Below are 133039 nucleotides of genomic sequence, written 5' to 3'. Positions count from 1 at the left end.
CATGTTACCAATAGGGTACTGAGGCACAGGGTTGATTAAATGTCTACCTCAAGATCACACAGAAAGTCTGTGGGTGAGCCAAAAATTGAACCTAGGTGAAGTTCACTGCCCTGTTCTCTGACCATCCTACCCACCTATAGACTTCCCTTTTTGGGTACTGTTCCTCCCACTCTTTATTTCTTCTTGTTATCTTCTGCCACTGTGTGCCTGTTTTAGTTTTGCTTTATGCTACCTTTTGTGCCTTGTGATGGGGTGTACAAACCCTAAAGAGGTTAAAGGACAATACTGGCCACAGGTTGCCCTGCCCCTCCAGACCTGCAAAGCATGCTCCATCTGGAGAGGAAGCTCAGAAGCGGGAGGCTGAGGAGGAAGACAGACCCATCCTGAGGGCTCCTGAACAAGGGTGCTGAAGATGCCTGCTGAGCCCTGCGGGGGCTGAAGGTTTCGCTGTCTTTTTTTTTCTTTTGCTAAATTATATTGGACTTGGAGACATGGCGGTAGACGGATGGTAGGAAGTGACTCAGGGAGGCAACTAGGAGGGCATTCCAGGTGTTGGCTCTCAGAGAGCCCTGGTTCGGAGCCCAGTGCAGGGGGAGGGTCTGGGCTCCCCTACCAACTGCCTTTATTGCCAGAAGGGCATAAGTCTCACTTCTCCCCCACATCCCCTTCAGCAATGGGATGGCAAGGACTTTGAAAACCCTGAGATGAAGCTAAGCCACATACAAGGGTTAGGAACTGGACGGAAAACCCTTCCTGCCAGGAGATAGGGCTGGAAACTGGGTGCCCTGGCCATCTGAGGACTCTATTATATGCCTGTTTTTCTTTTGCATCTCTTTGCTCTTATTTCTTCTTTTTAAGATCTCTACAGGGGAAGCAGAACAGTAACAGTTTACACAGAGAGGGAAACTAGCACTGCATAGCTGGGACAATCTGGCCTTAACCTGGTGTATATGGAAGCAGGAGGAACACCCCAGTGCAGAAGGGATCCTCCAATGGTGCAGAGTCAGCACAGATGCTCCTGCCCTCCCTTGGGTGGGAAAATGGGACATGGCCAGATGACAGGGGCATGGCCAGGATAACCCTGGCTGCAGCTTTAGCTATTTAGGCAAGTTAGCAGCTGGCATAAGCTACAGCAGCCCTTAGGCTTTCATTAGGTGAGCTGTTTGGACAAGGTTTTTTGAGGTAGTAAAATAAGACTTTCTCATGTACATTTAATAATATACCGCACGCTGTAGTTTACTTTGTTTTTATTATTTGTAAAAAAATAAAAAAGTAAAAGTGCCAAATTCAACTCTTCTCCCCTCCAGAGTGATGGTGGCGTAGTTTACAAGCCATGTACAATAAGTGACACTTCTTTTCTAACTGCAGTGAATTGAAATCTGTCCAACAGTAGAAGACACACCTATAAGCACTACTTTCCTTTCCAAACTAGATATTCCTTGTGTCACAGTTCAGGGCAACTACACTTGTGTTTTCCCCTCATAGTCTAGGAAGGACACCCTCTTTTAGGCTCCTGGCTCCTCAGCCATCACCTCTCTTGGGCAGAGACCTGCATCTCTCGTCTTCCTGATCGGAGGTTTTTCCAGGCTGCATAGTTCTCTGCCCGCAAGTGGCTGTTCTGCAAAGCACTTATGCATGTACTTAAGTTCTACTGAAGTCAAAGTTCAGCACACATTTAAGTGTTGGATGCGATTACTCATGTGCTTAAAGTTAAGCATGTGCCTAAATGTTTTGCCTTTCTCCCTCACCCAGGGCCTGCTCCAAAGCTCATTAAAATCAATGGTAGTGTTTCCAGTGACATTACTGGGCTTTGGGCCAGGACCTTAGTTGTATCAGTTGCAGTGGAGCTACATATGAGACTAAACATACTTGGAAGAATTTTGGCTAGGCTTTGAATAGGCCCATAGTCCCACTGAAGTTGATTGACATAGCTATGTAGAAGACTAAACATACACGTAGGAGATTTTTCTGGATCAGGCCCTTAATCTTTATTTGGTGCTGTACACTTCAGATATGCACAGTGGGGATTGAGAATGTGATGGCTTTAAGGTTAGGGGCGAAAAGAGAAAATACACTTTGTTCTAATTTATTCTGTATTCTTTTAACTTGAAAACTCCAAAAAGGCTTAGAGAAAAAGCCTTGAAGATTTTATCCTTTCATAAAAGTAAAATAATTAAAGATTTTCACAAACTCATTTATTTTCACATCAACTATTCTATACCAGGCATGCCAGGAAAGCTGTTTCAGAAGTTAGTCATGTAAGGCAAGCAGCTGTGTACTGATAACAAGGCACAAACTGGCATCTCATTTTAAATTCAGTGCATAGCAATTCACTAAGCCAACAAACTGAATTTGTAATAAATAATAATAATATAATTTTGTTAGAGTTCAATTCTTAAATTGCAACATGTACCTATTTTGCAGGAGAAACATTATAAAAATGCCTTGCAATGTCTGCAAACTGCTTGCAATATTTTAAAAATAATGTTCTTGTGAGTGAAAAACTACAAAAACCTTTGTTTTAATTATTATTAATTTAATAATTGAAGACTGAAGAAGAGACACCATTAATATATGCATTTTTAATCTAGCATATTTATGGGATTTGTGCTTGCTATCAAAACTACCATCACAGAATCATGATTAATATATATTTTTTTCAGTGCTCATATTGCTTGCTGCACCCTCTTTCAGAGCAATTAATAGTATAGCTTGCTTGCTAGCTTTCAGAATGTAGTACTGAATGAATACTAATATCAGAAATATCTGGAGCAATACATAATTTTCATGATTTTTTTGCTCTAATAACATTCCTAATTTAATTTTGTATTTACAATTCAGTTTTATCAAAGAATTAAAATGCAACCTTTGTGAGCAAATATGTAGAGGGGGAATGCATTTTGGAAGAACTAGTTGATTAAAGGGCAGTTTGCTAAGCGCTTTCTCCACTTGATAGGCGAGTCCAGGGATGGAAAGAAAACAGATAAACAAATCCTGCTCTCATTACCACTGGTGTAGATCTGGAGTAACTCTATTCACTTCAAAAATGGCTCCCTTCACTTCTCATCAGAATGTCCAGAGCTTCTATTAAACCTAATTGTGGACTCTCATAAATTATTGCCATGAGAGGTTTTGATACCTATGTGGATGATACCTGTGACACGTGACCTCCTGATTATCATGACAGACAACTCGGGGGAAAACTGAGGTTTCAATCTGACCAACTAACACAGGATAAAGTACAACTTGCTTTGTCTATACTAGTTTCAGAACATATCCGTTAAACATGCTAAAACACCCAGAACACCCTTTATTCTAGGAAAGATATACCCTGAATTATTGTGTGTTGAGAAATTTCTGGTCCCAAAGAATTTGCAGAAAGCCTCAGACAGTTCTGTTTTAAATGTATTTCACATGGGATTAAATTAAAATATATTATAGATTGAAATAAAGCAGTATGCACTACACAATGTACAATGTGTACATTTTCCAGGAGTAAAGTAGTCTATCAGAGGTTTTGATTGGGATCCAGGCATTCTGAATTCTGACCTTATCTCTCATTGACTTGATTTGTGGCCATGGCCAAGTCTTTTAACTTTCCTGTGCCTCCTTGCATGTCAAACAGGGACAATAATATTTTCCCACTTCACAGGGATATTTATGAGGATTAATTTATTATTAATGTTAAAGGAAAAAACACTCTGTGATAGGTTTCATTTCACATAAATATTTGAAAGTTCCTCTAGTTTACGAGGCATTAAGAAGAATTGGCAACATTAAAAATCAATGTATTTATTTTATTTTGTTTTGGCTAATGAAATAATAATAAAATAATAATAATAATGCTGGTATTTCAAGCTACTGTATATTTGGTAGCGTTTCAAATCTACCTGCTAAAGATTAGGTCACAATTGTATTGTAACTTCAAGATGAAGATCATCAGAGGGGCTAATTGGTTCAAGGGAATAAAGGATATCAAGCTTTTCACCTCTAGGTCAGCGTTTCAACTTTTGATGATGTTGGTATTGACTACAAATTAATTACTATCTGAAGGTTGTTTAGTAGACTTAGTGCAACGTTTTGGTTGTCTCGGTCCAATTCCTAATGGACAAGTGCTCATATCTCTAAACCCATTAGATATTACTTGGCACTTTTGTGAGCAGGCTCAGCAGAGAGTCTAATGGACTCAGAGACAGTGTTTCCTTCTAATTCCTTTCACATCTGAGGCAGATTAGTAAAGCATATAGGGAAGGTTACACTGTTGCTTCTCAGGAATATAGGGCTTCACTAAACCTATATGAGTCAAATATGCCAGGACCTTTCACCAGCACTAAATTTACTCCATCCCCTCCAAAATTAATGAAAAAGTAACATCTTACAACACCTTAACTGTTTATATATGCTTCGTTTTTCAGAGAAAGCCACCTTACCCGTCCCCTACCCTGCCATCGCAAAGGAACAGAAACCTCAATCTATAAAGGTGCTTAGGTGCCCGAATCTTGATTTACGCACCTAAATCCAAGCTTTTGGCTCCACTGCCATCCTGTCAAACTGTGTAGGTGTCTAAGCTCACTTGGTGTCTACATTTTCAGTGTATAAAGTTCTCTCGGCTCCTAAATTTCTGCCCCGAGCCCATGCACTGATGCCTCACTCTACCCATCCAGACACCTATCTCCCACCAAAGCCCCACAGTGATCCATAAATTGGGGGAAGATAAGTATTTAGCTACCTGTCTCTCATGTGGGGTCCAATCCAATCCACAAACTGAGGGAAGACCACTCATTTATTTTATCTGTGAGGCCCAATCTGGCTGGCATGCACAGATGATGCCTACTGGTTCAGGTCCCATTCAAAATCTGGCCACCACTGAAAAAGGAAGTGGTGATAGTATCGCCCACTTTATAAATTTTAGCCAGTGATTAGGGCATTCACGTGAAATGTGGGAGACCGAGATTCAATTCCCCTCTCTGCCTGGGGGCACGGGATGAAAGAAGGAGAGAGGATTTGAACAGGGCTCTCCCACACCTCTTAGAAGAGTGCTCTTACCACTGAGCTGTGGGATATTCTGAGGAGGAGTTCCCTCAGTCTCTCCACTTGACACTGTTCCACTGTGGCGAACTAGTGAAAGAGTACTGGGAGCTAGAGGACTGGACACTGGGTCTTCCACCAGGCAACAGAGTCATTCTTACTCTCTCTCTGGCCCAACGACTTCTTAAATATTTAATCACAGTGGAACAATCATTGGATCAGTGAGAGAGAGAGACTGAGAATGACTCTAATGTCCATGGGTTAGGGCACCCTGTAGGAGGTGGGAGACCCAGGGTCTAGTTCCCTACTTCAATCACTCTTTCATTATTTATCCACAGTGAAACAACCTCAACAGGAGAGAATCATAGAATCCTAGGACTGGAAGTGACCTCGAGAGGTTATCAAGTCCAGCCCCCTGCACTCATGGCAGGACTAAGTATTATCTAGACCAGTGGTTCCCAAACTTGGGGACACAATAATAGTTTTCAAGTACATAGAAGGTTACAGTATTAACATCATGTTTTCTAAACCTTTAAAAATTTTTTTGGCTCTTCTCTTGTCTTTCTCCAATTTGTCCACATCTTTCTTGTAATGTGGCACCTAGAGCTGGACATAATACTCCAGTTGAAGAATTACTTCTTGTGTCTTGCTTATAACACTCTTGCTAAGGCAATGTCTACACAGTGCACCTTACAATGGCGTGGCTGTGCCACTGCAGCCGCACTGTTGTACGGTGTGTTGTGTGGCCGCTCTTTATCACAGGGAGAGAGTTCTCCTGGTGATAAAATAAAACTACCCTCAATGAGGGCGGTAGCTTCATTGATGGGAGCATGGCTCCTGCCGACAAAGTGCTGTTCACACCGGTGCTTTTCGTTGCTCAAACTTTTGTCATTCAGGGGTGTATTTTTCACACGCTCGAGTGACAAAAGTTTTAGCAACAAAAATGCCAGTGTAGACATAGCCTAATACATCCCAGAATGATGTTTGCTTTTGCTGCAACAGTGTTACACTATTGAATCATATTTAGCTTGTGATCCACTCTGACCCCCATATCCTTTTCCGCAGTACGCCTTCCTAGGCAGTTATATCCCATTTTGTATGTGTGCAACTGATTGTTCCTTCCTAAGACTATGCATTTGTCCTTATTTATTTTATTTACTTCAGACCATTTCTCCAGCTTGTCCAGATCATTTTGAATTTTAATCCTATCCTCCAAAGCACTTGCAACCCCTCCCAGCTTGGTATCGTCGGCAAACTTTATAAGTGCTCTCTCTAGGCCATTATCTAAATCATTGATAAAGATATTGAACAGAACTGGATCCATAACTGATCCCTGCAGGACCCCACTGTATATGCCCTTCCAGCTTGACTGTGAAACACTGATAACTACTCTCTGGGAATGTTTTTTCAACCAGTTATGCACCCACCTTATAATAGCTCCATCTAGGTTGTATTTCCCTAGTTTGTATATGAGACGGTCACGCCAGACAGTATCAAAATCCTTAATAAACTCAAGATATATCACAGCTACCACTTCCCCACTATCCACAAGGCTTGTTACCCTGTCAGGGAAAGCTATGGGTTCTTGACAGATCTATGCTGACTGTTACTTATCACCTTATTATCGTCTAGGTGTCTGCAAACAGATTGCTTAATTATTTGATCCATTATCTTTCCCGGTAATGAAGTTAAGCTGACTGATCTGTAATTCCCCAAGTTGTCCTTATTTCCCTTTTTATAGATGGGCACTATATTTGCCCTTTTCCAGTCCTCTGGAATCTCTCCCATCTTCCATGATGTTTCGAAGATAATCAGTAATGGCTCAGAAACCTCCTCAGTCAGCTCCTTAAGTATTCTAAGATGTATTTCATCAGGCACTTGTGACTTGAAGACCTCTAACTTATCTAAGTAATTTTTAACTTGTTCTTTCCCTATTTTAGCCTCTGATCCTACCTCATCTTCACTGGCATTCAGTATGTTACACATCCAATCGTTACTAACCCTTATGGTGAAAACTGAAACAAAAACATCATTTAACACTTCTGCCATTTCCACATTTTCTGTTATTGTTTTCCCCCCTCATTGAGTAATGGGCCTACCCTGTAGTGTCCTTGGTCTTCCTCTTGCTTTTAATGTATGTATAGAATGTTTTCTTGTTACTCTTTATGTCTCTAGCAAGTTTAATCTTGTTTTATGCCTTGGCCTTTGTAATTTTGTCCCTACATGCTTGTGTTATTTGTTTATATTCATCCTTTGTAAATTTGACCTAGTTTCCACTTTTTGTAAGACTCTTTTTTGAGTTTCAGATCTGAGTGAGAATGAGATCTGAATAAGAATGAGAAAGTCCCACTTCAGTTTATCCCATAGCTCAGTGCTTAGAGCTCTTTTGTGGGAGAAGCCTGTTCAAATTCTTTCTCCCCCTCTGGCAAAGGAAGGAATTGAACCTGAGTCTCGCAAGTGAGTACTCTAACCACTGAACTAAAAGTTATAAACTGACACTGCTTCCTCCTCCTCCTCAGGCCACTTTGTGAGTGAGGCAGGTATCTAACTTATTTCCACAAGAAATTACTTTGATGCCTAATTCATCTGACTTAAGGGGAGGGGTTCCTGTTTGTTGATCACTAAGTATATATGGGCGCCTCCTTGCAGCCTGGACTTAGAAGCCTATCTCCGTGAGAGGGGCAGTGCTTAGAACACACTCCTGTCATTAACATCTCTCATTGAATACCTTAGGCGGCTTCTCCCCTGGCTTTTGTGGATCCCATTGTAAGTCAATGGAAGTTTTGATATTGGCTTTACTGGAAGTGTACCAGGATCACAGAAATAATACTGTAGTATAACCCATTCTGCCGTTTTTAAGATTAGTCACCCATTAGGGTTACCAAAATGGAGGTAGTTCCATCCATGGAGTGTGTGCAGAATTGGACCCTGAAAATGCCACCTTAAATATATACTAACACAAAACAGTGTAAAGGAACACTTTATAGCTGCACCGACCTTTGAGATTAATTAAACAGGAAGAAATGTAAAGACAGATTGAAAGTCATGGGGCATGCAGCAGCAACAAACCCACAAAATAATTAAACACAGCAAAATCACCTTTGCAGCTGGGTTTCTTTACTAAACTAGAAATTGGTATTTTTTTATGTGACATGAATTCCAAAACCGAACTTTTAAAAAATGAATGACAATGGACGTTGGGATTTCTTCTAATAGTTAAAATGAGTTATCTAACTACTATTCTTTTAGCATACTACACAAAGCTAGAGCACTATGTATACAACTGAATTATTGTAAATGACTCAATTAAGATAATTAAAGACTTTGTCCGATTATACAATTATGCCCTTTTCACATAACAAAAAGGTTACAAAAAGAGTAATGTGCTATACCTTTTCTGCAGCATATACTGGTAGCAAATCAAATGTTTCTTAGACTGCCTGCAGCAGATATAAATTCAATCTTGGCATACTAAAGTAAAGAATGTTACATCATCCTTTTCAAGTCATTTGGGTTTTGTTTTGATTGTATGTTAGGAATATTCACATGCCTTTCAAACAAGCTGTGGGAGTATTTTTGTAACATACAATTCTGCTTTCTAGGGACATTTATTTTAGGTTAATGTAGCCATTTTAAGAAGTGGGAAATTAAGGGGCATAAGAATTTAGCTCTGTGTGAAATCACAAACTCTACGCACAATGAAAGAGCCCATTACAATAAGGAACTAATCTTGCAGTCTTTAAACAAGCAAAACTCCCACTGATTCTAATTACCTGAACAAAGAATTATAGTATGGGACCATAAGTGTCTCTGTCCTGACTAGTTTACAGTTTAATTTTAATAAGATAACACATTACAAGTGGGTACAATAAACAAAAGGAGATGATGGGAATGGAGCATGAGGGTAAAAGTGACAGGAACATGTATTCACACAGATTAGTTACGTGCACAGCCTGATTGTTCTGGGTCAAAAAAATTTATTTTTTTCAAAATAAAGGGTATAAATAAAGGTGATATAATCAGTCCTGCTAGTATGGCTATAAATTAAGACATTAATCTGAAAAGGCCATGATCTTGCTGGGAAAAAGAATAGTAATTTAATTTACATTCTCAATAAATCTTATTACCTCTTTTTAGGAGACACCCAGTTGCACTACAGTGATTGCTCATGGGCATGGTGTTCAAGTCAGCAACAGAATGAGGCTTCCAAACTCTATGCAAATAGATCCTGACCCAAACTTGACTCCCATGAAATGAAAGCCAACCACATTAATTACTTTCTATAGCATATTTCCCAAAGTGCACCATTCAGGGTGGAGTTCTAATCATACTGAAGTTTTATAAAGCAGATGGGTATGGACTTCTTGCTGATGCATGTTCATAACTGTTCAGGGCAGAGCATCCAAAAAATTGTGGGACAGAGGAATGACGGAAATAATACTGAATTAAATACTACTGATTGTTCCAGTAGTGGTGTAATAGTAAACATGAGAGGAAGTGTGGTTTAGTGTGGAGGGCACTAGACTGGGAATCAGGAGACCTGGGTTCTGTTCCTAGTTCTGATACTGGCCAGTTGTGTGTTCTTGGATGATCAGTTCACCAATCTGTGCTGTCTGACTTGTCTATTTAGTGTGCAAGCTATTCAGGACAGGAACTGTCTCACTATGGTTATGTCTACACTCTGAGCAAGGAGTGTGATTCTCCTGCTCATGTACACACACTCGCTCTCATCATGCTAGTGCGAGTATAATTAGCAGTGTAGCAGAGGCACAGCTAAACCATGCCGCTGCTGCTGTGGATATGCTGCTTGATGAGAGCTAGCACGAGTATGTCTACATGAGTAGGGAATCACACTCCTCGTTTGTAGTGTAGACATAGCCTATGTGTTTGTACAGTGCCTAATACAATGTAGTCCCAGTCTAGGTTGGGACCTCAAAGTGCTTTTTTAATACAAACAATAATCAGTGTAAAATGGCACACTATCTGAGCAAGCATTCAAATATTGTCCAAATCACAAGCTAGTCCATAATGAATATGTTCAATGATATTACCTGGCTTTCCAGCTTTTACTGAGCCACCTAGCTGACGTGGCCATTTATAATTAACGTAATGAATATTAATAATTCATGCAATAAAATAGTGAATTGTTACATAAATATTTATTCAATTTTTATGCAAAGGGAAACAATAAAATGCACTTTTTTTTGCAATGAACTATTTTTTTTAATACTACACACATTAAAAGGAGGCTGGATTATTGTTCTAAGAATTCTGCTCCATTATGCAGCATTAAGCATTTACAGCTGATTTGAACAAGTTAGGCTTTGCCTCAGATTTCCCTGAGGTACTGTGTGAAACTGCATTATAGAGTGAGTATTGCTGAGACCTGAACAGAAACTGACTCTTCAGACACTTGAAAATAAAAATGATATGTTGCTAAAATGCTGCCAACAGGTCTATTACACTGTGAGTATCTGATAGTTTTCTTTAACATTGCCTATCTTAAAAATTAATGATGCATATTTTTACTGTCACCTCATTACTGATATGATAGTAAACATGGTGGATAGGAATCTAGCTAAGAAGGCATGGATAAATATGTTCTTTTATATAAAGGAATCACCAGGTTCACCAGAAGAGCATCATCCACCCCACTCCACCTCACTCCCCACTGAATTTATACTGCTCTAGTTATTTACCTGACAGTATTACCATCCTATATTCTTCTTTTTAACAGTTTATAAGTCTGTTATAAAAATTCATCTGAAGTTGAAACATTGTACATAAGATCTCATCACAGAAACAGATTTTTTTTGGGTGGACAAATTTTGAAAAAGAAAATGAGTTTAGATGTGTTTAAGTTACAAAGCAGAAAAAAAGTTTTCTGCTACAACACCTTTCAAAATTTAAAAACCGGTTTAACATTTTTAAAACTCTCATCAGCTAAACACTTCTTTATTCTACTTTAGCTAACAGGTTAATATCTACCTAATCTACATGTCGAGCTAGGCGTGTGATTCCCAGCTCACATACACATACTCGTGCTAGCGCTCATCGAGCTAGTGCACTAAAAATAGTAGTGTAGCTGTGGTAGCACAGGCAGCAGTGAGTGGTGGCACGAGCCATCCTAAGTACATACCCATTGCCTCCAGGCATGCTTGCAGGTGGGGGAGCCAGCTTGTGCTCCTGCTTGCTGCTACCCATTCTACGGAAGCGACACTTCAATTTTTAGTATGCTCTCTCTGTGAGAGACGTGTATACCCCTAGCTCAATGTGTAGCTATAGCCTGTATGTCTCTAACTAGGGAATTAATGAAGATGTATATAGCTGATTTCAAGCTGGCTTGGATTGGTGCCCATGTATTTGGAGCGATGGGTTTTCCATTACAGCAGTGCATTTACTCTACTTTTTTTTTTTTTTTAAAATTTGCAGAATTCTGATTCTATTGCTCTCCTTTTTTAAATTTAAAAAAAACCTCAGTGGCAGAATATCTAGTTAGTCATATAAAACTGAAAACCATCAGGACAAAGCAAGGTGTGCATGTGGCCATAAGATAACACATGCCCTGAAAGAGATATGATGTAAAACTTGATACTTTTACTAGCCTACAAAGCATTTTCCCTCATGGGAACTCAAGCCTTGAAATTCTGAATCATAATTGAGGACAAGTCTTCTATTTTTTTTAAATATAAGAAAAATAGAGAGCCATCAACTGATAAGTGTTTGAATTTGTACAGATCATACAGGACTTTACACTACTGGTTGCAAACTTACAAGGATAGACAGGAACCTACAAACTGCACTGCAGGAAGGCAGCACTATTCTTTATTTCTGATTTCCCTCTATACACCTATGGCACATTAAAGTAGTTCTTTTTCCATGAGTGGAAACTTGCCTCACTTCTTTAAATTGTAAATACAGGAGCTTTAAAATATCCTATAAATATGTAGGTCCTGATGCAGTAAAAAATTACTGCTCTGATACTATGGCAATTGGTGTTGTATAAGAACTTAAACAGATATCTGCATCCTTTTGGATTCTGCAATCACAGAAGGCTTTTTAGATAGCAGCTTCACAGCTGGCTAACCTGTTCTTTATGATTCTGATTCAACAAAACACTTAAGCACATCTGTAACTTTTAGCATGTGGGCAGTGCCAGTTGACTGAAATGGAACTACTCACTATTTAAAGTTACACATGTATTGTAAGTGTTTTTCTGGATCAGGGTCTATGCTTGCTAATACTCATGCTATAAATGTACAATTAGGGAAAAATAGATTTTCTGGACTAGTGCATTTGAACAGCAAGTTACTGTGTTAGAGCCCAATCCTGCAAACACTTAATCAAATGACTGACTTGACTCATGCACAAGGGGCCTAAACATACTTACATGCACAAGTGCTTAGAGGATCAGATATTTCAGTGAAAGGAGCTAACATATGTTTTAGTTAAATTAGCACACTGGCATAACTCCTTCTGATTTAATACTTTAGTGGCTTAGTAAATGTGCAAGACAGGACTTCTAAAGTATTTTTAAAATAGTTCATTTATTTAAATAGTGGACTATGCTGTCATTAATTACGGCAGCACAATTAAAGCCAATTAAGCTTTGGCAGCCTGTCCCCTTAAATGAAAATGGAATTATGTCCCATGGATTCTGACATGGGAATCTAGGCTACAAAATGGAAATTATCCCTCATATATCAGCACTTACGTAATTTGGCAACCAGGAGTGACCAAAAGCTGCTGGCTAGTGTGAACTGTCTGTACTAAAACAGGATTTTACTTACTCTACATACTCTGCACATTTTTTAACATCTGTAATAAAATATGCTGTGCATGTATGTACAGATATATATTTGGACTGCTGTCTAGCTGTAATAAAATTAAAATTGTTCTTGAAGTTAACAGCTTGATTCCAGGAGCTAGGATTTCCTACTGCAACAAAAGAAGACACATTAAGGTCTAAACATCTTGAAAATTTCTACATGAGAACAAACTTAACTGATCTTATATGTTGTTTTTCATATGCACTTGTTTTCTTTATTAATATTTTTACAAAAGTGAAAAATCTCCAAGAAAAAAAAAATCAGAGCTCTCAAGAAGCTATATTTAGTGTTGCCGGCACCCAGTGCCCAAAGGCAAACAACAGCAGGGGTTCGTTGCCCGGAGTGCGTCACCCAATAAACACAACGGGGTGGAGAAGCAGAAAAGTTTATTTGGAATTCCAAAGAAAGGTACAGGGAGAGAAATCTCAAATCCTGCACATCAGAGCAGGTCATTACACACACTTTTATATTCCTTAATGCTACTGCACTACACATCAGCCAATCAAAGCTTTGCACAAATGCTCTGCCTTCCTTATATGGGTTACAACAATGTTTATTTCCTGCAACCTCTAACAAGCATTCCTAGCAACTTAAACAACCAGCACATTCTGTCTGGCCTTGTAGCTGTCTCTCCTGTTATCTTTAACTTGGCGTCAGCAAACCTTACACTATAAGGCATTATCTACAACTGCAACATTATTTTAAGAGCAAAAGAGCTTACTCAGACCTGCCAGACCTGAGTTCTATTAAGGGGGGGTTGAAAAGAAGCTCTTAGGCCTACAGCAGGGAGACTTCCTCGACCCAACTAGTGGCCATGCCCTGGGGTCTCCAACAATTCCCTCCTTTGAGAATACTCATTTCTGTTGCTTGAGTCTTCTCATCTTTATTTGCTCACTAGCGGGCTATGCATAAAATTAAAATTTTTAAAGCTATGCAAAACAAGCATCTTTACACAGGACCACATACAACACAGTAAACATAACACGATTAATACATGAAAAAAAAACTTAAATAATAGGCTAAACAACCCACTTAGTCACGGGGAAAGGCCCCAACCAGAAAATAAAGAGCCTAGCCAATCCTCCCCAGTTTGCTGATGAATGCCCTTTGCCAGCTGCTGTAGGCATTGTAAATCAGCTTCTACGGATGGCCCTGCATCTGTTATATTAAAGCAACACATGCCTGCAAACTCCTGGCATAGGTGACCATGGCGTAGAAGCAAATAATCCACAGCCAGCCTGTTCTGTAGCATACCCTGACATACTTCCCCTAACTCATGTGAGAATTGGGCCAGGACGGTTGAGGTTAAATTAATGGCCTTTGCCACCGAGCAGGCAAGGTGCTCTACTGCGTGATAATTATGCACCACAAGCCCAGGAATACCAACTAAGGAAAAGGCCAGAGCTGCTGCCTCAGTTTCTGAGAATAAGGTTCTCTGAGAACGACGTTGTGTTCACTGCACTCTGGGCCAATGCCAGCCAGGTATTTACGGATACAGTGCCTGAAACAGCAGTACCGGTTAGGCACACGGCCAAGAGGGGGAATAAAATATACCCTCCCATCTACTTTTCTGCCTTCCCGGCAGGCTGCCGTTGGAATAATAATTTTAGTCCAAGATCCTCAGTGGAGGGGTCTGAATGCACGGTCCACCTTTCAGCCAAGGGGGTTGACACCGCCTTCAGCTGGGTATGATGAATCCAATTCTTGTGTCTCTTTGCTGCCGTGGGGGAGACCAGGAGGACGGTATAGGGTCCCTTCCACTTTTCCTGGAGGGGCTCGTCTTTCCAGGTACGTACGAGCACTGAGTCACCAGGCTGCAAGGAGTGGATGGGCGAGTCCAAGGGTAGAGGCTGGGAATCCTTAGTATACCTGTGAAGAGACAAAAGAACAGCAGGCAGGGAACACATATACTGAGACAGAAACCCATTCCCCAATTCCCACTCTCCCCCTGACACAACCGGTGTACCATTCATAGGCCATGCCCTTCCAAACATGATTTCAAAGGGACTGAGCCCTAATCTACCCTTTGGGAGAGCACGGATGCGGAGCAGAACTAGGGGCAGGGCATCAGGCCACCGTAGGGAGGCCTCCTGGCATACTTTCGAGAGATGTCGCTTAAGGATCTGATTGGTCTGCTCCACTACCCCACTGGCTTGCGGTCTCCAGGGTGTATGGAGTTTCCAGGGAATCTGTAAGGTGTCTGAGATGCTTTGGACGATTTTTGACGTGAAGTGTGTTCCATTGTCAGATTCCATCCACTGGGGAAGTCCAAAGTGAGGAATGATCTCCTTAACAAACTTGAGAGCCACTGTCCTGGCAGTGCAATTGCGACATGGAAAGGCTTCCGGCCATCCACTGAATCTATCCACTATGACAAGGAGATACTTGAACCCTTGGGACCGGGAAAACTCAGTAAAGTCTATTTGCCACACCCGTCCGGGGCCTGGAGTGGGTTTCAGGGCCACTGGTGGCACTGGGTGTCCTGGTTGGGGGTTATTCTTTTGACAGACTAAGCAGTCTGCCTGTACCTGGACACCCAGGTGTCTGAGTCTGGAGGTTATAAAGTACTTTCCCATTAATTGGATAAGTGCCTCACTGCCAGCACGAGTGATTTGATGTAATTTCTGTAATACTGGCAGGATTAGGCCCTTTGGTAAGAGGACTTTCCCTTCCGGGGAATGAAGCCATCCCTCCTTTTCCTGGAGACCAAGTTTGTCAGCTAGCTGTTTCTCCTCCCCAGAATACTGAAGGGTCGGGAGCTCCCCCACTGATGGGATAAGGGCATGCATATAGGTGTTCTCAGTTTGAGGGGACATCAGGGTGGCAGCATGCTTCACCTCTCTATCTGCCCTGGCATTACCCCTGGTCACATCTTGATCCTCCCTCTGATGGGCCTTACAGTGTACCACTGCCACTTCCAAGGGGAGTTGCACTGCCTCTAGAAGCCGGAGAATTTGGGGCCCATGTTTTACTGGGGAGCCTTGGGCAGTCAGCATTCCCCTTTGTTTCCATAGACCAGCATGGGCATGCAGCACACCAAAAGCATATTTGGAATCAGTGAAAATATTGACCCGTTTTCCTTTGGACAGTTCGAGTGCACAGGTCAGGGCCACTAGCTCAGCCAACTGGGCAGAGGTCCCAGCGGGCAAACTTTCAGCTTCCACGGTGTCATTGAGGGTCACAATAGCATAACCCACCCTCCTTTGCCCATCTATCACCATGCTGCTACCATCAGTGTACCACTCATAATCTGCATTTGGGAGAGGCACATCCTTCAAGTCAGGGCGGCTAGAATATTGGGCATCTATGATCTCCAAGCAGTCATGTTCCTGTTTCTCAGTTTCTGGTAAGAGGGTGGCAGGGTTAAGGGATGGACAAGGCTGCAGCGTGACTTCGGGGTTCTCTAAGAGCTTTGCTTGGTATCTTTGCCTGTGGCGCCCATCACAGTGAGGGAATCTGCTACTGGCAACTAAAGGGGTTGATTTACAGCAGCTTGTGCCGCTCCAGAGTCCACTAAAAAAAAAAAAATCGATTTCTTCATTTCCCACCCGCATTTTTACTTGCGGTTCCGGGGGTAGGATGATCCGTCTCCCCGACATCCCTATTCCTATTCTTCTATTGCCATCATAGAGGTACCCCCCCTTTCCTTCTTGTTTGGGCACTCATTCTTCCAATGTCCCTCTTGCCGACAAAGGGCACACTGATTGCACCCCAGTCGTCTCTCCCGCGGGCCTGGACGTCCGTGTCCACGTCCCCTTCCTTCTCGTTCACTTCCCTTCGTGCCTGCCAGCACCGCCGCTACCATCAATTTCACTTGCTTCTTCTCCTTCTCCACTTCTCTTAAACTATACACTCTATTTGCTGCTTCTAAAATCTGTGCCATGGTCATACCCATCAAATCCTCCTTTTTCTGTAGCTTTCTCTTAATGTCGGGGGCTGCCCTGCTTGTAAATACTCCTTTAATAATTGCCTCAGTTTGCGGATCATTAGGATCTGCATTGGTATACTGTCGGATCGTGTCTCGAATGCGCTGCAAAAAAGCTCCAGGGCTTTCCTTTGGGTCCTGCACTACCTCATATGGTTTAGTCCAATTATTCTGTCTGACAGCTGTGTGACGGAGTCCATACAGTAGCAGCTCCTTATAGGAGGTGAGGTGGGTCATAGCCTGATTGTCATTTGGGTCCCACCTAGGATCCTTTATGGGAACCTGATCATCTGGGGTCGGGATATTGTTACGGTCCTGCTCATATCGCCTTTTTGCTTCCTCCCTTGCTTTAGCTATGACCTGTTCTCATTCAACCTCAGTCAATAATGTTCGCAGAAGGACATTACAATCATCCCAGTCTGGCTTGTAGCTGCTAAGACATCCCTCAAAAACCGATACAAACTTGCTTGGGTTGATAGAAAATTCTCCAGCCTGTGCTTTGAAAGCGGCCAGGTCCATAGGATTAAAAGGTGCATGAGTATAGACCTGCATAGTTGTAGCAGCTTGTCCTTTCTATTGCATTACGGTCGATTTTAGTCTCGGTAAGTAACGGGTATAGTCCAGCAGATGGAGCCCGAACCTCACTATGAGCTTCACTAGGAATCTTACTCTGAGCCTCGCTCTGTGTGGGTGTAGGGGCCGAAGGGGACACTGGATCTGCCATTACATTTGGGGTGGGGGTCTGGGGACTGACATTAATTGCTAATGGGCCAATCGGGGTTAAATTACAGTGTTGTAAAATATCAATACGAGACCACAAGGTCATAAACAAGTAAGCATACGAATGCTCATTTCACTTCCTCGTTCGCTGACAGAACAGGAGTAACTGGAGGATTGTATTATGATTTAGTGATCCTCTGGGAGGCCACTGTTCCTGGTCCTCTAATTGGTACTGAGGCCTGTCAACCGTACAAAATTGCTTCAATTTACCCTTAGTCATTGGATCTGATCCAAATACCTTCCAATTTACTAAAATACACTCTAGGAGCGTGCACTGTACCCTACCTCCCATGCTCTGTCCCTGTCCCATACCTACAGGGTAACTCTGGGCGTCCCCAAGTTCAAACAGAGAGCACAATCCGGATTTCTCAAAGTTCCTACCTTATCCAAGGACCGGTTCCTCCCACCATCACCCTCGGTACTTCTCCACTATGTGAGTGCGTTGCACCATCGTGCCCCCCGGGGTCGATCAAACTGCGTCTCCTCCGAGGCCCCCGATGAACTCACCGGTGCGCGCTGGGCGTCGGTTGTCGCTGCAATCCTCAACCGCCGGAAGGGATCCGGGCAAGGCTAAATTGCAGCCTCACGCCTACCCAGGGACGCCAAAAGCTGTTGCCGGCACCCAGTGCCCAGAGGCAAACAACAGCAGGGGTTCGCTGCCCGGTGTGCGTCACCCAATAAACACAACAGGGTGGAGAAGCAGAAAAGTTTATTTGGAATTCCAAAGAAAGGTACAGGGAGAGAAATCTCAAATCCTGCACATCAGAGCAGGTCATTACACACACTTTTATATTCCTTAATGCTACTGCACTACACATCAGCCAATCAAAGCTTTGCACAAATGCTCTGCCTTCCTTATATGGGTTACAACAATGTTTATTTCCTGCAACCTCTAACAAGCATTCCTAGCAACTTAAACAACCAGCACATTCTGTCTGGCCTTGTAGCTGTCTCTCCTGTTATCTTTAACTTGGCGTCAGCAAACCTTACACTATAAGGCATTATCTACAACTGCAACATTATTTTAAGAGCAAAAGAGCTTACTCAGACCTGCCAGACCTGAGTTCTATTAAGGGGTGTCAAGGTTCCTCCCCCACTCTGAACGCTAGGGTACAGATGTGGGGACCTGCATGAAAACCTCCTAAGCTTATCTTTACCAGCTTAGGTCAAAACTTCCCCAAGGTACAAAATATTCCACCCTTTGTCCTTGGATTGGCCGCTACCACCACCAAACAAATTCTGGTTACTGGGGAAGAGCTGTCTGGAAACGTCTTTCCCCCCAAATACTTCCCAAAACCTTGCACCCCACTTCCTGGACAAGGTTTGGTAAAAAGCCTCACCAATTTGCCTAGGTGACTACAGACCCAGACCCTAGGATCTTAAGAACAATGAACAATCCTCCCAACACTTGCACCCCCCTTTCCCGGGAAATGTTGGATAAAAAGCCTCACCAATTTGCATAGGTGACCACAGACCCAAACCCTTGGATCTGAGAACAATGAAAAAGCATTCAGTTTTCTTACAAGAAGACTTTTAATAGAAATAGGAGTAAATAGAAGTAAAGAAATCCCCTCTGTAAAATCAGGATGGTAGGTACCTTACAGGGTAATTAGATTCAAAACATAGAGAATCCCTCTAGGCAAAACCTTAAGTTACAAAAAAGATACACAGACAGAAATAGTTATTCTATTCAGCACAATTCTTTTCTCAGCCATTTAAAGAAATCATAATCTAACACATACCTAGCTAGATTACTTACTAAAAGTTCTAAGACTCCATTCCTGGTCTATCCCCAACAAAAGCAGCATATAGACAGACAGAGACCCTTTGTTTCTCTCCCTCCTCCCAGCTTTTGAAAGTATCTTGTCTCCTCATTGGTCATGTGCCAGCGAGGTTACCTTTAGCTTCTTAACCCTTTACAGGTGAGAGGAGTTTTCCTCTGGCCAGGAGGGATTTGAAAGGGGTTTACCCTTCCCTTTATATTTATGACAAGGGGGGTTGAAAAGAAGCTCTTAGGCCTACAGCAGGGAGACTTCCTCGACCCTTATGGCCTTCCATCCCCTCGACTTAATTAGTGGCCATGCCCTGGGGTCTCCAACAATAGTCTCGAAAGCTCTTTTGAAACCATTCTGATCAATTGGGTAAACTGCATAAGATTAGATTGTCCTGAGTCCTATTGCCATAGTGAAGGGAAGTAAGGTTTGCCTGCATTAGGACTAGATCTTGGGTGTGGTTCTGCATGGAGCACAGGGTCTGCATAGCAGCTGTTTCTCTTTTTCTCTCCAATAACATCCCCCCCACCAAGGAGGTAGAGGGGATAAGAAGTAGGGTAAGCCATGGTTCTGTGCTCTCCTTTCCCCAGGAACTGGCTGGATGAAGGGGGGGAAATAAGCTGCACCCTTTTTGTTGTGTCCTAATTGATTTAGGAGGCGGCTTCTGTATATAATTTTAAAGTCAGTTTCCACAGACCACTGGTTTAACTGTAGAGCTCACAGAACACCGCATACAGCTTCTCCCTTGGTAGGTAACTGAACTCTCTAGTCCAAAACAACACCTGGACTGGACTCCTGACCTGGCTGCTATACTCGGTACTCTAAAAGACCAGCACAGATCATGGAATGGATTCTCCACAAACTACATTTTTCAGGGCTGCAGTAAACTGCTTCCTCCTCCCCGGCCCCAGTAACATAAAGGATGTCAAAAAGTGTCCTGCCTCAGTCACAGTTGCTCCCAGGGATCTTGCTGAGGTGGTGGACCTATGTGCTGCTCCTTATTCAGGGCTGTGACCAAACTGTTAAAATTATTATCAATTTAAATACAAATTATTTACCCTGTAGTTTCCCAGGGCTCAGAAACAGCTATCCCAGTATGTAATTTGACTGTTTTTAAAAACCAAATATTAAGTACACAATCAAAGTTGGACTAGGCCTCCTCCCACTGAAATAAATGGCATAAATCCCACTGACTTCAATGGGAGAAAAACTGGGCTTTTTATCATGTAATTAAGCTGTCAAATTTCTGTAATGTATTAATTGTATTATTCTAATTATTTAAAGAGTACCTATTGATTGTAAGTACTTAGAGGATAATTTGTAAAACTTTATTCCCCAGTCCAGCAAGGTACTTGAGCATGTTCTTAATTTTAAGCATGTGAGTAGTCACATTGGCTTACATTTGTGAACATCAAGAGGAAAACAGAACCATGAAAAATAAGCATCATGGATCTATGAAGTTATCATGCCAGACAAACTAAATCATGTTTTTGATCTGCAATATTAGTGTACGAAGTAAACTTAGTATATGTAATATATCTGAGCTTTATTAAAACATTTGATATAGTCCCCATGAAATATTACTTTAAATATGAAATTAGACGTAAGCATGGTCATAGTAATTGAAAACTGACTAAAGAACTGTAAAGAGAAGGCAATGAAAACTGGCAATTGTCAAGTTGGGGAGGTATCTAATGCTATTTCAACTCTTAATTTCTTATGCCTTTTGATTATTTCAACCTGTTTCCATTTGCCTGCTTACCCAAGATGAATAAATCATTGTATGGGCTAACTGAAATTGTCCCTTTCATATTTGGGGACTATAGCCACTATTCCCATGTAGCTGCCATTTGGCTCTAACTGCAATGGCCCTACTCTTCTTAGTGGCTCTGTGTTCCAACAGTCTTGATTACAATTAAGTACAGAGAATCCTCTGCCCACCTGATGATGGCATGGCAGATAAGGGCATATAGAAGAAGAAACTGAGGTGGCCTCTTGCAGCCCCACTCCATAATCGGGGGTGGGGAGAAGGAAGTGAGACTCACATGGATGGCGGGTATCATATGCTGGGGGAGGCTGAGCCTCCCCAAACAGCCAGGCGAGGCCCCGCCCACACTCCACCCTCAGTCCCCTTTCTGCTTCCCACTCTGTGGGTGGCTCTTCCCCTGTGCCGTGGCCCCAGCTCAGGTTGGGGTTGATGCTGGGGCCGCTCTGCCCTCCCAGGGCTCCGGGGTTGAGGGAGAAGGGGCTGGGACCGTGCTACCTGCCCTCCCAGTGCTCTGGGGCCGATGGGGCTGGGGCCACGCTGCTCACCCTCCTGGTGTTCTGGGGCTGGGGCCATGAGGCCCGCCCAGTGCTCCTGGCTGGGGGCACTACCCTGGGGCGGGGGCCAGCGGCTGCGGTGGGGAGCTTTGGCCTCCAGCAAGAGTGGGTCATGGAAGAGGCGGTGCTGGGGGCTAGCCTCCCTGAACCAGCAATTCACGCACCGCCCAGTGTATTTCAGCACCTTCATACCCCAGGTAAAGCAGCAGCAGTAGCACTGTTTCTCCTATCCTTTTACATCCCATTCAATAGCATCATCATCATCCCCCATGTCCCCATCCCCACCAAAGCAGCAACAGTTTTCTTCTCTTCAACATCACACACCCAAACATATATTAACTAATACAGGTGGGCTAATAGTTCTTCCCCCCTGGGGCTGATAAATATTTATGACAATTTACCAGTGGTGAATTATTCTATAAGTTATTTTAAACTGAGCAAATTGGATCTACAATAACTTTTATTGGTCTGGATTTAAAGTAACATAATAGAAAACACAAAATGAGAGCATGCACTTTTTAAAATATAAAAACAATTGAAAATAACCTCTAATGCAATCTACAGTAATGTAAGTGTATGGAAACACAGAACATTTTTGGGGTAACAGCTCCCAGCAACTAAGTCAGATATAACAATAACTGATAATTTAGCAGAAAGGAAATGTAACCATTCTGCAGCCCGTCTTGTCTAATTGTTTCACTACAGAAACTTACACTACCAAATGTAGTCAGAACTGTGTGGGGATGACTGTTCTGCAGTATCTGAAAAGTGCTTTTGAATTCTAATGTTCAGCAGTCACAAATGTGATTTCGCTTCCAGTTGTGTGGACTTACTTAGGTCCTAGTTTTTATAATTTGTGAATAGGTCAGATTCTGTTCAAGGGCCCAGTTACTTTTGGGAACTGGCATAGATAAATTAAAACTATGTTGATGACTCTTTATCATTAAAAAAGAAAAAAAATTGAGGTGGAAAACAAATAAGGAAACAAACAAACTTTCTTATGGTTCTGGCAGAAAAGTTCCTCTCCACACGATGAGACAAATGCAAACAATGACATCTGTTCTGTCTTGTGCCTAAACAAATTAAAATGCTGATTAAATAGAATCCTCACAAAATCCAAAATGTTTTGAAGAAAAAACACCACCTTGACAAAGCTATACCAAAATGTTCACATTAGACTCTAACAGAATCAGTCCCAAGGTGAAAGAGTGTGTTCACCTCAAGTAAATGTTGAGCTACAATGCCTCAAAAAATTATAGGACCTAGGATTGTGACACTAGTTTCTTATTTTCTTCTATTTCATACATAAGTGTTCAAAGTATTATTAAAAAGCATATTGGGGGAGAAAGAATGTAATAATCTATACAGTAAAAACCCATACAGTATCTCATCTTAGTTACATTTATTCAGATACAATTACACAAATGTCTCTGGCAGATATCCATCTCTTTTGTGATTTGCTGGAGAAGGCTATCAACAACTGGACTTAGATAAATCTTTTACATAGTGATATTCATTCCAAGGAAATAAAACTCATTAGAAACCATGAGAGTTAAGGATTCTGGCATCAAACATAAAATGTGATTAGTCCCCCAAGAAAGATAATGGTGATTTCGTTTCAAGCCATTATCTAGACAAAGAGAATTACTTATTTAACATTTTGTAAGTTTTAGTAAACAAGGAAAGAGGCCTGGAGCGTTGGACAAAGAGCAAAAAATAATTGTCACAAGGATTGTGACTTTAAACTGACAAATGGTTTGGAGGAAAGCTTAAATTTGCAAGCAGGTACTTTAATACTTAATCTTGAAAGTGACAAGTTTTAGATAAAAAATAATGGGATTTTCCCCCCATATAATTAACTAAATGTCCAAATCCATTTTTGAGGCTCATTATCTTGAACTGTCAAGAGGGGAAATTTGAACAGTCACTCAGTAGTATTGAAAGGTATTTAATGTTCATTTTTTTATCTTGTACCAGGACAATAAAGAAAACAGAGCAGAGATCACAAAGCCCATTTGTGACCCTAGACCCCTCTGTATTCACACCCTACATGCTTTTGTAATAATGTTTGTACAAATATGAAAGCTAATAACACACTGATTATTAATATAATTGTAAAATGCATTTATGTGTGAAGTTATGAATTCCCTCTATATGATGTTACTAAAATGTGTTTGATCCAGATAAGTCTGGGAAGTGGGTAAACAGGTTTTTTCAACACACAGAAAAGGCCAGAGCCTCCTTCCATGTGTAACCACAGACAACTGGCAATCACAGTCAAGTGGCCATTCATTGGCATATCGGAGGCTGCAGGGACAGATCAATGCGCATTCTAGAAAGCATCAGTGGGGAAGAAACCAGCAGGAAACCTTCTCCATCAGATGCCATGGCACCTTTCCTCACAGCAGGGGCATTAAATTTTGAGAAGGATACATTTCAAAAGTTTGCTGGACTATAAAAGAGAGGGGCACAGAACTCCAAGTTATTTTTCACTTAGGAAGACAAGAGAAACCAGCACCTTGTTTGGTGCTGGACACTCACAGCACCGGTATAAAGGGTCCGGCCAACCCCATGTCCCCTCAGTTCTTTTTTTCCGGCCAATGCCAAAAGAGGGCAGAAGGGGGTTGTGCATGGGCAGCGGGTATAAGAGGCTTGGGGAGGCTAAGCCTCCAAAAATGAGGCAAGAAATGCCGGATGTCGCACACCTCCCTTTGGAGGTGCTCTGGTCTGCTGCCTTTGGAGCACAGCTGCCTGAAGCTCCTGAGAAATGGGGATGGCCACTGGCTCCACCCCTCGGCCTAGCTCCCCCTCAGCCTCTTCTCCCAGGACCCCGCCTGCGCTGCGCCTCCACTCCCCAAGGTCCAGGTCAGGTGCTCCCCAATAGGAAGGAGGCAACCTGTTCTTGGAGGCCACCAAGTAATAGCATCTCAAATGGGGTCCTGGCATCAGGGGCAATCCCCACAGGTTCCAAAAGGGCGACTGCATTGGCATAGGCTAGTGATCGCTCAGCCAAGCACTTGATGGCACTCCCGTGCCAGGGTCTACAGCGGGGTAGGGATGACTGGAGGGATAACGAGGGCGATCCCTCGGATGAGAGGAGTATGACCCAACCTTCGAATCCAATGATGAGCCCTCCTCCAGGGACCATGGAGATGCAGTTCCTACCAGTGCTGGAGATCGGTGCTGGAGAGGGGAGGCTTGCACCAGGGCCAGCAAGGACAGTTTCCCTCTAGACAGTACCACGGAATCCAGAACCAGACAGCAGCTGGGGGCTAGATGCTCCCTCCTGCCTATCAGTGCTGCTACTACCTCTTGTACGGCCAGCGACAGCAGTACTGAGAGTACCAACAGGTCTCTGGCTGCAGCAAACGCCTCTGGAGCTGATGGCACCATGTTGGTGCTGGTGCTGTGCTGTCCTTTCGATGCTGACGGCTCATCCAGGACTGGAGTCAACGGTGCCTGCGTACGTGCCATAGTCAGCAGTGCTGCCTGTGATGCCGAGGCAGAGGAGTGGTCTGACTTAGCTCGCACTCCACTCTGTTCCCCGTGCCTAGCCTTCCTTGGAGTTGAGGAATGTCCCCTCTGAGCCACCTGCTTCTTATGCTTCTTTCTTGGCACCAGGCATTGCAAGCGGTACCAGGAATCCCGAATGGTGGAAGGAGCACTCTGCACTGATGCTGAGGTACTCAGTTCCAAGTCCGACTGGCTTGGCTTGGAGGAAGCCAAGCCTCATACTGAGAATGAGGGGCGATCAGCGGGTTATCTCAAGTGCCTATATACAAATGCACAAAGCCTGGGAAACAAGCAGGGAGAACTGGAGGTCCTGGCAAAGTCAGGGAATTATGATGTGATTGGAATAACAGAGACTTGGTGGGATAACTCGTGTGACTGGAGTACTGTCATGGATGGGTATAAACTGTTCAGGAAGGACAGGGAGGCCAGAAATGGTGGGGGAGTTGCACTGTATGTAAGGGAGCAGTATGACTGCTCAGAGCTCAAGTATGAAACTGCAGAAAAACCTGAGAGTCTCTGGATTAAGTTTAGAAGCATGAGCAACAAGGGTGATGTCGTGGTGGGAGTCTGCTATAGACCACCGGACCAAGGGGATGAGGTGGATGAGGCTTTCTTCTGGCAACTCGCGGAAACTACTAGATGCACGTCCTGGTTCTCATGGGCAACTTCAATCATCCTGATATCTGCTGGGAGAGCAATACAGCGGTGCACAGACAATCCAGGAAGTTTTTGGAAAGTGTAGGGGACAATTTCCTGGTGCAAGTGCTGGAGGAACCAACTAGGAGCAGAGCTCTTCTTGACCTGCTGCTCTCAAACCAGGAAGAATTAGTAGGGGAAGCAAAAGTGGATGGGAACCTGGGAGGCAGTGACCATGAGATGGTTGAGTTCAGGATCCTGACACAAGGAAGAAAGGAAAGCAGCAGAATACGGACCCTGGACTTCAGAAAAGCAGACTTTGACTCCCTCCAGGAACTGATGGGCAGGATCCCCTGGGAGAATAACATGAGGGGGAAAGGAGTCCAGGAGAGCTGGCTGTATTTTAAAGAATCCTTATTGAGGTTACAGGGACAAACCATCCCGATGTGTAGTAAATATGGCAGGCGACCAGCTTGGCTTAACAGTGAAATCCTTGCTGATCTTAAACACAAAAAAGAGGCTTACAAGAAGTGGAAGATTGGACAAATGACCAGGGATGAGTATATAAATATTGCTTGTGCATGTAGGAATGAAATCAGGAAGGCTAAATCACACCTGGGGTTGCAGCTAGCGAGGGATGTTAAGAGTAACAAGAAGGGTTTCTTCAGGTATGTTGGCAACAAGAAGAAAGCCAAGGAGAGTGCGGGCCCCTTACTGAATGAGGGAGGCAACCTAGTGACAAAGGATGTGGAAAAAGCTAATGTACTCAATGCTTTTTTTGCCTCTGTCTTCACGAACAAGGTCAGCTCCCAGACTACTGCACTGGGCAGCATAGCTTGGGGAGGAGGTGGCCAGGCCTCTGTGAAGGAAGAAGTGGTTCGGGACTATTTAGAAAAACTGGACATGCACAAGTCCATGGGGCCGGATGTGTTGCATCTGAGAATGCTAAAGGAATTGGCGGATGTGATTGCAGAGCCATTGGCCATTATCTTTGAAAACTCATGGCGATCGGGGGAAGTTCCGGAAGACTGAAAAAAGGCTAATGTAGTGCCAATCTTTAAAAAAGGGAAGAAGGAGGATCCTGGGAACTACAGGCTGGTCAGCCTCACCTCAGTCCCCGGAAAAATCATGGAGCATGTCCTCAAGGAATCAATTCTGAAGCACTTAGAGGAGAGGAAAGTGATCAGGAACAGTCAGCATGGATTCACCAAGGGAAAGTCATGCCTGACTAATCGAATTGCCTTCTATGATGAGACAACTGGTTCTGTGGATGAAGGGAAAGCAGTGGACGTGTTATTCCTCGACTTTAGCAAAGCTTTTGACACGGTCTCCCACAGTATTCTTGTCAGCAAGTTAAAGAAGTATGGGCTGGATGGATGCACTACAAGTTGGGTAGAAAGTTGGCTAGATTGTCGGGCTCAAAGGGTAGTGATCAATGGATCCATGTCTAGTTGGCAGGGAAATTGGGAGTAGGGGTGTGTTGGGGTCACTTAACTAATAGTATCAAAGGCTGGGGGAGACCAGAGGGTGACTGTGGTATAACAAGCAGGCTGCTGTAATCAGAATTGCTGAACCACGGCTGCTCAACACACAGCTACTCAGTGTATGCTTGTATGCTAGCTGGGAACATCCAGACATGGAGCTACAACAGCAGAGCATTTTAAGGCACTCAGGGTTAGGACAAGTAGTGACACACCCTCTCACTGGTCTGAATTGCACCTCAGAATTAGAGAATCAGAACCAATACCATTAGAGCTTCAATCCTTAATTTAAATCCTCTTCTGAGGATTCAAACTCAAAAAAACACAAAACAAAAGTTCAATTTACAAAACAGAACTATACAGTCAACTTACAAGCAAATGTCACTATTTCTGCTCCAATATTAGTTTGGATTCTATTTATGAAGTCAAAATCTATAATGTACTAATTACAATTTCTCATTATGTAAAATGAGAATAAAGAAGTTCTATGCTCTTGTACAACTATGGTGGATGGGTATTTATGTTCGTTTTTATTTTACTCTGTAGATCTGTTTTGAGTGCATATTTAATAAATGATTAACAGTCCCACATAAAGGTTACAACCAGTTGTTGTGTTGCTGTATGGAGGATCGCTGGTTGTGGAACAGCACTGTACTCAGGCTCACTAGACCAGAGGAGACCAGGTAGGGTGGTGGCACACTTGACTGTATAGAAAAGTGGGAGAAGGGAGATGAAGAAACCACTCTTCAGCACCTTATAATGGTCAATTGTATGGCACTTTTTTACTGTTTTCTTGTGGGTTTGGTTAACCTTGTCATAGCTCAACAGTAAGTGACTCCACTGGCACATACCCTATGAAACTGGAATGATGCTGGCTTGCTATTGGCTCAGGTAGGAATTGTGGGTGTATGAGAGAGACATGGACAACCCAGGAGGAGTGGAGCTGGGGAAAGCAGGGCATACTGCGGGTGGAGATGTCAGACGCCTTCCCCTACACCGGGCTCATTGTTGGACAAGGAGGGAGAAGGGGCTTCGGGTGGGTCTGGGGGGAGAAGGTCAGAAAGGAGAGTGAAGCTAGGTTTGACTCAGATCTGGAGGGCCTAGGTCTTCTGGACTGGAGTCGGAACTGTGACACTGAGATTTAGTCAGTTATTATAAAGGGTTTGGGGGACTTCCTCCTCCTCCTCCCTCCCCCAGCTTTCAAACCAGAAATTGTCTGGGGGGCCACAATGCTCTCAGAAAAGAGCAAGTTATTTTAATCTTCTCCATCTGCACTCTAAAAATTGTGTGCTTTGCGATGAAAGTTTAATATAGACAGCTTTGTCCCCCTGCATACATTTCTAAAAGAAGAATTAGGGCAATACTAAAGGATTAAAAGCATCGAAATAAACAATCATATATAGATTTAATTTGCTAAAACTTTAGCTCAGTGTGGAAGGGAAGAATCTGTGCATACAAGGTGCAATTATTTTTACAGAATACAAAATTGAAATAGTCACAGTAAGATTAAAGATCCTACCTTATACATTGGCAATAAATGTTTCTAAAGATACAAATGCTTAATAGAAAGGCATACAACAGCCTGTTTTTCAGCAGTGCATACTGTAGCCAGAGCGAAGGGGATGGAGTGGGGAGCTGGATTAGCCCTGTGAGACAAGGAGCTGCTGCTGCAAGGTGAGTGTGGTGCAGGCTCACTCTCCAACTCCTCCAGGGCTTCCCAACCCAAATCTCCCTTAAATTAGTTTGAAAATGTTGGTCACTATGACTAGAATAACCTGCAACACCCCAAATTTGGCTAGCCAGTTAGGTCAAAAGGGGTAACAGTATCAACAAGAGACTGCAAAATGGCATCAAGGGGGAAAATTGATGTATTTTAGTAATTACATATTTAATGTTAAATCATAAAAATCCTGCATTGATGGGCAGATGGACTGGATAATCGAATTTAGCGGTAAGTAATTGGCCAATGGGAGCTGTGAAGCCAGCGCTCTGGGTGGAGGCAGCGCGCAGAGCTGCCTGGCCACGCCTCCGCCTAGCAGCTGAGCGAGGGGGATGTCGCCGCTTTCAGGCAGCCCTCCAGGTAAGTGCCCCCAGCTGCACCTCACCCCATCCTGTGCCCCAACCCCTTGCCCCCTCTCACACCCAAACTCTGCTGCTGCTGCTGCAGGGGAGGTGCGGAGTCAGGTAGGGAGCCTGCTGGCCCTGTCAACCCCTGCACCCAGCACCAAGGTGGGTCCTGGGCCATGCACCACCGGCCGCCCCCCCACCTCCAGCATCCTGGCTGCCCACCCCAAGTTTTAGTCAGGGGTATATAGTAAAAGTCATGGACTACTCATGACCTGTCCGTGACTTTTAGTAACAATACCCGCGACTAAAATGTAGCCTTACTGATGAGATTCCTTTCCTTTCCACTTGTGATCATGTGAATCCCCTCCTCTCCCATTTGTCATCACATAATATCCCTGTGGTAGCTGTAGCAATTGCTTCAATGGAAAAGCAATATTTTGAAAGTATTTAATATATTTTAAGCTTCTTTAAACTTTAAACTTTAAACTTCTTTAAACAGCAACTAAAACTAAGGAAGAAAACCAGCTCCATGTGAAAAGGCAGATTTTTGCAGAAGAACAGGAAGTGCTTTGAGAATCAAGTGTGATTCACAGAGCAGTTTGGGAACATAAGGTCTGCTATTTTTAATATAGTTATTGCTCTGACTCCTTTTATACTTGTAACTCTTTCCCCTCCTTCTTTTAAGAACCTTCTGCATCTAGATTGTCTAGATTGTCGGGCTCAACGGGTAGTGATCAATGGCTCAATGTCTAGTTGGCAGCCGGTATCAAGTGGAGTGCCCCAAGGGTCGGTCCTGGGGCCGGTTTTGTTCAATATCTTCATAAATGATCTGGAGAATGGTGTGGATTGCATCCTCAGCAAGTTTGCAGATGACACTAAACTGGGAGGAGAGGTAGATATGCTGGAAGGTAGGGATAGGATACAGAGGGATTAGACAAATTGGAGGATTGGGCCAAAAGAAATCTGATGAGGTTCAACAAGGACAAGTGCAGAGTCCTGCACTTAGGACGGAAGAATCCAATGCACCGCTACAGACTGGGGACCGAATGGCTCGGCAGCAGTTCTGCAGAAAAGGACCTAGGGGTTACAGTGGACGAGAAGCTGGATATGAGTCAACAATGTGCTCTTGTTGCCCAGAAGGCCAATGGCATTTTTGGATGTATAAGTAGGGGCATTGCCAGCAGATTGAGGGACGTGATCGTTCCCCTCTATTCGACACTGGTGAGGCCTCATCTGGAGTACTGTGTCCAGTTTTGGGCCCCACACTACAAGAAGGATGTGGAAAAATTGGAAAGAGTCCAGCGGAGGGCAACAAAAATGATTAGGGGACTGGAACACATGACTTATGAGGAGAGGCTGAGGGAACTAGGGATGTTTAGTCTACGGAAGAGAAGAATGAGGGGGGATTTGATAGCTGCTTTCAACTACCTGAAAGGTGGTTCCAAAGAGGATGGCTCTAGACTGTTCTCAGTGGTAGCAGATGACAGAACAAGGAGTAATGGTCTCAAGTTGCAGTGGGGGAGATTTAGGTTGGATATTAGGAAAAACTTTTTCACTAGGAGGGTAGTGAAACACTGGAATGCGTTACCTAGGGAGGTGGTGGAATCTCCTTCCTTAGAAGTTTTTAAGGTCAGGCTTGACAAAGCCCTGGCTGGGATGATTTAATTGGCGATCGGTCCTGCTTTGAGCAGGGGATTGGACTAGATGACCTCCTGAGGTCCCTTCCAACCCTGTTATTCTATGATTCTATGATTCCTGACCTACCTACAAGCCCAATTTCCTTATCAGCAGCAGTTTTATGACTCAGAAAACAATTGCAATTCACTTCCTTCTATAAAAAACTAAGTGGAATATTGAACAGCTCCCAATTTAATTTGTACCTTAGAAAATGAATTAAAAGTGGCTGAAATGGTCTATAAATCACTGTTAAAATTTTTGGTCATACAGGTTTTAGGTAAACTATAAAAAGTCAACCAAGTTAAATTTAACTAACTCTTAATCTTTAACTTCTCCTATTGTCCCAAAGAAAGGCCTGAGTCCCGCTCTCAAGAGAAAGTGATATTATATATAGTGGACAAGATTTATTAAATACTGTGTCTGATGCTCCTCTCACACTGGTCTTACACCAATGTAACTCTATTGACTTTAGGGGAGATACTCCTGATTTCCAAAAACAAAAGTGTGAAGAAAATCAGAAACATCTGTGATTTTCTGTGATAGATACTGGAGTTTATGGATCTTGGCTCTTATTCAGCAGAAAAAACTATCCCCTTTCTGTAAGGAAATTGTAAATAAAAATGTTTATATAGTGATAAGTTGTGAAGCCAACCTCCTCCTGCAAGACAACAATTATTTTATTTTAAAAACATCTCATCTCAATATATTGCCCCATGGTAAACTTTAAAGGCTCAGGAGTAAATCTCAAGAGAACAAATGTCAAATGCAAACAAGCATTTGTAAGTGCTGAATATGGGTGCAACACTGGCACAACAACAGGACAGTACACTATAAAAAGAGGTTGTAGACCAAAACTTTTTAGGCCCAGACTCTGGCATCACTACATTGACAAGGATTAGTCAGCTCCCAGAACTGAGGAAGAATCCACACTAACAGGATCCTTAGAAATCATTATATTTTAAACAAATTGGGACAAAGTTTATAGAGCACTTATCACAATGTGGCCCTGATCCTCCTTGGGGAAGCTGGGCCCTACTGGTACATACATAATAAAAAGCTGAAATCAGCTTCAGTACAAAGTTTTGACAAAGCTAATCTCACATCTCAGAGCAAACATATTTGGTACGGAGTGAGGCCTCAGGGCCACTCACAGACTTCAGCACTACAGACCAGGATGTTGAATCTTCTAGGACAGATTTCCTTTTTGGTGGGGTCATGCCTCAGTTGCCTGAATTTGAAGCTGAACTACTCTGTCCCTTTTCAGGGGAAAACGACTAATCAAATATCACATCTAAATACTGGGCTGGGTGAGGACCTGACGTATGAAGGCACTACACATACAGGGTACACTCATCTAGGGAATGAGCTTTTCCCAGGTAGAATAAAGAGTGGGTGTTCATGTCATTTCAGGGAATGCATCCACCTCAGGGAACAAAGAGGCATGAAATGCACTGCTTGACAGAGATTGATTGCCTGGCTATCTATTATCACTTATGCTGAAACCAGAAACAGAATTAAAAAGGAAACATTCTTTAAGTATTTTTCTTTTTATTAAGACCCTGATATTCCCATTTGTTTGTATGATGTATACACTGTATTTTTGGTCCAGCCATGACCTATGTGATCCCTTTCCTTTTTTTTATTACTTTGATATTTTTATTTTGGACTCCTATAACCTCATTTACTTCTAAGACTGTTAACCACAGGGTCTGTTCCCTCATGTAAGTTTTGGTTGATAACTTTTAACTGGCTGCATGAGTAAAACTGTCCTTTTTCTAACATGCTCTCTGCATCCCTAATGTACAAGAAGAATATTCTTCCCTGAAGGACTAATACTAATGTAAACCCCGCACATTCTGAGCACTGGTATCTCAGTCTTCTGATTGTGGAACTGTATAATCTTTAATGTTTCGCATGGCTGGTCAGTTTATCCTTTTATTAGGACTTATCGCTGCCCAAGTGCCCAGCCACCATGCTCACCCTTACAGGAAATGATGCACATAACTTCAGCTGGATATGGTCCTGTGATTTTAACAATAACTTAGGTTAAAAACTGCACTCAGCAATGCACAGAAACTAGGTTTCATTTGGTTTGAAGGAAAAAAAAAGAAAGAAAGAAAAGAAAAATTATCCAATCATATGTGAGTTTAAGCCAAGTCTGAGCACATCTAAGGGTAGGAATCTTTTATAATTCAATATAGAGCTTGTTTGCCAGGAAAGGCCAGACAAGCAAAATGAAAAGACTACTTATCTGCAAGTGTTTGAAGAAACCAAGAACTCTGGCTTTGTTGTATGTTAGTATTTTATCCTAGCATCCAGCTTCTTATTGTGTAAGGCAGGAATGGGCAAACTACGGCCCGCGAGCTGGATCTGGCCCGCAAGCCATTTTAAGCCAGGCCGCAAGCTCCTGCTGGGGAGCAGGGTCTGCGGCTTGCCCCGCTCCGGCGCTCCAGCCGGGGGCACCAGGTCAGGGCCCACACCACGTGGCTCCCAGAAGCCGCAGCATGACCCCGTTCCAGGGCGCAGAGTCAGCACCACGCAACTCCTGGAAGCAGCCGCATGGCCCTGCACTGGCGCTAGCAGGGTCAGGGGCCATTTAACACGTAGGAGCCGGAAAAGGGACATGCCACTACTTCCGGGAGCCGCTTGATGAAAGCGCTGCTCGGAGCCTGCATCCCTGAGCCTCTCCCTCTGCCCCAATCCCGATCCCGCTCTTTAAACCCCTCAATCCCAGCACGGAGCACCCTTCTGCACCCCAAGCCTCTCATCTGCAGCCCCACCCCCCAGAGCCCACACCCCCAACCAGAGCCCTCACTCCCTCCCACACTCCAACCCCAATTTTGTGAGCATTCATGGGCCGCCATACAATTTCTATTCCCCGATGTGGCCCTCAGGCCAAAAAGTCTGCCTACCCCTGGTGTAAGGCAATCTCTGTACAGACAGTTTATAGAGTAATTGTGATCCTTAAGAATCGGAGATAACAGAGTATTATTTTTATTAAAGAGAAGAATCTTTCAAGTTTGTAACACAGAAATACCTGATTTTTCTTTCTATGCTCCTCTACATCCACATTCTAGATAGCAGGCTTACTTGTTTTGGATTTCTTTGACTTTGAATAACCTCCTCCTTCTTCCTGCTAACAAGTAATAAAGCAATTTAAATGAATGCACTCAGTGCTGAGTAACACTAAGCCAACAGCTAAACTAACAAATGTCATTTCTGCAAATAAGAAATTTTGATTGAACAGTACAGGAAACAGAAAATAAGCATACATTTCATAGATCAATTAAGCAATGTTCAAAATGTGGGGATAATGTATAGTATGTAACGGAATATTAAATTAAAACCCAAACTGCTGAAAATATCCTTTTAAATGTTGGATCAAAAGTAATGGCCAAGCATTCCAAGAGCAACTAGTGACTTTTGAGTGCCCAATTTCAGATACCTTAAAGGGGCCTAATTTTCAAAGGATGGGTGCTTAGATTAAAAGTGATTTCCCAGGGATCCACATGTTGCCCTGGATTGAGGGCATATTAAGTGCACTCAGCCACTATGAATTAATGAAATAGAACACCACATAGTTAAGGGTTAATTTGGAGACAGGCTTTCAGAAGCAAGGTCATAATTGCTGGCAGTTTTGCTACTCAGAATGGGAGGGAGGAATGAAAAGTAAATAACCAAGAATGAAAGAAGATATATGGACGGACCACCTGGAGTCTAGATGCCTCAGCTATTAAAAGTTTATTGAAAGTTAGGAAAAGTGATGATCTAGTAAGGGTCATTATGACCTCTGTTTTGTAGAAGTTAGTTACAAAAAGTTTAGATCAGTGGTTCTTAACCTTTACTGCAGCCTGCATCCCTTTGGTTCTCAAAATACGTTCTTGCACCTCTTATCAATAATCATTGAAGTAGGTCAGTTCTTTAAACCTAGATATATGTTTTGTTTGTATATTACAGTAGTCGCTAAAAACTGTATAATGTAATAAGTACATAGGTTTGATTAAACAAAGTAGTTGTACTTACGTGCCTGCGCTTAATTTGTGTTTTCGATGATTTACCTTCTAAAAAAATCTGGCATGTCTTGCACCCCCAGAAAGGGCATCTCGCAGCACACAGGGGGTGTGTGCACCCCAGGTTAAGAGCCACTTGTTTAGGTAATAGAGTGTACTTGGGAGCAGTCCTCTGGAGCTATCCTGAGAGAGACATTTTTCCTGACATGTTTACTCCCAGCAGGGAGGCGTTTGCCCAGCACTGACTTGTCATTGATTATTCAATAACATCTCAGAATATAGGTAAATATTTGAGATGTTCTAAACCTATTGCTTATGTCTGTGAGTGCTTAAATCTCATAAACTGCTTAGATAAGAGCACGCTTACTTGCATTTAATCCTTGATCAGACAGAATCACTGTGTTTCTACTGACGCTGCCTGGAGTGAAACAGTTACGTTACCAGTGTTGGGGGTTCTGAAAACCCTGGGTAACACACAGTTGGACCAGTGGTTAATATACTTATTAATTATCTGGAAAAAATGAAAAATTATAAGGGGGTAATATGTGCAGATGTCGCAAAATTATTTAGAATAGTCAAGACCTGAGAACACTATGATGAACTCCACAGGGATCCAACAAAACTAAGTGAATGAGCAGCAAGATGGAAGATGACATTTACTGTTGACAAATGTAAATTAAAAGGAATAATTTGAACTACTCGTGCACATTTCTAGGTTCTGAAATAACTATAAATGCTCAAGAAAAAGACACGATTATTTATGTGCCATGGTGGCGTGAAAAGGTAAAGGCATTGCAACTTCTACAGGGTTAACAGGGCTGCAACCAGCGGAGTATGAAAGGTGGCTGGGAGAAAAGCTGCGTCAAAGGGGAGCTAAGAAGAAGGGTGCACCTTTTCTCCTGGCTATCTAAAGTGGGGGAAAGCATTTGGGGAATTATTGTCCAGTGCTTTTAAGTCCATTTATTTTTTGTGTTAATTATAAAAGAGTCCTAAAAGGATTGAGGTTTGGACCTTATTTCTGTTCCCTGGCTGGTGAAACTGCCCACCAGTCTGCAAGTACTCATAATGCAAACTACCAGTTAAAACATAAAAAGAAGGGAATGGAAAATACTACTGAAAATATTTACCACAATATAAATGGATAGTATTCCCTCACATTTAATACTCTTTCCCTTTGGGTTATCAGATATTAAAAAAAGATGTAGTAGAAATAGAGGTTCAGAGATAGGCAGCAATATGGTTAAAAGTTATGGAAAGACTTCCATGAGAAGAGAGAAAAGATTAGGACTGTTTTATTCAGAGAGGAGACAAATAAAAGGGGATATAAAGTACATAAAATGGTACATGAATGGTATCTAGCAGTTATTTGCGTGCTCCTATTGATTCTTTCTGATACTACAAAAGTAAGTGGATTAAAACTGAAACTGAAAGACAGTAAATTAAAACCAGTAAAGGGAAATACTTTATGTTTTACACAAATCATACCTAGCCTATAGAATTTATTGCCACAGGATATTACTGAATCCAAGAGTTTAATAGGATTAAAAATGATGAGACATTTATGTAACTAATGAGAGCATCCATAGTTACATTAAAATAGATTATACAAATAATAAAGGATCAAATTTTGTATTGCAGGGCATAAGCCACCTACTAACAGCTTGGGGCAGGAAGAAAAAACTGTCCCGATTGGCCATTTCAGGAATTCTTGCACCTTCCACTCGAAAATTAGCTACTAGTCACCGTTGAAGATGGAATATTGGACAAAATATACCAGTGATCTAATGTAATAAAGCATTTACTATATACCTAGTTAGTGCTGTGTGGATACTGATGCAGTGCTGACGTGATCAATGAAGCTGATAGCTATGCACCTCAATTTAAATGTCTCAATACTTTGGATCAAGGAGATGGTGGTAATCTGTAACATACCTGGATTATCCACAAACAGAAATGACTGTATAGAACCAAAAAATTAATCAATAAATCAATCTCCACTGTAATTACATATACTGGTTTTTAAAATAGACGAAGTCCACATTTTCTGCAATAGTTTCTTCAAATTATGATTAAGCAGAGTAAAATACATATGCAGAAAAGGATGTTCTAAATTGATGGCATACACTTCAGCAAATAGGAAAAGCTTTCATGCAGTCAGAAGAATCTCATTTATAGGACCATTATAAAGTGGATTAATAAATCCCAGAAATAAGTTGTATGATACTGTGAATGTCTTTCCTAACAAGATTTTTTAATGTGGAATCGGAAAAGTTATTTTCATATACCCTAAAATAAAATATTTACATTAAATATTATTAACCTTCTTAGTGTTACTACATATTTAATTTCTGAAGGAGTATGTTTTCAAAATTTTAAAAGTTGGCCAAAAGATTCTGAAAAGACAGGAATGAAATAAAAGTTTTACTTTTTCCAGGCCATAAGGGATTTCTTGTATTCCCGGTTTTGCTTTAACTGGTCAATATTCTAAAATCAAAAAGTACATATTGTCTTTTTCATCACTTAGTGTCTGGATGTTAGTGAGTTTTTTACCTGCCTTCTTTTGCCACAACTTTTCTTTGAAGTTGTTTTCAAATGGGTCTCCATCTTTGAGTAAATCTGTTTTGAGGCCACTGCTTCACAATGCAAGGGATCATTCACTGTCAACATCTTAAAATACAAAAGTTGATATACCCTCATTATCTAAAACTCCAGTACTATTGTAATGGTTATCATGACAGGACTTCCGATTGACTTTTTTTTTGGCCACTGAATCTCACCATTACAATCCACCCTGGCCTGTAACTTCTAACAACACTAACACCAATGTGAATTATACAGATAAATTATCACTCACTGTCCAAAGAATAGACCACTATCAATATGTACCCTTTCTTACTGATGTACATTCTCACTCTAGCAGCTAACCTGTGTCTGTGAGGCATTAATAGCCCAGTGCTTCATATTTCTCGAGACTTTTGTTTTTAACAGCCAGCAGACATAAATTAAGAACTGTGCTCACAGGACATATGCAAGAGCCCTTCTCTACCCAACCCCCTTCATCATCCCCCTGTCCCCCACATAACAAACCAACCAACCCCAACAATAATAAAGTCAGGCTGAGAAAGAATTACCATCTACCAAATTCATATTTATAGATTAAGAAAATCATAGGAAGGAAAATACCACCCTGTGTCCCACTCCCGGGAGTTTTTAGGATAAAACATCTTTTTATTCTCTTATGGTGAAGAGCATTCTTAAATAGCAGCAATAAAAGGTTCTATATCTTGTAAAGACAGTGTAACAAAATGTATGGATAATTTTCTTAAAGTTAAAAGCCTTTGTAGATACAAATTAAAAGCAAAATTAGGAGATTCAAAACACAACTTACGTTCTTGAACGTCTTAAAAAACTTGGTGCTAAATTCATCACTGTTATTGCACTGAACTCAGTTTACCACTTCTTGTTTTATTAAAACTCAAGAGGAAGTATCATACTCTATTTAAATTATTTTTAGTGTGCCATTCAGCACAAAGTTCAAATGCTGTTAACAACTTGCATTTTTACTAGGGCTGTCAAGCGATTAAAAAAATTAATCGTGATTAATTGCACTATTAAACGATAATAGAAAACCATTTATTTAAACATTTTGGATGTTTTCTACATTTTCAAATATTTTTATTTCAATTACAACACAGAATACAAAGTGTACGCTGCTCACCTTGTAATAAAAAATAAATATGAATATTTGCACTGTAAAAAACAAAATAGTATTTTTAAATTCACCTAATACAAGTACAGTATTGCATTCATCATGAAAGTTGAACTTACAAATGTAGTATAATCTACAAAAAAATAACTGCATTCAAAAATAAAACAATGTAGATCTTTAGAGCCTAGAAAGTCCACTCAGTCTTACTTCTTGTACAGCCAATAGCTCAGACAAACAAGTTGGTTTACATTTGCGGGAGATAATGCTGTTCACTTCTTGTTTACAATGTCATCTGAAAGTGAGAACAGGTGTTCATATGGCACTGTTATGACTGGCATCGCAAGATATTTACATGCCAGATACGCTAAAGATTCATATGTCCCTTCATGCTTCAACCACCATTCTACATGTGTCCACGCTGATGACAGGTTCTGCTAGATAATGATCCAAAGCAGTGTGGACCGATGCATGTTCATTTTCATCATGAGTCAGATGTCACCAGCAGAAGGTTGATTTTCCTTTTTGGTGGTTCGGGTTCAGTAGTTTCCAGGTCAGAGTGTTGCGCTTTTAAGACTTCTGAAAGCATGCTCCACATTTCGTCGCCCTCAGATTTTGGAAGGCATTTCAGATTCTTAAACCTTGGGTCGAGTGCGATAGCTATCTTTAAGAAATTTCACATTGGTACCTTCTTTGCTTTTTGTCAAATCTGCAGAGAAAGTGTTCTTAAAATGAACAACATGTGCTGGGTCATCATCTGAGACTGCTATAACATGAAATATATGGCAGAATGCAGGTAAAACAGCAGGTAACGAACTCCTTTAGGGAGAATTGTGTCATAAATTTAATTAATGCATTTTTTTTTAAACCAGCGTAGTCAGCGAAGAAGCATTTCTTCTGGAATAGTGGTGGAAGGATGAAGAGGTATACGAATGTTTAGCATAGCATATCTGGCATGTAAATACCTTGCAATGCCAGCTGCAAAAGTGCCATGCAAATGCCTGTTTTCACTTTCAGGTGACATTGTAAATAAGAGGGCAGTATTATCTCCTGTAAATGTAAACAAACGTGTTTGTCTTAGCGATTGGCTGAACAAGAAGTAGGACTGAATGGACTTGTAGGCTCTGAAGTATTACATTGTTCTGTTTTTGAATGCAGTTATGTATAAAAAAAAAATCTACATGTGTAAACTGCATTTTCACGATAAAGAGATTGCACTACAGTACTTGTATGAGGTGAATTGAAAAATACTATTTCTTTTGTTTATCATTTTTACAGTGCAAATATTTGTAATCAAAATAATAATATAAAGTGAGCACTGTACAATTTGTATTCTGTGTTGCAATTGAAATCAATATCTTAGAAAATGTAGAAAGGCATCCAAAAATATTTAATACATTTCAATTGGTATTGTATAACAGTGTGATTAAAACTGCAATTGATCGTGATTAATTTTTTTTGAGTTAATCTCATGAGTTAACTGCGATTAATGGACAGCCCTAATTTCTACTAACTTGTAATCTAAACAGCTATTATACATGCAAAGGTTTTCCATGAATGTGTTGTAACAACTGAACCTGCTAAAGTTTCAAGCTTGTGTAAAAGCATTGGGCTTACATATTCTGTAGTCTACAGCTAGTAGGTGATACGATCACATACTTGAGCTGGTCTGATATACCATCCAATAGCTGGTTGTGGTACACAACTTTGTGTGAAGACAGACTGACACACAGAAAATGGAAGCATATTATTGTTTATAAATTTTGTTAGTCCCATTAAATAAAAATCTGGAACGAAATTTAAAGGAATTACCCTTCCTTTTAGAAAGTCACAGTTACAAGGGTATACAGCTCAGATGATAAAACAAATCAGTCTTTTACTGTAACAGGAGGCAATGGTTAAAGATTTTAATACAAATTACAGCAAATATTAGAAACATACTGTCTGGCAGAACTAAGATACAGCATCAAATGCAATGAATAGTCTAATTACCTCAGCGAGTGCACGCGCGCACGCACACACACACACACACACAGAATTGGTGAGAACTAGTATAGGTGAAACCAATTATTTACTGTACCTGCTCACAGTTGACTTGTGAATGGTGACTGGTTGTCTTGGTGATATACTCCTTTGGTGGTATTAATGATTGTTGATGTTCTCTTTTGGCTCTGTGCACTGTACTGTTTAAAACCAATCTGAGAATATTTAACCCGGCTCCTTCAGTTGTTTGATGCTGTGATATGCTGGTGTTTGCAATTTCTTTGTCCGACTCAGAAATCTGTATCTGTACCTTCTTTGAATTGTGACTTTCCCCAAATATTTTTGTGGTGTTCTGATTTGATAACTTTCCCCCCTTTTTTGTAGTAGAACTGAGTAGTGCAGGTTTTTTCAAACCTAGATTAGCATTTGATGTCTGAAGCACTGATTTGTCACTAGCAGATAATGAAGAAGAATTTAGCTTTTCAGGTTTGCCTTTACTTGAATTCCTACCTGAAGATGGGCTATTAGAAAAAGCCGAATTTGTCAGCTGCTTACCAGTTTCTTTTTTCTGGTCACATATAGGTCCAGCATTTTTTACACTTGCTTTCCCAGTCATTCTCTGAGCATCAGTGCCATTAGTAGGATTTTTGAATGACACAGTTTGGACAGGTTTGTATACCTGATTTACACTGAGGTTGCATACAGTTAATTTAGACACAGTGACATCTCTAACTACTTTTGGAGAATGCCGTAAAACACTCACTTTTTTCTTTCCTTCATTGGCTCTTGTGGCCTTTACATCCATTTGCAACAACTTTCCTTTGAAAATAGGTATAATTCTAGTGGCATTGTTCTTTTGAGAATCCACACATGAATTCTCAGACATTCTTAAGGATTCAGTTGAGTGAACTGGTACCCCTGATGCTCCTGGAGTCTGCTGCTGCTGTCTACTATGCACTGTTTTCTTCATGGCCTCAGCAACAGCATTCTCTGGATATGGAATGAGATTTGAGAGAGTACATTGTTTTGGCTGATTGATCAAAAGCTCCATCCTGTGGCTAATTCCTGAACTGCATTGTGAAGACCTCTGCTGCAAAGTCTCTCTTCTTGGAGGTGCTTGAGTCAGAGATACCTTCCATATCGGTTTGCTGGTCAGATTTGCAGGCTTGGCATTTACTCCCTGAAACATACAGCTGTTGCCAAACTGATTCAACTGAAAGAAGAGAGTTAGTTTACAATGCTACAATAACTTAGCCTGTATACAACATACAGTGTACACATTTTTGTGTTGGTTATTTTATAATTCTATTTTTTTAAAAACAACCTAGAATTAAGAACATTGTATGCTTGCTATAAAGGACATTTAAGGAAAGATTTTTTTCAGCTTGATAAATGAAAAGTAATATGTATGCAAATATCTGATTGTCAAGATGGCAAATATGTTGCACAATATATATCCTTTCAAGCAAGAATAAAAAAGCATGCCACAAGCTATATACAGTGATTACTTCACCCACCACTGAAATGGAACCCAGCAACCTTTTAACATCACATAGCAACAATAAAAGACCCCAGCGGAATTTTTCTGTTACAAATACAAGTGGAGAAACCATTTCAGTAATGTGCCCCTTTCATATCTGTTATATCGGATCATTTTATTCCCTCTCATGGAAAAAATCCACTGAAAGGGAAAAACTACTTTGAAAATTCTGTGTGATTTGCCACACTGAGTTTCTGCTACAATATCCTCTTTGAGGAAAAGGGTCTAGAGCCCATAGGGAGAGATCCAATTCCACCCTTCAGGATATTATGGCATCTGCATGCAGAGCAAACTTCTCTACGCTGCTCCTCAGTGCTCCTATTGTGCCACAGGAAACCTAGATGCTTTTGACTCCCTAATCAGCAGATATGTTCAATCAACCCTCTCTTTAAATGAGGAGTAGCTGCTATTGTTCAAAATTAGTTTTGCTATGATTACAATTATTTTCCATTAGGACATTCTCCTTAATTGCACAGTTATCACAGACGGTAATACTACAGCTATGTCCTCTGTCTCACACCAGGCTGAAAAACCACCTGAAAACTCACAGAACTCTGATTGTGTGGTTTTTGTATTTAGAGATTTCTACAGTTTTGAGGGATGAGGGACAAAACGCACTGGATCCAGTTTCCCCATTCTCTGCTTATGAGCTACAATTGGTTGATGAGGCACTTTTCGGATTGCCACATTTCTCAGACATTGAAGACCTAATCCTTAGTCGTCATTTTAGAGCAGTACTTCTAAAACTGTGGAATGCAAAGCAATTTCTAGTGGCCCACACAGAGCTAGCTGGCTGACTGTCCTCCTTGTCTCTAGTTACTTACACAGACATCTAGATTTTTCATAACAAAGAAATGCCTGGATGCCTGTGAAAACTGTGGGAAATAAGGAGGAGTCATCCTAACTTTCTCCATTAGGGGCTGCAGCTACTGGAAAGAGAGAAACAGGAGCCTCACTCAGACACCAGATCTTAACATTTTCGAAACTCTGCAATTTCTACTGCATTCTTCAAATTCTACTCTTTGTTTTTAAAAAATTAAGTTTTTCTTCTTTCACTGACAAGATAATCAGCACGTGTGCTACTGCTCAGAAAAGGCTGAAAATAGTATTTCATATAGCCCATTATTCTAAAAGAGTTGTAAATTTTGCTCCTTCCCATCTTCTTCACCTCTGAAGTGTGAACTTCAGCCTGACTCAAACCATTTAAATGCTTGCAATAATAAGTCTAGACTACTTATTTTCTCTAATTTTCTTTTTCAAAACAAGGAAAAAAATATTGTTGTGATATTTATGGTGGCAGAGTTAAGATAAAAAATTCAGGAAAAGGAAACCTTAGATTCCAACAGAACTGGTAATTTGGCAACATATCACTTCCATATCTTCTTATACAGTTATGATATGAACAGTAATATGTCAGGCTACCCATTTAACTAGAAAAACACAAGTATTAACAGTTATTCATGGTGAGAAATACTTTTATACTCTTACAGTGTTCTGAAAATTCACATGGGAAAGAGCACATATTATCATGAACAATACTGTGCCCATTAATATACATATTAATATAAACATAAAACTTCTTACATGCATGGGATGTTTGATTAGTTCCTTTGTGGCATACAATGCTTTACTTGTCATTTTTACTGGAAATCCACATAGATGAGGAAGTTTAGATTTTAGGTCAGAAAGAAAAGAGTTTAACACGCCTTCTAAATCTACTCTAGTAAAATATTGGACTGGTTGGCTTCTTATGCAACTTAAAGGGTACCTGAATAAGTGTTAAGGGCTATGTAAGATGGCTTTTAGCATTTTGTATAATGAAACCGTTTATCCTTTTCTTGAGTAAAAGCTTAAATACACACTAAAATTTCTTCAAAAGAATTAAAAAAAAGCAGCTTTACTATTTTTAAAGGGACCAACATTTTAGTAGTTTTAATGGTTTTAGAGATTTGAAAGTTTTACTCTTATTAGGCTAAATTAAGCCATTTTCATTCCCATTGAGAAGTACTTTATTGCTTGAGCCGACACATTGAAATCAATGGAATATCCTGCAAAATAAGGTATTATTCAACAGAAGTAAAAGTGATAGAAACTAGTGCTTTATTTGTAACATCCTCCTGGTTTTCTTCATTTCCTTCTCTGGATATTTTAATTATTTTCTCATTACAAAGCACAACTCAATATGAATCTTGGTTTTTAGTCTGAGTTCTTTCTTTGTGAGCATGGTTCTGAAATCAGAGTATCCTAATTAATGTGAACACCCTCTACTGGCAGTCATTTCAGCAGCAACATAAAATGTCTGAAACAAGTATTAGCAATGCTATTATTTTTTCAGTATTTCAATGATGCAGGGGTGGATTTAAAAAAATAAAGCTAGAATATGGAGCATATTCCTCACTGGATTGCACAAATTGCAAAGCAAAGGAAAAATGAGGCCTGAACTAATTGATAATGCCCCTAGTAAAGGGTGACCTGCAAAGAAAAACATTCTGTTAGTGCCATTTCTTGTTTCCATAACAAGGAGGCCTGAAAAGATTTATTTTTATAAAAAGGGGGTTTTTCTGCTTGTTTTTAAGATTATAAAGTCATAGGTCATCTAGACTGTTTTTCCTGGAAGACTCTTGATGACTGTGAGGAACAGGTAACTTCACAGATATTATGGAAGTGAAACCAGACTTAGGTTTCAATTGTGAAAACACTTAAAATGTCCTGAACTCTAAGCATGAGAGTAAATGTTAACAGGATCAGGGCCTGTGTGGTGAAGTAATTTTATTCAGATTCAGATTTACTAAAACTTAAATTTTTATTTGGTTGGCTTTTTTTTTTGTTTTTGTTGTTAAAGCCTATTCAACGCATATGCCCGAACAAACAGGCTGAAGAAAAATTATTCTCTCAAAGATTTGGCATCCCAGCCCGTACAAGAGTTCCCAATTCATATCTCAGGGTCCTTTAAGAAACATTTCCAGCAAAATAGAGAAGACCAGATTTGACTTCATTCATTAATACTACAGAAGAACTGAATTAAATATTTTGGACCATATTTTCTGATGACTTAGCCTCATTCACTTCAATGGAATTACAACTGAAGTGAATTTGGCCCTCAATTTGGATTAGAGTTTGGATCTTGGCTAGCATATTAGAGGAGAAGACGTTCCAACACAAAATAAAATATGTATAAAGGATACGTGAAGAGCCGTTCCCCTATCAGTTTGAAGTAAACACTGCAATATATTTTTGTCTCTCCATGATCCTCTGGAAGGATATACCCATACTAAAAATAAAATACACATATAGATAGAATGTTATTATAAACAATGTGATTAACACAAAAAAATTCAAAAAAGAGACAAAAGAGAAAAAAATCATATGTAATCATGTTCTTTCCTACCAGATTCTTCCAGTGCTTCTGAAAGTCTTTGTATGAATGAAAAGGAGACTCTGGTGGAATTACATGGCTAATACTTATTATCTGACCCATTTTCATGCTGTACAGGGGTAAAGCAAAGAGAACGCTAGATATAACCCACAGCATAGTTGGAAACACAGATATTTGGTAAACTGTTTGTTTTTGTTGGAATTAAATAGAATTTTACCTTGGCAAGACATAGCACCAGTTACTTAAAATGGAGTGTCTCTGAATGACTGTATTTTTATTGTTGTCAAATATATCTAAGATGTTTGCTGAAATGTCAAAGTCTTCCAGCTTTAAATAGAAAAAAAAGTGTTTTGTTATTTTCAAATATTGCTTCATTTATACAAAATGAAAAAGGAACATGCAAAACATCTAACATGCATTCAAATGTACTACCAAAACTTATACATGAATATTCATTTATCAGCCATTGCAAACTGCTAATTTTAGAATTTTATTCACATTGTCACATGGCAGAGTCTGTTTCAAACGTTAAACTTTCAGGAACTGGCTAAAGACGTAAAAGACTTAAAGGCTGATGGATCATATTGGAGGTACTTTAACATGTAAGGATACTGGATCCAGAAGGACTTGAAGCACAAAATAAATGTCCTCAGACTAAGAACTTCCTTACTATCCCTGCAGTACTTTTAAGTTCTACTCAGAAACCAACATATTCTAATGTTGGACAACCTAGTGACAGTATTGCAGCATAATAACCAGGGTAGCAAAAGATCTCAGCAAGACTACCAAGAAGCTATGCCTTTGCCTCTTGAAAAAATCAAGAGAGATGCCCAGATATTCTGAGAGAAGACATGCTGGAGCTAAAGTCATAGACACTCTTAGACCTGGAGAAACATTCTTTTCTGAGACTGTTGTTTGTCATGGTTTGCATCCACGCAGTGACAGAAAAGTCCTTTCAGTTGCTGTGTCTATCTTCAGACTCTAGCAAATTATGGACCACAATATTGATTACTGATAATGAAACATCATGTTAATTTCCATCATCACTGCCTGTGTCGTTTTCAAGGCTGATACCTTGAAGTTGTCTTTGATTAGTATGTTATCTAGGTAGGGGAAACGGTGGAATTTCTTTCTCCTGAGAGCCAAAGGATATTCTAAAGGATAGAAATGGATTGAAAATGCTTGCTTTTGTAAGCAAAGAAGTAATCAGAAATTTAGTACTCATTGTACCAGATCAGTTAAGGTGACATGGCGGCTATCAGAACGGATGCTAATTTCTTAATACTGAAGTATGGTTTCCTGATATATTTGCTAACTACGCTCACATCCAGCATGACCCAAACTGCTCCCAACTTTTTTGGGGGTATCACAAAGAAAATGGAACAGGTTTCAGAGAAGCGCTGTGCAGATGGGACTTCTTTGATAGCTCTGATGGCTAAAAGTTGATAGATGGTTTTGAACATAAGATGTTATTCTAAGCCAGGGATGGGCAAACTACGATCCCTCAGGGCTTTGGATCCGACCCGCGGGATTGCCACCCCCATGGCGTGGCACCGGGAAGTGGCCACACCACGTCCCTGCAGCCCCTGGGGGTGGGGCCGCAGAGAGCTCTGCACGCTGCTCTTGCCTGTGGGTACCTCCCCCAAAGCTCCCATTGGCCAGGAAAGGGTTACCGCAGCCAATGGGAGCTTCGGGGGAGGTACCCACAGGCGAGGGAAACACACGGAGCCCACTGCGCACCCCCTCCCACCCCCAGCGGCCATGCAGGGACGTGGTGCCGGCCGCTTCCCGGAGTGGTGCGGTGCAGGGCCGGGGCTGGCAGGCAGGGAGCCTGCCCTGGCCCCGGTGTGTGCCGCTGCCACCCTGGAGCGCTCTAGGTAAGCAACACCGGGCCGGAGCCTGAACCCCCCCTGCACCCCAACTCCCTGCCCTGAGCCCCCTGCTGCATCCCGCACCCCTCCTGCACCCCAAACCCCTTCCATGATCCCCCTCATACACCCCACACCCCTCCTCTGCCCCAAACCCTTGCCCTGAGCCCCTTCCTGCACACCGCACCCCCTCCCACACCCCGCACTCCGCCTCCGCACCCCAACCCTGCAAGAAATTTCCCCACCCAGATGTCGCCCTCAGGCCAAAAAGTTTGCCCACCCCTGCTCTAAGCTATTATAGGATGAAAGTGAAAGAAGGATTATCTCCTGGGTAATGCTGGAGAATATTATGGTATAAGGTGACCTAGTGGCATAAAGACGTCCATCCATTGTAATCATCATGCACTGTGTGTAGACATCCTTCTATTATGTGGAGACTACAAGGAAGGGGTCAGAAACCCTGGTGTCAAACAGGGTTTTGGGTGTTTGTGGATGATACAGTGCTTAAATCTCAATGGTTTCATCTGCCTCTATTGCTACTAATTCATCATCTTCTCCAGAGGAGGACTGTTCTGTAACATCTTTGCCCGGCAGTCCCAAATGGATGTATGTTTCATGTGAAAAATCTACTATCCTTGGGGAAATAGGTTTCAGAGTAACAGCCGTGTTAGTCTGTATTCGCAAAAAGAAAAGGAGTACTTGTGGCACCTTAGAGACTAACCAATTTATTTGAGCATAAGCTTTCGTGAGCTACAGCTCATTTCATCGGATGCATACTGTGGAAAATACAGAAGATTTTTTAATGAAAATAAAGAATTAAAATAAAGAAATTTTTTTCATGATTTGTGTGTATAAAAACAAACATCTTCTGTATTTTCCACAGTATGCATCTGATGACGTGAGCTGTAGCTCACGAAAGCTTATGCTCAAATAAATCGATTAGTCTCTAAGGTGCCACAAGTTCTCCTTTTCTTCTTGGGGAAATAGTGCTACCAGTATGTGCTTCCCTTTTCCCATGCTCTTATTATTTTCTCTGGAATTCTCTTCAAACAGTAACTATAGGGAAATCTCACAGCTCTGACATTCTGATTGGAATGACTGTCAGACTCCCATGAGTACAACCCTATGCAATAATATATGGTATATATATTTACTACAAGATGAGGCTAAGCAACTAACATAGTGCATGTCCAATGGCAATTGGGAGTAAATGTCTTGCTTCCCCATGTTCTTTTCAAATAAAGCAGCCCACATAAAATAAGTGCAAGTAGGATGAACAAAATTAGCCATAGAAATTAGAACTGTTCTGTACCTGAGGTGGCGGTAGACGAATTGTGCAAGCCTCTACACTGATGCAAAGTTGGGTCTCTGATACATTGAGGTCCATAACTGAAATAAAATCAAAACCAGAACCACTCTGTATAACTATATAAAATTGTCTCTTAAGTGAAAAGGTAAAGCCAAGAGGCTTATTTAAAAAAGCAAAAACAAAAAACCCTCCCCCTCCCCCTCCCCCTCTGTCCCCCCTTCCCTGCAGCCACACCGCTGCGTGGGCAGCGCGGCTTGCGCCCATCCACCTCCCAAGCTTTCCAGTAAGCTTGTCCTGCTGCTCTGAGAGGCCTGGTAAGAGGGCAGAGAGGGTTGGATAAGGGGCAGGAGGTCCCGGGGGGCAGTCAGGGGAGAGGGGGCAGTTGGATGGGGTGGAGGTTTGGGGGTGGTGGTGGTCAGGAGACAGGGAGCAGTTGCATAGGGGGTGGGGTCAGTTGGGACAAGGAGTGGGAGGGGGGGTTGGATGGGTCAGGGGTCCCGGGGGGCCTGTCAGGGGGCGGGGGTGTGGATAGGGGGCAGGGCAGTCAGGGTACAGGGAGCAGGGGGGGTTGGATAGGGAGTCGGGTCCCGGGGGGGGAGGTCTCAGGAGGGGGCGGTCAGGGAACAAGGAACAGAGGGGTTGGATGGGTCGGAAGTTCTGAGGGGGGCAGTCAGGGGGTGGGAATTGGGAGGGGGCGGGAGCCAGGCTGTTTGCATAGGCACAGCCTTCCCTACCCGGCCCTCCATACCATTTTGCAACCCCGATGTGGCCCTCGGGCCAAAAAGTTTGCCCACCTCTGGTCTAAAGTCACTTGAATGCACAAATACCAATTTGCACTGGCAATTACCTGCTCCTGAAAATATTTTCCAGGTGCAAATTTAGGTGCCAATGTTTTAAAATTGAATTCTTAAAATTTATATTTGAGATACAGAAATAAAATAAATATATCTTTCTATATATTTATTCATAACATACTAAGGAACAACCCCACTGTGGCCTGATGTTTTGAGAACTATAAACTTAAGCCAGTTAATCACAGTTACTCATTTTACTTTACCTATGTTCATCAAACCGCCATACCAAGTGTGCAGTCTGAACTACATCTGCCTAAAATTAACTCTTATAACCAGATTCTTTCAACCATACATTTCAATCTATGGTCATAGGTTAAGATTAATAGTATAAAAATACTCCTCTCTCTCTTACAGAGGTGTAATTAATTTGAAAAGTGTCCATATAATTTAAAGAAGAATCTGCCAGCAGGTATCATATGATTGAATTTATTTGTAGATTACAAAATGAAATGATATTGGGTTGATATACTAAGACCTGGAAGCTTTAGTACAGTCTTACTAATTTCTAATATACTTACAATATTAACACAATATTGTACTTACCAACAGCATTTTGCCTTCCCATATGAGACAAAAAATTGCTTCCTTAATAAATAAAATAAGTACGTATTATTTTTATAAAATGTATGCATAAGCCTAGTATACTTTAAGACTTTTATCTCAGAAGTATTTTATGTAGCAGATATGGACAAAGTGCATAATTTATTTTGTGTGGCAGGGTTCCTGTGTAGTTTTCTCCTCACACAGAAAGGAAAAAATTTGTATCAGTGAATTTTTCATTGAATTAGAAGTGGCATGAAAATCAACACAGACGTATGTATGAAAGCACAACAACTATATACATGCTGTTTATCTCTCAGTAAGGAATCCGTATACAGAATTGTTTTTCATTAGATAACAGGGCACTTTGTCTGGACAAGTGGGAAGAAAAGGGTGTGGCTCCTTTACTGTTGCTCCCCTCCTTCAAACTGAGGTGGGGAGGGGGAGGGAGGCATTTTACCTAAGCTAGGTCTGGCCAGAGGGGGTAAGGTAAGCCACTGGCCTCCTGCAGAGCAGGGAAAAGGTATATATGCTCTGTTCTGCCAGACAGAAAACCCTCTCTCATGGATCAGCAGGTCCCACCCATTGGACAAGTGTAGAACTGGGTTTTTGTGGTCTGTTGTGGACACTGTTCTAGTTGCCTTTTTCAGGACTGGGAAGGAATTTTTCCCTTATCAGATTCGCTGGAATAGTGTGGGATTTTTCACCTTCCACACACCTTCAGGACCTGATTGGGTCAGCCAGGAAGTAAGGTTAAAGTTGTTGCGATGTGGTTGGTAGCAGGTATCCAGTGCAGGTAATTATTCCATAGAGAGTCTGGTTCTCTGATTAACTGAAGTTGGAAGTGGATTTAGGGGAAGGCATCCCCTAAAGAAGTTGGGGAACAGGGTTGGGGCTCCTAATGTCTGTTACAGTAAGGAGACAACTCCCTTTTCCCAGGGAAAGGTGGTGGGGTCCCAGCAATGGCTGCAATCAAGGTTGGAGGGGTAGGGGCTGATGGCAGCCCTCCCCAAATAGGTGGAAATGAATGAGAAAGGAATGATAACCTGCACTGAATGAGTTATTGCTGATAATTCCCAGATGAATTAAGTTACTAAAGTTGCAGCCTAAAAAGACACATTCCTCACATCTTCTTGTTCTTCTTAAATGTCTGGGACAAATTTCTCAGGCTCAGAAGGAGAGCTGGATAGAAACATTGCTTTGTGTTCTTCCATCCACCCAAACCAGCTGATAGCTTAGAGGCAACCCCAGAGCTACCATGTGTGTTTCACAAATTTTAGTCTTAGCCCTGGTCTACACTACGAGTTTAGGTCGAATTTAATAGCGTTAGATTGATTTAACCCTGCACCCGGCCACACAACGAAGCCGTTTTTGTCGACTTAATGGGAGCTTAAAATGGATTTCTGTACTCCTCCCCGATGGGGGATTAGCGCTGAAATCGACATCGCTGGGTTAAATTTGGGTTTGTGTGGATGCAATCCGATGGTATTGGCCTCCGGGAGCTATCCCACAGTGCTCCATTGTGACCGCTCTGGACAGCACTCTCAACTCGGATGCACTGGCCAGGTAGACAGGAAAAGCCCCGCAAACTTTTGAATTTCATTTCCTGTGTGGCCAGCATGGCAAGCTGATCAGCACAGGTGATTGTGCAGATCTCATCAGCAGAGGTGACCATGGAGTCCCAGAATCGCATGGACCGAACGGCAGGTACTGGATCTGATTGCTGTCTGGGGAGACGAATCCGTGTTATCAGAACTCCGTTCCAAAAGACGAAACGCCAAAATATTTGAAAAAATCTCCAAGGGCATGAATGACAGAGGCTATCACAGAGACCTGCAGCAGTGCTGTGTGAAACTTAAGGAGCTCAGGCAAGCCTACCAAAAAACCCAAGAGGCAAACCCCCGCTCAGGGTCAGAGCCCCAGACATGCAGCTTCTATGATGAGCTGCACGCAATTCTAGGGGGTGCCCCTACAACTACCCCACACCTGTACGTGGACTCCTGCAAGGGAGTCTCACACAACAGGGATGAGGATTTTGGGGATGAGGAAGATGATGAAGAGGGGGAGGTTGAAGATAGCGCACACCAGGCAAGCGGAGAAACCATTCTCCCTGACAGCCAGGAACTGTTTATCACCCTGGAGCCAATACCCTCCCAACCCTCCCAAGACGGGCTCCCGGACCTTGAAGGCAGAGAAGGAACCTCTGGTGAGTGTACCTTTGTAAATATAATACACGGGTTAAAAGCAAGCGTGTTTAAATGATTAATTTGCCCTGAAGATTTGGGATGCATTCGTGGTCAGTACAGCTACTGGAAAAGTCTGCTAATGTGTCTGGGGATGGAGTGGAAATCCTCCAGGGACATCTCAATGAAGCTGTCGTGCAGGTACTCCCAAAGCCTTTGCAAAAGGTTTCTGGGGAGGGCAGCCTTATTGCGTCCTCCATGGTAGGACAATTTACCACGCAGGCAGTTGTCATTGCAAAACAAAGCATGGCAGCGTGTGGTCCCGATGTTTGCTGGCATTCAAGCAACATCCGTTCTTTATCTCTCTGTGTTATCCTCAGGAGAGTGATATCATTCATGGTCACCTGGTTGAAATAGGGGAATTTTATTAAGGGGACATTCAGAGATGGCCGTTCCTGCTGGGCTGTTTGCCTGTGGCTGAAAAGAAATCATCCCCGCTATTAGCCACACGGTACGGGGAGGGGTAAAGCAATCATCCCAAAGAATTGGGTGTGTGTGGGTGGTTTAGTTGGGTTTCTGCTGCATGTGAACCCGAAAACATCAGCCCCTCCTTTTAAATGGCCAATGTGTCTTTTTCAGTTTTACTCTCCCTTTTTTTTCCTCCCACAGCTGCAAATGTTTCAATGCTGCCACTAGCATCTCCATCCCAGAGGCTAGCGCAGATAAGAAGGTGAAAAAAAACCCCCACTCTCACGTTGTAATGTTCTCTGAGCTCATGCAGTCTACTCAAACTGAAAGAGCCCTGCAGAATGCATGGAAGCAGACAATGGCAGAGTCCAGGAAAGCACAAAATGAATGCGAGGACAGGAGGGAAGCGTGAGAGGACAGGTGGCAGGATCAAGAGGAAAGGTGGCAGCAGCATGATGAGAGGAGGCAGGATGCAATGCGGAGGCTACTGGAGGATCAAACGGATATGCTCCAGCATATGATTGAGGTGCAGGAAAGGCATCACTGCAGCCCCTGTGTAACCAACCACCCTCCTCCCCAAGTTCCATAGCCTCCTCACCCAGATCCCCAAGAATGCGGGAGGTGGGGTTGAAATAGGGGAATTTTATTAAGGGGACATTCAGAGATGGCCGTTCCTGCTGGGCTGTTTGCCTGTGGCTGAAAAGAAATCATCCCCGCTCTTAGCCACGCGGTGGGGGAGGGGTGAAATGATCATCCCAGAGAATTGGGTGTGTGGTGGTGGTTTAGTTGGGTTTCTGCTGCACGTGAACCCAAAAACCGCAGCCCCTCCTTTTAAATGGCCAACCCAACGGGTGCTTAGTATGGGAAATGAGGGCGCTGCTGTTTGAAACCATTCCCACATGTTATGAAGGTTAAAGAAGCCAAAAGACTGTGGCTTACCATGTCTGCCTGCAAGGCGAATTCTGTTGCCTGGCCCTGCGTGTGTGATCTCTCACACCAAACTGGCAGGCCCTCAATATAAGAGGCAAAATGCGACCTTGTACCGAAAGCACATGTACTATGTAATGTTAACACCTTGGTTCACCGTGAAAGAGTCTACCCATTCTTCTCTAAAATGCGTCTTTTTAAAATACTACTCTCCCTTTTTTCCCCTCCTGCAGCTGCAAATGTTTCAACGCTTCCCCTATCATCTCCGTCCCAGAGGCTATTGTAGATAAGAAGGTGAAAAAAAACCCGCTCGTGATGAAATGTTCTGAGCTCAAGCAGTCCTCCTGCACTGAAAGAGCTCAGCAAAATGCATGAAGGCAAGCAATGTCACAGTCTAGGAAAGCGCAAAATGAACAGGAGGACAGGAGGGACACGCGAGAGGAGAGGTGGCAGGAGCAAGAGGAGAGGTGGTGGGGGTGTGATGAGAGGAAGCAGGATGCAATGCTGAGGCTACCGGAGGATGCTCTGGCGTATGGCTGAGTTGCAGGAAAGGCAGCAGGAGCACAGCCCCTGCAGCCCCTGTTCCATACCCTCCTCCCCAAGTTCCATAGCCTCCTCACCCAGATGCCCAAGAACGTGGGGAGGTGGGGCTCCAGGCACCCAACCACTCCACCCCAGAGGATTGCCCAAGCTACAGAAGGCTGGCATTCAGTAAGTTTTGAAGTGCAATGTGGCCTTGTCCTTCCCACCTCCCTCACCCCACCTGGTGCTTCCCTCCTTCCCCACCCCTCCCAGGCTACCTTGACAGTTATCCCCCTATTTATGAGACGAACTAATAAAGAATGCATGAATTTGAAACAATGACTATTGCCTCTGCAAGCAGTGATCAAAGCGGGGAGGGGAGGGCAGTTGGCTTACAGGGAAGTAGAGTGAACCAAGAGGGCAGGTTTTCATCAAAGAGGAACAAACAGAACTGTCACACCGTAGCCTGGCCAGTCATGAAACTGGTTTTCAAAGCTTCTCTGATGCGCAGCGTGCCCTACTATGCTCTTCTAATTGTCCTGGTATCTGGCTGCGTGTAATCAGGGGCCAGGTGAATTGCCTCAACCTCCCACTCCACTATAAATGTCTCACCCTTACTCTCACAGATATTGACAGGTTTCAGAGTAGCAGCTGTGTTAGTCTATATCCGCAAAAAGAAAGGAGTACTTGTGGCACCTTAGAGACTAAGAAATTTATTTGAGCATAAGCTTTCGTGAGCTACAGCTCACTTCATCAGATGTAGTTCACGAAAGCTTATGCTCAAATAAATTTGTTAGTCTCTAAGGTGCCACAAGTACTCCTTTTCTTCTCACAGATATTGTGGCGCACACAGCAAGCAAGAATAACAATGGGAATACTGGTTTCACTGAGGTCTAACCGAGTCAGTAAATTGCGCCAGCACACTTTTAAACATCCAAATGCACAGTCTACCACCATTCTGCACTTGCTCAGCCTATAGTTGAACAGCTTCCGACTACTGTCCAGGCTTCCGCTGTATGGCTTCATGAGCCATGGGAGCAAGGAGTAGGCTGGGTCCCCAAGGATAACTATTAGCATTTCAACATCCCCAACGGTAATTTTCTGGTCTGGAAATTAAGTCCCTTCTTGCAACTATTCGAACAGCCCTTGTTATACCAATAAAATAAAAGCCAGCAGGATCTTATTAAAGGGGAAAAGGCAAAATGCCACATTTATTGTGAATACAGAAAGAATCATAGTAAGTAGTTAGTTATAGCTATAACATTCTATTCAATTTCATATTTATTCACACATTCACTCACACACACACAGGTTCTGCAAGGTTGTTATCATAGTTACCAGCCTTAGAGTTGCTCATGCCAAGCCACTGGCCAGGTGGCCTGGACATGAGGAGGGAGCAGGGCCTTGTCAGATGCACATCTGATGCTCCTGGAAGTTGGTTTGCAGAATCAGACCCCCAAGTTCTCACTTTCTAGAGTCCATTTTTATAGGAATTTCTTCCTATTCCAGTCTATGGGAATTGCTTCATCATGCTGTTGCTGAATCAATCAGCAGATAGCACATTCCTGACGGCTCCGTGCTGCCAGATGTTATCTTGTTCTTTGGTTCTCCCATCCTTGAGGCTGTTGGGTGGATTCCAGTCTGCCTTCCGGGGGTCCTCTAGTTATTTCCACTTGACGCCTTACTCAGTGGATGGACACTGGATTCTTAGGCTGGCACCTCCCTGATCATTCAGTTATTATCCACACCAAGCATCCATCCACATACATCCTCTATCTCTATTTTAATCACAATTGTTAACAAAGCAAGATGAATACAACAAAAGGGCGGGGAGTCTCTGGGTGCTGATTCTGTTGTTACAGAGTATTGCTTTGAGTCTCTCTCTGTGTGAGTAGTTGTTGTTAAAAAGAATTGCTTTGAGAACAGACTCTGTCTTAGCCCTGGTCTACACTACGAGTTGAGGTCGAATTTAGCAGCATTAAATTGATTTAACCCTGCACCCATCCACACGATGAAGCCCTTTTTTTTTTTTTTTTTGACTTAAAGGGCTCTTAAAATCGATTTCCTTACTCCACCCCCGACAAGGGGATTAGCGCTTAAATCAGCCTTGCCGGGTCGAATTTGGGGCACTGTGGACGCAATTTGGGGCACTGTGGATGGTATTGGCCTCTGGGAGCTATCCCAGAGTGCTCTATTGTGACTGCTCTGGACAGCACTCTCAACTTAGATGCACTGGCCAGGTAGACAGGAAAAGGCCCGCAAACTTTTGAATGTCAATTTCCTGTTTGCATGGTCACCTGTAGCTTGCCATGCTGGCCAGACCTCATCAGCAGAGGTGACCATGCAGAGCTCATCAGCAGAGATGACCATGATGGAGTCCCAGAATCGCAAAAGAGCTCCAGCATGGACCGAACGGGAGGTATGGGATCTGATCGCTGTATGGGGAGAGGAATCCGTGCTATCAGAACTCCGTTCCAGTTTTTGAAATGCCAAAACATTTGTCAAAATCTCCCAGGGCTTGAAGGACAGAGGCCATAACAGGGACCCGAAGCAATGCCGCGTGAAACTTAAGGAGCTGAGGCAAGCCTACCAGAAAACCAGAGAGGTGAACGGCTGCTCCGGGTCAGAGCCCCAAACATGCCGCTTCTATGATGAGCTGCATGCCATTTTAGGGGGTTCAGTCACCACTACCCCAGCCATGTTGTTTGACTCCTTCAATGGAGATGGCGGCAACACAGAAGCAGGTTTTGGGGATGAGGAAGATGATGATGAAGTTGTAGATAGCTCACAGCAAGCGAGCGGAGAAACCGATTTTCCTGACAGCCAGGAACTGTTTCTCACCCTGGACCTGGAGCCAGTACCCTCTGAACCCACCCAAGGCTGCCTCCCGGACCTGCCAGGCGGAGAAGGGACCTCTGGTGAGTGTACCTTTTAAAATACTATACATGGTGTCAAAGTTCCTTCCCCACTCTGAACTCTAGGGTACAGATGTGGGGACCTGCATGAAAACCTCCTAAGCTTACTTTTACCAGCTTAGGTTAAAACTTCCCTAAGGTACAAAATGATTTTACCCTTGGATTTCCACTGCCACCACCAAACTTTATCTGGGTTTACTGGGAAATGTAGTTTGGACACGTCTTTCCCCCCAAAATCCTCCCAACCCTTGCACCCCACTTCCTGGGGAAGGTTTGGTAAAAATCCTCACCAATTTGCATAAGTGACCACAGACCCAAACCCTTGGATCTTAGAACAATGAAAAAGCATTCAGTTTTCTTACAAGAAGACTTTTAATAGAAGTAAAGGAACCACCTCTGTGTAATCAGGATGGTAGATACCTTACAGGGTAATTAGATTCAAAACACAGAGAATCCCTCTAGGCAAAACCTTAAGTTACACAAAAGACACACAGACAGGAATATTCATTCTATTCAGCACAGCTATTTTCTCAGCCATTTAAAGAAATCATAATCTAAAACATACCTAGCTAGATTACTTACTAAGTTCTAAGACTCCATTCCTGTTCTGTCTCCGGCAAAAGCATCATAAAGACAGACACAGACCCTTTGTTTTTCTCCCTCCTCCCAGCTTCTGAAAATATCTTGTCTCCTCATTGATCATTTTGGTCAGGTGCCACCGAGGTTACCTTTAGCTTCTTAACCCTTTACAGGTAAGAGGATTTTTCCTCTGGCCAGGAGGGATTTGAAAGGGGTTTACCCTTCCCTTTATATTTATGACACATGGTTTAAAAGCAAGCATGTTTAATGATTAATTTGCCCTGGCATTTGCGGCTCTCCTGGATGTACTCCCAAAGCCTTTGCAAAAGGTTTCTGGGGAGGGCAGCCTTATTCCGTCCACCATGGTAGGACACTTTACCACTCCAGGCCAGTAGCACGTACTCAGGAATCATTGTAGAACAAAGCATTGTAGTGTATGTTTGCTGGCATTCAAACAACATCCGTTCTTTATCTCTCTGTGTTATCCTCAGGAGAGTGATATCATTCATGGTCACCTGGTTAAAATAGGGTGCTTTTCTTAAGGGGACATTCAAAGGTGCCCGTTCCAGCTGGGCTGTTTGCCTGTGGCTGAACAGAAATGTTCCCCGCTGTTAGCCACGGGGAGGGGTGAGGGGCTAGCTATGTGGTGGGGGGAGGCAAAATACAACCTTGGAACGAAAGCACATGTGCTGTGTATGTAATGTTAACAGTAAGATTTCCCGTGAAAGAGTGTACCCATTGTTCTATAAAATGTGTCTTTTTAAATACCACTGTCCCTTTTTTTTCCTCCACCAGCTGCATGTGTTTCAAGGCTCACAGGATCTTCTCCTTCCCAGAGGCTAGTGAATATTAGAAGGCAGAAAAAATGCACTCATGATGAAATGTTCTCTGAGCTCATGCTGTCCACCCACACTGACAGAGCACAGACGAATGTGTGGAGGCAAACAATGTCAGAGTGCAGGAAAGCACAAAATGACCAGGAGGAGAGGTGGCGGGCTGAAGAGAGGGCTGAAGCTGAAAGGTGGCCGCAGCGTGATGAGAGGAGGTAGGATTCAATGCTGAGGCTGCTGGAGGATCAAACTAATGCGCTCCAGCATATGGTTGAGCTGCAGGAAAGGCAGCTGGAGCACAGACCGCCGCTACAGCCCCTATGTAACCAACCGCCCTCCTCCCCAAGTTCCATAGCCTCCTCACCCAGACGCCCAAGAACGCGGTAGGGGGGCCTCCGGACACCCAGCAACTCCACCCCAGAGGATTGCCCAAGCAACAAAAGGCTGGCATTCAATAAGTTTTAAACTTCTCAAGTGCTGTGTGTCCTTGTCCTTCCCTCCTCCACCACCCCTCCTGGGCTACCTTGGTAGTTATCCCCCTATTTGTGTGATGAATTAATAAAGAATGCATGAACGTGAAGCAACAATGACTTTATTGCCTCTGCAAGTGGTGATCGAAGGGAGGGTGCTTAGCTTACAGGGAAGTAGAGTGAACGAAGGGGCGGGGGTTTCATCAAGGAGAAACAAACAGAACTGTCACACCGTAGCCTGGCTAGTCATGAAACTGGTCTTCAAAGCTTCTCTGATGTGCACCGCGCCCTCCCGTGCTCTTCTAACCGCCCTGGTGCCAGGCTGCGCGTAACCAGTGGCCAGGCGATTTGCCTCAACCTCCCACCCCGCCATAAACTTCTCTCACAGATATTGTGGAGCACACAGCAAGCAGTAATAACAGTGGGAATATTGGTTTTGCTGAGGTCTAACCGAGTCAGTAAACTGCGCCAGCGCACTTTTAAACATCCAAATGCACATTCTACCTCCATTCTGCACTTGCTCAGCCTGTAGTTGAACAGCTCCTGACTACTGTCCAGGTTGCCTGTGTACGGCTTCATGAGCCATGGCATTAAGGGGTAGGCTGGGTCCCCAAGGATAACTATGGGCATTTCAACATCCCCAAGGGTAATCTTCTGGTCTGGGAATAAAGTCTCTTCCTGCAGCTTTTGAAACAGACCAGAGTTCCTGAAGATGCGAGCATCATGTACCTTTCCCGGCCATCCCACGTTGATGTTGGTGAAACGTCCCTTGTGATCCACCAGTGCTTGCAGCACTATTGAAGAGTACCCCTTGCGGTTTATGTACTCGCCGGCTTGGTGCTCCGGTGCCAAGATAGGGATATGGGTTCCGTCTATGGCCCCACCACAGTTAGGGAATCCCACTGCGGCAAAGCCATCCACTATGACCTGCATATTTCCCAGGGTCACTACCCTTGATATCAGGAGATCTTTGATTGCGTTGCCTACTTGCATCACAGCAGCCCCCAGAGTAGGTTTGCCCACTCCAAATTGATTCCCGACTGACCGGTAGCTGTCTGGCGTTGCAAGCTTCCACAGGGCTATTGCCACTCGCTTCTCAACTGTGAGGGCTGCTCTCATCTTGGTATTCATGCGCTTCAGGGCAGGGGAAAGCAAGTCACAAAGTTCCATGAAAGTGCCCTTACGCATGCAAAAGTTTCGCAGCCACTGGAATCGTCCCAGACCTGCAACACTATGCCGTCCCACCACTCTATGCTTGTTTCCCGGGCCCAGAATCGGCTTCCACCGCATGAACCTGCCCCATTAGCACCACGATGCCCACATTGCCAGGGCCCGTGCTTTGAGAGAAGTCTGTGTCCATGTCCTCATCACTCTCGTTACCGCGCTGACGTCGCCTACTTGCCCGGTATCGCTTTGCCAGGTTCTGGTGCTGCATATACTGCTGTATAATGCGCATGGTGTTTAATGTGCTCCTAACTGCCAAAGTGACCTGAGCAGGCTCCATGCTTGCTGTGGTATGCTGTCTGCACAGAAAAAAGGCGCGGAACGATTGTCTGCCGTTGCCCTGACGGAGGGAGGGGCGACTGACGACATGGCTTACAGGGTTGTCTTACAGGGAATTAAAATCAACAAAGGGGGTGGCTTTACATCAAGGAGAAACAAACAACTGTCACACAGAATGGCCCCCTCAAGGATTGAACTCAAAACCCTGGGTTTAGCAGGCCAATGCTCAACCCACTAAGCTATCCCTCCCTCTCGTATTTCAGGCAGGACTTCACGGAGGGAGGGAGGGTGGGGGGAGCAAATTAATACAAAACAAATCTGGTCTATTTCTTGTTTTGATCCACTCCATCCATCACTTCTGCACCGTCTGGCAGCAGACGGTGCAGAAGGACTGCAAGCCATCCACATCTCTTGGCTGCTCAGCAGAAGATGGTACAATAGGACTGCTAGCCATCCTCATCTGCCTGCCTGCCCGGCAAAAGATGGTACAATAGGACTGCCTGCAGGACTAAAGAGAGTGACCTGGTCGAGTCACTCCTAATGTAGTCCCTGCGCCCATGTCTGCCCAGGTGCTCCTGACTGACGCGGCCAGGAGCACCTTGGACGTGACGATGATGGCTACCAGTCCTATTGTACCGTCTGCTGCCACAAGGCAATGGGTTGCTGCTGCTGCGTAGCAATGCAGTACCGTGTCTGCCAGAACCCAGGAGACATACGGTGACAGTGAGCTGAGTGGGCTCCATGCTTGCCGTGGTATGACATCTGCACAGGTAACTCAGGAAAAAAGGTGCGAAACGATTGTCTGCCGTTGCTTTCACAGAGGGAGGGAGGGAAGGAAGGAGGGCCTGATGACATGTACCCAGAACCACCCGCGACAATGTTTTTTGCCCCATCAGGCATTGGGATCTCAACCCAGAATTCCAATGGGCAGCGGAGACTGCGGGAACTGTGGGATAGCTACCCACAGTGCAACACTCCAGAAGTCGACACTAGCCTCGGTACTGTGGAAGCACTCTGCCGAGTTAATGCACTTAATGCACTTAGAGCATTTTGTGTGGGGACACACACAATTGACTATTTAAAAACGATTTCTGCAAAACCAATTTCTATAAATTCGACCTAATTTTGTAGTGTAGACATACCCTTAGAATGTACTAACACAATTAGCAGCTTGCAATTTTCACACAGAGAGGGAGAGAAACAGTACCAAAAACCAAGAGACCTCTTAATTAGTAATTCCCCACAGTTTAAATTTCAGGGTATCAAACTCATTTGTGATTTTAATACAGAACTTCTTTAATATGATCCAACACCCTGAGTTCCTAAAGATGCAAGCGTCATGTACCTTTCCCGGCCATCCCACGTTGATGTTGGTGAAATGTCCCTTGTGATCCACCAGTGCTTGCAGCACCAGTGAGAAGTACCCCTTTCGGTTTATGTACTGGCTGCCTTGGTGGTCTGGTCCCAAGATAGGGATATGTGTTCTGTCTATTGCTCCACCACAGTTAGGGAATCCCATTGCAGCAAAGCCATCCACTATGACCTGCACATTTCCCAGAGTCACTACTCTTGATAGCAGCAGTTCAGTAATTGCGTTGGCTACTTGGATCACAGCAGCCCCCACAGTAGATTTGCCCACTCCAGATTGATTCCAGACTGACCAGTAGCTGTCTGGCATTGCAAGCTTCCACAGGGCTATCGCCACTCGCTTGTGAACTGTGAGGGCTGCTCTCATCTTGGTATTCTTGTGCTTCAGGGCAGGGGAAAGCAAGTCACAAAGTTCCATGCAAGTGCCCTTACAGATGCGAAAGTTTCACAGCCAGACCTGCAACACTATGCGGTCCCACTAGTCTGTGCTTGTTTCCCAGGCCCAGAATCGGAGTTCCATGGCATGAGCCTGCCCCATTGCCACCAGGATGGCCAAATTGCCAGGGCCCGTGCTTTGAGAGAAGACTGTGTCCATGTCCTCATCACTGCGCTGCCATCGCCACCACTTCGCCTGCTTTTTCAGGTTCTGCATGATAATGCATGAGGTGTTTACAATGCTCATAACTGCTGCGGTGATCTGAGTGGGCTCCATGCTTGCCATGGTATGGCGTCTGCAGGAGAGCAGAGTTCCAGGGGAAGTGGTGGTTGGATGACCAGTTTTGCAGACCTACTCCACCGTCTGCTGTCAGGACATAACAGCTGAGTGGGCTGCACGCTTGCCGTGGTATGGCGAGACAAGAGCAGCCGAGCAGAGTTGCAGCGGAAGCAGCCTTGCGAGACCACCAGGAGAGCAGAGTGCCAGCGGAAGTGGTGGATGACGACGGTCAAAGAGGACCTGCAAGATGGATTCATAGCATAAGGAGAGCAGAATAGCAGCGGAAGCTGTGGATGACGACGACTGTTTGCAGTCCTACTGGACCGTCTGCTGAAAGCAGTATGGCGCCTGCACAGAAAAAAGGTGCGAAATGATTGTCTGCCGTTGCTTTCACAGAGGGAGGGGCGACTGACGACATGTACCCAAAACCACCCGCGACAATGTTTTTGCCCCATCAGGCATTGCAAGCTTAACCCAGAATTCCAATGGGCGGCGGAGACCGCGGGAACAGTGGGATAGCTACCCACAGTATAACGCTCCGAAAGTAGATGCTAGCCTCGGTACTGTGGACGCCTTGCACCGACTTAATGTGCTTAGTGCATTAGTGTGGGGACACACACAATCGCTTTCTAAAAAAATCAACTTCTATAAATTAGACATAATTTTGTAGTGTAGACATACCCTAAGTGATACTATGAAATTAAGAACCAAATAGTGGCCTTGATTCCAATGAGGAGGGGCCACTGACAACAGATGGGTAGAATGTCTCAGAAAGTATCCAGAAGAGTTGGGAATAAAGGTGCTGGATAGTGCTTCTCATACTGGTTGAAGAAGGGCTAGCACGTACTTTGTCTCCACTCTACCTCATACCAACCAGCTGCCCATGCCCCTTGGCCATGGAAAGCTTGTGGAAACATTCTGCCTAGGTCACATACAGCGCACTTGGTGGAAGAAGGAAAGAGCCGACCTGAATACTCTTCATTAGCATACCTATACATAACAAGATACAGTGTAACCTCAAAATGTAAAACTACTGTAGCATCATCCTCCTATAAGCTACACACCCCAGAACGAACACTGTAGGTGCTAAAGGTTTACTTCAATAAAAGTAAGCCAATTTCACACCATCTGAGGATCTGGCCCTCTGATTTTAATTCTTTTTCTTGAATACACTGGTTTTAAAGGGATGTAAATCTGTTTTGAAGATAGTCAATGAAGAAAAACTGATTCAAAATAAAGTAAAAAAGTCTAACAACAGTAAGACTGGAACTAAAACAGAAAAACACATTTTTATCCCAATTTATACTGTTGAATAAATCCATACAATTCCTTTAATGGATGAATAGCATGTGGTTGTGTTAGAACCACATCCACTTGTGTCTGGTTTTCTACATTTGCTAATTTGTCACTCTTCTCACCTTGTTCAGTTAGTAGGGGAAACATTGTTAGGTGGTAAGAACAACAACATCTAGCCTTATGAAACCTGATGGAAAGGCATGGTCGTAAAGCATGTCACTTTCATCCTATGTAAGTGAAGTGTGCAATTTCTGTGAAACAGAACAGCTGATTTTGAAACCTATTTACAGTATTTTCATAAATCTGCTGTATTGCAAAATTTGATTTTGAAATTAACTGAATATACTATGGTCAATTTAAATGCTTATTAAATCAGTTACACAAAGGAGAGGGGAGACAGAAAATTTGAATTCCTTGTCCTTTTATATTATTCATTAAAAAATTGAACTGGGATAAAGAAACAATCATAGAAATACAAAAACAAAAATGTAAGACTAATAATCAAAGAGTAGGCAGCATATGCATGGCAAATATAATTTAAAAAATAATAAAGTACTGAAAGTCAAAGGGTCAGACTCTGACCCAGTTGAGTAAGATACCTTGTACCAACAGATGACCAGCCTTATTCCAGCTGGGGGCAAGTCTGGTTATAAGTGTGTAACAGAGACATAGTTGAAGGATGGCTGGGCCAATATTCTCTGGAGCTTCAATCTAGTAATATTAACCAAAGGAAAAAAGTTTTAAATAATTATATAATAAGCAGATTTTAAAGTAATTAAATCAAGGTTTTATAAAAGATAATCATACTGTTATTTTGGGCTAGATCCTGAAAGATGCTGAGCACCTGTACCCTTTATTATAACTGGGAACTGCAACAGATTGGGATTTGGCTTTTTGCATTTTACTGGACAACATTAAGGTGCATTCTAATGCATTATGGGTTTTTGGAGGTCAGAAGGTTGGGGGGAAAGGAATGACTGAATGAGTTATATATAGTACTTTTCAGTGGATATTGTTTATATCTCATTCCAAACTCTAACCAGTGATTCCCAACATGCACATATATCAAGCCCAGTTGCCTGTCTAGCCCGAGATCAAGGATGTTTTTTGATGAGATCACAAGTTTGGTTGATAAAGATAATTGTGTTAACATAATATACCTAGACATGTGACTTGGTCCCACATGACAATCTGTTAAAAAAATAGCACTAGACAAAAATCAGTGTAGCCTATACTAAATGCATTAAAAACTGGTTCGCTGATCTCTCAAAAAGGATGTTTCTAGTGAGGTCCTATCTGTTCTCAGTCCAATGCTATTCAATACCTTTATCAGTGAGCTGGAAGACAATATAAAATAATTGTAATAAAATTTTCAGATGACAAAAAAAAATGATAGAGTGATAAATAATGATGGCATCAGATTAGTTATACAGTTTGACATAGATCATTTGGTAAGGTGGGCTCATCTGAACAAAAGGTGTTTTTATACAGTCAAATGCAAGGTCATACATCTAAGAACAAAGAAAGGGAGGCCACAATGAAGATGCACATGCATGATTACAACTTGGCTTTGATTATAACTACTGTCTTCCTACTTAGCAGTTTCTGAAAGTCCACACTCAGCCATACAAACGCAAACGTTATATCACAGGCAATGTAGCACAACAGAATCATAATATACACTGCAAACAAAACAAAAACAGATCATTGACAGGGCTTCACAAAGTTTTCTGTACTTTGCATTATTTGGTACTGTAAGCCAATCCTATAATACACGGCATATGCATTTTGTGCAAAATTTAAGTAGGGGGGAGATTTTCTGTTGGAATGGGAATTGCAAGCACTGAAAAATATCAGTTTTTACGACTGGGATCACAAGTACTGGCAACAATGAATAAGTAACAGTGTGAAGAATCACTTACTGTAGCTCCATGTTTCTGTACATAAGCCTGACATTTTCCTGTTTTGTAAAAAGATATCTAAACAAAAACAAAAGAATTATCTGAACCTTTTGAACTTAAAAGGAGTATTCAACAATTACTGGTGCAGCCTTACCACATTCTGTACTAACCATTCTTCCAGAGCCAAGTCCTTGATATCTATCGGTCTTAATTTTTTTCAGAGTAGTAGCCGTGTTAGTCTGTATCAGCAAAAACAACGAGGTATCCTTGTGGCACCTTAGAGATTACAAAACCTAAACTTAATTTCCCCAATACTAATTTCGCCCTACTGTTACACCCTTCTTGTCAACTGTCTGTAATGGGCCACTCTCTTACCACTTCAAAAGTTATTTTCTCTCCCTTGGTATCCTGCTGTTAATTGATTTCACTCGTTAGACTGAGCTCACGCTTGGTAAAGCAACCCCCCATCCTCTCATGTATTTCTAGCTGCTCCCGTATTTTCACTCCATGCATCTAATGAAGCTGGCTCTAGCCCACGAAAGCTTATGCCCAAATAAATTTGTTAGTCTCTAAGGTGCCACAAGGACTCCTTGTTTTTTCTTAATTTTTTTGTTATTATTGGTGGGGGTTTTGTATTATTGTAGAGTCTACAAGTCCTACTCATGAACCAGTACCCACTATGGCAGAAATTTCTAATAAAATTGGGTTGAAACTACCTCAGCTATCCTGAAGGGGGCTGGTGACTGAAAAGATCCATAATGGACCCAGGATGGCTGCTGTAGGTCTCCTCCCTGGCTGATAATTGCATTCTCAAGGTCAGCAGGGAAGAGCTATTTTCCTTTGTCCTTAACCAATGACCAAAATAAAATATTTAATTAATGCAGTTGGATGAATATGTCTTCCCACAGGGCTGGCTCTAGGTTTTTGTACAGCTCTGTGCAACTCATGACATGCAGGGTCCCATTATATTTCCCCACCACAGTTTCTGAGGCTCTGCTCATGGCACTGGGGAAGGAGGACAGAATTTTTTAAGTGACAAACAAACTGTCTGGTATTTATATAGGAAAAAAATACAATTTAAATTACATGGAAAAATTTTCAGCAATGTCCAATTTTTGCTGTTTAGGAGCAACATGTGTATGTTTTATTCGATTTTGTATATTCATCTTGATATGAGAGAGATCTTTTTAATACATTAAAAAGTGAATACATAAATTAAATAAAGTCATTTTTTCCAGTGTTAGATGTCAGGCCTGGCCCAATAGCATCTTTGTTTTATAAGAACTAGCCCATTAATATGTGAACTGAATGATAGTTTAAAAACACCAGGCACAATATTTTAAAAATACATAATATAGAATAAATGGACACAAATCAGATGTCAAGAATTATAACATTCATAAACCAGTCGGAGAACACTTCAATCTCTCTGGTCACTCGATTACAGACCTAAAAGTTGCAATATTACAACAAAAAGACTTCAAAAACAGACTCCAACGAGAGACTGCTGAATTGGAATTAATTTGCAAACTGGATACAATTAACTTAGGCTTGAATAGAGACTGGGAGTGGATGGGTCATTACACAAAGGAAAACTATTTCCCCATGTTTATTCCCCCACCCCCACCGTTCCTCAGACGTTCTTGTTAACTGCTGGAAATGGCCCACCTTGATTATCACTACAAAAAGTTTTCTTCCCCCTCTCCCCCCGCACCCTGCTCTAGTGCTGGTAATAGCTCATCTTAAGTGATCACTCTCCTTACAGTGTGTATGATAACACCCATTTTTTCATGTTCTGTGTGTATATAAATCTCCTCACTGTATTTTCCACTGAATGCATCCGATGAAGTGAGCTCTATCTCATGAAAGCTTATGCTCAAATAAATTGGTTAGTCTCTATGGTGCCACAAGTACTCCTTTTCTTTTTATAAAATATAGTAGTATTTAACATTAAATAATTGTGTAATTTAGTTTACAGTGAAAGTTAAGAGATTGACCTTATTATGAAAAAGACACTCCCAAAGCACTGCCAAATATTTTGGGTAAAATCCTGGACCCACTGAAGTCATCAGTTTTGCCATTGACTTCAGTAGGGCCAGGATTTCACTCCTCCTAAACACTTAAGGCACATTTCACTGTACTTCTCTATATGAAGTGATGATACACATTACTTACCACTGTCCTTTCAAAGTGCCATTTCTTCCATGGAAGAAATAATATGCCACATTCATTATTGGTGTTAATTTACGTATTTTGCATTAACAATTTATATTTAAATTGTAGCAATTTACTTATAGTAGTTCTGCTAACAACACAACTTGGAATATGCAGATAGAAATATTGTAAGTATCAGAGATTTTATTACTGACCGCCATTACAACTGAAATTTGATTCAGTGTTCCAGGGACAGGTGAAGAAAGGATATCTTGATGAAGAAATAACAATTCCCTACAAAGATAAAACTTTTCAAAATTAATTCTGAAGTGAATTTCCTCTAAATTGGGCTTGATATCTCAGCATTATGTTACCTTTATTTTAGTTATATTTTCCTAAAACTTAACTACATTTTCCCGTAGTTCAGCAGAAAATGCTGGATAGCTCAAGTTACTGATTCACATCCCACCCAGACTGGTCAGTCACAAACAGTTATCTGATCATTGTTTGGAAACCTTTGTGAGAAGAAACAAAATCCACATTCAGAATTGGCACGCACTCTCTCCCAGAAAGTGGGAAGGTAAATGTGAAACAAAAACAAGAGTAGGCATGATAACTGGAGTATGTTGGGAAGGTGAGTGTGCTTTTTGGGAGAGTACTATCACTTTATTCCTCACCTCAACCTCTGTAAAACACTGTAATATCTTAGGTGATGCATTCAAAGAGTTCCAGGACTTCGCATAGGACTATGGACTAACTTGGAATCTTTTATTATTCCCTTTCTAATTCAGTGGTTCACGTATGACAAGTGACTTAAAATTGAACGCTTTACAAGCTATAAAGGATATTGTTGCCTTTTAAAAAAAATAATCATGATGTACCTTACTAGAACAGCTATAGGGAAAAAATATATTCTGTAATATATTTGAATGTTATAACTGTTAGGAACTTTACGGATCTTGTTACAGTTTACTACTACTGAAAGACTTTAAAAAAAATTACTTCTGAGAATGCCAACCGTTATTTGCCTTTACCTGCAAATCTTCATCTGTGTATTCCTAACCTCATTTTCTGCCAATTTAGAACTCAGTGTAACCTTAATGGCACAGAGCTTTTGTAACTCAGGCAAACTGACGAAGAACAGCGACTGGTGTCTTGTATCATTCATCTTATTTTGTTAACTGTCCCAATTCAGCAGCTTAGTCTTTAATAAAAGAAAAATATGACTTCATTATCAAAAAAAGGAGACTATTATTAGGATATTGTGGACCTCAGCAGAGTCACATGCAAGCTGAATAAGTAAACAGTAATACCAACCCAAGTGTTCAAAAATCATGAGAAGAGGGATCCTGAGCTGGTGGAGGCATTCACAGGTCCCTTCTCCTTTTCCCTACTTCCCCATCAGTGGATTAAAGAGCCAAAACGATTTCAAATAGAAGAAAAAAGGTTTTAAAAACCAAGTTTGGTCACATAGTCACCCTGATACTCAGTTTTCAGTTTTATGAAAAGTGAGGTCAGTGTGAAACTGCACTTTAAGTCTCAGAAGATGATCTGTGGTTGGTTGCACATTTTAATAGGTATATATGCTGTGACAAAGTTCCTCCTCTACCTTGGTGGGTCTTGCGCTTATTGGCGGATTTGCTCACCTTGGAGCTTCACAGCAGCCCTCAGCTTGGTCGTTTTTCTGAACCCACAATCCAGGTCGACTCCTCCTCTGATCAGGAGTTGGGAGGTTTGGGGGGAACCCGGGCCCGCCCTCTACTCTGGGTTCCAGCCCAGGGCCCTGTGGAACGCAGCTGTCCTGGAACAGCTGTGTGACAGCTGCAACTCCCTGGGCTACTTCGCCATGGCCTCCTCCCAACACCTTCTTTATTCTCACCATAGGACCTTCTTCCTGGTGTCTGATAATGCTTGTACTCCTCAGTCCTCCAACAGTCCGCATTCTCACTCTCAGCTCCTAGCGCCTTTTGCTCCCAGCCCCTCACACACGCACCACAAATTGAAGTGAGCTCCTTTTTAAACCCAGGTGCCCTGATTAGCCTGCCTTAATTGATTCTAACAGCTTCTTGATTGGCTGCAGGTGTTCTAATCAGCCTGTCTGTCAGAATTGTCTCCAGAAGGTTCCTGATTGTTCTGGAGCCTTCCCTGTTACCCTACCCAGGGAAAAGGGACCTACTTAACCTGGGGCTAACATATCTGCCTTCTATTCTCTCCTAAAGCCCCCTGGCCCGGGCTTTTCTTACTTTTTGCCCCTGTCTCAGCTTCCCCCCCGCCGACCGGGCCAGACGCTTTTTCTTCGTTTTGATTTTTTTTTGCTGTTTTTCTGCTGCCGTTCGAGTGCTGGTCGGCTACCAGCTAGCTGCCAGCCCCCCCACGCCTGCCCTCGGATGCTGCTACTGCTCCAGCTGAAACCCCGGGGGGGTGGGGGAAGAGAGGGATTGCCGACCCGTTCCCTGGAGGAGGGGAGTGGAAGCCCCCAGACCCAGCCGTTTGCTGTTCGTTTGTGGACCCATAATTAACCGACAGGTTATTTTTTTCTTCTTATCTGCTTGGCATTTTTGGAACGCTCCACAAAGCCCGGGAGAGAAGACAGCCAACAGAGAAATCACCCAGGGAAGCTACAAATCATCGTGGAGGGGGCCGTAAGACTGAGTAACTTTTGAACTGTACTCTCATGTGGGGGGCGTTTGACTGTGTCTTAACTGCATTTGTAGGGGCACAGTGGGTGTGGCACGGAGCTGCCCCCCGATCCATCGGTGCCCCCCCCCAACACTACTACAACTGTTACGGCCCCCCCACCGTCCGTCCCTGCTGGCAACTTGCCATCTGCCTCTGGATTCAGCTGCTTTCCCTGATTCCACTGTCCGGACCAGAAACAACAGCCGACCAAACGAGACTCTTTGGACAAACGTGCTCCCCCCCCTCCCGCCCCGGACTGGTCACCCCACAGTTTGCCCCTATTACCTGACCCCAACTCCTGTTTCCTCCCCCGTCCAGTCCGACCCATTTGCCGCCCCCCCCCCGCCTGCAGCCCAGTAGGGAGAAGTGGTTAATCTGCTTCCCCCTCCCCCTTCTGGTGTCTCCCCGTCTCTCCCTGCTCACAATGGCGGGAATGAGAGGGGTGAGGCCCCTCTAACAACCTCAGCTGCTCCTCCCCCACCTACCCAACCGCCAAGCCCCCCCCCCCCACTGCTGCCAAAACACCTGCCACCGCCCCCGCTGGGGCATCGGCAGCAGGAGGCACCGAGGCGACTACTGCCGCTGCTACGCCCACTGCGCCCCCAGATTCTAGGAGAGCCCCCCCCCAGTTGGCCAAAAAGGCCAGGGTGCGAAGAAGGGAAAGGGCCCCGCTCCAACCACCAGGCCCTCCATGGCAGGGGCTGCCCCCACCGCTGTGGCCTCGTCATCGACCATGGCGTCCCTCCCCGCTGTTCCCTCCACCAGCTCTGCGAGCGTCCCTTCCCCGGCCCCCAGGGCGTATGCCTGAGCGGTAGCAGCCCCTGCCCCCCGTCATCTCGCCCATCCACCGCCTCCACTACCATCAATAGCGGCCGGGGCCCCTTTCCCACCATGACCAGGAAGCACGGCGTCCGTTGCCTCCTGGTGCCCGCCTCGCCCCACGTGGAGACATACTTGCAGGCATTGGCGAGGGTGATAGGACCCACGGCTATTGTGGTGGCCTCCAAAATGTACAGGAAAGTCATCTTTTTCTTAGCATTAGAGGCTGCCGCCCAGGAGGCAGTGGAGAAGGGCCTGGCGGTGGGAGGGGAGGGGGGAGTGTTCGTTCCCCTGGAACCGCTAGAGGACCTGGGCGTCTGCCTAGTCCTGACTTCCGTCCCTCCTTTTCTACCCAATGCTGCCCTGTTACACGCTCTCTCCACCCTGGGGAAACCCGTTTCTGTCATCAGCCCTCTCCCGTTGGGCTGCAAGGACCCCACCCTCCGTCACGTCCTTTCGTTCTGCCGGCAAGTGCAGCTTCTACCACCGCTGGCAGTGCGTGACGGAGAGGCGCTTGAGGGGTCCTTCCTGATCCCCTACCAGGGAGCCCGCTATCGGGTCTACTATTCCACAGGAGAGGCCCGTGCTACCTCTGCCGATCAGCGGGGCATGTCCGAAGAGACTGCCCCTTGGCCCGGCGGGGAGGGGCACCCGAGACCCGGCAGGACATCGGCTCTGTCGTTGCCAACGCCCCTGGCCGCCTGGTACCTGAAACCACCTCTCCTCCTGCTCGTTCCACCGCTGCTCCCGCCCGGGCCCAAGAGACACCTCCTCTACAACGCCCAGACGAGCGAGAGAGCCCCACCCTTGCTGTTAACAATCCAGCAGAGCCTATGGAGGAGGGTGCAGCAAAGATATTACCGGGCATAGGAGAGGGCCCGCCCCAAGGAGAACCCCCCTCCCCTCATGCTGCCTCACCGTTAGCTCCCCGAACCCCTAAACCATCGCCTCTGCCCCCCGACACAACCCCTGCTAACCAGCCCCCAGACGATGCTATGGAGGGCTGGACCCTAGTCCACGGGAGGCGAGGCAAGTGGAAGGCTCGAGCTCCGCTGCACGCATCCGATGCGGAGGCCCCCCGGAAGACCAGGAAGGGAGACACTGGATACTGAGCCTTCCGCTATGCCCACGAGTGAGATCCATCCGCCGGTGTCGGGAGGGGAAGACAAAATAGCATTGGAAGGTAGGATCTCCCCTCCACGGCAGACCCTCCCCTCCAAGACCCCTGAGGAGGTCCCTTCTGCCCGAATATCACCCGAACCCCCCGCGAACCCCGAAGCGACCGCCGAAGCGGGCGCCAGAGGGGAGACCCCCGGGGTGGCGGAAGGCGACCTCTCCTCCATGCATGAGGAGATCGAAGCCCTAGGTTTGATCCCGGTCACCCAGAGAGAGGATGACCTACTGCCGGCCGGCCTCGATCTGGGCAACCTCACCCCAGTCCCCCTTTCCCCATGCTCCCTCCCTCTAACCGCCTTCCCGGGCGGGCACCCCACAGAAGGTGGTCCACCACCTGATGCCGTGGCTGCCAAATCCACCACAGAGCCTGCGCCTAGTATCACTGGGAGCCCCCTCCCCGCCACCCTTAACCCTCGAATCTGCTCGGGAGGCGCCACCTTTCAGCTACTTGCCTCCCGAAGCCCAGAGCCTCGCCTCTGCCCCCACCCCCACCCCCGCCCAATCCACCTCCTCCTGCAATGCTATTGCTGCCCCTGGGGTTATTTCTTTCCCGTTTTTTGCAGATCCCCCCTAAGGAGCAGCCTTTGCATTTTCCTGCCGTGACCCATTAGGAGCTGCAATTTTCCCTCCACCATCCCCTTCTACCCCAAGGCTTGAGACGGACCTAATAACTTTAGCCTGTCAGACGCCCCGTCAGTGGTCTGCACCCTACCTGCCCGCCTCAGCGGACCACGAGGCTGCACCAAGAGCCCCACCAGGGAATAACTGGGAAATCGCAACCCCCCCACCCCCCCGCCATGAGCTGCGAAAAGCGTTGTGGGAGTTTTTAGAAGACATCCGTGGCTCCCGCAACAGGGTACAGCTAGCTCTCCAGCTATGGGGGGACTTTGATCAAATCCTCCAGGCCACAAGGGCCCTTATAAAGGAGGATAGAGGGAAAGGAAGGCATGGTGCCGCGGCCTACGGGCGGGCCCGCAGCTTCCGGGATGATTTACTCACTTACAGGATGGGTCACGGATTGTTGCGCGACGCGCCGGGGGCCGCGAACACCCCCGCCAACAAGGAACCCCCCCCCAGCCCTCCGCATGGCACCTCTCATTATCGCAACTTTGAACACTAGGGGCTGTAGGATGGCTCTCCACAGGTCCCAGGTGCTCTCTTACCTTCAGGAAGGGGGGTACTCTGTGGTTTTCCTGCAGGAGACCCATATGGATCCGACCGCCAAGGACAGCTGGTGGCTGGAGTGGGGGGACGGGGTCCACTTTAGCCACTTCACGATTCGACAAGGTGGAGTGGCGATCCTGTTCTCCCCCAACCTACGACCCGAGGTGCTAGGGGTCACTGAGGCCATGCCAGGCCACCTGCTGCATCTCTGAGTCTGTATGGAGGAGCTCGTGGTCAACCTTGTTAACATCTATGCCCCGACAACAAGCCCGAAGGGGCCGCAATCCTATCAGCGGGTGTCTGACTTCCTCGGCACCCTAGATTCTCACGAGTGCCTAATCCTGGGAGGGGACTTTAACACTACCCTCGAGGAGCAGGACCGCTCAGGGGCCGAGCTGAGCCTGGCCGCCGCAAACATTCTCCGAGGAATAGTCGAACATCACTCCCTAGTGGACATCTGGCGTGACCACCACCCAGATGACACTTCCATGTTCACCTTTGTCTGGGTGGAGGCCCATCGGTCACACCACTCTTGGTTGGACAGTATTTATCCCGTTTCCATCTTTCACGAGCCCACTCCTCCAACATTCGGCCGGCCCCTTTCTCCGACCATCATCTAGCCACCATAACGGCCTCCCTCCGTGCAGAGAGGCCGGGGCCGGCCTGTTGGCACTTTAAGAACAGCCTGTTGGAGGGTAAGTGCTTCCTGACATCCTTCCGGGAGTTCTAGCTGGCCTGGCGAGAGCAGCAGCATGCCTTTCCCTCGGCGCGGCGATGGTGGGATCTAGGGAAGGTGCGCGCCAATCTCTTCTGCCGTGACTACACCCGGGGCACCAGCCGGCGGAGAAATGCAGCGATAGAGCAGTTGGAACGGGAGGTCTTAGAGATGGAGAGGTGTCTGGCTGCCAGCCCCGAGGACCCGTTCCTCTGCGGAGCGTGCCGGGAGAAGCGGGAGGAGCTCCAGGCCCTCGAGGACCATCGGGCCTGAGGTGCCTTTGTTCAATCCCGCATCTGCCTCCTTCGGGAGATGGATCGCGGCTCCCATTTCTTCTACGCCCTGGAGAAAACGAGGGGGCCAAGAAACACGTCACCTGCCTTCTAGCAGAAGACGGCACCCCCTCACGGATCCGGTGGAGATGTGTGGGAGGGCCCGTGACTTCTACACAAGCCTTTTCTCCCCGGATCCGACCGATCCTGGCACTTGCGGGGTGCTCTGGGAGGAACTCCCCACGGTCAGCATGGGCGACCGAGACTGACTAGAGCTGCCTCTCACCCTGGCCGAGTTCTCGGAAGCCCTCCGTCGCATGCCCACCAATAAATCTCCAGGCATGGATGGGCTGACCGTGGAGTTCTACCGCGCGTTCTGGGACATCCTTGGCCCAGACCTAGCCACTGTCTGGGCTGAGTCTTTGCAGGGCGGGGTCCTCCTTCTTCCTCGCCTTGTTGCCAAAGAAGGGGAACCTCCGTGATTTACGAAACTGGCGTCCCGTCTCACTCCTTAGCACGGACTACAAAATCGTAGCAAAAGCAATCTCGCTGCGGCTAGGGTCCGTGATGGCGGACGTGATCCACCCAAACCAGACCTACACTGTCCCGGGCCGCAGCATTTTTGACAACCTATTTCTAGTCCGAGACCTTTTGGAACTCGGGCATAGAGATGGTCTGTCGTTCGCCCTCCTGTCTCTTGATCAGGAGACGGCATTCGATAGAGTGGACCATGGGTACCTCCTGGGCACTCTGCAGGCGTTTGGATTCGGACCTCAGTTTGTGAGTTTTCTCCGGGTGCTGCACGCTTCCGCGGAGTGTCTGATTAGGCTCAACTGGACCCTGACCAAACCGGTCAGCTTCGGGCAAGGAGTACGGCAGGGGTGCCCCCTCTCGGGCCAGCTGTACGCTCTGGCGATCGAGCCCTTCCTCTGTCTCCTCCGAAGGAGGTTGACAGGGTTGGTGCTGCGGGAGCCGGAGCTGCAGCTGGTCCTGTCGGCGTACGCCAATGACTTGCTCCTCGGGGTCCAGGACCCGGGCGACCTGGCGGGGGTGGAGGCTTGCCAGGCCATCTATTCGGCAGCCTCCTCCGCCCAAGTCAACTGGGTCAAGAGCTCTGGCTTGGAGGTGGGGGACTGGCGGCAGGTGAGCTCCCTCCCACCCGCGCTTCAGACCATCCGGTGGAGCGTGGGTCCACTGCTCTACCTCGGCGTTTACCTTTCTGCCACGCACCCTTCTCCGCTGGAGAACTGGCAAAATTTAGAAGGCGGGGTGATAGAGCGGCTCCGGAAATGGACGAGGCTACTCCGATGTCTCTCCTTCCGAGGGAGAGCACTGGTGCTTAACTAACTAGTCCTGTCCACGCTCTGGTACCGGCTCAACACCCTGGTCCCGGCCCCGGGTTTCCTGACCAACCTCCGGACATCGATTCTAGAGTTCTTTTCGTCAGGAATGCACTGGGCCCCTGTTGGGGTTCTTCGTCTTCCCCTGAAGGAAGGAGGGCAGGGCCTGAAGTGTCTGCACACTCAGGGCCGTGTCTTCCGCCTCCAGGCCCTGCAGAGGCTCCTTTACAGTGCAGGTAGTTCGACGTGGAGCATATTGACGCACGCCTTCCTGCGCCGCTTCCAAGGGCTCCGATACGACCGGCAGCTCTTTTATCTTTGTCCGAGAGGTTTTCCGCGAGACCTCTCCGGGCTGCCGGTCTTCTACCAGGACCTCCTCCAGACCTGGAAACTGTTTTCAACGACCAGGTCCGTGGTGGCCACCGTGGGAGCAGATCTCCTCGCGGAGCCCCTGCTACACAACCCCCAGCTCCGTGTGCAGGTGGCGGAGTCCCGCTCAGTGCGCCAGAGTTTGGTCCTGGCGGAAGTCACGAAAGTCGGAGACCTCCTGGACTACGACCGGGGAGACTGGCTGGATCCCCTGATGCTCGCTGGGCGCATGGGGCTCTCCAGACCTCGTACCCCCCGGCGCGTACTTCAGGAGGTGAAGGCCGCCTTGAGGCCCGCTGCTCGGGCTTATCTCAACCAAGCCCTGCGCGAGGGCGCACCCCGCCCACCCTCTACCCCAGGCCCGCCGGACCTTTCAATTGGGCCCCTACCCCGCAGATCCCAACAAACCCCTCACCCTTTCACTGCGAGCCGGCTGCACGAACTGCAGCTGGTAGGCTTCCAAACTGCGCCAAGGAAACATCTATATACACTCACGCTTCACACCCACACCCTGGTGTCCCGCCCCAATACAAAGTGGCGGGACCTCCTGCCACCTTTGGAGGGTGAGCAGCCCCGGTGGGCCAGCCTGTATTCCACCTTGGTCCCGAGGCCCGTCGAGGACATCAGTTGGCGGCTCCTTCACGGAGCTGTGAGCACGGACGTGTTTTTGACGCGGTTCACCCCCATCCCGGATACTTGTCCTTTTAGCAACGTGAAGGAAACCCTGGCACACGTATATTTAGAGTGTGCCAGGCTGCAGCCCCTTTTCTGGCTCCTCACGAATATTTTATTACGCTTTTGGCTACACTTTTCCCCTCCCATTTTTATCTACACACTCCGCATCCGTGGCCCCACAAAGTCGCGGGATCTCCTGGTTAACCTCCTCCTAGCCCTAGCTAAAACAGCCATCTATAAAACCAGAGAGGGGAGGCTGGCCAATGAAGCGTCCTGTGACTGTAGGGCCGTTTTCCGATCCTCAGTACATTCACATATCCAGGCGGAGTTCCTCTAGGCGGTGTCCACAGACTCCCTTGACGCCTTCGAGGAGTGGTGGGCACTGTCCGAGGTTCTCTGCTCGGTGACCCCATCCGGTTCCCTCCGTCTGACCCTTTGATTGAGGGGAAGAGCGAGAGACCCCAGCCCCAGCCGTTGCCGCTGTGGATACCATCATCACTGTCACCTAGGAGAGGTCCTATCACACGTGGGTGTACGTCCCCCCCACCGCCAAACTGCCCACCCCGCAGCCATGCCCATGTTGTCGGGCACCCTCAGGAGAGGAGTAATCGGTGACACTGGGCGTGGCACTAGGTAACTTGAGGGGGTGGAAGACCACGAGTGTCGACGAAGCCCCCCTGCTCTGGGCCCAGGCTAGCCTGAACACTTCGCCCTCCTGAAGGCTGCTGGGTTATACCCTGCGTTTGCTTTTGTTTTGTTGCATAGTTTTGCTTGATCCTTTTTGGTGATTCTTTGTAAGTGTTACACAAATAAAATTCTTTTCTGCTTTAAAAAAAAAAAAAAAAAAAAACCTCTCCTGTAGCTCCTGGATCCCAATAGGATTACAATCCTGTAGCCATCTGGCCCGACCCTGTCACAATGCATATAGAACTTACCCTACTGGATCAGACCAGTGGCCCAGCTAGTCCAGTCTCTCTTGGTATCAAATACTTAAAAGAAAGGTACAAGTAACCCCATACTAGACAATTATGGTCTATCTTGCCAATAGAGATGTTTTTTCCAATCCCCTGTCAGCGAGTGGTTGGATTACAGTTTAAAAAAAAAAAAGTACCCTAATATAACTGCAGGTGGCCACATAATCCATATAAATACAAATATGAAGAGAAGCACGGCCCAAAAGGCCACCACCACAAGCTGCAGATAAGACCCAGTCCCCCCCTCCCCCAACACTCACTTGTTCATGAGTCACTTGCAAAGAGGAAAGCTCTGCCCCCACCGGACCTCCAAGGTGGCACAGGGTTCACTGATGGAAGCTGTTTGGCAGCTTGAGAATGCCCTTCAAATAAATACAGTTCAAACAACTGCTTAGTTTGCCCCAACTATTTAATTTCACCCCAGCTATTTCTTTCCCCAAATCCTTCTACAGGGGAGAAGACTGCCCCTCGCTGGCCACCGCCCAGAGCAACTTCCAGCCCGCAGGAGCAACGTTTGGGACGCTTTGCTTTGGACTTAGAGCATGGGGGGGCACCTGCTGAGAGATTTATCAGATGGGCTATTGATCCTCCCCTTTCTCCAAAGTGTGAATGGGGTTAGTTCGGGGGGGGTTGTTCCTCCCTCCCCCGGAATAAAGCTGCGGTAAGCAGCTTCCCTGGGGCTGAGGAGAAGGCCATTCCTGCTAGTGACAAGTGAATCGGGGGTGGTGGGGTGTCAAATGGAGGGGCAGGGACGGAAGCAGGCCAGGGCAGCCCCGAAACCCTGTCCCCACGCCGAACCTCGCCTCAGCGCGGCGCTCGTCTCCGGGCGGGGGGAGGGTACGACTCGGCGTTCTAACCGCGTTCCCTCCTCCGGTCGCTTCGCGCCTTTCCTCCCGTGGCCTCCTCCCGGCTTCAGCGCGCGCGGCTCCCAACAGCTCCGCCGAGGTGCCCGAGGCTGCTGCGTATGCGGGCGCTCGGGACGCAATGGACTAAGGAGCCCGGTGGGCGCGCGCGCCTGGGGGTGAGCGCCGAGCTGGCGCTGGCAGCTAAGCAGCGCCTAGGTAGAGCGTGGCTGCGAGGGGCGGCAGCAGCAGCGTCCTGCTGGGTGATGGGGCCGGGTGTTGGCGCGAGGCGCTGAGTTCCCTCCCTATGCAAAGCATATACCGAATAGGGAATTGTGTATGGGGCCCAAACATGCGCCGCAGATGTAGCCCAGCACATGACGAGAAAACCAGCCTCCTGCTAACAGCAAGCTGCTGTCACCTTACTCCCCAGATCATTGCCGTGGCGCTTCGGAGCTCCGCCTCGCTGCTCTCCCGCCAATTTTCAAAATTTCAGCTTGCCCTCTCCTCGCCCAAGGCCGGGTACCAGGGTAATGCAGACCACACAGCGCCCCTGCAATCTAAGCCGTCCCATGCCACACGGCATGTCTGGCAGGAAAGGAGGAATCACATTAAAGCACCCCAATTTTTCCTGAAGGGCCACGGGGCACATTCTGCGTCAGACTGAAACGAAACGCTGCCTGCACTATGCGCACAATGCGACGGTCGGGCTCCCGGGGCACTGGTAAATCACCGCCACGTGGCTGAAACTATGAAATTTACAATCGCCGGATTCCCTTCAGGCCAGGTGTAGATAATAAGTGGGAGGTAAGGCCATTGCCATCCATTAGTGTTGCTGAAGTATAGCTTGAATTTAATTAATAGAAGTTGCCCGAATAAATTAGCAAAATGAGATTACCCAATAGGAGGGGAATTACACATTTCTGTGGCAATATTTTAGGATTACTGCATTTCCTCTTTTCATTGAAGCGTTGACTGCTAATTGATACTGAAGAGTTTTGACTTCACTGATTTGTGTAGCTGTGACAATCCCGCTACAGTTGTAAATGGCATAACCAGGGTCATAACGTGGTTACTGAATGGCTTGGAGGCAAGGAAAATGACATTTAAGGAGATGATCAAATCACCAGTACAGAATTCACAAATCAGTGTAATGAAACGGATTTGCATGGCTAAAAATTTAAGTTTTGCCAAGCTAAACAGTTACAGATAGTTGGAAAAATTTGATGAAAAACAGACAAAAATGTTTTCATGTAATTTTACCCCCATTTTCAACCAGTTTCTTCAAGCTAGGGGCCCAGAATAGGACTTCATTTTAGGCAGTAGTATTCTGCACAACATGCCTATTTGGTGGTAACATCTATTTCTAAACTGGCAATAGGTTGCTGCCCCCATACTGAACTATTTATTCTGTTTCTTTCACTTCTTCTGAAGTTATGCTCAATTTTTCTCCATTTTTAATGTGAGATTTCTTGTTTTACAGATTTCATTGCGGAATTCCCTCCTTACATCGCTGCTTGCCTTCTCTGGCTTCGCCTGTTAAGTGGGACTTCTCATACTCCAGTGGAATTTTTTATGAATGTGCTGTACTGAACTGTTTGGCACAAACTGTCAGCATACCACACTGTACTGAACTGGTACACAAGGATGATTGGGATGTGGCTTTGGGAGATGAGAGATCAGCAAGGCCTATGGAAAAGGGAGGTTGAAGGGGAGCTCTAGCTCCAAAGCAGCCTGAGGAGTGAGGTGTCACCAAGAGCAATTGACAAGAGGAGACCACCTGTGGAGGCGGGTGGTCCTGGAGACAGGGATCCCATTAACAGTAGGTGGGATGCAGGGAACTGTTCCCCTAGGAAGCAGCAGCTCTCAGGGCCAGATCTTAAGCTGGAGGGTGGGGGCTGCGGAGGGCAGGGTGACCAGATGTCCCGATTTTATAGGGACAGTCCCGATTTTTGGGTCTTTTTCTTATATAGGCACCTGTTACCCGTCGCTCCAGTCCCGATTTTTCACATTTGCTGTCTGGTCACCTCAGCGAAGAGGTTGTTTGGAGGAAGTGAAAAACAGGACTCTGCCGGACACAGCAGGGTGGGCAGGCGTCAGCCGGAAGTGGGGGGGGAAGGCCGAAGGGGGCGGGGCTCAGAGTCTCAGGTACTGCTCGGGGCGTTTTCCTCTCGCAGCCGCACGTGATCCCCGAGGTTGATGACGGCCCTCTGGTGGGGGAGGGTTGGTCGGAGGGCGCGAGACTGTGTCCCTTCCCCGCCCCTGTTGTAACCAAACGGCAACGCAACAGTTTCTTAGAATTAAAGGAGAAAACAGCCCGTAGTACTGGGAAAAGCCTCTAATTCATCGTTCGACCAATGAGGGGCCGGCGGGGGAGACGGGCTCCCATAGGCCGGGCGCTGCCGGAGATCCAATCAGCTTGCGCGCGGGGTGATAAGACTGCCCCGAGACGGGGCGGGGGTTCGAGTCATTCCGCCGCCGCCGCGGGCCGCTGCTAGGAGCTGGGGGGTCGCGCGCGCGCGCTGCTGCTGAGGCTGAGCAGGGGCGATGGCGGCGGGTGCCTGCGAGGCCTGGCGGGGCCGTTACTACCGGCTCGAGGAGATCCAGGCGCACAACCACAGCCAAAGCACCTGGATCCTCCTGCACCACCGTATCTACGACCTCACCAAGTTCCTAGAGGAGGCGAGTGCCGGGTCCGGGGCGCGCTGGGATCGGCAGGCGGCGGCGCTCGCCCGGGCTGTTGGAGAGTTTAAATCCCCAGGCGGAGGGTGGGGTGCTGGGGGCGGGCTGGGCACTCGCAAGCCGGGGACGGGGGGGGGAAACTTCTGACCACCTGTATCGTAACGCCCCGTTGACGCGTAGGCCTCTGGGGTCAGCGCCTGAGCAAAGATGGTTGCGTCCCCGCGTAGGGGGAAGGGTGCGGTCCCCCCGTTGGGAGCACGTGGGGATATCCCTTAAAACCAGTTTGAAGAGGTACCCGGTGTGTGGAGGAGGATCAGGAGGAGCTAGACGGGGGGGGGGGGGGGGGGCAGTTGCTGCTCAGCGTTGCTTTTGAGGCTGTTGGTTTGGACAAGTTAGGAGGGCTTGACAATTGCAGTTGGTTCTTGTGCAGCGTTTGCCAGAAAGCATCTTTGTTCCTTGAGGGGGAAAGGGCGATAGGTTTGTCGGCTCGCCGGGGTAGAGAGGTCAAAAACAACCCTGCCTCATTCTTTGTGCAGTTCAGCGCATGCTCTCCGAAGCCTGGGACCCTGCTGGTTTCAACACACGGGTCCCCAAAACGTCCCAGTCATTCTCCTGGAAACCTGACATGTGGAAAACTTGATGTCCAGGGCATATGATATAATCTGGTTTCACTCTGTGCGTTTTAATGGTGTCTGTTTGCCTTTTTTCCCTTTAAAAGTCCCTTTAAACAGCATAGAAAAGTTACATTTAAGAGAATGTTAATGTGATAAAGTTAATGCTCACTCACTAACTTCCAACAATTAAGCTTGTAGGCTTATGTTAGAGTAATCTTTAACTGCATGATCACCTTTCTTTTTTCAGGTTTCAGAGTAGCAGCCGTGTTAGTCTGTATTTGCAAAAAGAAAAGGAGTACTTGTGGCACCTTAGAGACTAACAAATGTATTTGAGCATAAACTTTCATGAGCTACAGCTCACTTCATCGGACGTAGCTCACGAAAGCTTATGCTCAAATAAATTGGTTAGTCTTTCTAAGGTGCCACAAGTACTCCTTTTTTTTTTTTTCAGAGCCCCTGACTTATTTAGTGAATGAATTGTTTCCAATAACTTAATAAAGCAGCAATGAAGAGAGCAATTGTGCACTGTACAAATTCCCTAACCAATTTTTTGAAAAAATCTTCTTAATTATGATTTTAAAATGAAATTATCTAATTTGGCAGTGCATTCATCTTGTATCCTTGGTTCATTCGCTATGAAGTATTCAATTTATATATGATCAAAATGTTGTTCTGCTATTCAAAATATGTACAGGTGTGGCTTCAGTTAATTCAAGGGAGTTATTCCAAATTTACTGTAACTTTGAATAGACTTTGGCTCAGAATATGCGGGTCTGTAGAACTGAGGCCTCCAATTATTTCAAAACCCTGCTTTGGTATTTAAATTGCTTATGTCCTGAAGCACAAGTATTTAAAGAACGAGTACTCTAAGGTTTTGTCAAAACAAAGGTACCTGGTTTCAGAGTGTTAGCCCTGTTAGTCTGTATCAACAAAGTACCTGTAGCTTTAACTAATCGCTGGTGCAGCTTTACTGGTAGAAGCTGTAGCGTAGACAGAACGTAGTTGTCTTCGCCACCATTTATGTGAAATGTTCAAGTCATATGTCTACAGTAGTGTCCACTGTATGAGTGACGAATTACTGGTGAGATGCATACTAGTGTAGAGACAGCCATAGAGAACTCTGATTCTTATGATTTGAAACGTGGGGGCTTAAAAGACACTTAAGGACTATATAAAAGTATGTGCAGCTTGCAAAGTAAAATGCTCAGGATTACAAAAGGGCAGGATTGAGTTCCATGTATTCATTAGTAACCTTTAACAGAGTACTGAGTCATATTCTGTGTGAAGAAGGGTTTATCTGCTGTTGAAGGTAACATCTAAAATTACTATCAACTAAAAGATTAGAGGAGAAAAAATTATCTGCTCTGCAATTTAGATGATACATAGAACCCAAGCCTTGTTAATCTAGAAATCTTTGCCTCGTTGGGGATGAGGGTTGGATTAAAGTAGCATAAATCTGAATAGGCTTAGATGTGGTGAGTAGATGAGACCTGCCTATAATGTAGCTACTGCTGTTGCTATCACCAGTGGAACTGCACCTGTGGTGAATGGTGGCCATCATACTTGCTTGTGCAGACAAGGCCCATGTGTAACTGACAACGAAATCCTGTGGGTGAAGAGATTTCATGCAGCTACTGAAATTAGTAATATCAGATTTCAGAGTAGCAGCCGTGTTAGTCTGTATCCACAAAAAGAAAAGGAGTACTTGTGGCACCTTGGAGTCTAACAAATTTATTTGAGCATAAGCTTTCGTGACCTACAGCTTTTCCACTGAGTGCATCCGATGAAGTGAGCTGTAGCTCATGAAAGCTTATGCTCAAATAAATTGGTTAGTCTCTTAAGGTGCCACAAGTCGTCCTTTTCTTTTTTAGTAATATCAGAGTGGCGCGTTCCGAGGGACATGCTGGCCGCTGCTCTCCGCAGCCTCCATTGGCCTGGAACGGCAAACCATGGCCAGTGGGAGCTGCGATCTGCTGAACCTGCGGATGTGGCAGGTAAACAAACCGGCCCGGCCCGCCAGGGGGCTTACCCGAGCGGGCCACGTGCCAAAGACTGCTGATCCCTGCATTAAGCTATTTTCACCCAACTTGGAAACTTGACTTTTGATGACTTTGTAATGGAAAAGTCATTTCTTTCAAGCCTAATCTCCATTGACTAGTTCTTACGTTTGTCACTTTCATTTAAGAGGGTGTAGTACAGTATTTTTCTTTTTTTGTCTTCTACTGAGCACTTCAGTGGGGATGTTTGTAGGTATGTGAGTTTGTTTATTTAATGAGTAAGATAAATGGCAAGACCTTCACTGACATGTAAAGTTTTGAAACGACATTTATATTTAATAAATATTTAGCAGGTCAAGGTACAAAGAAATCATTGGGTTGTGTATTTTGTCTACTGTATGGCTGGCAAGTATGTATGACTATCTGAGGTTTGATTTACTGTTAAGTTTTACCAGCACAGCTGTCAGTAGTGTGAAAAAATTACAACCCTAATGGGGGTAGATGCAATTATACTAGCAAAAAATTCCATTTGCTGGTGTAATTTATTACATTTGGGGAAGTGGCTCAAACTACCAGCAAAAGAACTCTTTGGCTAGTATCAGCTGTCTCTCTACTAGGAGGGCTGTTCCATTGTATCTGTATTGGCAAACCCTTTTAAATGTAGACAAGGCCTAAGTTACTTGCTGTGGATAAGAGATCCTACTTTTAGAGTCTAAGTCTTTCCACTAACTTCAGCATGCTTTGGATCAGACCCGATGTGTGGATATAAATATACATGCTCCTAATTGGTTAAGAGCCAGCATATTTTCATTTCCTTTTACTATTTGTTGATATCTTGAGCAGAGAATTAGTTTAATTGTTTCCTTCCCACTTTCTTGAGAAAGTATGTATTCACTTAATGGCTGATATAATACTATTCATGTCTTCTGAAACAATGTTTGTCTGAAGTGGCTTTCTCTTCTATCTGGGGGCTATTTATTTCCAAGCATAATATATGTAAAAATACTCAAAGCATTTCTTTAAAGCTGGATTAACCCTTTCTGAATACTTTTTTGTTATGCAAGTAACTTTGCTGTCCAACAGGTTCTGTTGATTCAGTTTGTTAAACATACTGTACATTTTAAAGATAGTCAAGTTTAGTGCTCACTTAAGACCTTTGTCCTGGCCTCTCACCACATAGTTATCAAAATTGATTCATGGGCAGATTTGTAACGAGTGCCGCATCTGCCTTGTGTAATCTCTCTTCTACATACCCTCTTTTAACCTTTTTTGGCTCAGTTGCTAAGCGTAATCTTTACTCTTTGCACTTGTTTAGCCTCTCCCTCTTTTGCTTAGTCATTGTGGATAAGCATAGATCGGACTTCTTTAAAGAACTTCTAAAGTTACACAATAAACATATTTAAAATAATGAGAATTAGTACAATTTATGGGCATTTTGGCACTGCCACACTACTTGAAACTCTGGTAGCAGCAACTATTTCCTTGTGATAAGAGTGAGCAGGGATTATTTTCTTAACTTCAGAAGATGGGCAGGGGCAGTAGGCTATAATTCCTGTACACACAGTTCAGAGCAGCTAAAGTGTGTAAACAGAGCTTTTTTTCCCTGTGCTTCAACTATAGGGCCTTTCTGTCCATCTTGGCTCAAGCATGGCTGAACTTAGATAACAGGAGGAAACTTGTCTGCCACTAATTTTTATTAATTCATATTTTATATATAATATACAATTATATCCCCAAATCTACATTAAAAATATTGTGCTTGCCAAGTAAAACGTTTGAAGGTTAGATTGCCTGTGTAACTTTAATTTGGCTCCCTAGTGTGTTTGCATTATGGTACATGATTACATACTATTTTTTTTCCACAGCGTCCCTGCCTCATTCTGTGACTGGCTTGTTATGCCATATTTCTATCCTTCCCATTCAATATTTGGCCTCCGGCTTTAATTAGTGCACATCACCTAAACTCTTTGCTGATTTCAAAAATTTCCTCAGGCATTTTTCTGGTGCTCTGATCATAGGATCTGACTACTATGCAAACGTTAATTAAACTTCACAACACTACGGTGAAATTAGGTGTATTACCCCCATTTGATAGTTGGGGAACTAAGACATAAAGAGATTAAGGCTGAAATTGTCAGTGTTCGCTACTTTTGAGAGCCCAAATGGAGACTCCTTCTGTACTGCTGCTAGTGGCGGCGCTGCCTTCAGGGCTAGGCGGCCAGAGAGCAGCAACTGCTGGCTGGGAGCTCAGCTCTGAAAGCAACGGCACAGAAGTAAGGATGGCATGGTATGTTGTTGCTACCCTTACTTCTGCACTGCTGCCTTCAAGGCTGGGCTCCTTGTCAGCAGCCACTGATCTCTTACCACCCAGCTCTGAAGGCAGTGCAGAAGTAAGGGTGGCAATACCCTGACTCCCCTACAATAACCTTGCAATCCCTGCACAAACCACTTTTGGGTCAGGACCCCCAGTTTGAGAAATGCTGGTCTCCCCTGTGAAATCTGGTCTTTTTTTGTACTTTTACCTTATACTACACAGACTTCACTGGGGAGAACAGATTTCATGGTCAGTGATGTATTTTTCATGGCCGTAAATTTGGTAGGGCCCTAGTCCTAGATACTGGCTGGTTTAGGGGAGTGGTAATAGGATGAGGTTTTCACTTAGTTTACTGGTTTATGATTTGGGTTCAGTGTAACTTAATTACCAATTACATACAAGTCCACTTGGCCGTATCTGCAGAGAAGTGTTGAATGGATGTTGTGAGAACAGTTCTCCTCATTCTCTTTCCAACCCTGTGGTACATCCAGAATAGTTCAAATGAAAAGTGAGAGGAAGCTTGTATTGCTTTTGGCTCTGCTACTCCTCTCATGAATAAGTAGAAGGCTTCATTCTCCTGTAACCTGCGGACATCTTACCGGAGCGCTGATTTTGCTTTTAAAACAGTGTCATCAATTGTGCATTTCAGATTAACGCTGCCTTGCTGTTCTTGGGTTCTCTCAGCTGAAATCTCACTGGTCTGACTTGTACTGCTTATAGTTTTCAGAAATAACGAAGAAGAGAATGCTCTTCCTTTTTCATGATTAGCGCATTTGATAGCTCTTATACACAGCAGTAGCAGATTTTTTTCATAAAGAAAATATGGTTGTGAAACCACGTCAGCAGAGAGAATTGAGCAGATGTAATCATTTTGAATGCCAGCATTCCTTTGCGTTACATTACGTGTAGCTATAACAGTTACGAGGTAACATTTTCAAAAGCGAGGTTTCTAGTTTTGGTTTACAGATACTAGGGAGACTATAAAGATATATAAAGCTTTAATAAAATAAAAAATCATTTGTTACCCTCATTATTGAAGTCCATATCGTGTAGTATTGTAGGATTTGTTTCAGCTGTCCCTATGTAGGAAAAGTGTTGTAGCATTGTTTAAAGTTAATTTGCTTATGTATTTAACTTTCTGTCATGCCTTGACTAGTTCTGTCAGGAATGTCAGATGCTGCTTCTAGCAATTGTAGTCCTCCAAGTGGAAGTTTTGAATGAAAAAATTATAGTTTAGAATGTAGGCAAGAAATCAGTTTTGCAAAAGGGAATTGGGGGAAAAAATAAGGGAAAGGATTTTATTTTCACTGTGTGTGTAAACCATGGGGCTCTTTTTAAAATATTGAAGAAAATTGAATATCCTTTAGAACATGCCCAACTCATTTTTTCATAATTAAAGTCTGGTTTGGTTACCCAGGGTTCTTTCAACCCAAAGCTCTTGGTAACTTTTACTCTGTGCGAGGTGGTGTCAGGAAATAAATCAGGGGAGACAGGGCCGTCCGACCGATAGATGGCTGGCACAAACAGGACCACACGAGTGCTTTCACTTAAAGCTAAACTTTACTTAGTCTCAAACACTTAAACATGTCCTCAACAGGTTAATAAAATACCCCCAACCCTTGATAATTAGCAAAGCTGACTGGGTCTCAAGTGACACAGCGGCAGGCTTCTGGTGGCCAAATCTTCCATCTGCCAGTGGGACTGCAAGATATATCCAGAGGGAGAGTCTAAAAAGAGTTCAACTACCTCAAATTTTCTCCCCTTATTTATACATTAGTAATAGAATGACATGTCCCTTAAAGAAAACTTATTAAGTAAGCATTTTCAAGCAAGAGATTCCTTCTGATTATCGATTAACCAGAGTTTGTAGCCTTGAGGCCCCAGTAGGCATCCCTGGGGCACATCCTGCTCTTCTAAAATGCATGTATCAGCAACTTCAACACAATTCTTATCAGGAAGGATGTGGGGTCAAGCTGCCTGTTCTGTGGCACCCAAAACCCCTTCCCCTCCTGCCTTGGTCAGAGTGCTGAATGGCCAATTTACAGCTTACTGACTTGGTTGCTTTTTAGCAATAATCCATAGTGGTTTCAGGCACTTTACGGGTTTGCCAAAGTCTCCCCGTACAGTTTGACGTCTGAAAAATCCTTCCATCTTCTGTGACTTCTGGAAAATACTAGATTTTCAGTAAGTGTATGAGTTCTGAATTTTTTATTCTCACAGCATCCAGGTGGTGAAGAAGTCCTAAGGGAACAAGCTGGAGGAGATGCTACTGAAAGCTTTGAAGATGTCGGCCATTCCACAGATGCCAGAACACTGTCTGAGACATTCATTATAGGGGAGCTTCATCCTGTGAGTACATTATCAGTGTACAAATATTCATATCCCTGCAATTTTCAGTGTTTAGACATTTCTGTGATAAGCACACTAAAAATAGAGCTGGTAACCATCGATGCTAGCCAGACCTCCTTATTCCACCATACCAGCTAACTTTGGGTGAAGCCAGACTGCTCTTTCCTGCTCAGGCAGAAGCTGAGAGTTGAGCACTCTGAAGTGCTCAGATAATGTGGTATCAAATCATGGTAAGGGTACAGTTTATATTTCCTCTTTGAAATGCATTACAGCTGCATTAACGTAGGTTGACAAATAACACTACAGAACACTAAATCATACTGCACTCTCCAATCTGTACATCATGATCTCCCTAAAGATAAGATATAATTCTTTAAAATAGTAGATCTGTGAATTTGTGTAAATCTTTTATAAGGAGATTTATAATCTTTTATATCTACTGTACTGAAGGAAGTATTCAAAATTATCATTAACCTCTTGCAGAGGATATATAAACTGAAATTGGACAGGGTCCTGTGTAGTCCATATCTGTGCCATTTATTCGTTGGAACAGAAGTGAATTTTAGAATCTATGCTTCATTACTTTGGTTGTCAAGATAATATTGAAAACATGAGGAGACTATAAATGATTAAACTGTTAAAACAGAGTTCTAAATCTTCACCTCAGCTTTTTTTTGATCACCATGAAAAACACTGCCATTCGATCTGTCACTCGGGCCTATAATCTGGGCATCATCTTTGATTTAGACCTCTAATTAGTTCCTTGCATCCAGGCTATCTTTAAGTCTTGCTGATTCTTTTGCATAACATCTCTAAGGGTATGTCTACACTACGAAATTAGGTCGATTTTATAGAGGTCGATTTTTAGAAATTGATTTTATACAGTTGATTGTGTATGTCTCCCCCCTAAGCGTATTAAGTCGGAGTGTGTCCTCAATGCTGTGGACTTATGGAGCGGTGCACTGTGGGTAGCTATCCCACAGTTCCTGCAGTCTCCGCTGCCCGTTGGAATTCTGGGTTAAGCTCCGAATGCCTGGGCAAAAACATTGTCGAGGGTGGTTTTGGGTACATGTAGTCAGTCGCCCCTCCCTCCCTCCGTAAAAGCAATGGCAGACAATCGTTTCGTGCCTTTTTTTCCTGAGTTACCTGTGCAGACACCATAGCACAGCAAGCATGGAGCCCGCTCAGCTCACCGCTGCTGTTGTGAGCATTGTAAACACCTTGTGCATTATCCTGGAGTACGTGCAGTTCCGGGCTAAGACGACAGCACGAGGACGATCGTGAGGAGGACATGGACACATGTTCCTGAAAGCATGGGCTGTGGCAGTTAGGACATCATGGTGGCAGTGGGGCTGGTTGATACAGTGGAATGCTGATTCTGGGCCCAGCAAACAAGCACAGATTGATGGGACCTCAGTGTTGCAGGTATGGGATGATTCCCAGTGGCTGCGAAGTTTCGCATGCGTAAGGCCACTTTCCTTGATCTTTGTGAGTTGCTTTTCCCCACCCTGAAGCACAGGAATACCAATATGAGAGCTGCCCTGACCGTTGAGAAGCAAGTGGCGATAGCCCTGTGGAAGCTTATCATTGGGAATCAATTTGGAGTGGGCAAATCTACTGTGGGGACTGCTGTGATCCAAGTAGCCAGTGCAATCACTGATATTCTGCTATCAAGGGTAGTGACTCTGGGAAATGTGCCGGTCATACTGGATGGCTTTGCTGCAATGGGGTTCCCTAACTGTGGTGGGGTGATAGATGGAACGTATATCCTTATCTTGGCACCAGACCACCTTTCCAACCAGTACATAAATCGCAAGGGGTACTTCTCACTGGTGCTGCAAGCACTGGTGGATCACAAGGGATGTTTCCCCAACATCAACGTGGGATGGCCGTGTATGGCACTCGCATCTTTACGAACTCAGGGCTGTTCGAACAGTTGCAAGAAGGGACTTACTCCAATAACCGCTGGGGATGTTGAAATGCCAATAGTTATCCTTGGGGATCCAGCCTACCCCTTAATGCCATAGCTCATGAAGCCGTACACAGGCAGCCTGGACAGTAGTAAGGAGCAGTTCAACTATAGTCTGAGCAAGGGCAGAATGGTGGTAGAATGTGCCTTTGGATGTTTAAAAGCTCACTGGTGCTGTTTGCTGACTAGGTTAGACTTCAGAGCAACCAACGTTCCCATTATTGCTGCTTGCTGTGTGCTCCTTAATATCTGTGAGTAAGGGGGAGACGTTTATGGTGGGGTGGGAGGTTGAGGCAAATCACCTGGTGGCTGATTTTGAGCAGCTAGGCGCGCTGTGTATCAGAGAGGCTTTGAAAACCAGTTTCATGACTGGCCAGGCTACGGTGTGACAGCTGTGTGTTTGCTGCAAACCGGCCCCCTTTGTTGATTTTAATTCCCTGTAAGCCAACCACCCTCCCCCTTCGATCACAGCTGGCAAAGGAAATAAAGTTACTATTGTTTTGAAACTATGCATTCTTTCTTTATTAATTAAAAAAAAAAGTGAGATTCTTGACAAGATAGTTCGGGTGGGCTGGGGTGCAGGAGGAGGGAATGACAAGGCCACATTGCTTATTGTAGCCAAACTACAAATTGAAACAGTTCGAATGACAGCCTTCTGTTGCTTGGGCCCTCCTCTGGAGTGGATTGGCTGGGTGCCTGGAGCCTCCCACCCCCGCGTTCTTGGGCGTCTGGGTGGGAAGGATATGGAAGTTGGGGAGGAGGGCAGGCGGTTATATAATGGATGCAGCGGGGGTCTGTGCTCTTGTTGGCTTTCCTGCAGCTCCAACAGACGCTTCATCATGTCCATTTGCTCCCCCATTAGCCTCAGTATTGCCTCCTGCCTCTGCTCTTTGTGCTCACTTAATGCTTTCCTGGTCTCTGCCACTGAATGCCTCCATGCGTTAAGCTGTACCCTGTCAGTGTAGGAGGACTGCATGAGCTCTGAAAACATGTCATCACAAGTGCTTTTTTTTTCACCTTCTGATCTGCGATAACCTCAGGGATGGAGATGATAGGGGGAGCATAGAAACATTTGCACCTGGGGGGAGATAAAAAGGGAGAGTAAAATTTAAGAGGATACCTTTCTGAGAACAAAAAGGAGACTCTTTCACAGTGAATCAAGCGATTCACAGCACATGTACTTTAGGTACAAGGTCACATTTTGCCTTTTATATTGAGTGCCTGCCAGTATGGTGGCACATCACACACGGCTGTGCAACAGAATTCAGTTTCTAGGCAGCCATGGTAAGCCTTTTGGTATACGGGGTTGGCTTCTTCCACATGTTATGTAGGCGGGAATGGTTTCAAACTGTACCGCCATCCTTTCCCATAGCAAGCAATGCTGCTTGGGTTTCACATTTAAAAGGAAGGGCTACGGTTTTGGGTGGATGTGCAGCACACCCCTCTCCCTGCCGCGTGGCTATTCTCCGAGATGAGCCCTTTTAGCCAATCGCAAACAACCCAACATGAACAGGGTCCTTTTACTGTTCCTTTACAAAAACTCTCCTATTTCAACCAGGTGACCATGAACGACATCACTCTCCTGAGGCTAACACAGAAAGATAAAGACCGAATATTGCTTGAATGTGACCAAATCCCAGGACCATTCGCTGCCATGCTTTGTGCTGCAGTGATTCCAGACTACTTGCTACTGGCTTGGCGTGGTAAAGTGTCCTACCATGGAGGACGAAATAAGGCAGCCCTCCCCAGAAACGTTCTGCAAAGGCTTTCAGAGTACCTCCAGGAGAGCTTCATGGAGATGTCCCTAGAGGATTCCCACTGCATCCCCAGACACGTTAACAGACCTTTCCAGTAGCTGTACTGGCTGCAAATGCATCCCAATTCTTCAGGGCAAAGCAAACATTAAACACTATTGCTTTTAAACCCTGTACTGTAGTTACAAATATGCACTCAGAGGTGCCTTCTCTGGCTTCAGTGTTGGAGGATCCCGCCTTGGGAGGGTATTGGCTCCAGGGTGAGGAAAAGGTCCTGGCTGCCGGGGAGAATGGATTCACGGCTTGCCTGCTGCGCATTCTCCACCTCCTCTTCCTCATCCACAAAATCCTCCTCCCTGTTGCGTGAGACTCCCCCTCCCGCCCTTGCAGGTGTCCATGGACACTGGTGGGGTAATGGTAGGGTCCCCCCCTAGAATGCCATGCAGCTGATCATAGAAGCAGCATGTGTGGGGCTCTGACCCAGAGCGACCATTTGCCTCCTTTGCCTTTTAGTAGGCTTGCTTGAGCGCCTTAACTTTCATGCAGCACTGCTGTGTCCCTGTTGTAGCCTCTCTCCACCATGCCCTGTGCGATTTTTGGCATATATATTAGCATTTCTTCTTTTTGATCGGAGTTTGGCCTGCACAGATTCTTCCCCCCCATACAGCAATCAGATCCATTGTCTCCCTTTCGGTCCATGCTGGAGCTTGTTTGCGATTCTGGGGGGACTGCATGGTCACCTGTGGTGCTGAGCTCACCACTCTGACCAAACAAGAAATTAAATTCAAAATTTCCCAGGGCTTTTCCTGTGTGTCTGGCTAGTGCTTCAGAGTTCAAAGCGCTATCCAGAGTGGTCACACTGGAGGACTCTGGGATAGCTCCCAGATGCCAATACCATCAAATTGTGTCTGCACTATCCCAAATTCGACCCAGCAGGGTCAATTTTAGCGCTACTCCCCTCGCCAGGGGGGGAGTACAGAACTTGATTTTAAGAGCCCTTTAGGTCGATGGAAGAGGGTTGGTTGTGTGGACACATTCATTTTAAAATCTACCTAATGCGGCTAAATTTGACCTAACCCTGTAGTGTAGACCAGGGCTAAGATACAACCGTTCCTGTTTATCCACTCAGCTAAAATTCCTCCAGATTCTTATCAACTCATGTCTCAGTTACTGAATACAATCTTTTTCTCTGCCCAGACAAATGCAATCGTGCCCCATTTGTATCCATTCAGATGCTGCTTCAAAGGTAATTTTCCTAGCCCACTGTCTCTTTGACCATCTCACCCTGTTTACATCCCTCCACTGACTCCCTTTTCTCTTTCACATCAAACATAAGTTAATTTCAAGGCCCTTCATGGCCTGTCCTAACTCTCCTTTGCTCTGATGCCCAGAAAAATTGGTCAGTGTTCAGGTTCGCTGGTGTGTTGATGCCACTGCCTATTGTGTTGACCAGTATTGTTTCCTTGTAATCCATCTTTCATCTGTAGCCATCTCTTGTCTCTCTTAATTTACTTTGGAGTTGAGAGCCTTTCTTTTTTGTTCTGCTTCTACTTGTACATCACCTAGTACAATGAGGTCCTGGTCCATAACTAGGCTCCTAGTTTCTATGGTAATATTACTACTAAAATGATCCAGTGTCTCCCTGAGGCTGGAGAAAATTTGGAAAAACAAATCGAAGGTGAACTGCCACACTAACTCATACTGAAGATTCTGAAACAAAGATGACAATATCAACATTAACTATTTTATGTTTGGGTATTATAGTAGAAATATGCAGCCAGTGTGCTAACCCTAAACTGCTTCACATGTCACATAAAAGACCCAGCTGTCCTTCACTTAACTGCCAGTCTCCAGCTTCTGTTGACAACTTCTGTGATTCTGTTATGCATACAGTTATCTGAGGTATAACAAACAAACACTGGCTTCATACTGTGTGTGGTTCATAATTTATGCATTTATAAACTGCCTTTTAAAAACTTACCTGACTGTCACAGACTTCATCTGTTGCCTTAGGGTGCTGTAGAATTCAGGGCCATTGCAACAGAATGCCACAAAGCACATGGGACCTTGATTAGTTTGCTTCTATGTATTGTTCGTGTGTGAATGGTGGAAGGGGCTATCAAATCAGGGTAATTGTTCAGTTTGTTACACAGTCTACTAAAGGAATGTGTATCTTTTAGGAACATAGGAAATAGAAATCTGCTGGTGCATGGAATTTTGAAATGCATTGGAGAGTTGCATTCAGTTGAATAAGGAAACATTCTGGAAATTATTTATAAGCAAATGATGTTGTCATCGTCATCACCGCTCCCATAACTGCATTGGTCATTGGGGCACCATCATTGATGAGCAATCAACTAATTGTCTCCACCCCTAACGATTGTGTGTCAGTGCTTGAGTCTCCGCGAAGTCCATTCCTGTCCACTTTTATGTTGTCAATCCATCTCTTCTTCAGTCTCCCTCTTCTTCTCTTCCTCTGTACCGTCCCTTGAAGGATGATCTTGGATAGGCCAGATCTTGTTACGTGGCTGTACCACTTCAGCTTGCACTTCTTCATGGTCACCAGGAGGTCTTCATATGACCCAGTGCATTGGGTGGTGATGTTGTGGACCTCTTAGTGACGTGGTCAAAGTAGGAGATGCCCAGGATTTTACCAAAGTATCTCATCTCTACTATCTGTATCTTCCATTCAAGTTCTTCTGTAAGGGTCCATGTCTCACATGCATACAGAAAAATGGAGATGACCAATGCATGCAGCAGTTTCAGTTTGGATTCCAGGGCGATGTTCTTATTCCTCCAAATTGGCTTTAGCTTTGTCAGTGCTGCTGCTGTTTGCGCAGTTCTTGCCAGAATTTCGGCCTTTGATCGTTCATCAGCGATTGTCCCCAAATACTTGAACTATTTCACTGTCTCCAGCTCTTGTCCACTGAGTTTGTTCACCCCCTCAATACTGACTCTGCATATGTGATCTTCTAGGGCATCAGTCATGATGCACTCCAAATAGATGTTGAACAGTGTGTGCAAAAGAAGGCAACCTTGCTGGACTCCAACGGTGGTGCAAAACCACTCTCTCCTATTGTGCCATTGACGAGACCTGCACTGCTGGTCTTGGCATACAGTTCTTTAATGGTAAGAATAAGCTTATGACAAACATTGTACTACTTCATGGTTGCTCAGAGCTTCATGCCATACTCTGTCAAACTCCGTATTGAGGTAATCAAAGATGTGGTAAATGTCCTGTTAGTGTTGTAAGTGCTTCTCACATTGAACACGAAGGTTGAAAATCTGTTCTGTGGTGGTACTTCTGGCACAAAAGCCAGCCAGCGATGATATTCGCTGAGTGTGGCTTCAGTCTGTTCAATGACTTTCAACATCACTTTGCTGGGGTGGCTAATTAAGCTTATGGTCTGTTAATTTTGACGCAATTGCAGGTTGTCTTTCTTTATCAGAGTGATTAGTGACTGTGTCCATGTGAAGGGCCACTCACTGGTCTGCCAGATCTTGTTGCAGATCTTGGTGAGTACATCTTACTATTTCTCCTCCAGATTTCATCAGTGTGGCTGGGATATTGTCTATACCTATAGCTTTTCCATTCTTGAGTGATTTCACAGCATCTGCACTTCATGTTGTATTGGAAATTTCTCCTCCTCTGTTGAATCTGGGCTGTCTAGGACACTAAGATCTCCACTTGTCTTGTGGTTACATAGATCAGAGCAGTAGTTTGTCCACCTATTGATGATGTCCCTTTCTTCTGTTCCCTTCTTTGTCTTGAATTGTGTTAGCTTTGGTCCATCTTTCCTTCGTCAGATCTTTTACAACCTGGAAGGCTTGTTTGCTATTTTTATTATTGATACACTCTTCAATTTTAGAGCATCATTTTTCAATCCATATCCCCTTGTCCACTTTCATTACATTCTTGATCTTTCTGCTAATCACTCTGTATTTATCAGCTTCCCTCAGTGCTGTTCTTGTGTCTCAAGTTCTCTTCTAATGTCACACATGTAGTGTTTCATTTATGACCCATGGTGTTGTCTTACGACGTTTGCCAAGGATGTCCGTTGCTGCCTCATTCATTAGTGTTGAAATTGTTGGTAGTCGCTTCTGCATCGTCCTCTAGAGCAAGCAGCAGGGCAAATTTTCTGCTGATCATTGGAATGACTCTGCAATGTTTCAGTCTGAGTCTTTCCAAGTCAAACTTGGTTCTGGTGAATTTTGGCCCGAATTTCGTTAGCCGCAGCCAAAAACTTAGCATCACAAGGTCGTGATCACTTCCAGTATCAGCACTGGGGAAGCTCTTTGTTTTAGCTCTGTTAATCCCAGAACTAAATCAGTTTTGCACCATGTTGTCGATCTGGCTGTTGTTTTAGACCATTAGGTGTGTGCCATGTTGATCGCCTGCATGCTTTATGTGCTCCTAATGTTTGCCAGAACCAGATTATTATAGCTGACAAACTCAAAGCCTCAATCCTGTCTCATTGGTTATTGCATTACAGGAAGGGCCACAATCTCACCAGTCTGCCTGTGCGGCAGTACCTACTTTAGCGTTCCAATCTCCCTGTACAATCAGGATATCTTTCTTGTGTACCGTATCAATGATGTCTTGGAACTGATTGTAAAAATTTTCAGTTTACCTCAGTCTATGATGATGAGCAGGGGCGTAGACTTGTACCACTGTGATATTAAATGGCACTGCCTTTAGAAGGATGGAAATAAGCCTGGTGGACATTGGGCGGCATCCTAATACTGAATTCTTGATATCTTTATGCACAAATCCTACACTGTTGCCATGTATGTCCTCTCCACTCTAATAGAGTACGTGGCCTTCTTCCGTTAGTGCCTCTCCAAAGTTCTTCATCTGACCTCAGATTCCTAGGAGGTGCCAGGTGTATTGTTCCATTTCGTACGTGAGTTCTTTCAACCTCCCTATTTGTCTGAATGTCCCTACATTCCATGTGACTGTGGTGGTGGTATCTCTTCCACGGATCCTCTTGGTTGGGGTTATGCCAGTAGTATACTTGTCGTGTCCACCCTGGTGGGAGACTGATGGTGTGGTCATTATTAACCCAGGGTGTGATCAATCCAGTATGTACATGGTTGACTTGCTTATCATATGTTGTGTTTTGGGCAAATTTCTAACCTGGGGGAGCCCATCTCTCTCCAGGCAGCCCCCTTTTAGTTGCCTCTTACGAGATGCAGGAGGAGCAGTGGGCCTATTCTGTTCCCAGACCCACAGCCTACTAGATAACTTATGGTAGTGGAAGGCAGCTGCATGATCTTAAGTCTATACTGTGGAAAAAAATTAGTGGCACAGCAATAGCTGAAACTAGTGACCTTCTCAGAAATCCTGTTTGATACACTTCATTCTTGTCTAACCTTTTTTCCCTTTATTTTCTTGCAGGATGACAGAGACAAAATTAAGAAACCAGCGGTAAGTGTCATCACTCTGAAATCTCAAATCCAGTGTTTCATCTGGACACTGAGGCTTTTTGCACACAGTGTACCTACTTAAAGACAAAAGGACATGAAGATCAAGTTTACTTGAAAAATAAAACCTTAAAGTAGTTTAAAGTACTGTACTTGCCCTGAGACTTGCTGTCAGTCTGTGTGGCTTTACAGTAAACCTTTCCTCTTGACTAAAAATGTTTTCTTCTGTTCTTGCAAAAAAAACCCTCCCACCAAACAAAATAGGAAATTAATTCCAGTCTTTGTTTCACTGTATAGAAAGTGCCACCAAATGTACAAATTAACTATTTTTTTCTAGATTTTATATAAAAATAATCTTGTGTTAAGTGTAAAAGTTAGTTTTTTAGGAAGTTTATTAAGTTGTCTGTTTAAGGTTTGTATGAACAGTTGGGGACAAATCTGAAGGGTTTCTAATTACCTCAACATTTGCAGTATAGCTCTTGGCAAAATGGACACAATTCACAAATATTACAAGCATGACAGTTACCACACCTCTACACAATTAAGTTGAAGCTAGAATAAAATTGCGTCAGGTCTGAGTTACTATACCTTTTCTATCAACACCTGGAACATTTTAGATTAGGTAAACACAGAATACTACTACCACAGATTTTTTTTTTTTTTTTAGTGCTACTTCTTTATTTACGGGACATACATCCAAAAGCATCTGTTATGGATGCATCTACAATTAAAATAAAGCCACAGGAATTAGTAGAAGTGGTGCCAGCAAGTTGGAAGTAAGCAGCAAATTATGAGGGCCAGGGCTTGTTTAGATTCTGATGCTAGTACACCTGTAGTAGGTGCAGCAGAATGCCCAGTAGGCAATTAGATTAAACTGTGCAATCTTGCTTGCTAATTATCTGTTCCAAAATTTAGTTTCCTGCAGACTTACCACCCAGTCAGGGATGTCTTGCTGCAATTATAAAGAGAGCATTAACTTTGAGAGCCCCCCCCAATTTGCTTTGAAAAAAGTATACATTTCCTGTTACTCCCTAAAAATTTTAAAAGTACTTTAGTAACATTAGCTCACCCCTAGTCTATATGTTTAACAATTAAATTATGTATTTTGTACAACAAGATTCCAGGATTGTCACTTTGTGTCACTCTGAAGCCTATTATGTCTCTAGAGTCAGCTTGAAGCTCTGGAAACAGCAAGAAACATAATCGAAGGATATTTTTGTTCAGACTATCACTAGGTTTTGCGATGTGTTACCCTCCAGTTTTTAAATTTTCCGTCATTTTGACTTTACAAATTACAGCCACGTGGTGCATAGCTACAGTAAGGCATGTATCTATGCCATGTCAGGAGTCCTAGAGCAGGCATTCTCAACCTTTTTCTTTGAGGCCTCCCAGCTGAAGCCCTGAGTTTTTATAGATGTTGGGATGAAGTGGGGGGGGGGGGGGGCAAGCTTGGGGTTCTGGGCTTCAGCTGCCCAGCAGTGGGGAGGCCTTGGGGCTTCAGCCCAACAGGGCACCTGGGGCTTTGTGTGGCCCCCACTTTAGAAATGCTTTCCTAGAGTATCCTGATATCTAAGTTAATGTACAGTTAATTTGCATACAGCCATTTCAGTGGTTGTATGGGGGAGACTGTACAGATAGTGGATTACTTCTCCCAACTGCCTCCCGCACAAAGCAATACAAATCTCCCAGTACAGCCTTCCCAGACAAAAATCAATGCAACCGCCCACACAACAATCGGCAGACAAAACCAATCTAGACTCTCAGCCCCTCATGGCATCACAAACCCCTCATTCACCACAAGTCTATACAACTCCCCCATAGACAAATCAGCACAGCCACCCACAGGAAAACAACCAGCATACACAATAATCCTAAATATCACTCTGAAGTCTAAAATGTCTGAGTTAGTGTGAAGTGATGGAAACCGTTACAAGCCTAGTTGAGACCTTTTTTGTTTAGAATATCACCAGTTTTCAATCATCACTGGGATTCATGGTCTGGTACCATCCAATTTTTAAGTTCTCAGTGGCTTTTAGACACATGGCTTTACGAATTACCTTTGCGCAACCACTCAAACTTTCAGGTACTAGTAGTTTAATTCATAAAGTAACGGCTACACTGAGCAGATTTTAATGAGAACATTAACTTTATTTTCGCACTTTCTGTTGAAATGTGCAACTTTGGTATTGCAGTTCTTTGTGTTTTAGTATCTTGTTTTTAAAAACAAAAACTGCCAATGCAAGTTAGCATTTAAATGATTAAGTCTTGAAGTCCAGATGTCCCTGAGATAAATGGGATGGTGGATAAGTGAGTTCTCACAATTACTCCTGTTTGGCTGGAGGAACTGTTAAGGGCTGGGTTAACAGGGCAGCAGCACACTTGAAAAATGTCATCAAAGAATATAAACACTGAAGATGTGCATTCTGTGCATGCAGGTTTGTGGGACCAGGCTCTTTGTGTTTCTGAAGGATTTACACAGAGATAGTTCACTCTTTCAGTAAGAATTGGTATTCCTTTTGTGAACAGCCCCAGCATCCTGTGTTTTAGTTGAAGGAGGAAGACTAGCAATTTGTACTTGTTTCCTAATTGTTAGTGGGATTTCAGTTTTCCATAAACTTTCTATCAGGAAGTTTCACATTTTAGATCTATGTTGAACGACAAGTCTGGGAGCTCATTTCCTGTGAGAACAACGCAAAATTGATAAGCAAATAGCACAGGCTATCTTTATAACCAACACTATCTTCTGATGTGTTGCACTTACCATAAATCAAGAAAACGGAAATGTTTTGACCAGACTATAGTCCTCCATTAGGAGTTGCTGTTTGAAGTCACTGGGATTTGTGCTCCAAAGTCACTTAAGTGGTTTTCGAAATCTCACCCTTACGTGCCTATCCAGGGGTTATAGGAGCCTAAGTTTAGGCTCCGGATTTCAAAATCACATTAACAAAGTTACTGTGACTGAAGCCTAAATATCTAACACTAAAGCAATGTGCTTTTGACATGACACCAATCTAATGTCACTAATGAAGTTGTTGAATACAATGTTAACCCTTGATGTTGTGAATACTTATGCACATGCTTAACTTCAAGCACATTGGTAGTTCCATTACTGTTAATAGGACTACTCATGTGAGTAAAGCTATATACCTGCTATATGTTCAGTATTTTGTTTTTGCCTGTAGCAGTGTCTTTGTTTGAATAAGACATCCTAACAGTAGTGGCATTTAAAAAAAATTAATTTATTATTGACTTTAAAGTTGCAGTAGCACAAAACTTCAAATTAGTTTTACAAAGCTTCAATATGACGTAAATTAATCAAGTGAATTAATCACTCCACCCTCGTTCTCAATAAGAAGTATTTATGTACAAATTTGGAGTATTTAGTTTGGATTATTGGCAACCAAAAAGTCTTGGTCTTAAAATGATTGTTTTTCCACTGCAATAATTAAACCTTTGAAATGTTTACCTGAGATTGTAACAAAGCATGGAAAGTTTAGGCCACAAAGAATATGTAAACAGTCTTGATATAACCTTAACTACAGACGTTAATGCAACCACTAATTAGTAAGAGAGGGACATAAAAAATGACTTGGCAACAATTTTAGATAACCATTTTGTTATAAGTGAGGTATAAATTGCAGCAGGAAACATGGGATCAGAATGTTATCTGATTAGCAAATTACTACTGAAGCTTTTAACAATAAGGCTGACTTCATCCAGGCATGAAAGCTGCATTTGTGGCTTGCTTTGGCTAGTTGTTGGGAAAAGATATAAATAAGTGTTATGGTGAATCCATTTCGTTTAGCCAGCCCTCTGTGGGGAAGTGGGGGGAAATTGCCACTCATGTTCAGTATCTTAGTTATGACTTTGTTTTTCAGGAAACACTTCTTACCACTGTGGACTCTAATTCCAGGTATAGTATGGCTTGTAATGTCATAAATTTAAAACAGACTGGTGCTTCATGGTTACCCTTCCCTAATTCAATGAAGTGGGGGGAAAAAATACTGTTCCGTTCAAACTACTAGCAAATAAGATGGTTGATTTTAGGGGCTTATCAATGCTATGAAGTTAATTTGGAATAAGATAAGGAGCGAATTTAAAGCAAGAAGACATTCCTGATGAACTCCCTGTGTGGACGCTCTTTATTTTAGAATGTGTCCACACAGGGAATAACTAGGAATAACTTCCCATGGAGTCAGACCCTGGGAATGGATGACATGTGAAGGCTGTTGCCATATGTAAATCCCAGGTTTGCTCTCAGCGCTCTCCAGGGCATGTTGTAGTCTTACCATGCAGATTTTACACTTCATCTTGAAGTTAAGCTTACCTTCTTCTGGAGAAGATCTGGTATGCTACTAATGCAGGAGATGCTTGGTGATCTTACTCACTAGTGCTGCTGCTGTTGCTAGCTACTCTGACTGCCTTATTGATACGCATAGACTCAGAAAAGTCTTTGCTGCTGCATCTAAGTTAAATATAAGGAGGATTCTGGGCTAAACGTAGAGCAGCACATATACCCTGTACCCTTGCTAGAACGCAGGATTTGGGATCCATGTGTGGTACTGCTTTAAAACGAATTGCAATTAAAGTAATTAAATTGGGATCCATGGCTGTGACCGCGTTATATGCGAATTCGTGCTATATAGACATGCGTTCTAGTGAGGGTCCAATGTAGTATTTTAAAATGTGCACAGATGTTCACATTTCAACACAATCCAGCCAGAACTTCATGCATTAATACTGTTCATTACCTAGAGGAATCCTGTGATTCAAGAACCTTCCATATCACTTCCCACAGAGGAATTGAAGTACCAAAAGTTTTATTGGGAAAGCTCACCTGTATCTTCTCTTCAGTGAATGGCACTGTTCTGTTGCGACAAGCCATGGCTTTAAGTTTGGCTGGAATCTTATTCTCCAATCAGCAAACTTAGACTTTGAAACAAAGTTTTTATAACTGTGCATGTGATCATGTTGGCTGGCAAGAGCATATTACCAGCATTTGGTTCTAGACCAACCAAAACACTCCCCCAGTCAAAGGCTCTCTTATCCTTATCTGAAGAGTGGAAAAGAATTACAAAGTAAACTTTTTTATAACCAATAAAATCTCTTCTGTAATTTAGCAGCTGTTAGACATTGCATGAAAATAATTCTCACTGTGATTCTTTCTAGTTGGTGGACCAGTTGGGTGATCCCAGCAATAGCAGCAATTATTGTGGCCCTGATGTATCATTTCTACATGTCAGAGTAAGCATGCTACTGAGAACCAATAAAAGGAAAGATGGATTTGGGAAAGAAAACAGAAGCCATCTTAACTCACTACACTTCCTGACAAAAGCATAATAGCTGAAAAGAAATTTTTTAAATTGAACTTTTCCAGAAAACTTTCTGCTGTGCACTTTCTTCTTAATTCTACCTTTTACTCACTGCTTAAGTGCTGAAGGTAGTGTTTATCTTTTGTATAACACTGTTTTATTCTCTAATGAACCATTTGAGATAATGCTGATTTCTGTGTTACAACAGATGTTATATATGTACCTGCCTGAAACTTGTAACATTGCTTCTTTAATGTTTGTTAAGGCACTGTCTGAATTTAATATGAATCCTTCAGCCCTAAATAACTATAAAATTTGGTGGGCATGTGTCTATGAAAACAATGTTCATTTTACCTTTTACCCATAATCTTATATTCTTTGCTTTCAAGTCTAGCACTGCTTTCAAATTGTTTTTTCTTTCTACATAAAGAAACAAATTCAATTTTTTTACTTTAAAAATAAAATGGAGAAAGTTCTGTGGTAGTAGGTCTAAGGGTCAGTAAAGCTTGTAAATGTATGTAAAGTGTAGCCTATACAATGTGTGGATCTACATGTCAAGCTGTACAATGGCCTACTTAAGACCTTCCTGACACCTAGGACTAGTACAGAGTGCTACCATAAAAAAGCCAGAGTGCTTAATTCAGTTGCTTATTGGAAGAGCATCACTGAAGCATAGTGAAATTAAACTTAAGGAAATAATTGGGATATCTCATAAACATTATCCTGTCTATTTTGAAAAAACATACAAATCAAAAGCTTTTATTGGTTCTGCTTTTTGGGGGGAAAATATTTTATGTAAATTCCACAACAGGTAATTTTTCTAAGTGGAGCAAAATATTACTTTTAGCAACCAGAGCTCTGAACTGATGTGACTGTAACTTATCCTACAACTTGACCTAAAGCTTTAGGAAGTCTTCAACTTAAAGCTATGGTTCCTAGTAAGTGAAACTGATTATCTAACTACTGTACTCAGTTTACTGTGCTGATTCTCAGTACTAAGGAAAGAAGGAACATACAACTTGTACTTATCATGAAATAACTCTTCGGGAGAGGAATCTTGCTGTTTGCATTTTCTAGGGTGATGTTTTTAACTTGTGCTATTCGTATGTACAATATCATGAATAAAAGCACATCCCTAGTGTCTTTCCACGTTCCTATAAAATTGGATTTTCTGTCTCTCAAATGTATTAATTCCCACTCAGCAGATAGACATACCTATAGAAAAATCTACACAGCAACATAAGCCTCTGATTAGTGGGCTTAAGTCAGCTGACTTGTGTCAGAACCCAGGGCTTGAGTGTCTACACTGGTTAACCTAGGTTAAGGATTTTCTGACCTGTGCTTGAACCTGGGGCTCTGGTATCCACACTACAGTGTACAGACCTCAATCAAAATAACCCTATCCAAGAGTGCTTAGTGCCCTGCACCCCACAGTGTTGACACTTCAGCCTTACAGATGTGTTGCATTGTGGGAAAACTGCCCACCCTGTTTTCTAACTGATGGGACTCAGGTGCTAATAAGGAGCACATAAACTGCATAATTAGCTCTTTTTGGTGGCTGTCTCAGGAGAATGAATGCAGTTTGAGAAGACTTTATGCTGATCTGCTATCTAATCTGAGAATTGGATTCTTCACTAGGCTGAGTCACATTGACAGGATGTGCACCTGTTCTGAGGATAATTAGGACATCACTATCCAGGGCTGTCCAACTATTACAATGAAACTTTGCAATTCTTCACTTTTAAAATGGGATGTGCACTGAAGGTTTTTGTTTTTAATTTATTTTTGTCTGTTTTTAAGTTTGACATAAATGTTAAGTTTCCCAGGAATAAAACACACTCCAGCCTGGCTGTTACTGGCTACCATGAATCCCTAGGCCTCGGAGTGTAGTGTGCTGTAGGGATCCCTTATCCCTCTAAGACAGCAGAAGAGGGACCAAGCAGCTGTCCTAAAGGAAGTGTGAACTGCAGACCTACTGGCTCAGAACAGCTGCTGGAGAGATGACCGTGGACACCCTGGCAGTCGGGAGCCACCTGTCAACTTTTCTTCCTATTTTGACCAAGCTGCACAGCAGCAAGGAGGAACTAGAGCTGCCCCTGGGAGGCTGTGGGGAAGTTTTGGGGTTGGCCCCCACTCACTGCCCTCATAGTGCACACTGCCTGGTCACCCCTGCCCATGCAGCCCCAGGGAAGGCAGTGGGGGCCAGAGAGTGGAGCGGGACCAACTTGCTGCCCTGCAGAGAGGGGAAGCAGCCAGGCTGCTTTGGATCATCCCTTCCCTCACTGTGCTGAGCTGGGGACTCTGCCATTACCCCACGCTGCAGGGTAGCCGCTTGGTCCCACTCTGCTCTCACCCCTAGGTCCCCCCTGCTCTTCCTGGGGCTGTTTGTGCAGGGGTTCCTGGGTAGTGAAGAGGGACCAGCCCCAAAATCTGCAGCCTTATATGATGGTGATGGCTCTAGTTTCTCAATGTGGTGAGGTTTTGGGGTTAGCTCCTACTCCATGCCCTGATAGTTCATGCTGCCAAGCTGTGCTTGTCTGGGAGCAATGGCCAGAGAGTAGATCAGGACCAAGTGCCTGCCCTGCAGGGAGTAGGAGCAGCAGAGCTCATGACTCAGCACAGCCAGGGCAGATATGACCTCCCTGCCCCCCAGTGGCCTGGCAGGTGGGAGCTGCTTTCTTCCTGTCAGCATTGCTCCCTTCTCTGGGCAAGCTCTGTGCCACAGTGAGGAAGAGGATTTTGGGAACCCAAGTCAAGCTGGGACTGCACACAGGAAAGCAATCGGGCTTGGACCCTCCAGCCGTAAGTTAGCACAATTGGTGTGTGAACGCAGGAGAGGTTAGGCTTATGTTGCTGTGTAGGCATATTGGAAGTCTTTAAAAGATAATATAGTGTGTGAGCTCCCCCCGGCAGGGACAGCGAGTTCTTCCAGCCCTGGGGTTGTGGTGGGGGCATAGAACTTCTCTGGCCCTAGTGCCAGAGGCGGTGTCTCTCTCACTGCCACGGCCCTGGCTCTGTGACCCCGCCAAATGTATCCAAGAACTTGTGGATACATTTATTCAGATAGCTCGACCATGCAGAAATTTTCATTGAAATGATGTGTGTGTTTGACAGCTTTTGGAGAGGCACATTAAACAAACTTAAATTCCTGCACCACGCCCCTGCTCATCCAGAAAAACCTGTATGAAAGGGCTTTGGGAAAAGAAACATTTGGAGATCTGCTACTGGAAGTTACCCCATTTCATTGGTGCCTGGGGAAGGGCTACAGTGCTTGCCCTCTAATGTGGCATATATGCAGGAGCCCAGGCCTATAGTCTGTGTCCCTGGTAGTTCAGCTGGATTGGAGTTATGCTGTAAACAGTTGCCCCCAGGTTAGTTCTACAGAAGAGATAATATAGTCCTAGGTTGTATTTTCGAATAAGCAACAGAGGGCTAATGCATGTTTCCCAAGTTCCTAGCCCCTTACGATACAGGCCAATTGAGGGCAGGGTGCTGCATAAGTGGAGAGATTCTTCAACAGATCTAAAGGGGACAATCAGGGCCCGAGTGTCAATTACTCTTAAAGCTGAGGTGTTGTGCATATGGTTTACAATATGTGGTAAGTTTCAGAGTAGCAGCCGTGTTAGTCTGTATTCGCAAAAAGAAAAGGAGTACTTATGGCACCTTAGAGACTAACCAATTTATTTGAGCATAAGCTTTCGTGAGCTACAGCTGTAACCAAATAAATTGGTTAGTCTCTAAGGTGCCACAAGTACTCCTTTTCGGTATGTGGTAATATCCCTTTTATTTGAAAGCTTATTGTCTTTGTGGTATCAATCTAAACTGCAATTGAAAATAGATCCTTGTGAAAATGCCCCCTCTCAAAAAAAAAAAAATCTAGAAATTCAAAGTCATTAAATATTTTTGGGTTGCAGTTTTTTTTTTTAAATGAACATATTGTGTATTCTATAGAGGGTGGTTTTTAAGCTTAATCTCCTGTATGGAGTCTAAATTAAGCAATCAACATTAAGTGCCAAATATTACTGCTAACTCAAATATTTACTGTGTCTGAGCTAAGTTCTATGTGCAAATTTAGGGGGAACAGGTCACACTTTACACACACTAAATTTAAAAACATTTTAGAAAGCTTAAAACAAATAGAAACGGTGACATTAAGTTTTGATGCATTTTAACCCTTCTTTGCACTGTTCTGTGAAAATTCCACATATCTGTGGTATGGAGTATAAATTGTCCCTCTATAGAAGCAGAGTTGAAAATTTTTGTTGTACAAGGTGAGATGCAAAAAGTAAACAGAATAATAGAAGTGTTTTTTGGGTAGACCTGTATAGATGATGTGTCAGAATTTTTACCTGTCTTTCTTTTTGAATCTATATCTAAAGGGTTTATGGAAGAAAAACAATGGTAATCTTAATTAAATTCTGACTTTCAGAAACTACCCGGTAAGGAATGACTACTCTGCTATCATAGAGTTAGCCAAGGAAGTAAAATTGCAGGTGAATAAAGTAGGGCATGTTCAGTCTGGAATCAAGAGCAAATGTGATAGTCTTTAGACCATCTGCGCTGATTAGGCCTCAACTGGAGTATTGTGTTCAGTTCTGGGCGCCACACTTCAGAAAGGATTTGGACAAATTGGAGAGAGTCCAGAGAAGAGGGACAGAAATGATTAAAAGTCTAGAAAACATAACCTATGAGGGAAGATTGAAAAAATTGGGTTTGTTTAGTCTGGAAAAGAGAAGACTGAGGGAGGACATTACCGTTTTAAGAAAGTACATCAAAGGTTGTTACAAGGAAGGAGGAGAGAGAAACATTGTTTTTCTTAACCTCTGTGGATAGGACAAAAAGCAACAGGCTTCAATTGCAGCAAGGGAGGTTTAGGTTGGACATTAGGAAAAACTTCCTAACTAACTGTCAGGGTGGTTAAGCACTGGAATAAATTGCCTAGGGAGGTTGTGGAATATCCATCATTGGGGATTTTTAAGAGCAGGTTAGACAAATACCAGGGGACTGGACTAGATGACCTCTCAAGGTCCCTTCCAGTCCTATGATTCTATCTGTAAAAAAGTGCTGGAGAATGAAAGGAAGCTGATCTTTAATGGAAATCAGAGTTGAGCACCTGAACCCTTTAAGCCCTTCTGAAAATCCCTGCCCTAGTCTTCTGACAGTTTCATTTTAACCGTTGGTACCAATTTTTGCTTGCAGGGACTTTTCAGTGGTGCACAGCTAAAAATCAAAGGTAATTTTTTTGCATTTGTTTACAGGGCCGGCCTGCTGCCCTGACAGCTCCAAATTTTTTTCACTGAATGCATTATTCCCCATGATTTGCTCTGTTTGCAATTTGAATCTGAAGTGGTGAATTTGGAGATTTTGTACCACATCCTTACTCTCTTGTCTGGCCCCTTTGCATCGCTCAGGTAGTGCAAAGTGGCCAGGAGCTGTCCTAAAAGAACTGAGGTTTCCTAGGGAATCCTAGGGTGGCATAAAGCCAAAACAGCTTGTTCTACCCTCCTCCCGTTTTGCATGAATCCCAGCAGTACACACAGGAATTTGTATAGTGTTGGGGAGAGATCAATGCCACCAGAGTTCCCCTTTTGTGAGGAGGAGAGATGTGTGTGGAGGATATCACCATGCACAGATCCAAAGAGGCATGATCTAGTCCACTTTGCTAATAATCTCCATTTTACTCTTGTCCTTTCTGGAAAGGCACTCAGTCTAGAGCTTTGTAGGCAGGGCCCTAGAGTGTAAACAACTGTTCTTTGGGACATAGTCATGAGGAATAGTAAGCAGTTAGAAATTGATCTTGTGAGGTGCTGAGCTCCCTCCACTCCCACTGAAGCCAAAAGGATAGCCTTTTGCAGGATGAAACCTCCTTTCTTACCTTACATATTTGCTTTGGAAAGAAGAATTCTGAAGGTCACCTAATCAAGATTTTTCAATAACCTAATATATATTTCTCCCTGTACACTTTTTAAAACCTACTGATTATGTAGCAAACCATTAATCATCCCAGCATACCAATGCTTTCTTACCAGAACTTCCATCTATTTAGAATTATTTTTTTTAAAGTGTCAAATAGAAGACAATTCAGTTACTAATTTATAATCTTCCATTAGAGGTTCTAACAATTAAGTAGTCTTGTTAAAATCTAGGCACATCTGTGCTAACGTGAATTTTGTGACTCCTAGTTATACTTTAATATTCTGGTAATTGGAACAAAACCAGCATAGCTAAACCCTCTTAAGTTGAAAGTCAGTCAGTTTTGTTCATTGTACTGCCCCTTTTTCCTCTCATCTTCAGATTTTTTTTTCCTTGCCTGGCATGTTGAGATTCTCATTAAATTCCCTTTTGACTCCTATGCATGTTATTTCTCCCTTGTTGTCAGTGTCTTTAGTTAGGATCCTATTTCATTAATATAAATAGAGCCTTCTGAGATTTTACTGTAGTTTTTCTCCAACAGGGTCAAAGGCTAAGAAAATACAGTAGAACCTCAGAGTTACAGACATCTTGGGAATGGAGGTTGTCCATAACTCTGAAATGTTCGTAACTCTGAACAAAATGCACCTCCAGCTCCAGAAGTTCACATTTCAGGCCAGGTTCCAGAGGCAGCTAGGCAGTTTCCTTGCAGGCAGCTTCTTTCCTGGGTTGGGCAAGCTTGTCCCCCTCCCTGCATGGATGGGGCGTGTGAGAGGGGATGGTGGTGAAAACAGCTCCCCCTCTTCCTGGCCAGAGCAGTGGGAGTGAAAAAGCACCCACGACTTACAGGAAAGCAGTGCAGACTCCAGTGCTGCTGCTCCAGCTGCCTTGGGCTGGCAGTGGGGGGCTCTCAGCTTTGCCTGCGAATCTCAGTGTCTTCAACGCCTAGCTATAAGTGGGTACCCTGTGCACGGGAGAAAGGGTGGGAATAGGCAGCCCAGCTGTGCCTACCTTTAAGATGCTATACTGGCACAGTACAGAATTTGCGGGTTTTGGGGGGAGAAGGGGCGGGTCTCTGCTGCTGCCTATTTGGTTACTTCCAGTTTCACATGGTGTCCAGTTGACCAGTCAGTCTGTAACTCTGGTGCTCACATATTTGAGGTTCTGCTGTAGAAGAGTGGGGTGGGACTAAGGGTCAAAGTTTTGCAAAATGTGATACAGTAGTGCAGGAAAAAATGAAGGCGATAAAAAATACGATCAGATTATTTTCTGAATGTTATAAAATGCCCTCTTGAAGATGAGACATAAATAAATGGCAGTCATTTCTTGGGCTTGACAAACAAGGCCATTGCCTTCCAGTTCACAATACTTTCTACTAGTCTTTTGTTCCAAGGATTAGGGTTGAAGATTATTAAATCCGTAGTCCATTGTAAATGAATTCCTGGTGCATTATGGAGAGCAGTATCTTGAATTTAAAGGTGTTTCAGAAGCAAAAGTGAAGAGGTAGTGCTCATGTTTCTAGCACGGACAAGACCTGAAGCAAGACCTGAGCACTGCAGAAATAGGCCTGTCTTTCATATTATATTACATTAGTTTTCATTCCTATTATATTACACATTCAGTCTTTGAATGGCCCTCTCCTTGTGTTGGTGAAACAGCCAACTTCTCTTTATTCAGAAGTATTTAGTACTCTGTTCACAATAGGAATTTAATGTAGAATTTTCTGTTCACTCTGAGCACTGGCCAGACCTGTTCTTAATCCTCCATTTAACAATTTCACTGTAATAAGACTTGAGAGTTTCTTCATCTTTCCATCTTTTTTTCTACAGCTGGAAAACATAAGTAGATTAGAACCATTAGTCTTCAGGGACATCCAAATAATAAAATACAGAGTTCACCATTTGAGGCTGTGCCCGGAGTAACAACAGTCCCTGCCTCGAGAATTAATATTATTATCCCTTGTTGTGTCATTTCTTTGCCTGAGCCATGTGGTTTTGCTGTACTCATGCACACAATGTAGCCAAAAAAGCTCATCTTTGTTTTGTCTGCTGTGAGAAAATTGGAAAATGCAAACCACTGCAAGGTAAAAAGGCTAACTAACAATTTGTACAGGGCAAAACAAGGACAGAGCATTGGTGTAAGTAGGCACAGCACCACAGAAATCTGTGGAGTAGTCCAACAAAGTCAATGGGAATTGCTCAGTCCCTAAAATAACCAGCCACCTCTTCCAATGGTGCTAATCAATACCTCTGGCCGAGTGGCTGGTTTTAACACGAGCAGGTACAGCTCCAATTACCTCAGTAGATTTGTACCTGCTTTTGTAAGAGCTGAATTTGGCTTTATGTTATTTTTGAACTGACTAGGTTACATTTCTATAGCTTTGGGAAGATAACTCTTAAACTTAAACTCTTAAATGAACCCCTTAGAAAAATAGGAAGAAGTAGTGAGTGCACAGAAGTAAGCAGTGAAGAGAGAAGAAGTTTTTCTTGACTGTCATTCCTTCAAACTCAGCCAGCACTCCACAATTTAAGATGGAGTCTTCTCTTTTCACATGTAATCAGCATTAATAAAGACTGTCCAGGCCAAATTATGCCCTCAGATGCACCTGCACAACTCTAGTAGACAGGACGAGCTCTAGGCACCAGCAAAGCAAGCACGTGCATTCTGGCCACCATTTTTTTTTATTTTATTTTTTTTGCTTGGGCAGTTGTGCTCTCGGAGCTTGGGGCGGCAAAAAACCTAGAGCCGGCCCTGCTAGTAGATGAGAATCAGGCTTCTGCAGGTGAAACTGAGAGCATAATCAGGCCTGTGGAATCCTTATTACTGGGGATGGTGGGCAGGAAGGAAAGAATTACCCTAGCTTGACTCTTGGAGCTCAGAAGCAGTTTGTAGGGTTCATAATGAGTAAAAATATCTTTATTGTAAATGTAGTAAATCTAGAATGCCAACATACCATTTTTCTAGAGTCTCTTTTCAAAGTTGAACTGTACTTCAAAGTAAAATATCCTGTATTAATGTTAAGAGAAAAAAGAACAACATGAATAAATGAACTCCTGGTAATAAAGGGTAGCTGGTACTCAGGCAGCCATGGCCCACAGAGTTTGGTGAGTGGAAAGATCTTATGTGTTTTTAGCTATTTCAAACTACAGAACGAACTTCAGATCAAAAGCATATGTGGCCCACAATGGTAAATAGGTTGAGAACAACCGCTCTAGAGCACCTCCACGACTTGAGTCTGTGTGCATCACTTCCTGCTTGAAGCCTCTCATTTCTTTTCAGAACAGAATTGAAGTGGTTTTTATCCACTTGCATCAATTGTGATAATGAATAGAAAAGAATTTCTAGGACTCTTGACAGAACATGCTGCGACTCTTGACAGAACAGTCTAGTGGCTTCACAAATAGAGAACTAATGGCCTCATCCCAAGCAATGCACAGTGCAGCTTAAAAGGGGTGTGTCTGAAGCTGCCTTTAAGTCCCCTTTATGCTCTTCCCACCATAAGTTAGAAGCTGCTTTGAATAACGCTGGAAGCCAGTGGCCAGATGGGGAGTAACAGGAGTCAGACATTGATGGGATGCAGCGGAGTATGGATGACACCCCCTGCACATCCCATATGATGTGTGGTTTAAGAGTAGCTATGCTGGTTTTATGCCATCTGAGAATCCCTTTATGCTGGGATCAGCCTCCTGTGACAAGCTCTGACATTTTTAGGGTCCCAGTGTGCCACTAGGGCAGTGCAAAGTGGCTGTAATTAAGGGGTGAATATAGTCCTGAGAAGAGGCCTTTCCGGATGTCCGGATGCCATCCACGCCTGAAGCCCTTCAGGTGGCCAGGGATGTTATGTCCATGCCGGTGCCCGGAGCGCTGTTGATGTCGGCCCCACGCTCCAGAGGCAAGCCACCGCTCGGATCTCCGCAGTCGTCTCCGGCCCAGTACCAGTCTCGGTCGATGGAATGTTCCTGACACTGTTCACCGCCAAGCGACCGTTCGGGACAGAGTCCATGTGGATCGCCCTCGATGCCAACTAGACTGTCTGGCTAGGTTCCGGCCGTCCGGGACTCTCGGCACAGCAGGTGCAGTGGCACCGTGTGTCGTGGCTGGCTCAACAGTACCAGTGGGCAACATGGCCTCCGGCACAGCCCCCAGTGGGAGCTCGCTCAGTGGCTGGAGCTTCAGAAGCACCGTCGGCCTCCCTCTCCAGACCCCCGAGAAAGGAGTTGGTGGGACGTATGTCCTTGGCACCATGCCTGGAGTCCGACCAGGTGGTGGACCCTCTGGTGCCAGCCAATAACCACAGCAGTGCACCGGCCTCCTCGCCCCACCCGGAGGAGGCGATTGCGGCCCCTCCCCCTTCCACCCCGCAGGAGGACTTCAGGGCCCATCAAGAACTCTTAAAGATGGTGGCAGCAAGCCTCCACCTCCAGGCAGAGGAGATGGAGGAGCCCTCAGAATCCCGGTTTAACCTGATGTCCCATCGGCACTGGGTAGGGTGGCCTTGCCTCTCCATGAAAGGGTGGCTAAGATTTCAAATGCCCTGTGCTAAACACTGGCCTCATTGGCCCCCATCTCTCAGAAGCCAGAATGCAAGTATTTTGTACCCACTAAGGGGCATGAGTACTTGTATACCCACCCGGCACCCAACTCCCTGGTGGTTGAGTCAGTCAACCACAGGGAACGGCAGGTTCAGCCAGCCGCGACCCCAAAGAACAAACACTCTTGGAGACTGGACTCTTTCGGAAGGAAAATTTATTCGTCTTCGAGCTTCCAGTTACGAGTGGCAAACAATCAGGCTCTCTTGGGCCAGTACGAATTCAATCTTTGGCGCTCTCTGCCCAAGTTTGAGGACTCTCTCCAGGAGCGTGATAGGAAGGAGTTCAAGGCGCTTGTGGAGGAAGGGGCAGCCGCCACTAGGGCGTCCTTGCAGGCAGCCTCGGATGCTGTGGACATGGCCACATGATCCATGGCCTCCGCAGTGTCTATGAGATGGGCGTCAAGGCTTCTGCTCTCTGGGCTGTCCAGCGAGGCGCAGTCTTCCATGCAGGATCTCCTGTTTGACGGGAAAGCTCTGTTTGTGGCGGAAACAGATACAAGGATGAACGGCATGATAGACTCCCACACGACCCTCCAGACTCTGGGCCTCTATGTCCCGGTTCCGGCAAAACCTAAGTTCAAGCCGCAGCAGACTCCCACCCAGGCTACCCTCTCGAAGTATGAGGCCGCCAATAGGAAGCAGCAGGACTATAAGGGATGCCCTCAGAGGCAGTCTCGGCCTGCCCCCCAGCCTGGGTCCTACAAGGGCAAGCAGGCGGGGAAAAGGTGCTTTTGATGGGACGCTTGGGGCACCCCACCAGTCTTCATCAGGGATCCACCCCCAATAAAACTCCCCTTCTCCAAGCAGTTGTGTGCTTTCCTCCCGGAATGGTCGCGACTAACCTCAGACAGATGGGTCCTCAACACCATCTCCAGTTTACTTCCTCCCCACCCAACCACCCCCCATCCCATCCTTCTTGGGGGACCCCTCGCACGAAGCTCTGCTCAAGCAGGAGGTGGGGCGGCTCCTAGGACTGGGAGTGATAGAGGCAGTGCCTGAGGAGTTCTTGGGCAAGGGGTATTACTCCCGTTATTTCCTTATCCCGAAGGCCAAAGGCGGGCTCAGGCCCATCCTGGACCTGTGAGGTCTGAACCAGTACATGGTGAGTCTCAAGTTCTGCATGGTTTCCCTGGGCTCCATCATCCCCTCTGTGGATCCCGGGGACTGGTATGCTGCCTTCTGTCTACAAGACGCATACTTTCACACCCACATATTCGAGGGGCACAGGCACTTCTTCCATTTCGTGGTGGGACAGAATCACTACCAATTCACGGTCCTCCTGTTTGGTCTGTCCCTTGCCCCCAGGGTGTTTACAAAATGCATGTTGGTGGTAGCGGCCTACCTCAGATAGCGAGGGGTCCAGATTTTTCCTTATTTGGACGATTGGCTTGTCGAGGGCACCTCCCGTTTGCAGGTGAGGGATCACGTGGTGCTCCTCCTGTCCATGTGCACCGCCTTGGGCCTGTTGGTAAACAACACCAAGTCCACATTAGTCCTGGTCCAACGCATAGAGTTTATTGGGGTGCTCCTGGATGCAGCGTTGGCCAGGGCCTCTCTCCCACCAGACAGATTAGAGACCCTGAAAGGTCTCATCAACTCAGTCACAAGGTTCCTGGTGACAACAGCCAGGGTTTGCCTGCAGCTCTTGGGTCACGTGTTGGCGTGCACATACGTGGTCCATCACGCCAGACTCAGGATGAGAACCCTCCAGCTCTGGTTGGCCTCGAAGTTCTCCCAGGCCATGGACAGGATGGACAAGGTCCTCACTGTGCCGGACTCTGTGATCACCTCCCTATGGTGGTGGTCTGCCCCAAACAACATGCTCCAAGTTGGAGTTGTCTGGCAAGAAGGAACTCAGGGTGTGGGGAGCGCGCAGCTCCCTTTATACCACACCAGGCAGGCGCCACTCCAGGGGTCGCGGGGGGGCACTCCCCCCTGTGGGTATTGCTAGAGGAAAAACTTCTGGCACCGGTGCACGTGGCGAGCACGCATACCTGTTGTGGAATAGACATGAGCAACACATCTCGAAGAACACCAGTTACAGAAAAGGTAACGGTCTTGTCTTGCCTAACCACAAGTTTCTCCTCACTTAAAAACTGCTTGCTTACAAAATCAGACATAAAAATACAAAAGTGTCACTGCACACTATGACTGAAAATTTGCTTGCTTTCTCATTTTTACCATATAATTATACAATAAATCAATTGGAATATAAATATTACACTGTACTTATATTTCAGTATATAGAACAGTATCAACGAGTCATTGTATGAAATTTTTGTTTGTACTGATTTCACTGATTTCCTGTTGTAAAACTAGGCAGATATCTAGACGAGTTGATGTACCCCCTGGAAGACCTCTGAGTATCCCCAGGGGTACGTGTACCCCTGGTTGAGAACCACTGCTCTAAGACACATTGGCAGGGCAGTCTATGTGGACAGCTTGCAAGTTGCTGGCCAGACTGTTTCTGTTCTGTGGCCTTCAATCGTGGAGATGAATCTGACACCTCTTAAACAATGAATTTGCGTAAAAGTATAGCAATGTATTTGTATTGTGCCTTTCCTCCTAAAGAATCACAAGGCACTTTATAAATACCATATTCTATAGGGATTTCTTAGTCATATGGTGTAGAGACAAAGCTATTCAGCATTAGCAAAATAATAATGTCCTTAAAAAAATAATTTATCATTTCAAGACTAGCAGTCAAGAATGCTATAACCAACTGACATGCCAAGAGAATTTTAGCTAGGAAGCATGTTGTGTTTGAATATGGCTAAGACTCTTCACATCTCTACAAGTGCCATAGAATATTTTTCATGACTGAGTGATCAGGACCTGATTTTATGTCTGCTCTGAAAGACAAATGGAGGGCACATTTATATATTGCACGAGATCTTTCAAACCACAGCATTAGGAATACTGAACTTTGAAGGCAAAAATGTTACTTTGATTTCTATGGACGTAATTTTTTTCTGTCATCAAAAGTTCAGTGATCAGAATTGTCACAATAAAGCAATGAAGTGTTATCCATAAATCAGAGCTAGTGTGCTGGTTTAGAGAGAGATTCATCCAGAGTTCTGTAAATTGTTGACAAGCCAAAGGAAAAATGAAGGCAGGTGAACTTCAGCTTAATAAGGGAGTTAAACTTGGAAAATAAAAACTAACATATTTGCTTTTGACAGATAGCTGATATCTAAAAGTGGTCATGTGTAGAGCTGCCAAGACTGTGAGAAAATCTGAAAAACAATGTTCCATCTTTGATGCTCATCTTTTGGATGTTGGGCAAAACCTAGTTTTTGGTCCTTTTCAGAATAGGAGGGTTGTTAGCATTGAAGTGATGGTCCTGTTTGGATAGCTACATTCTGCCTACCAAAGTTCTCCCTTTCTTTTCAACTGGACACAATGGCCCTTTCATTATGGCCACGTACATTATTACATCATCATACAGGAGCTGTAAGAGCCCCTTAAGTGGCCAGGGAGAATAATCCCAGTGCATTCACTTCATAGGTGGCTTATTGTAAATCCTGGTGTAGAGGGCATGACAGGAGAAGGGTTGAGGTGTGTTGAGCCATTCTGGGCAGCTCCAGGTTGCAGGGCTGTGATAACTTAAGACTGATCTACACTTGAAAGTTACGCTGGTATAATTATACTGGTTAGGGGGTGTAATTATATCGATATAAGCCCCAATGTGGAGACAGTTATACTGGTACACTAGGAGTATTGACCTAGTCTACACTTAAAAGTTTTCCAGCATAGCAATATATCAGTTAGGAATGTGCAAAATCACACACCTAACTTACATAGCTATGTTGGCAAAAAGCCCCAGTATAGCACTGCTATATTGGCAAAAAAGCCCTTTTGCCAGTGTAGCTTATTTTGTTTGCAGAACTGGTATAGGCTATACCAGCAAAAGACATCTTTTTCCAGTGCAAGCTGTGTCTTCACTAGGAGAGTCTGCTGGTGTGTAGCTCTACTAGAAAAGCCTTTCTAGTGTAGACAAGGCTAACTACACTGATTTAGCTAATGCTGTTCAACTTTCTAGTGTAGACAAGACCATAGAGAAGCATCCTAGGCTGTCTAAGACAAGATCTACACTTATAAACTTTTGCTGGCATAGTTTTGTTGGTCAGGTGACTGAAGAGGTGTGGTTTGCAACGGACATAGCTGAACCCGCAGAAGTCCCTAGTGTAGATGCAGTTACCCAGTCTCAGTGCGATTTTGCACTTCAGCCAGTTTAGTTTATTTCACTTTTGGAGGGGCGGAAGGGGAGGGTGGAATAAGCTATACTGGCAAAAGTACAGTTTTGCCTATATAAGCTGTACCCACACAAAGAGCACTTTGCTAGTACAGTCTGACAGTCCAGGGTGCTTAAAGCCACTTTTGGCACCTGCAACCCTGGATTGCTCCTGTATGTGCCACTGCACTCTCAGAAGGCACAGCACAGAATCTCAGCCAGTATTCGTCTTCACTTCTTGCTTCACAATATGCTAATGTGCTGCAGCAGAGCTGTGCGCTGTTAAAGAGCCGCTGTGTTTCACCTGGCTGAACTTCAGTTGTGGGCAAAGTTGAAGTCACTGGGAATACAAGTGTACTTAACATTAAGCACAAATTTAAGGGTTTTTCTGGATTGGGACCAAACTGTTCTTGCCGGTTTGAGCCCTATATGCAGAATTAACATCGATGCAATGTTAAGAGTGTGAAACTCTTAGTTAAGGCTGAGGAGTTAAGGTTCTGCAGCACTGTCAGCTCAGGTGTATGGCACATTCTGTAGTTAATGGATACCAGATTATGGGATGAAGAATGCATTAAAATGCATGTTCTAAAACGATTACAGGAACAGAAAATGTTACATGTGGGCAATGAGGCTGAATTAAGGATGTGGCTAGAAACCTTAACTCTGGAACTTCATGTGTTTTGTTTTCTCAGACTTAACACTGCATTAGTACTTTTTGCATTTAATTTTCTTGTTTGTTTATTAAACTCATTTGAGAGAGTACAGCCAAATTATCTCAGGCATTTTAGTGTGTCTAAATAACTTCAGAGGCACTTTGGTGCAGCCAGTCTGCTGGTGTGGCACAGCCATAAATGAAACGCCATTTTAATCAGTTAGACCCTGATTCAACAAAACAATGCTTAGTGTTAATCACATGCTTTTTAATTATGCATGTGTGGATGCAGTGTTTACAAATTCATAACTTTAAAATTCCTTAATTTTTGTTCTTTAAATTGTGATTAAATTCCTTCTTCAGTGACATGCAGCATTTTGTCAAACTTGGAATTTTAATTTTTTTTAGTTATGTGAATGCAAAATTTAATTTGTAAATCTGGGGAGAAATGTTCTGTCTCTCACTTGCTTAACTCAAAATTGGTTGAAGCAATTTTGCTTATACACCTCCCTCCAAAGTATCTTTTTTCAGAGATCAAGCATCTCAAAAGGAATTGGAGGACATGGGAAGTGATTTTAAAAAGGGAGACAAGGGAGTTTTGGAAGGAAACCACTTCTAAGGCTTGACTATGAAATGGTTATTGATTTTAATGGTCTAGTCATTCATGTTTTATGCAAAACTCCTATTGACTTCAGTGGGGATACAATCCATAGTTTTAAACTCAATTTTAAATCAATCCTTCAAGATGGAAGACATTATATGAGTGCATGTGTGAGGTATGTAAATATATGTAATATTTTTTTAAATGCAGCAAAATTTGGTGAACACTAGAGCTAAGCAACTAAGGGAGAGCTTTCTCTATGGTGGCGTTGGGCACCTAAATCTTTTTTGTGCCTTTGAAAATTCCAGCACAAAATATTAGATAAGAAAGAGTAGGTTTCTTTTCTTTTCTTTTTCCGAAGTCTCTAATATCTTGCGCTGAGTGGTGAACTTGGGTTTGGATTTTGTAATTTTGCCAAAACTCAGGACTGAGAAGGGTGGAACCACAGATTATAAAATGGAAAACAGAATACTTCTCTTGCCCAAATAGTTATTGACAAAGGAACAAAATGTCTTCTGTGGGATAGAGGTTGAACCAGTTCTTGCCTTCTTTGTTAAAATAGAATTACAGCAGTGTATTTGTTATGTTGGTCAACCCGAGTTTCAGAAGCTCTATTTCAGTGTTCTCTCACTTTAGGCCTAATTTACAGTGTTGCTGATCACTTGTGATTCCTATGGAGAGGGGATGCAGGGAAATTAATTGAACCATAAAGATCAGTCTTATCCATGTTTCTATTTTTTATTTTAATTCCAAAGTTTTGAACAGAGAGTAGCAAAATATTTCATTGCACTTTTAAATCTTTTGGATCAAATCCAACACAGCCTCACTGACTCTGGTGGAGGTGCACAGGCTATAAAAGTCAGGGAGGGGGGTTGGTCCCTGCGTGTTAGACCTGACACATTGGGGAGTAGAAGGGTATTGTGATTAGGACTCTATAATTAGCACATTATCTGTTTAATACACTATTCCTTGGAGGATTATTTTAATGTATTCAAGATTAAGAATAGGGAGAAATTCTGCAAACCCACAATAAAAAAGCACATCTAAAATGTATGCATATTTTGTCATTGCTTTTCAGGGCTGGTCTGCTCATTCAAAACAGCTGCTGTCTCACAGTGTGGCCAGTGGTGTAACTAGCTATAGGTTAGAATCCTCCATATGAATGGTTCGTGCAGTCTGAAGGTGGGGTGGGTTTCAATCATGCAAATTTCAGGAGTATGAATCAATCCCCAACCCCTTCCCTCTTGCAACCATGCTTGTGTGGGATGGCTCACAGGCAGATCCGAATATCACTACAGTACTAGTAAGATCTCAGTATCTCTCTGAAGCGATGTGCCAGAGTGCAACTCTCTTGAAGGAGCATCAGTGTGTAACCATGTCAAACATGTATATGCAAAGGAAAGCAAACTCAAACATCTTGAAAGCAGGGGCATCGGAAGACAGAGGGGCAGCATTTGTCTGGATCTGCAGGAACCTTTACATTTGATAGTTGGCAAAGAGGGGCTCTACAATTAAAATGCATGTACTTATATCAAAATGTGGGATAGAGAGGCAAGGTGAGCCCATTGACTCTCCATTGTTAATTGAGATCTTGGGGGAAGAGAGTGCTTTATATTCTCTAGAAGATTTATTTTATTAGGGGATTGGAAGTGGAAGGAGAGGAACAAAGAAACACAGACTTTTTTAGAGTAATAAAGCAGCAGTAATTTATGCAGTACATGAAACTGGGAGCAGAAGAGAAGGTGTTAGATTTTTAGGCTTAGCCAACACCATCTACAACTCTAACAAAGAAACGAACCACAAGAGTGCCATGCACCGCTATTCCTGGGGAGTCTCTCTGCCATAGACTTCATACGGACAGTAAAGTTCACATAAATCTGAATGAGAGGCCAAGGCTGAGCTCCTGATTTTGCTGCTGCTGTCTGGTGTCACTGCAGAACCTTAATAAAAGCCCATGTTCCTTCCCCACAACTGAAGAGCACCCTGTCACAACTGAGTGAAAACCCTATTGAGATTCCAAGCCAACTTCTCGTATCTCCACCCTCTCCCCCACGCCATTCTTGTACAGTTTGTTTATTTATACTTTGATTGTTGTCTCCTGAAGCTTGTCGAGAGAATACGAGGGGTGCAGAGTCCATTCCGATGGGAGCTGACCCTGTCACAAAGGTGGAGGTTGCAAGCATGAACTCTCCTTTCAGGCATCCCAATTATTTGAATTACCTTAGCACCTAGAAGCCCCGGTCATGGACCGGAACCCCATTGTGCTCAGCGTTGTATAAACACAGAACAAAAATATGGTCCCTGCCCCAGTGATCTTACAATCTAAATATAAAACTAAAGATAACAGGACGACACAGGCTGAGAGGTGGAGCACAAGGAAACAATGAGACAAAGAATTGTTGAGCATACGTCTTTGAACATAAATTGACTCCATTTAATTCACGCTTTGCTTTGTTTGGGGGCTTTGAGTCAACACAGACAGTCTGGAGTAATGCTACATAGCGTGATTCCAACCCCATTAAGTCAGTAGGAACCTTTCCACTGACATCAGTGAGCTTTGGATCAAGATTGTAATTGCCTCTTTGTTTCTGGAGGCATCCACTAATTCTGGAATGTCAGTACTGTAGGATGGTAAGAAATATGACCATAGGACTTCTATCTACAGGTGCATGTTTTGAGGCAGCTCTGTATAATCAGTTTGTTTGTTGTAGTTTATAATCACCTATAAAACTAACTTCTGTTTTAGGCCCAAATCTTGAAAGCTCTTCCACACATGCTTAATTTTACACATGTGAGTATTCCCTTTGGCTTCAAGTTAAGCTTTTGCTTAAGTATTCGCAGGATGGGAGCCTTAGGCCTGGATCCACAAAGGGATTGAGACATTGCAATGTTGAGTGTCCCAGGGCCTAATTTTTAGGTGCCTAGAAAATCACTGGAGTTCCACTGAGATCCATAAAGCCTGAGTTAGGTGTCCAGGCACACTCTACAATAAATGGGAAGAGATAGGTGCCATAGAATGGGACGCACATTAGGTGCAGAGCCGCCTAAACTAGCCAGTGGGAGATGCCAGTGACAAAAGTCCTAAGCCTCTTTCCCTGTCTTGGAGATAGGTGCCTCCCTGCAGCCCAGATCTAGGCGCCTATTTCTGCTTAGTTACCCATAAGTGATCCATTGCCAGGAGCCAAGTGGCTTAGGGCTCTCTTGCAGGAATGAGTTAGATGCCTGCCTCACTCCACACAAAATGGCTGGAGGTGGAGCTGTTGGTGCCACTCATTCATATAATGACAGTTCCACTGTGGAAAAATACTTAATAGTCATTGAGTGACAGAAGGAGAGAGAGAGAATGACTCTGTAGTTCAGTAGCTGGGGCACCTACTTGGGAGGTGGGAGACTCAGGGTCCAGTCTCCTTGCTCCAATGACCCTTTAATTATTTACCCACCATGGAACAGCTTCAACAGGAGAGAATGAGGGAGCCCCAAACCACAATATCCCATAGCTCAGTGGTTAAAGTGTTCTTCTAAGAGGTGGGAGTCTCTGGTGCAACTCCTTTCTCCTCCAGCAGACAGAGGGGAATTGAACCTGGCTCTCCCACATCCCGGGTGAGTGCTCTACCTACTGGTCTAAAAGTTATAAAGTGGGTGGCACCACCAACTCCTCCGGTGATAGTGGCCAGATGTTGAATGGGACTTGATCGGCTACATGGCCTCTGAGACACCTCCTGGATTGGGCCCTACACGCTACTTAGGCGGATGCATGCCTGTCTTCCCCTAGTTTGTGAATTGCTCTGGGGCTTAGGTGAAAGGTAGGTGTCCAGATGACTAGATGGAGGCAGCAGTACATGTGCCCTGAGGCAGAAACTTAGGCACCAAGGAAACTTCTACCCTGAAAACCTAGGTGCCTAGAGGGGTACGGTAGGAGTTTTCTGGATTGCGGTGGAGCCAAAACTGGGACTTAGGTGCAGGGCCAGCCCTAGACTAAATGGCGCCCCAGGCAAGGAGCATCTTCCATTTGAATAAACTTTTGAGCACCCCAAGCCTGGGTACCTGCCTCCAAATCCGTCCCTGCATAGGTACCAAAGAAGAGCTAGTTACTCTATGAGCTTTTTCCACCCAGTTCTGCCAATGCCTCCTTCTTGTCTTGCAACATGGCTGCCATTCCTGTCCTGGGTTCCTCAGAAGTAGACACTGCCAAATATATGACATGGTTTAGTGTTCTTATGATGTGGATGAATGTCAATTGGAAACTAGACTGAGGGCTTCTCTACACGGGGTGTTTAAATCAGACTAAACTGAATTAATACAGTTTGAAATGGTTGTATGTACACGGAAAAAAATCATTGTAGTGCACTGACTCTGAAATCCTGTTTCAAAGTGAACTAACTTTGTCATGAAGTAAGATAATCCAGTCTATTGTTCATGTGCATGCAATGCTGCTTAAAACTACTTTGGTACTCTTCCAATGGCTATCCCACAATGCTTTGCAGGCAACTGTTACTGACCTGTCTGTTGACCTGTGTGTCCTCCCCTCCTCTGGGATCCAGTTGATGTCTCCTCCCCCATTTTAAAGTAGGTGCATAGTCAGATTTTGTCCATATGCTCTTGAACTGCAGTTTATCACAGTAGCTGTAGTAATACTCCAAAGTCTTTTGACATGCCTTGAGCAGCTGCTTGGAGCTGCGCTGAGACCCTGGAGCTGATCACCATCTGGAATGAAGCACTGGTGCAGTAAATTTATGTGGCCAGCCAGAGGAATAAAGACCTTTTTGTGGACATTGGTAGGCAGATGTCTACAAGGGGCCATGATTGGGACACCAAATGGTGCTGGAGAAAGAGCAAACAGCCCAGGAGCACCTACATTAAAATGAAGGATAACAGGAAATAATCTGGCAGGGGACATGTAACCTGCCATTTTTTGAGGAGCTGGATAGGATTTTACCTAACTACATGATCGCTCAACCCAAGAAGCTTGTGGAGCCTGCTGGCTGCTCTCTCTGTCCTCGTCTCCCAGCCTCTGCCCAAGGATGACCAGCAAGACTCATTGGAGAAGGAACACAAGGAGGACACTGAAGAGATCTTCCATTCCACTGTCCACTCCCAGGATCTCTTTGGGACTCAGGACGCTGATGACAGGTAGAAGGCAAGCCCGATTCCTGCTCTGCAGCAACCAATGCTGATTCCCAGTCAGCAACCCAGGCCAGTATGGAGGGAACCTCAGCATGTAAGTCATTTTACACATTTAAAAGAATCGAATATTTACTTTTTAATGAATTGTTATTGTGTTTTACTGCCATGCTTCATGGCTGCAGCCACGGTAGGTAGAGGAAAGCTAGAAGTCTTTCCAAGTCACAGGTCCCTGCCTCCCTCCCTCGAGTAGCCCATGCTGTCCGTTTGGCCCTCTGGTATGCCTTTCCAAAATGGCGGCTACTCTGGCTAGGCAATCAGCCTCCATCTCATGCTAAAGCCCTGACTACTGACTGTTTTCAGGCCCGTGGCATGGAAGGCACATGCCCAAGTACCTGTTTCCATTTCCCCTTCCTTCAGCTATCCTGCCCAGGGAACACTGTCCACTCCCCCTTCCCTCCCCAGTCCCCATTCACCACCTCAAAATGGCAGTCACAACTAGGGTTGCCAGGTGTCCGGTTTTTGACTGGAACACCCAGTCGAAAAGGGACCCTGGCAGCTCCGGTCAGCACGGCTGGCCAACTGGACAGCACTGCTGTCTGGTTGGCAGCGCAGTGGGCTAAAGCAGGCTCCCTGCTGTGGAAGGGGGATGGAGTAAAGGTAACTAGGTCCGCGCAGCTCCCAGAAGCAGCAGCATGTCCCTCTCTGGCTCCTATGCGTAGGGGCAGCCAGGGGACTCTGCGCGCTGCCCCCGCCCCGAATGCTGGCTCTGCAGCTCCCATTGGCCGGGAACCATGGCTCGCCTCTGCATAGGAGCTGGAGGAGGACATGCCTCTGCTTGAGGTAAGTGCCACCTGAAGCATGCACCCCGACCCCCACCCATGCCCCAATCCTCTGCCCCAGCCCTGATCCCTGTCCTGCCCTCCGAACTCCTCGGTCCCAACCTGGAGCACCCTCCTGAACCCCAAACCCCTCATCCCCAGCCCCACCCCAGTGTTTCCACCCCCAGCTGGAGCCCTCACACCCCCACACACCCCAACCCCCTGTCCCAGCCCAGAGTCCCCCCCGAACTCTGAACCCATCAGCCTCATCCCAGAGCCCCTTGCTGTACCCCAAATCCCTCATGCCTGGCCCCACAGCATAGGCTGCACCCCAGCCCCCTAAGCCAACCTGGTGAAAATGAGCGAGTGAGTGAGGGTGGGGAGAGCGAGTGACAGAGGGAGGGGTGATGGAATGAGCCTGGGGGTGGGGCCTCAGAGGAGGGGAGGGAAAGGGGGCGGGGCAAGGGTGTTAGGTTTTCTGCGAGTAGAAAGTTGGCAACCCTAGTTACAGCCTTTACTCCATCCCCCTTCCACAGCAGATTTGAATGAGGAAACCATTGTTTTGTATGAAATGCAATAGTTTATTGAGACATCCATTACAAGAAAAGAAGTTTGGTTCATGTTCTCACTTCACGTGAGGTAAACACATGGGTATTGCATGTCCGTAAAGCTACAAAGAGTAAAGCTCCCCTGTCAGTGCCCTGTAACACGCATCGTTGCAGGCTGGTAACCATGAATGCTTCAGGTCATCATTTCAGAGCCATGCTTTTTCTTCTGCACTTTCAATGTGTCTGCAGGTGAGATAAAGCAAAAATCTAAGGCTGAGAAATTGATCAGTTTTTGTTTGGAGATTATGAGGAACAGCTGCACAGTCTTCCCTGCTGGTATAGCTTGCAATGCCCTTCCACTCCTCAGCACTTCTGGGGGGCTATTTTGGTGAATAACTTCACAGCGTATCTTGCTGGTCTGCCCTTTGTCATTTTAAAAAAGGTCATTCTCTGCCTCCTAATCACCCACCTCATCTTAAGGTCATCCCGAGTCAGGACAGCCTACAGGGAATTACTATAGAGCTCGTCCCCACATTCACCCCACTAAACCCTCCGACAACATGTAAGCACCTCCCGGGTACAGCAACACTGCAAAACCAGACAACCCGGGCCTGAACATCTATGCTGTTATTTTTAGTCCTGAAACGTGAGCCCCACAAAGCAGGGGCAGTTGATCTGGTCTCTAAGACTTGCTGTCACAGGGATTTTTTTGGCTGAGTAGACATACTCTAAGCAACTTCCCCAACATAAGAGAGGAAGTTTGGGTCAGAACAGGGAATTGAACCCTCTTCTGAGTCTTAACCTGGTGTCCTAACCACTGAACCATCCTGCCTTTTTAAGGCACCCAACCATTAACCAACAAGAGTGAATCTGACCTTAGGGAACCCTTACTTCACTGACTACTTGTGTGATCTATAGCACCTTAGCTGGCATGAAAAATGTCAGCGTATGCTAAAATAATAAAAAAACGTGCAGTAAAACAAAAGGGAACAAAAGGCAGCGCACCCTCAAGGTTTTAGAAACATATCAGAGATGCTTTGTAAACCCAGCTGGATTGGGAATTCATGACTAAGTTGTGTTGTAGCTTTTAAAAAATATAATAAACCCAGACCAGAAAATAAATGGGGACACTGTCAACAGGTTTTGATCCTTTCCCTGCCTTCAATCAGGTCTTTGCCAATAATTTATGCTATTGTTGATGCCATTGATGTTCAGTTCCAGAACTTTTGATGTCTTTTAGCAATACACTGCACTATACATCCTGATTTCCAGGGCACCTATTATTTTGGTATCTAAGTATCAGAATCCATAACAAAATTGTTACTTTTTGGTTTCCCAAAGCGTGTGTGAGTTGTGGTTGATTTCTTTGTGTTTGGTTGAGGTCAATTGCTTATAGGCACTGGTTCTCAAAAAGGCTTGTCTTCCACTATGACCTAAACACAGCCAGGCATGGGGTCATGTGGAGCTGTCCTGGAAAAGAGTCCCATTGCTAAAGCATTGCCACATACCACATCATCCTGCACCTCAGCATCTAAACCTGGGCCTTTCCAGATGCTTTGTCCCAGTATAGTCATAGAATCATAGAAATGTAGGCTGGAAGGGTACTCAATAGGTCATCAAGTCCAGTCCCTTGCACTGAGGCAGGACTAAGTATTATCTAGACGAGTGGTTCTCAAAGCCTGTCCGCCGCTTGTTCAGGGAAAGCCCCTGGTGCGCCAGACTGGTTTGTTTACCTGCCGTGTCCGCAGGTTCGGCTGATCACGGCTCCCACTGGCCGCGGTTGGCCGCTGGCCGCCCTTCCCGCAGCCCCCATTGGCCTGGAGCAGCGAACCGCGGCCAGTGGGAGCCGCGATCGGCCAAACCTGAGGATGCTGCAGGTAAACAAACCGGTCTGGCGCGCCAGGGGCTTTCCCTGAACAAGTGGCAGACCAGCTTTGAGAACCACTGATCTAGACCATCCCTGACAGGTGTTTGTCTAGCTTGCTCTGAAAAACCTCCAATGACAAAGATTCCACAACCTCCCTAGGTAATTTGTTCCAGTGCTTAACTATGCGACAGTTAGGATTTTTTTCCTAATGTCTTACCTAAATCTCTCTTGCTGCAATTTAAGCCCATTACTTCTTGTCCTGTCCTCAGTGGATAAGGAGAATAATTTATCACCCATCTCTTTATAACAATCTTTAATGTACCTGAAGACTGTTATCACGTCCCCCCTGAGTCTTTTCTTCTCCAGACTAAACAAACTCATTTTTTTCAATCTTTCTTCATAGGTCATATTTTCTATACCTTTAATCATTTTTGTTGCTCTCCTCTGGACTTTCTCCAATTTATCCACATCTTTCCCAAAGTGTGTTTCCTAGAACTGGACACAGTACTCGAGTTGAAGCCTTATCAGTACTGAGAAGAGTGGAAGAATTACTTCTCGTGTCTTCCTTTCAACACTCCTGCTAATATATCCCAGAATGATGTTTTCTTTTTTTGCAATAGTATTACATTGTTGACTCATATTTAGTTTGTGATCCACTATAACCCACAGATCCTTTTCTGCAGTACTCCTTCCTAGGCAGTCATTTCCTGTTTTGTATTTGTGCAACTGATTATTCCTTCCTAAGTGTAGTACTTTGCATTTCTCCTTTTATCCTATCGGTTTCAGACCATTTCTCCAGTTTGATAAGATCATCGTGAATTCTAATCCTATTCTCCAAAGCGCTTGCAACCCCTCTCAGGTTGGTATCACTGCAAACTGTATAAATGCTATGCCATTATCCAAATCATTTATGAAGATATAGAATAGAACTGGACTCAGGACAGATCTTTGCAGGACCCCACTTAATATACTTTTCCAGCTTGACTGTGAACCATTGATAGCTATTCTTTGAGTACGGTTTTTCAATCAGTTGTACACCCACCTTTTAGTTGGTTCATCTACGCTATATTTCCCTAGTTTGCTCATGAGATGGTCATGTGAGACAGTAGCAAAAGCCTTACTAAAGATATATCACATCTATTGCTTCTCCCCTATCCACAAGGCTTGTTACCCTGTCAAAGAAGAATACTGGGTTGATTTGATATGATTTTGTTTTTGACAAATCCATGTTGACTGGTACTTATCACCTTATTATCTTCTAGGTGCTTACAAATTGATTGATTATTTGCTCCATTACCTTTCCAGGTACTGAAGTTAAGCTGACTGGTCTATAATTCCCTGACCTATCTTTATTCCCCTTTTTATAGGTAGGTACTGTATTTGCCCTTTTCCAGTCCTCTGGGATTTCTCCTGTCCTCCACAAGTTCTGAAGGATAACTGCTAATGTCTCAGGTCTTTTCAACCAGTTCCTTAAGTATCTACAGTGTATTTCCATCAGGCCCTATTGACTTGAAAACAGTTAACTTGTCCACTATGTCTACACTAGAGAGCTTACAGTGGCACAGCTGTACTGATGCAACTGAGCTGCTGTAAGATCACTCATGTAGCTGCTCTATGCCAACGGAAGAGAGCTCTCTCATTGACATAATTAAACCACCTCCAATTAGTGCTGGTAGCTATGTCAGCAGGAGAAGCTCTCCCACCAACATAGCGCTGTCCACAGCAGTCCTTATGTCAGTGTAACTTATGTCACTTGGGGTGTGTGTTTTTCCGACATAAATTATACCAACATAAGTTATACCAACATACATGGTAGTGTAGACATAACCTAAGTCATTCTTAACTTGCTCTTTCCCTATTTTAGACTCAGATCCTACTCCATTTATGCTGATGGTCACTACGTTAGTCATCTGATCACTGCTAACCTTTTTAGTGAAAACTGAAAGAAAAAAGGCATATAACACTTTGACCATTGCTGTGTTTTCTGTTGTTGTCTTTCCCTCTTCATTGAGTAATGGGCCTACTCTGTCTTTGGTCTTCCTCTTGCTTCTAATGTATTTGTAAAAGTTCTCTAGTTACCAATATCCCAGCTATTTTAATTTTGTTTTGTGCCTTGGCCTTTCTAGTTTTGTTCCTATATATTTGTCTTGTTTTTTTATATTCATCCTTCATAATTTGACTTAGTTTCCACTTTTTGTAGGCCTCTTTTTTGAGTTTCAGGTTGTTGAAGATCTCCTGGTTAAGCCAACATGGTCTCCTGCCATACTTCCTATCTTTCCTACACATTGGGATAGTTTGCACTTGTGCCCTTATTAATGTCTCTTTAAAAAACTGCCAACTCTTCTGAACTCTCTTTTCTCCTTACACTTGCTTCTCGTGGGATCTTACCAACCAGTTCTCTGAGTTTGCTTCAGTCAGCATTCTTGAAAAGCTTTGTCTTTATTCTGCTGTTTTCCCTCCTCCCGTTTTTTTAGAATCATGAACTCTATCATTTCATGATCACTTTCACCCAAGCGGCCTTCCCCTTTCAAATTCTCAACCAGTTCCTCCCTATTTGTCGGAATCAAATCTAGAACAACCTCTCTCCTAGTTGCTTTCTCCACCTTCTGTGATAAAAATTTGTTTCCAATGTATTCCAAGACCTTGTTGGATAATCTGTGCCCTGCTGTATTACTTTCCCAACAGATGTCTGGGTAGCTGAAGTCCTTTCGCCTCACTCCCCGCCCCCTGTCCTGTGCTTTGGATAATTTTGTTAGCTGTTTAAAAAAAGCTTCATCCACCTCTTCTTCCTGGGTAAGTGGTCTATATTAGTCTCCTACCATGACATCACCCTTGTTTTTACCCCTTTCTATCCATACCAGAGACTTCCAACAGATCTGCCTCTTGAAGCTTTCTTGGTAGTTAAGGCTGTCTCCACAGCAGCTGCAACCTAAAACTGCTAAGGATTTAAGGATGGAGCTTTAAATTCTGTTCTGAAGTTGATGTGATCCACTTTTATGCATGCTATACCATCCTCAGCCTCTGTCGTGGTTTCACTCTGCCTGATCTAGTCAGATTTGCAGTAACGTAACATAACCTTGAAGTGATGAAAGAATAGATCCCATGCCTACGTCCATGCCTGAGAAGAGGGGGCACCATTTCCTGTAAAAGATATAACAAAGCAATTTATGGCTAATGTGTCAATCTGCATGGCCATGAACTAGAGCATGGATGATTCCAGGATAGTCTGTATGCTTTGAACCACCTGCTTGAACAAACTGCTGTTCATTCAGCTGCTGAATTGTACCAAGCAGCAAACATTTTAGTGATGGCGGAGACTGTTGCTAGAGGAAATCAGTCACATACTGGCATCATTCACATATTGATGACACACGACCGAGTCCATGGCATCTCAGGGCCTCTATCTTCCTGAGTGTTCTCATGGAAGGGTCAGAGAGCTCTCTCACTGATTCTGGTGAATTCCTTTCTTCCTTATTTTTTCTCTCTGTCAGTCTGCCTTTTTTCCTATGTGTTCTCTCTTCACCTTTCCTCTGGTTCTTTCCTTGACTTAGTTACCATATTAATATTAATTAGCCTTTATTATTACTATTATTTGTATTACAGTATTGAGTGCCAATGCCCCTATTGTGGTAGGCACTATCCAAACACATAGTAAGAGGTAGTTCCAGCCCACAAAGAGTTTTCAGTCTAAAGAGACAAGACAGACCAATGGTGGGAAGTGCAACAGAGGTCCAGAGAAGTGAAGTGACTACCTAAGGTCACGCAGCAGGTTAGTGGAAGAACTAGGAACATGTCACATTTCTGTTACCTTTGGGATCTGGAGCCTATAAAAAAGGATTATCTGTATTAATTTTTTTAAAAATGATTTGAAATAAACCACTTGTTTTTAAAATCTGTCCAATAACCTTGAATTCCTTATCCCAGTCAGTCACATCTGTTTTTCTTTTCCTAGAAGAGCTAATTATGGATACTGTTAACCAACAGTGACAATGACCTTAAACCCCACAGCAATCATGGTTGCATGATGACTACAAATTAAGTAGCAAATCAAGGACCATTATCTAGAACAGTACATTACAAGTTGCCCTTCCACATTCCATGAATCACAAATGTAAGTAGAGTCAGGATGAGCTCCACCCTGACATCTGGTGGTGAGTTGTGGCAAATTGTGGAAAAGAACTTGAGGGGCTGATCTCATTTGCATAGGCACACCCATCCCGCCTAGCATGAGCCCATAGCTGCCCAAATGGTCACTTTGGCTGCTGTGGGATCCCCAGTTTCTCTGTTATTGGGGCAGGAAGAATAAATTGTTATCATCCTGATTATGTGAATCAAAGACAGTGGAACTGTACTTGGCCTTTTGTTATGATGGAGGGACTCGCCATCAACTAAGTAGCACTCGCTAAGCATGGGATGTGGGTTCCAAAACTCAGTGAATTGAGAGAGGCTGGGAACAGGTAGTAATACCTGGTGGTATGGGCCCCCTTGTGAGGGCCCTACATGCTAATTGCACTGCCTTCTCTCTCCACTGTGAAATATCAGAGCTAATTTTGATTTTATTAGGAGTTTAGTTACAGGCTGTTGAGCTGAGTTCACTTTGGGCCAATTGTGCACCAGCACTGAGGCTCCCCTACTACAAGCTGAAATCACAAAAGAGCTAGACTTATTAAGAGCTGAAATCACTGAGTGTTGTGTTAAGTAGTGGGGGGGCCTGAAGATATATTGCGGAGCAGTTTGCGGGGATGGCTGGAGTGGCTCATGGGACGGCTGGCAGAGCAGAAAGAAAAGGAGTACTAGTGGCACCTTAGAGACTAACCAATTTATTTGAGCATAAGCTTTTGTGAGCTACAGCTCACTTCATCGGATGCATTCAGTGCAAAATACAGTGAGGAGATTTATATACACACAGAACATGAAAAAATGGGTGTTATCATACACACTGTAAGGAGAGTGATTACTTAAGATGAGCTATTATCAGCAGGAGAGTGGGGGGGGGGAAGAGGGAAGAAAACCTTTTGTAGTGATAATCAAGATGGACCATTTCCAGCAGTTAACAGGAACATCTGAGGAGCGGGGGGCGGGGGGAAATAGACATGGGTAAATAGTTTTACTTTGTGTAATGACACATCCACTCCCAGTCTCTATTCAAGCCTAAGTTAATTGTATCCAGTTTGCAAATTAATTCCAATTCAGCTGTCTCTAGTCGG

The 133039-nt window shown here is 44.2% G+C and overlaps 3 protein-coding genes and 1 pseudogene across 3 annotated transcripts; 2 read left to right on the top strand and 2 right to left on the bottom strand.

The window, feature by feature from the left end:
• Positions 1-13390: 13390 nt before the first annotated feature.
• On the bottom strand, positions 13391-17409 carry LOC141981479 (uncharacterized). The gene has a single exon (XM_074943144.1). It carries the CDS (start codon positions 16454-16456, stop codon positions 14420-14422), a length of 2037 nt encoding a protein of 678 aa, XP_074799245.1. The 5' UTR covers positions 16457-17409; the 3' UTR covers positions 13391-14419.
• A 16681-nt stretch (positions 17410-34090) lies between these two features.
• On the bottom strand, positions 34091-69215 carry C2H18orf63 (chromosome 2 C18orf63 homolog). The gene is made up of 13 exons (XM_074943495.1): positions 69082-69215; positions 68263-68341; positions 65915-65971; positions 64592-64703; positions 50220-50261; positions 48826-48902; positions 45863-45972; positions 45658-45754; positions 45455-45540; positions 43854-44037; positions 40827-41909; positions 37595-37707; positions 34091-34166 (listed from the first exon to the last, which is right to left on the bottom strand). Exons 1-13 carry the CDS (start codon positions 69213-69215, stop codon positions 34091-34093), a joined length of 2250 nt encoding a protein of 749 aa, XP_074799596.1.
• LOC141983476 (uncharacterized) lies at positions 56685-59105 on the top strand (annotated as a pseudogene).
• Positions 69216-81523: 12308 nt separating the features above from the next.
• Positions 81524-104203, top strand: CYB5A (cytochrome b5 type A). The gene is made up of 5 exons (XM_074944722.1): positions 81524-81754; positions 88900-89028; positions 98150-98179; positions 102054-102088; positions 103345-104203. The coding sequence occupies exons 1-5, from the start codon at positions 81620-81622 to the stop codon at positions 103421-103423; spliced, it is 408 nt and encodes a 135-aa protein (XP_074800823.1). The 5' UTR covers positions 81524-81619; the 3' UTR covers positions 103424-104203.
• Positions 104204-133039: the final 28836 nt, after the last annotated feature.

Source organism: Natator depressus, chromosome 2 (assembly GCF_965152275.1).
Source record: "Natator depressus isolate rNatDep1 chromosome 2, rNatDep2.hap1, whole genome shotgun sequence".
Lineage (NCBI taxonomy): Eukaryota > Metazoa > Chordata > Testudines > Cheloniidae > Natator > Natator depressus.
Note: the sequence above shows the minus strand (reverse complement) of the source record. Positions and strands in the feature narration are given on the sequence as shown.

What these genes read in the sequence shown, in the direction of transcription:
- LOC141981479 (XM_074943144.1), bottom strand. Translation starts at nt 16,456, where the DNA reads ATGTCGGGGAGACGGATCATCCTACCCCCGGAACCGCAAGTAAAAATG.
- C2H18orf63 (XM_074943495.1), bottom strand. Translation starts at nt 69,215, where the DNA reads ATGAATGATACAAGACACCAGTCGCTGTTCTTCGTCAGTTTGCCTGAG. An exon ending in TAATCAAACATCCCATGCAT is followed by an intron (nt 41,910 to 43,853) that starts GTAAGAAGTTTT and finishes TGTATGTTTCAG; the next exon opens with GGAGTAAATGCCAAGCCTGC. An exon ending in CACAAGTCAACTGTGAGCAG is followed by an intron (nt 37,708 to 40,826) that starts GTACAGTAAATA and finishes TTGTATTTTAAG; the next exon opens with ATGTTGACAGTGAATGATCC.
- CYB5A (XM_074944722.1), top strand. Translation starts at nt 81,620, where the DNA reads ATGGCGGCGGGTGCCTGCGAGGCCTGGCGGGGCCGTTACTACCGGCTC. An exon ending in TCACCAAGTTCCTAGAGGAG is followed by an intron (nt 81,755 to 88,899) that starts GCGAGTGCCGGG and finishes TTATTCTCACAG; the next exon opens with CATCCAGGTGGTGAAGAAGT. An exon ending in ACAAAATTAAGAAACCAGCG is followed by an intron (nt 98,180 to 102,053) that starts GTAAGTGTCATC and finishes TTTGTTTTTCAG; the next exon opens with GAAACACTTCTTACCACTGT.